General features: G+C 40.6%; 4 protein-coding genes across 6 annotated transcripts; 1 reads left to right on the forward strand and 3 right to left on the reverse strand.

The window, feature by feature from the left end:
• Positions 1 to 1,528: 1,528 nt before the first annotated feature.
• Positions 1,529 to 8,422, reverse strand: LOC101731396 (protein kinase C theta type-like). The gene is made up of 9 exons (XM_004911703.4): positions 7,718 to 8,422; positions 6,589 to 6,695; positions 6,093 to 6,260; positions 5,755 to 5,846; positions 4,602 to 4,664; positions 3,290 to 3,428; positions 2,741 to 2,932; positions 2,489 to 2,617; positions 1,529 to 1,941 (listed from the first exon to the last, which is right to left on the reverse strand). Exons 1-9 carry the CDS (start codon positions 8,169 to 8,171, stop codon positions 1,825 to 1,827), a joined length of 1,461 nt encoding a protein of 486 aa, XP_004911760.1. The 5' UTR covers positions 8,172 to 8,422; the 3' UTR covers positions 1,529 to 1,824.
• A 4,091-nt stretch (positions 8,423 to 12,513) lies between these two features.
• On the reverse strand, positions 12,514 to 23,675 carry tp53i13 (tumor protein p53 inducible protein 13). 2 transcript variants are annotated; one of them, NM_001113158.1, is given in 9 exon segments: positions 12,514 to 13,296; positions 13,838 to 14,858; positions 15,555 to 15,761; positions 15,959 to 16,087; positions 16,491 to 16,569; positions 16,798 to 16,856; positions 17,781 to 17,816; positions 19,508 to 19,582; positions 23,553 to 23,675. In NM_001113158.1, coding segments are annotated over 9 exon segments (1,797 nt in total). In that variant the 5' UTR covers positions 23,634 to 23,675; the 3' UTR covers positions 12,514 to 13,186.
• A 9,427-nt stretch (positions 23,676 to 33,102) lies between these two features.
• On the forward strand, positions 33,103 to 35,643 carry abhd15 (abhydrolase domain containing 15). Its single transcript, XM_002938219.3, has 2 exons — positions 33,103 to 34,035; positions 35,086 to 35,643. Exons 1-2 carry the CDS (start codon positions 33,188 to 33,190, stop codon positions 35,603 to 35,605), a joined length of 1,368 nt encoding a protein of 455 aa, XP_002938265.2. The 5' UTR covers positions 33,103 to 33,187; the 3' UTR covers positions 35,606 to 35,643.
• A 7,616-nt stretch (positions 35,644 to 43,259) lies between these two features.
• Positions 43,260 to 107,255, reverse strand: taok1 (TAO kinase 1). 2 transcript variants are annotated; one of them, XM_012957134.3, is made up of 20 exons: positions 106,796 to 107,194; positions 77,565 to 77,792; positions 65,397 to 65,468; positions 62,241 to 62,342; positions 61,948 to 61,993; positions 61,738 to 61,834; positions 61,306 to 61,419; positions 60,166 to 60,257; positions 58,938 to 59,031; positions 56,471 to 56,552; positions 55,448 to 55,615; positions 54,845 to 55,048; positions 53,822 to 53,956; positions 52,523 to 52,759; positions 51,951 to 52,079; positions 50,641 to 50,844; positions 49,946 to 50,185; positions 49,431 to 49,643; positions 47,553 to 47,735; positions 43,260 to 47,182 (listed from the first exon to the last, which is right to left on the reverse strand). In XM_012957134.3, exons 2-20 carry the CDS (start codon positions 77,694 to 77,696, stop codon positions 46,721 to 46,723), a joined length of 3,006 nt encoding a protein of 1,001 aa, XP_012812588.1. In that variant the 5' UTR covers positions 77,697 to 77,792; positions 106,796 to 107,194; the 3' UTR covers positions 43,260 to 46,720. The 2 variants fall into 2 exon arrangements, with proteins under 2 accessions (XP_012812588.1, NP_001116260.1); NM_001122788.1 differs by lacking the exon at positions 106,796 to 107,194 and adding an exon at positions 107,222 to 107,255 and having other exon boundaries at positions 46,617 to 47,182.
• Positions 107,256 to 121,896: the final 14,641 nt, after the last annotated feature.

Genomic DNA, 121,896 nt, shown 5'->3' on the forward strand with positions numbered 1-121,896 from the left:
TGTCCATTCACACACCCATTGCAGCAAATGGCTCACCCAATCACTTGCTGCAATAGTTCCCTATCTGGTCCAGCACATGACATAAACTGTCATGGGACCTTTCCTCTTCAGCAAATACTGAGAGGTACCTGACTATTCACACACACACCGTTGGCTTTTACTCACACACACAATGGTTAATCCTATTTAGTTGGAGCACATCACATGGGGAGCAGAGCTATAAATGGGATTAAATCCACGTTACTTTGCTAGCCATATGATTTGCTGATATAGTTCCCTACCTAGGAAGGATTTAAGATGCTATATACTGATAAAGGAATCATGATGGGCCTATTTAGCAGACTAAATAAGAAATATGGCTGTTCCTAAGTAGCATTCTGCCCTGTCTGTTCTTTACCTTTTCCCCCAAACCCTGAGCTAAACCTGCACTTTATTCCAAACACGGACCTAGATCTTTTGGACCAATTACTATAAAGGGACCAATATTCACATTCACACACGAGTCTCACACAGCCATACAGCATTCATACATACTGCAGAATATGACACAATAAGTAGTTGTTATATTATTGCTATACCTGCAGTAGTCTCCCATCCTATCATACTCTCCTATCCATAGGGACCATACTATAAATTCATATATAGTTAAGTATAAGTTCTTCCTTTATTAGTCTCCCTAAGACCCTGCTTCCCTGCTCCTCCCTAACCAACTGCTGCCTTATGGAAGCCAACATGGGCTTTAGCATGTCTTTTATTTTGGGGGGTGTTTCATTTAGTTGTATTAATATATAATGGCCAATTATGTGCAATTAAATAATTACTTAGGTTGGAAATACATCCTACCTTACTAGATCAGGGCTGTCCTATTGTACAGCACTGACCTAGATGACCCAAAGGAAGGCAAAAAACCCAGGCAGATTCGAATCTGCCTCAAACGGGGAAAAATTCCTTCCTGACTCCAAAATGGCAGTCGGACAAGTCCCTGGGTCAGTAGGAGCTGAGTGTATTTATCACAGTAGCCTTGTAAAGGAAATACAATGCCACATGGGGAGGGTACGGGCTCTATTGATCCCGTATTGGCTGCAGTTGGTGAAGCATCAGGTTATAGAAATATCCCGACACAACTAACTGGTTCCTTGAAGGGGAGAACTGATTATTTCTAATCTAGAACTGAGTGAAGATTCAAAAAGAGAATCAGTTCAACTCAGGGTTCTCCTGTTCAAGGAATGGGTGAGCATTTCCACTAACTAATTCCACTAATACACACTCACTCACTCACTCATGCACAGGCACGCACAGGCACACACACACACACATACACAGATACACACACACACACGCAGACACAAACACTCACAGACACGCAAACACACACATACGCAGACACACACACTCACTCACTCATGCACAGGCACACACACAGATACACACACACATACACAGATACACACACAGATACACATACACACACGCACACACACACACATACATACACACACACAGACACACCCATACACACACACAGACACACACACACATACACACACACACCCATACACACACACACACACATACACATACATACAAACACACACACACTAAAGTTATACCTACAATACTTAACTCCTGTTCTTCTTTCCGGCTTTCTAATCACCACACAAGCCTGTGTGGTGGCGCCGTTGCTGGTGGATTCAGGCTGGCGCAGGCGGATGGATTGCTGAGTAGCGCAGCTTGCCATAGGCGCTATGATGTTATTGGCCCTGGTTGTTGTTAAGTTCAGGCAGTAATGAACGATGTTATCCCATGTTAGAGCCAGTTAATGCCTTACCCCTGCCCTTCCCAGTTGGGATCCACATAGGAGAAATCTTCCAGGTTGGTTTCTTCCTTCCGAACATTAGCAGAGAATGTTTGCTGGCATTCGGTGAAGTCATCTGCTGATGGCTATAAGAAAGCAAACAAGGCACTTCTCACATACTTCCTTTCATTCAAGGAAAAACTTTAAAAATGTGGCTTGAATTATCTATTAAAAGTTTTCATAGGATTCAGATAACTATGCCCAGGAAAATGAGAAGCAGGGGAAAGCTAAAACAAAATAAATCAGTCTATCAGAAGGCCAACAATGGAGCTATTAAAGGTAAACCTCAACATTAACCTCACTATGGACACACAATCATTTATCCTCTATTATGGTGGTTGCCAAAGTGGAACCCAGGCTGAAGGCCAGATTAGCTGAAATCTGAAGGTGACTTGTTATTACCAGCATCGAGTATTACTAGAACTATGGGAACGTTATAGTTACCATCATGTTTTCATACCTTTTTAACAGAGTTGTGTGCTAAGTGAATGTTGAGGGCCTGAAACCAAAATCTCTGAAGACCCCTGCTCTGCCAAGTGGCGGATAAGTATAAAAACAAAAAGAGCAGCAGTTGCCCAGCAGGATGAGAGAGGATAGATGTATGGAATTGCTTGGTCTAGCGCATGTATTTACCATTCCTGGCTGGAAGGGGCTCTTCACTCTTCGGTTCTCCAGCTCTTCCCAGATGACCGTTCTGTAGAATGAATGCTCCCGGATGTTTCCATTGACTCCAATTCTCTTATTCTCTTTCATCTCCAAAAGCTAAAAAAAAATAAAAATAAACATGCATTTTAATATGTCACGTACCTCCTAGCATTAATATATATTATATATATTATACAAATTATTCTGTAATAATAAATTCTTCTGTTTGCTGAAATTTACCTTCGGCAGGAGGTCCAGCATTTCCTGGCTCATGTAATAGGGGTAATTAGGCTTGTTCTTCTCTATAGCATAGTACTGCCTTACAATACTGCCTGTTGGTGAAAATGGCAAGCGGCCCGTGGCCATTTGGTACATGGTAATCCCAAACGACCACCAATCCACGCCTGCGTTGTAATTAGCCTTTAATAGAACCTGTAAAAGAAAATGAATACAGAGAAAACATAAGAAGCAGGGCTGCACTGATTCTTATCCTATAAATGCAATCGGTTTGCAATCAGTGCCACCCAGCAATGAGCATTTATTAAAAGTGTTCCTGGTTTTTCAAGTAATCTGAAAAGTATATTTTGAATTGGAATCCCCCATACATGTATTCTGTATTCTCCTTCACCTAAAAAGAAGTGCATCTGCTCTCTAAATAGTAACATCATATTAACTGGGCACAGATCCCCCTACACCAGGTATCATCGGACATGCAGTTCTCTATTGTTTGGAAACAAAACCTTGCCCTTATTTAAACCCCATGTTCATATTGCACATGATCTTTGTCACCTCTGGCGCCCGGTATCCAGGGGTTCCCGCTACTCCACTCGTCCTTTCCTCATCGAAGATGCCCTCCGCGGCGAGGCCAAAGTCGCAGATCTTTATATGGCCGTCTCTGTCCACCAAGGTGTTGTCAGGTTTCACATCACTGTAGGATAAGCATAAAGAGCAACTGACATAGGGAAGAGTTCTTGGGCGGAGGACAAGGAAGAAGATGAAAGTCTGAGGCTCAAGTAATAAAGAGACAGAAATTTGAATGTGGAAAAACAATGAACTAGTTGTGTTCAGAATATGAATTTTCTAACATTAAATATCTGGAGAATGTATGATATAATGAAATGTGGGCTCCTGAAAGGACTTCATGGATAGAAAGCCTATTTGAATATTTGTTTGAATTATTCAGTATGAACCCTGGAGCTAATTAAAAAACTATCTGAACAGATTACAGATGAAGGGGTTCTCCCATTCCAATTTTTCCAGTCTTTTCTGCAATTAAAAAGTGAATTCCCTTTTCCAATATACATTAATTACAGTAACTGTAAGTGTAACTTAGTATCTGTCTGGCTGTTTGTATCTACTGCACTCCTGGTTCTCACTCCTGAGACAATGTAGCAGGTGACAGCTGATAAACAGTGCTGGAGAACTGAAAGGGATTTATTTATAATTACAGTTATAAATAAATTAAACTCAGTAACTTTAAACCCAGTTCAATTTTTACTTAATATAAATGGAATAGTTGCTTAGAATGGTATTTTCTCATAGCGCAACTCTGCAGCAGAATAAAACTCTGGGCTTTCTTAAGGGTAGGTTCTACATAGTATTGGGCCAATGATTTTTTTTTTTTAACAGAAATTCTTTTTATTGGTTTTCCAATATATAGGGTTGGGATACAGAAGGAAAGAAAGGGGGGGGGGGGGGGGATACAGCCATTGTTGAGTTTTACATTTTATTATACAGAACATATAAATTTATTCACATATGTGCTTCAAGGTAGGTCATTTAAATGAGCATCTAGCCAGCCTCCCCAGATTCTATCGAATTTGTTTGGTTGGCCCCTAGCTTCATATGGGGCCAATGATTTTTAATGACGCCCTGCTTATGAGAAAGTACAAGCACCACAGCTTGAAGAGTCTCCCCATTTATAAAAAGGTGTTGCACCCCTCACTCTGAGAGATGAGCGGCTCCTGTGGGAAATGCCTGCCTAAAGCACATTTAAAGGTGACAGACCAGCAGCCATAGCACGGTGAATGGAATCATGCTACAGTGAATGTATCTGTGAGTCAGAAAGCACATAGACACAATATACTGAGATTTTACTCACCGATGAACGATGCCCTTAGAGTGCAGGAACTGGAGGCCGACCACCATCTCTGCTGTGTAGAACCTTTCGCAAAAACAAAATCATCATCATCATTCCTAAATCACACCCAATGCATAGGATATTTTTATTTAAGTTGTCAAAACTCCTATGGTAAAGGCTAACTATAGTGTTCCCTTGCTCTGTTCTCTGTGCTTGCACCGAATGCACTTATCTAAGTGTAACATACACAAGGCTGCAGAGCGTGTTTTACTGAGAGCACAGGCAAATATACACATTACATCTATAACTTGTTTATGGATATAATTTTAGTCCCTTTAAAGTGTCCGGCTCTTCTGTCTTCCAGTAAAAAAATACCTCTAACGACACTGTCCCGAAGTGATCCAGCTACATTGCCTTAGAAAGTGTCAAGCGCATGTCAGTAAGGTTAAACCAGATAAATTAAACAGGGAAATGAGTTTAAAGATTGCCAGTCTGGGCCTGACAATGTGCAGCTGGATAAAATTCCCAACGTAGGAAACTTAAATAGAGTAATAGGCACTACATGGACCTCTGTAAGCTAAATATGTGCCCCACATTGCCCTGTTGTAAAAATTATGGGGGTCATTTACCAAACTCCTGTATAAAGCAGCCCTGTACTTATCTATGGCAAGTGCTCAGTACAGGGCCCAGCTGCATCCTGTCCTGACGTAAATACAGCATCTGAATGGCACAAGTTAGGGGGCAGGATGGGGGCACTTTCACAGGGCCAGATTTCTCAATAGGGCGCCCCGAAGCCACCCCTTTTGCCGCCAAACACGGCACCCAAGCCACACGCATGTGCATGCACCTCCCCCTCCATCCCGCCACGGCAGCGCATGCGCGCCACTTCATTCATTTGGAGCTGAGGGGACAGCACTAAAGTTTCTGCGTGTCCTCTCCCCACTACGAGTGCAAATTATTCTGGTGCGGCGGGGCTCCCCTAAATTTCTGCCGCCCTAGGCCCGGGCAATTGTGGCCTCACCACAAATCCGGGCCTGCACCTTCACCCACTACAGCTTGCCCCTCAGTAATACAGCGCTGCCATTGTGGAGCACTAAGACCTACTAAGGCTTCCACCTATTTGTTTTGCTTTGCACCCACCTGTGTATTGTAAATAGATCTTAATGTCACTTACATGATTCTTCCCATTGGCAGATTTCCTTTGCGATTAATCATTTCCATTAGAGACTTCCCGCTGGCGTACTCCAGAATGAGGAAGGCTTCCAGCTGTTAAAGAAAGAGTAGAAGAAGGTGAGACACAGAATCCCCCACCCAAAAATGTTAAATTGTCTGAATGGAAGTGGTAAGTGAATAAGTGGAACGTAACATTATGGTGCTTTATGGAGAAACAGTAACAGGCCTGTATGGGGATCAAATGAGACCCCGTCGCACTGAACAACACTGGGCTACATCATGCTAAAAGTTCATTTAAATGCTAGATTCCCTTTAAATAATAATAACAGTATTATTTACCTCTGATTGAAAAGCTGCGTAGGAATGGCACAGAAATGTGCATCCTCTTGCGACCTTCAGCAGCCGCGCCTCCTTCATCATGATGGCGAAGTTGCTCTTGTCTGGTTTTTTCTTCATGATCTTGACTGCTACCAGCTGCTTCGTCGGTGCATACGAAGCCAACATCACCTAATAAAGAAGGGCAGATATTAAATATGGCACAGTGCGGTGTAAAGCTACAGGCAATAAAACTGAGACTAAAATGAAAATGTTATTTATACCCACTTTGCACCATCAGTGAAGAATAATGAAGATTTCAGAACTTCTCCAGCCTAAAGGCTTCCATTGATACCCCCCAAAATTACTGTCACCCCCTGCCCCTACTTTACACTGACAGCCTTACAACTGTAGAATAGAGGTTAATACTAAACTACCAAAGCCTTCATTCTCCCCCATGTTTCCTGCTTCCCTAGGATTTATACCAAGAGAAATAATGCTTGGGAAGCCCCTCACTTACCTGGCCAAAACCTCCACTTGCCAGCTCTGAATAAAACCTGTAGTTTTTAATATCCAAGGGGGCAGGTCTATCGGTGTCCACGCGGAGTTTCTTCGGCTTGCTTCCACCTTGTTAGGGAAATATTCTATTAGTAACTTGTATTACAAATAACCTGTACATAACACATCTTAATGAACCCATCAGCAAACCCCAGGCACAAGGCAGGGCTCCTTAGCACTATGGGCACTACAGGACTGGAGAGGCCCCGGCACCCGAACCCACGTTCTGTAAATGATCCCTCACATGTAACAAGCATAATGGCTCATTTAAAAATGATGGGGAAAGTGTAAAATACCTTTCCTTAACTGTCTGAGCCAGTGCACAAAATGTAGTGCAAAGACTCTCTGTGTACAATATTGGGGCAGATTTATCAAAGTGTGAAATTAGAGCTCAACATAGTAACATTCCTCTACTCTTTATTCATTCCCATGGGATTTTTAGAGGCGTATTTATCAATGGGTGAAAGATTAGAATTTTCCATTTGCAAATATGTGTCTTAAAGTGAATGGAGAGTGGGGTAATTTTACTATGGGGAGCTCTAATTTTACACTTTGATGAATCGTCTCGATTGTCTGCATGTATCTGCACTTCCCTAACCCTGGGTCTTCACATTTAGAGACTACAACTCCCAAAACAGGATGCTGGAAGCCCGCGTTTCTGGCATACTAACATAGCAGACCTATCTTACGCAGAATAAATCAGTGATTATATGCGAATATGAAAGCAAATATATGATTGGCTGACATTGGCAAAATCACTTACCATATTTATTCCCTATGCTATATAAAACCAGCTCTGATCGGTTAACCCAACAAAACCAGTGATGATATGTATTCCCTGTGCTTTAGTAAAACAGCCCTGACTGGTTGACACAAGCAACATCACTGTTATATATGTATTTCCTATGCTATAGTAAACCAATCCTAAGTTAAAACCAAGATTAAAAAAAAAAATATGAAAAGATTAATTAATAAAAAGTTAGGGCAGTCAGTACCTATGGGGCTACTTATTATTAGTAAGTTAGTGCGGTTGGTACCTATGGGGCTACTTGTTATTATAGAGGTTAAACACAAGAGCAGCTTTTCCTTACCTTCCAAGGGATCCTCCGGGCTTCTTGATCTTTTATTCTGATCTTCACTGATTTTCTTCTCATCTTCCAACTGTCCTTTTTCACTCCTCCTTCTTTTATGGGTCCCATTTTCAATGCTCCGCTTCTCCATGGGGCTTTTCTTCTCATCTTCACAGATCTTCCTCAGGCTTTTCTTCCCATCTTCCAACTGTCCTTCTTCACTCCTCATTCTTTTATTGGCCCCATTTTCAATGCTCCGCTTCTCCATGGGGCTTTTCTTCCCATCTTCCAACTGATCTTCACTCTTTTTCCTTTCTTTGCTCTTATCTTTACTTGTCTTTTCCATGGGGCTTTTCTTCTGGTCTTCCAACGGCCTCTCTTCATTGTTGGGCTTCTCCTCTACATGGATTTTCTTCATTTTTTCTTCCTTTCCTTCCTCATCCAAACTCCGACTCCTTCTCTTCCTCACCTCCATCTTCGCCTCTCTCCTCCTTCACTGTTTTTCCTCAGTTTTTGTAGTTTTTATCTCTATTTATCGCTATTTAACTCGCTCTGCTCTAACTCCCTGTCCTCTCTCCTCACTGTCCTAATGGCAGTTGGTAACTGACCCAGTTGAGACATGTGACCAAAGACAGTGGCATTGTCATAGACATTGACATAGAGAGCTGGTTATGTCACTACAGAGAAGCAAACTGCTCTAAGAGCAAACATTTTAAGTTGATGGAGATTAATTAAGTTCAGAAATATGATTTATTAGTAAGAATATAAAAGGGCAGACCTGCTATTTAGCCCATAATGTTTATTAAACATGACCTGCTAACAGTTAGAGCTGTTATATCCCTATACTGATTGATGCTCATTGTTTCACAATTCCAGAACTTTGCTGCGATTTTGTATTCACTTCCACTCCTACAGGGGAAATTAGACATTGCTGCTCACCTTACCAAGCCAGCAAGCATATTTAACCAACTTTTGCAATTTTTCTACTAACCCACAGAAATGTCACTTTTGGGGAATGAAGTAAATGAGTCAAAACTCAGTGGATGCACGTTCCCAAGTACTCAATGCCATGGAGCAGATGTGTTTGTAAAGTATTTCATTTCTAAAGATTTTATTTTGCATTTTTAAATTTTAACAACATAAGAGAACAGTCCCTTTAAGGAAAAGCAAGAAGAGAAGATCAAGAGGAGTCAGAAGAAGGAAGAGGGAAATGAGCTGGGGGGGTGTAAAGTCAGAAGATTACATTTGTAGAAAAAAAAAATTAAAAAGAAAACCCAGTGTCTTTTTTGCTGACTGTTCGGAGTCAGTTAAGGTGATGTGTTTGCCAAGAGCCATGCCCCCCATATAGCCTCGAATTTGTCCAGGCATCCGCAGGCTTGATACACTAGTTTCTGTTTTGGTACAGAGTCTTTTTCCAGAAGTTCAGCGAGGGTGGTCCTGTAGATTTCCAGTGTAATAATAATGCCTTTTTGGCATAGTATTGCAGTTGTAAGTAGCATAATTTAGCTGGAGGTCTCAATTGTAGGGTGTCCAGTATGCCTAGTAAACATAGACTGGGTGACAAAATATTGGAAAGTGCCAGTGCCGACTCAGCGTAGCTAAGCACCTCTCGCCAAAATCCCTTTATTACTGGGCATTCCCAAAAGACATGGTAAAAGGTGTATTTTTCCGTACAGAGTCAATTTACATCTCTCTGACATTTGCTGAGTCTATGTGCATTTTGATCAGTGGCATCCTCTACTATTGCGGCCTCTGCCTGTGCCAATTTATCCTGTGCGTTCACCAAGGACTCCTCACATTTCTGCCTGGCCTGCTCAATTAACAATATGTACATGCCTCTAGAATATGCCTTTCCCGCATCCCAGACAATATTAGTTTGGGTTGTACCTTCATTTGCATCCCAGTACTGGGCTAATAATGGTGGATATTTTTCTGCTATATACTTATGCTGTATCAACTTGGGGGACAGTCTCCATCTCAAGGATCGAGTGTCTCTGTCCCAATTCAAGGCCACCAGTAACGGTGCGTGGAGCAAACTCGGGGTCTTTAATGGATGTCAGGCCCTGCAGTAGATCTGGAGTTACTAAAACCAAGTCTATATGTGAGAGGGCAGCTGAGGCGCTAGTATAACAGGAGTATAGCCTGGCATCAGGGTTACACCAGCGCCAGGTGTCTATCAGGCTCAGGGCAGAGGCCCATTGAGCTAGTGCCAGAGTGTCTCCTATTTGAGGGCGTAGACGATCAATATGTTGAAGTCTCCCGCCCAGAGTGTGGGTATATGTCCAAAGTAGGCTACCTTCTGAGTAATCTCATGAAGAATATGTATGGCTGCTGGGGGAGGTAGATATACATTTACAAATAGATATGGCCTCCCCTCTACCTGACCCCTAACCAGCAGGTATCTACCCCCCGGATCTGAGATTAGTTGTTTCAGAGAAAAGCCCAGGGATCTGCGTATCAGCACTGCTACACCTCTGGAGTATGAAGAGTATTCTGCATGGTACATTATTGGTATCCAGTGTCCTTTTAATGCTCTAATTCGCTGGCCTATCAAGTGTGTTTCCTGCAGCATTATTATACTGGCACCAGATTTTCTCAGTATGTTTAGTACTATAGACCTCTTGACTTGTCATTCAACCCTCTTGAGTTCCAGGACACTACTGTGAAACCTATTTGTGACATTGTATATCCGAGGTACATTATCATGCAATAGCCTTGTTGAGAGGCCACCGGGGAGCCGCTGCACATCCGGGCTCCATAAGTGTGCTTTAAGCTCAGAGGTGCCCTCCCAGCATCCCAGCCACAGTATCCAATATAATCTGATTCCCCCCAGCTCAGAAAAAAAGGTAAGAAACAGAGAGAGAGAAAAAGCATAAGTAACAACCCCGTCAATCCCCCCACCCGGTATCCTCACCCATACATTATCCCAAACATAATTTGTAAACCAAGGAGCGTGGTTTCCTAACTGATTATGGAAATCATTCACATTCCCAACTGGGGAATGTAGAAAATAAAAAGAGAAAAATAAGAAATGAGACCAAGTAGCAAGTGCTAGATTGATCCAACAAACAAATGGGGTGAGTCTGCTGCACTTGAACTGAGGTGCTGTACTAATAACTTTACATTATTCCGTGCCGGCTCTTGCAGAGCGGTGTGTATTGTAGAGCCGAGAGAAAAGTGTGCATATGGTCTGCGCCAGTGGACAGATCCTCTTTGTCTGTTGTTTTGTAATCCATTTATCTCCAGACGTGGTGTGGGGTTCACCTTCCCAATCCCAAATCGGGTCTGCAATTGTATTCCGTTAACAGGAGGATGTTTATTCCACCGATCCACATGATAATGAGGCTTGTGCAAGGCCACCATGAAAGTTTGCCATCAGTGCAGTGTCACCACCCTGTCCGGCAGATAAGTGTAAACGCAAAATATAATGCACGACACAGAGAAGTCACTGAGTTGGGTTGCTGGTCTGATCTTTACCTTTTAGTGTTGTGCTCTTGGTGGGCTTCGGGCATTGCCAGACCTCTGTTCCAGCCATTTGAGTGCCTGCTCAGGTCGCTCAAAGAAGATGGCTTTGCCGCCCTCCATAATTTTTAGCTTTGCAGGGTACAGCATGGCGTATTCCAGACCAAGATCACGTAGCCGACGTTTAACTCCCATAAATGAGTTGCGCTTTTTTTGCACCGTTGTGGAGTAGTCTGGGTAGAGTGAAATCTTGGCCCCCGTATAGTGGAGGTCTCCTCTCTTTCTAGCCTCTCTCAGTGCTATGTCTCTATCCCTGTAGTTGAGCAGTTTGATTAGAAATGCCTGTGGTGGGGCTATAAGGGGTAATGGTCTCAGTGGGATTCGGTGTGCTGGCTCCACTACATATTGTGGAGAGAATATTTCTTGGCCTAACTCCTTAAGTAGTTTTTCTGCAAAGATTTCCGGCTGGGTGCCTTCAATACGCTCCGGGAGGCCCAGTATTCTGACATTGGATCGGCGCTGTCAGTTCTCCAGGTCATCTAGACAGTCGGTCACCGCTTGGAGTTGTAATTTAATTTGATTTATATCCTGAGGCAGTTGAGCTGTGCGGTCCTCCACTGTTCCCACTCTTTCCTCAAGTTCCCCTGTCCTCTCTCTGATGTTTTTCATATCCTGCTTAATAACTAAGAGGTCCACCTTTAACTCATCAACTTTGGAGGTTAGGATGGTTTGACAATGCAAAATGGCAGACATAAGGTCTGCTGAGGTTGGTGTTGTTTGGCCCTCTGCCGGCAGCTCTGTGGCTGTCGTTTGTGGAGGGGAGGCATTTGGAGAGTGAGGAGAGGGACTTGCAGCTTCTTGGCTACTGTTACGGGCATATTGCTCTAGCCGCACTGACGCATCCGATATCACTTTGTGTGTATTTTTACCCATTTGTGGTCAGAACAACAGAGTAGGCACTTGTACTGTCTAGTATAGCTTTGATTTATAGACCACTAAGCCAGATATGAGTAATTAGTACAGTCATATAGTATATAAATGACTTGTGCAGCACGTCCCTGAGATCAGTATTTCATTTCTAGTTGTTTCACAGTAAGCAACTGAACTTTACATTGCCAAACTGTGGCAATCGAAATTTCTCTAAAAAGCGTAATGTAAGGATTGTAAGATATCAGTTATATCCTCTCTGAGAGGGGGGAAAGGGGGTACCAACTTTCTTATCCCATGTTGTTTCCCTGTCATTTTCATGTTTTTTCTGCCCCAGCTGAAAGTGGGTTTGCGGTAGAACAGTAGGCACAATACCGGAAATGTGAATTATGTTATAATGCAAGCTAAAAAAACATAAATACAAAAAATAACTTAGCACAGACCTGTGGGTTTTATTTTATATAAAAGTAATGTTACAATACATTTACAAACAATATAAAAATAAATATATTCAAAATTATTTACCCCAAATTTAGCTCTACTAAACCTCTACATAGAGAAAGAATCTAGGCTGCTGTATATAACCGCATGCTACAGATCTTTGCCATATTGTGCAGAACACACACAGAGCACCTGATATGAATGACTGGCTGAGAGGGACAGATGCAGGGACAGATATGTACAATTTGGTGCAGAATGCACACTGAGAAAATAAGCTCCAAAGGGAAATGATTTGGCTCAGACTTCGCATGGTGCAGACTGTAAGTGAAGGCAATCAATACAAAATGAGGGTTCTGCCTGGGATGGACAGGACTCTGAGGTACTGTTCAGAAACGTTGCATTCTCTTTGCCATTGGCTTCTGTTAAAGCTGCCGTCATTCTTTTATAAACAGCTGTAGATCCCTGGGATCTCTCTAAAAGTGAAGCATGATCATTTTTTGGAGATAGAGAGAAATAAAATCCAATGTTTTCTATAGTTTCTTTTGCAGACTTCATTCTGGATTTCTCCATTAAGTTGCCCTTTTCGAGTGCAGAGTGCAGTTCACCCAATAACGTAAAGTGCTTTTGTGCAGAATGGGCACCTTCCCAGAAATGAACCCTTTACTCTGAGCTTTCACTTAAACTTTCATAGAGCAGCACTGGGGTTTTCTTGTGTTTAATCCACTTCTTCCTTTTGGAATGACCTGACATCAGCCTCCTCTTGATAACAGCTGTGGGTGGAGAAAAGGAAAACACTAGTAAATTGGATGATATTTTTGATTAAAGTACTATTGGAATACGCATGAAACAACAGACTTACTTACAGGTTCATCCAAAAAAATATTGGCCTCTCAATGATAAAGTAATAGGAAGAACTAGCTAAGTATATACTCCATTCTTCCCCAAGCATGCTGGGAATGTCCCAAACCTCAGCCTTACACATACAGCTAATGACATTTTTCATAAATTAAACTTTGAGAAAGAATCTGTTTTGCACACATATATTCCGAAATTTTAAATCATCCCCCTTATACACTGAGGACCCCAGTAGTCAATGCTACTATTGTTACATCCTTGCATCCTACTCTGTCTCCAAATGTAACAATTGGATTTTGAACAAATACTCAGAACGTTATTATGTTCGTTAACCTGACAACCTATAGATGATGCAATTTACATGCACGTCTAAGGTTTTAATAAATCTGCCTGTTAATGAAAGTCTCTAATGGCATTATCTAGTGAACATTCATATTGCGCTGATTCTCTACTCACAAGCCACGGTCTCTGTCTCAGTGGCGATTCCTTCTGACGGCCAATACAGACTTTGGCTCTTGCGAAACCTCTTGTAGATTTGTGTGTACAAAACAGACAAAGTCAGCAAAACAAAAAGGAAAGTTAGGCATGCAGCCGCCCATGCTGCTTCCTCTGTTCGTGGGGTAGAAATAAAAACATCTGAAGCCTTCATTTGTTCCAAACCAGAAGCCTTCTGTGCTGCAGCTGATGCCTCTTTTGTTGGTTCATGCTTGCAATTGCACTCTTGTTTGCCTTCTATGATGGCGGCAGTTGGTTTGGAAGCAGTAGTAGATATAGGCCCTACAGGAGGCTCAGCAGTTGGTTTGGGAGCAATAGTGGTAGATATAGGCCCTACAGGAGTCCCAGGAGTTGGTTTGGTATCAGTAGTAGATATAGGCCCTACAGGAGGCTCAGCAGTTGGTTTGGGAGCAGTAGCAGGTAAAAGCCCCACAGGAAACTCAGCCGTATTTTGTTTTTGTTTGGTGGTGGTTGCAGGGTCCTGGCCCTCAAGTGTAGTTTTTTCTGATATGCTTTTGTTGTGGGTTCTAGACGCCCCTGATTCTTTTTGCGTGACAGTTAGTGATGGGACAACCTGGCTGCCTCCTGGCTCTTTGGATGTGTTCTTGCTTTGTACAGGTGAGGAGCCTTTGGAAGTATCCAGAAAGGTTGGTTCTTTCTGTAGGGGTAGTACACCAGATGCATTGCTCTCCATATAATGTCTTCCCCCAGGATCCACAAGGGCATCTTTTTCACGTGACACATTAGAAGGCATTAATGTTACATGGACTTTAACGTCAGATTCTGAAGATGATAAAGCAGTCCCCAATACTGTGTGTGCGATTACAGGCTGGCTTTCATTGGCATCTAATGCTGGTTGCTCTACTGACACTGCAGTACTGTTCATTATTTCTGCACTATAAATAGGAGTACTTGTTAATATGAGGGCAGAACCAAGTGATGCGGGGTCCCTTCTTCTTCTTTTCAAACCACTTTTTACTTGCTAAAGACAATTTAAAGAAAATTTCATATGAGGTGCATAATTTCGTATACAGATTTAAAAGACCACACTTTTGATATAAGCAATAGATACAGGGTGACAGTCACTGGTCACAACCCATGCAAGCTTGTGAACACTATGGTCTATTCAAGAGCCATCAGAAGCTGATTTTATAAAAGTAGAATAGTCTTCTAGGTAATTCAATCATCATCCTCTCTAATGCCCACTGGGCATTGTAGATATCCATGGCTACCTGAACATCTACATGACTCAAACACAGGGAGATACAATACTTAAATAACCGCCTGAGGACCTTGGAAAGCAGTTCAGTAAAAAACTAAGGCTAAGAACCCACAGAGCGGTTCAGTCGATTGCGATAGACCACTACTATGGTGGGCGACTAAGTGCTGTGAAATGACTTTCCACCGGCAATCATAGGAGTCACCAGTGGAAAGTCCATTACTTCTGTATTCCAAAGTCGCACAAAGTTTCCTCCTTTGGCCAACTTTGTGAGACTTCGGAAATCTGTTTGGAAAGTAATGCAAAGGGTTTTCCACTGGTGACTCATATTGTTTCTGGTGGAAAGCCATTTCTTACTGGTTAGTCTCCAAAGATAGCAGAGATCTATCGTGGGAGATTAAACTGCTCCGTGGGTCCTTAGCCTTTTGGTGAAGCTAGAAGAGAAGAGCTGGTTCTTACCTTGCAGCAAACCCTTGGGCAAATGTTCTTGTTGTGATCATCAAACACCCCTGATGCTGGCTGGATAAGCAAGTGCTGATACAACCCATCTATTTTCATCTCTTGCTCTCTAGTCCTGCCCATGTTGGCCATTAGCCAGTTTTTAACTTCATAGAGATCTATATGGGACATCTCCAGAGTGGAGCCCCAAGTGACCAGAGCAAGAGGCTAAAGAAAGAACAGAACAACAGTCTAGTTACAAGGTAATATTTTAAAATACGCCATTCTGCAAACTTACAAATTGTTTATTAAAGGAAAAATCTTGAAAACAGAAATAAAATAAAGAAAACAATTGAATAAGACAGGCTAGTAGATTCTCATTAACAGTGCTGGGACACAATCAGTCAGGAGAAAAAAACCCATACCCGTTCAGTTGAAAGGTTCATGTGAGGGGTGATTATGTGCTTGTATATGCATGAGCGGGCTCCATGGGACAAAGCTTTCTTCAGTTTGGGGTGAACACAAGGATGGTACAAGAAAACAACGCCTCCGTGCTGCAAAGCATAAAGGTAGAGAATAAATATCTTTATGCTAACAGGAATTCTACCCAATCAATTCTATACTTGCTCTGCAATGAGCAGGAACAAATCAGGCAGAGTGTGTGAGACTCCCCAGCTGACTATTTGCCAATGTGAAAGACTGGCACAAACCCACAGGAAAATGACATTGAATATGAACTGCCCAATAGGTGCCTTCTTTTTAATGACTGTAAACAAGTAACCAAATTATCTGTTTTAAAACTTGTAATTTCTTTTGTTTAACTGAAACATTAGGATACCAGCTCTTTAGAATCTAACCCCATTCTCTATCAGTAAGGAATGCCAATGTTGTACTGCAGTGTTGTTAACTATGTGATTCGCTCCCCATATTGCTTCATAAAATCAAAATATATCCTACCTCAAGGTTGTGCACCCAGCGCTGTGGGGGGCAATACACATATTCTCCATATCTGGCCCATTTTGGACGGTGCATACCGCTTTTAAAAGCAAATATATAGATTGTGTGAAAATAGGATATATTTATTGAAGACATTTAGATTTTGGCATTTCCCTTCTACAAACAAAATAGAAGAAAATGTATATATTACATACAAAAAGGTGCAATATTGCAGCACATTAAAAACTGTATTATTGTAATCAGTCTCTACTTTGCGTACACTTGAGATTGGCTCCCATTTATCTGGCGGACATGTGGATGATTTTACCTGTTGGGAATTGGGGTTGCATACGCTATCTCAGTGTCCATACAGATGCGGTGTGATTTCTGCAAGAAAAGAGCAAACGCAGGTGATCTGCCAACTGCCCTTGCCTCTTTTTTCTCTAGATCCCACCCCCAAAAAAAACAGAACCCCCACAGGAGATAAGCATTCTAGTACTGCAACAGCCATGCTCTAAAGGACATACAGCTCCAGTGCTGGAACAAGGGTTTAATGAAGAAATCTGGGATTATTTATTAAAGCAGGTCCCTGTCAATGTTGATGCAAGATAGATAGATCCAAGTAAAGTTCCTTAACAGGGTATATCTCACTCCCTACAGACTGTATTTTTTATCAGTGTTTAAAATATTGTCAGGACGTGGGTTCTTATATGCATGTATTTTGGGATTGTACTTTGGGGAGAGAAGTACTGCAATATGCCTCAGATGCTTTAAGTGTTCCCTGTATCAAGTCCCCACTAGTATGCCTTCTCGGAGCGGTAGATGATCTGGGGTTGTGAATCTGTACTAAACTCGGTTACCTCCAACTTTTGTATTATGCTAAAAAAGCTATTTTACTCCAATGAAAAGCTACAACACCTCCTCCATCCATTGCCATCTGGCTATCACTGGTAAATGACCTTTCCCAGTCAAAAATTGGCATACTTGGCCAGAGGCTGCCCAAGGAAATTTGTGATGGGGCCCATGGCTTGCTCTGAAGGAGACTCCTGTTAACTCTAACATGTAAAATGATACTTTTGTATGTGACAGGCTTCTAGTTAAGTTTAAAAATGTGAAAATGGAGTCATATTATTCCAAGCTCTCTTATCAACAGGTTCATGCACACAATTTTGAGTATTAGATTTGTTTTTATAATTTTTATTTACTCATTGGTGCTACATCTAGTGGCCAGACTTCTACTATGAAGGGTACAGTGTGGGCAATGCCTTGCTGATATTTGCACAATGTTAATGGCACTGCTGCACCTCTTACCTCTGGTTCATATTGGGTGGTTATGCTTGGAAACACCTGTGGGGAAAAAGATAACTATATTATTATCATCCTTTATATACATGTCAAAATATTCTTTAGCCCCTTAGATTATACATCATTCTCATCAGTGCCTGCTCCAGTGGAGCTTACAATCTAAGGTCCCTATCCAATTTGCACACTTTATGGTCAGATTTATCAGGAGCCAATTAACTTGCCTATATGTTATTGGAGTGGGGGAGGAAACCACAGTACCAGGTGGAAACTCATCCAAGTCAGGGGAGAAAACACAAACTCTTTGCACATTGTGGCCTGCAAGGATCAAACCAAGGACCCCAGCACTGAAGGGCAACAGGGCTAACAACTGTGCCACCATGAGAATAGGAAGAGATGGTACCTAGATGGCTACATAGATCTTCATGGGAATACATGCAGACCAGAAACTCCACTGAGAGAAAGAATTAGTAACAATACAAACTGTACCTGCAGACTAAAATGTTTTTAACAATTATTTTCTTTATGCTATAAAGTTACTTTGATTGAATAACTATTAGGGGCCCATTGAAGACTGATCAAGCTTTTGTGCTCAGGCAATCATAAAAGAAACCTAGTGTGAGATTACTACTCATGGGGTTTTGTGCTTAAGAAAAGCTCAGAAATCTGTTGCCCTTTGTAAGTTTGACCTAAAAGCTGCCAAGGTTTTTCTTCCTTACAAAAGCCCCTTCAGATAAACTTGCTAAGATTGCCAAATTCTTTCTGGCACCAAACCCCACATTATTGGTAAACTCACGCCGGGTTTCCTTTATGATTGCCTGAGAACAAAAGCTCAGGCAATCATAAAAGCTGAAAACAGCAACGAACCAGCATTCGTATCCCTACCCTCTTAATAAGCCATAATACTTGCAACAAATTGCCTCTACAGATATTATTATTATTATAGCAATGGAACACAGAGCAATTTTGTACACTAAGGGGCACATTTACTAATCCACGAATGTCCGAAAGCGTCCTAATGCAGTTTTTTCATAATGATCGGTATTTTTGCGATTTTTTTCATTGCCGTCGCGAAACATTCGGATTGGTTTTTCCGGCATCCACTATAGCACAATATGAAAAAATTGTGACGGCAGCGAAATAATCGTGCAAAATACGATAAAGTCGCAACGGCACCGAAAAAGTCGCGACAAATACGAAACAATCGCGATGGCGGCGAAAAAAAATCGCAAAATTTTCGTTTCAAATCCGTTTTTTTCCCATTCAGGATTCAGATTCGGGGATTAATAAAAGTGCCCCTTAGCATCTGAAATTACCCCCACCTTGGAAACTGTACCTGGCCCTGACACCTCAAGCCCTGCTCCCAATGCCATCTTGGGCCACACGGTGCCTCATTTAGACATACACATTTCTTTTACTTATTGAGTGTTTTTTCCCTAAAAACAATTATTGTCTTTTGTGACTATCACAAATACTATTCAGATTGCATACTTGATGTTTTATTTTATTGCTGTAATTATTATTGGAGTTGCAGCATTTTAATGCATTTTCAGGTTTAGCTTTGCAGATTGCTTGCTTTTGCCTGTATGCCTGTGTCATATTACCCATGAATGCAAAGAAGCTCAGTTTATGTCTGTAATGCAAACCCTGCAAGGTGAATATATTCCAGGACTGAAGGTAAATACTGAATGCAGTCAGTCCTGTATAAGCAGCAGAAATAACGGCCAGTTTCATACCTGAACTGGGTAAGGCCAGTGTCCCCTGGGACACGTATACGCACTCTTGTCTGGAAGGTCTACATGAATATTCAACTGCAATGAAAATAAATCAGATAAGTGTACAGAGCTGAATATAAGCACCTACACTATATATCATATTCATTATAGCAACACTTTGGGTATAAATTCTATTACGGTGATTGCCATGCAATGCCCTCCAGCAATAAAAGACAATATATGCATTCCAGCATGGCTTCAAGGTATTCATGGTCCTAAAATATACTGAAGCATGGTTAGCAAGTTATCAGGGGTTGGGTTTTGACTGAAGTACCAAGGTAGTTCTCCCACACAGCTATAGCCCAGAGCCTTGCTATATAATGCCCTACTTCAAATGTTTCCAAACTATATACTAAGCTCCATACCCCACAATATGCAGCTACCCCCCCCTCTCAGTGAGAGATAGATGGGAGTCAGACTTTGCTGCATTAACTGATGATATGTGGCAGAGATGCTGTCAGCCACAAAGGTTTCATCCAACTAAACATCCCGCACAGGCCATACTTAACCCCATGGCAGTTGAGTAAAATATATCCTGACTGCTCTTTATGGTGCCCAAGGTGTAGAACTGATAAATCTGACCTATCACAAAAGTTATGGCCATGCCCCAACATTATGTCGTATTGGGTAACTGTCCTGCAACCACTGAGCACCCTCCAAGATGCAAAGCTACATATGAAAAAAACATTCATATGAAATAATACTATAGTTTTTCCTGGTTCTTTTGAAAAAATAAACATTAAGGAACAAAATTATGAAGGGAAAAATTAACTAATGGAGATGTAACAGCAACATAGCATTTTTTTTTTTTTTAAATTAAATAAATACTTATATTTTATCCTTTGGAGATACCTGCTGGTACATAATGCCAGTAAGAAAGATTGAGACTAAAGACTTTGTACGTAATTATGTATCTGTACCCACTGCACAGTTTACATTACGGAGTTCAGATAATGGGTAATTAGGTGTACGTGCAGCTGGGAAACCTTGCTATGAACAGCTTGCTGAGAATACACTGCACTCCAAAAAATGAACAGCTTTACTGCCCAGACCTGCCCACCCGGTGCACTTGAGCTGTTCCTGAACCATAAGCATCTAGAGAGTAAAACTGTCTTTCTACTCCTAATTACAAAGTTGCAATGCTTTCCTACATTTATCAGTTTTTATAAAAATGTGAATTTTTTGAAAAATCATTTCAAAGCTTCCAGTCTACAACATCTTATCTTTCCCATATAATTGGGTAACAAGATACAACACCCTAAATATCAATGCCAGGGTTCCACTGAACAATTTGGTGCCCAATGTGTATAAGTTTACCTAAGTATGTGGCATGTAGGGGCCCCAAGGTTAAGATACTCAATGTGATCTGTCATTTCAGCTTCTGACAAATCAACACATTTACATAATTTTATGTGGGGTCAAGCTATAAAACGTAAGCTTAGCCCAGAAAAAAATAAATTTTTGGAAAGTACACATTTCCCTTAATCCAAAACTGGTACACATTGTTACACATTCTTCCGAATCTAAAATGGATAAACGTCTACTCAAAAGCACCAAGCTGCAAAGCTTCTCTAAAAAACTGGCAATTTTGATACTTCCAAAAATCACCTCAAAGCTTTCAATTTGCAGCATCTTATCTCCCATATATCATTAGGTACTAAGATAAAACACCCTAAAAATGAACGCCATGGTTTCACTGAACAGTTTGATGCCCAATGTGCATTTAGGAGCCCCCAGGTGAAGATACTCCATGCAATCTATAGTTTCTCTCATTTAAGCAACTGCAAAATGAACACATTTACATAATTTTATGTGGGGTAAAGCTACAAAAAAGTACGTTCAGCCCAGAAAACCATATATTTTTGGAAAGTACACATTCCCCCGAATCCAAAAAGTGGTACACATCTCTTTCTACTCCAAAGTACCAAGCCGCAAAGCTTTCCCAAAACTGGCAATTTTTATGAAATTTCCAAAAAATGTCTCTCCTAGAGGTCATTGGGTAACCATATAAAACACCCTAAATACGAACACCAGTGGTCTACTTAACATTTTGATGCCCAATTTGTATACATAGGTTTATCAAAGTACATGGCACTCAGAACCCAAAATATACCTTGTGCACACTAATTTCATGGCTTTTGGCAATTACCTAATTCATAAACATACAGGCAGTTTTGTGTGTGGTAAAAGCTGCAAAAAAAGTAGTGTGACCCCTGAAAACCATACATTTTTGGAAAGTACACATTCAGACAAATCCAAAATGGGTAAATATTGCTTTCTACCCCAAATCAGCAAAGCTTTCCTAAAGTTAGTGGTTTTGATGCCATTTCTAAAAATTGCCTAAAAATGCAGCATTTGCCTCATATATCTTGCACAATTTCTTACATACAAAGGCAAACCACTTCAAACACCAGAGGTCTACTGAACAGTTTGATGCCCAATATGCATAGATATACCAATGTGGTTATGTAGGGACCCCAAATAAAACTAACTGTACAAAGAACCCCAGAAAACCATATATTTTTGAAAAGTACACATTACAATAAATCCAAAACACATAAAGACGTCTTGACACCAAACGTCAAAGCTACACTAAAAAATGCAACAAACAACAATGCAAGCAAGTATATGTGTGTCTGTTTGCATATGCTTGTATGCACACCTCTAAAAAGTGTATAAATGTGTGTATATGTGTATGTGCATACAAGCTTGGCAGGAAAAGTGTTAATTTAGAGATGAAAGAAAAGTACTAGTGCTCTTTCTTTTTCAGTGACTTTTGGAATCAGTTATCTGACAGAATTCAGCACAATCCTTAGAGGATTTCAGCAGAGAGCATTATTTAATAGTTTTATCTGGCAAAAACATTTCCAGCCAGTCAGCTCAGTGCTGACATGGACTTAGATACTGATGGATTGCTAGTGGTTACCATAATAATGTAAAATTGCTGATACAACAGAATATGAAGGCCATTGCTTTGTTGTGTAGCAGCACTGGCAATATGGGACATGTATGTTTTAAAGAGGAGAACCCGGTATATACTGCGCATATGTCCAGCAAGGGAACCCTGGGAGAATGAAAGAACATGGCGCCACGGCGCTCTAGTGCTAGCCTGGGGTAAAAAGTTATTCATTTATGTCACCCCCCCCCAGTTAAAGTTTCCTTTTCCTTTCATTATTTTGATATTGCAGCTATTCCATTACATTGAAAAGTTTCAACAACAAAACAAAGAAAATTGTAATGTGTTCCTTAATTTCAAACTCAGTTTGAGTCATTTGCAAATAAAGCACCAGGCCAAGCGTATCAGCCCAAACCCCCTGTTGCAGGCCAGTGGCTGCCTGTGTGCCATGCTTGTTGTTTATTGCCATGTCAGCGGGAACAACCCTAAATGTGAAATGTCACTGCAGACTGGCCGCTGAGTTTGGCACCCAGGGCAAGGGAAACATAGTAACATAGTAAGTTGGGTTGAAAAAAGACATACGTCCATCAAGTTCAACCATAATGCCTATATATAACCTGCCTAACTACTAGTTGATCCAGAGGAAGGCAAAAAAAAACCCCATCTGAACAAATGTGTCATCTGTGTCATCTAGGTGCTACACTTGCAATGCTGCCACTCCATCACCTACTGTCTCTCAGTTAGTGGCACAGACCAACTTACAGGGGGAGGGGGGGGAGACAAGCTGATTTTATTTAGGCGTTATACAATTTCCTGCAAGTGCACCCCTATTTCACTGTGGGGGTTCAGTGCTGCCCCCCTAGCTCAGGCCCTGCATTACTGTAAGGTGCTACTATGCACACAAGACATGCTGCACTCCAGGGCACCAACATTGTGACCCCCCCCCCACAGCAAAGTATCTAAGAGCAGGTCAGGATATGAGAAACTACATGTTCATGTAAAAGTGAACTTCCCCTTTAAATCGTTCCCTGCTTTTTGTTGAAATTCTTTTCAGTGAGAAACCCTAATAAAGAGAGTCAGGAGGTATTAGGGGGCTGGGGGCTCACTCACCCGGCCGTTATCGCACACCTCACCACAATTTTTATCGAATACAAAGATCAGCAAAAACACCACAGAACTCAGCAGCCCCATCCCGTTGTCCAACTAGGGGTAGGGGTAGGGGGTAGGGGCTGGGGGGTAGGGGCTGGGGGGTAGGGGGCTGACCGAGGGAGACGTCATATGAGTGCGCTATTGTTCCCACTGCACACGCAGGCGGAATATGCGCGGCACAGGCAGCGCCTCACGGGATTAGCAGCATTTCATTGGCTGGTGCTAGAGAGTTTAGGCTTATTGTTTGCCTTTCTCTGTTAACTTGTAGTGGCTGGCACTGGGAAATGTCGGGGAAATACACTATATATCTGTCCGGTGCATGTTTGGGATTTCACTGTAGATTATATTCGGCCATAGTTGATGGCAGCCTGGCCTTTCCCCGGGTTCCATCTGTATTTACAGGCTGCAGAGATGAAGTGAAATAGCGCATAGGCTGTACATTAACGGTTCAAATGGACGTAGTTATTTCTAGTATGGCAAAGGCAATGGCAATCTTTCCCTGTTACAGATCTCGCCTAAAAATGACTACAACGTGTTCAGCCTCTGCCAATTTTATGATGCGACTTATGCCGTGTAAACACACCAATACTGACATGTAGGTACATTAGTCTGTAGCCAGTGCCCTTATTAGAAATACTCCTGAGCCGCTGCTTCTATATGAGGATTGCTACCTGTTCTGGGGCGAAAACAACCACCCTTTCCCCTTGTAATAACTGGCAGTTCACATGCTGGTAACACTGTTCCTTGCCACAAAGAATATATAGCTGGCTCTCGCATATCCCCATAAACAGGCACACATAAAAGAAAAGTTTATTTTAAAAACATGTCACACAGCCTTATGTGTTTAGTGCTAGTATACACTTTGGCCAAAAAGTGTTCTAATTTACTACTTTATGTGGTATCTCATTTGTTATTCCATTACTTTCAGTAACTTCAGACCAAGCCTATGACTAAAGCTGGCCATACACGCACCGATAATATCGTATGAAACCTCGTTTCGTACGATATTCGGTGTGTGTATGGTATGTTGGCGAGTCGACCGATATCGCAGGAAGCTGCTGATATCGCCCGACTCGCCGATCGGATCAGTTTGAAAATTTTGATCGGGCGCCATAGAAGGTGCCTGACCAAAATCTCCCTTCAGCGCTGAATCGGCAGAAGGCGGTAGAAATCCTATTGTTTCTACCTCCTTACCTGCCGATTCAGCCCTGAATGGTGTGTGGCGGATCTGATGATGTTTCGTGCGAAACATTGTCAGATCGCCACGTGTATGGCCAGCTTAAGTCACGTTAAGTTTTCCTCACAAAGAAACTCCCTATGTGCCATCACCCTAAGGCTATCTTTGCACCTGTTGTTTTTATAATAAAGAATACTTGTTTTTTTTCATGTCTGTTGGTGGGATCTGTAAGTACCTGCTATATATTCTTTGGAGTATGGATTACCTCCTCCAGCTGGGGGTCTGGGGCATGTGCAACGGGATCCAGCATTTCTAGTAGCAACCTATAAAATGTTGATTTTCTTGCTTTACCAGGCTTTGCTCCCTCCTCCCCCGGTCTCCTGTGACCATACCTATTTCCCCTGGTTTTTCCAGTATCTCAATTGAATTCAATGAGAGCTTTAAGCATTCAGTGATACCAGATGAGTTTGTGCACATTCACAGGGAGCATTCAGCAACTTCTAAAGACTGTGTGTGCATGCCTAATGACAATACTTATAGCGCTTACATCACCTGTAATGCCATGAGCAAACAACAGCATTTTCTCTGTTTTATATTAGCAGTCAAACACTTAATATCATGAATGTGTAACGCAGACATCCCTTTGTGTTGTGTGGGGTATGGGCTTGAGAGAAGATTACATTACTGAGGCAGAAAAAGTGGCTTCCCATGTGTCCAGGCTCATTTTTACCACTCCTGTCACAGTGAGCAATAGCACTAAGCAGACACTTGATGACACGGTTAAGTGCACAATTAGATTTGAATGATCACCTACAAACAAAAGCGGAGATCTGATTGCTTGTTATGGACAACATCAACAGTTACGTTTGTTTCCAAAGTTAATAAATACTCTAAATGTAATTCTTATTGACTGCTATCTATCTTAATCACAGTATCCCTGACTTTCAGCAGGGCTGGAACTAGAGGAACTTGCCTAGGGCGCAAAGGTAGAGGAGAGGCATTACATTCCTCTTACATAGTTACATAGGGTTGAAAAAAGACCACAGCCCATCAAGTTTAACCCTTCCAGGTAAACCCAGCACACACAAACCTATACTGACCTATCTATACGCTCACATACATAAACTATATATACAAACATTAATGCTAACTATAGATATTAGTCCCACAATAGCCTTGGATACTATGCTTGTTCAAGAACTCATCCAGGCCCCTCTTAAAGGCATTAACAGAATCTGCCATTACTAGGAAGGACATTCCACAACCTCTCTGCCCTCACTGTGAATAACCCCCCAGCACTGCTTCAAATGAAAGTTCTGTTCCTCTAATATAAAGGGGTGGCCTCTGGTGCGCTGGTTGTTTTTAGGGGAAAAAAACACACCCTATCTGCCTATAATACCCTCTAATGCAGTGCTGTCCAACTTCTACGGTGCTAAGGGCTGGAATTTCTCGCGCGTACATGGTGGAGGGCCGCTAATGGAAGCCAGTTTTGACCACTCCCCCCTTTTAAACCACACCCATTTTATCACAATGGTGGTAGTGCAGCAGAAACCCAAATGCTTGGTCCTCACTGCAGGGATATCAAACATCATTCATATGTGAAAGAATTATATTATGTCATATTAAGACACACCCTAAAATCCATATGAGCAACCCCCAGCATATAATTACACACCTTAGGGACCATTTAATTGCTATTTCCAACTGCTAACAAACTCCCAGAACAAACCCCTGCCAGGTTCACCTCCCACAGGCAGCATAGGGTAGAAAGAGTATGGCACACACAGGCAGCACTCTGCCTGCCCTACGCTAACTGTGTGTGCCATACTCTGCCTGCCTTATGATGCCTGTGTCTGCCATATCCTGCCTGTGTGTGCCATACTCTGCCCTACCCTGCCTGTGTGTGCCATACTCTCCCTGCCATATGCTGCCTGTGTGTGCCATACTCTGCCCTACCCTGCATGTGTGTGCCATACTCTGCCTGCCCTATGATGCCTGTGTGTGCCATACTCTGCCTGCCCTATGATGCCAGTGTCTGCCATATCCTGCCTGTGTGTGCCATACTCTGCCCTACCCTGCCTGTGTGTGCCATACTCTCCCTGCCATATGCTGCCTGTGTGTGCCATACTCTGCCCTACCCTGCCTGTGTGTGCCATACTCTGCCTGCCATATGCTGCCTGTGTGTGCCATACTCTGCCTGCCCTACTCTGCGTATGTGTGTCATACTCTCCCTGCCATATGCTGCCTGTGTGTGCCATACTCTGCCTGCCCTACCCTGCCTGTGTGTGCCATACTCTCCCTGCCATATGCTGCCTGTGTGTGCCATACTCTGCCTGCCCTACCCTGCCTGTGTGTGCCATACTCTCCCTGCCATATGCTGCCTGTGTGTGCCATACTCTGCCTGCCCTACCCTGCCTGTGTGTGCCATACTCTCCCTGCCATATGATGCCTGTGTGTCATACTCTGCCATACCCTGCCTGTGTGTGCCATACTCTCCCTGCCCTATGCTGCCTGTGTGTTCAATACCCTCCCTGCCCTATGCTGCCTATGTGCCATACTCTGCCTACCCTATGCTGTCTACACACAGGCAGCATAGGCCAGGCAGTACATACAATGTCTAAGATGTGAACAGACGAACAATGTAGGTGATTACAGCCTGAGCCTGAGGTGTGAACACTGCAGGGGGTGAACAATGCAGAGATTAAAAGGTGTGAACAGTACAGGGGATTACATGTTTAAACAATACAGAAGGATTACAGCCTGAATCTGAGGTGAGAACCATGCAGGGGGGCAGTTAATCTCAGTACTGATACCATTTAAAGCTTACACAAAGGTAAACCATTAAAGCAACCAGACAGGTGAGGGGCCACAAAGAGGGGGGTCAGTTGGACAGCACTGCTCTAATGTATTTGTACAGAGTAATCATGTCCCCCCGCAAGCGCCTTTTTCCAGAGAAAACAACCCCAACCCTGACAGTCTAACCTCATAGCTTAAATCTTCCATCCCCTTTACCAGTTTAGTTGCAGTCTCTGCACTCTCTCCAGCTCATTAATATCCCTCTTAAGGACTGGAGCCCAAAACTGCACTGCATACTCAAGGTGAGGCCTTACCAGGGACCTATAAAGAGGCAAAATTATGTTCATCCCTTGAGTCAATGCCCTTTTTATACAAGACAGCACTTTATTTGCTTTAGTAGCCACAGAATGACACTGCCTGGAATTAGACAACTTGTTATCTAAAAAAATCCCCAGATCCTTCTCCATTAAGGATACCCCCAACACACTACCAGTTAGTGTATAACTCACATTTATATTCTTTCTACCAAAGTGCATAACTCTGCACTTTTTTAACATTGAACCTTATTTTCCATTTTGCTGCCCAGTTTTCTAATTTTGGCCAAATTGCTCTGCAAAGCGGCAGCATCCTGCATGGAACTTATAGTTCTGCACAATTTTGTGTCATCAGCAAAAATACAAACAGTACTGTCTATGCCCTCCTCCAGGTCATCAATAAACAAGTTAAAAAGCAAAGGACCAAGGACTGACCCCTGCGGTACTCCACTAACCACACTGGTCCAGTTAGAAAATGTTCCATTTACCACCACTCGTTGTAATCTATCCTTCAGCCAGTTCTCTATCCAAGTACAAATATTATGTTCTAGGTCAGTGCTGTCCAACTGGCGGCCCGCGACCCCCCTCTGTGTGGCCCCCCATCTGTCTGGCTGCTTTGATGGCTTACCTTTGAGTAAGCATTAAATGGTATCAGTACTGTGATTAACTGCCCCCCTGCATGGTTCTCACCTCAGATTCAGGCTGTAATCCCTCTGTATTGTTTAAAAATGTAATCCCCTGTGTTTTTCACACCTTTTAATACCTGCATTGTTCACCCCCTGCAGTGTTCACACCTCAGGCTCAGGCTGTAATCACTCCCATTGTTCATTTCTTCACACCTCAGACATAGGTACTGTAGGCAGAGTATGGCACATACAGCCAGCATAGGGCAGGTAGAGTAGGCACACACAGGCAGCATAGGTCAGGGAGGGTATGGCACACACAGGAAGGGTAGGGCAGGCAGAGTATGGCACACAGAGGCAGCATAGGGAAGGCAGAGTATGGCACACACAGGCAGGGTAGGGCAGGCAGAGTATGGCACACAGAGGCAGCATAGGGAAGGCAGAGTATGGCACACACAGTCAGGGTAGAGCAGGCAGAGTATGGCACACACAGTCAGGGTAGGGCAGGCAGAGTATAGCACACAGAGGCAGCATAGGGAAGGCAGAGTATGGCACACACAGTCAGGGTAGAGCAGGCAGAGTATGGCACACACAGTCAGGGTAGGGCAGGCAGAGTATGGCACACAGAGGCAGCATAGGGAAGGCAGAGTATGGCACACACAGTCAGGGTAGGGCAGGCAGAGTATGGCACACACAGTCAGGGTAGGGCAGGCAGAGTATGGCACACAGAGGCAGCATAGGGAAGGCAGAGTATGGCACACACAGTCAGGGTAGGGCAGGCAGAGTATGGCACACACAGGCAGGGCAGGGCAGGCAGAGTATGGCACACAGAGGCAGCATAGGGAAGGCAGAGTATGGCACACACAGGCAGGGTAGGACAGGCAGAGTATGGCACATACAGACAGCATAGGACAGGCAGAGTGCTGCCTGTGTGTGCCATACTCTGCTTGCCCTATGCTGCTTGTGGGAGGTGAACCTGGCAGGGGTTTGTTGTGGGAGTTTGTTAGCAGTTGGAAATAGCCATTAAATGGTCCCTAAGGTGTGTAATTATGTACTGGGGGTTGCTCTGCTATCCTCAGGGGAGGAGGAGACATATGGAATTTAAGGGTATATCTTAATATGACATAATTCTTTCACATATGAATGATGGTTGATATCCCCACAGTAAGGACCAATCATTTGGGATTTTGCTGTGCTACCACCATTGTGATAAAATAGGTGTGGTTTGAAGTGGGTGTGGTTTAAAAAAGGGGAGTGGTCAAAACTGGCTTCCATTAGCGGCCCTCCACCATGTATGTAAGAGAAATTCCGGCCCTCGGCACCGTAGAAGTTGGACAGCACTGTTCTAGGCCAATATTCCTCAATTTTATAATTAACTTTCTGTGAGGTACTGTATCAAACGCTTTAGCAAAGTCCAAGTAGATGACATCAACTGCCATTCCAGCATCGAGGTTCCTGCTCACCTCCTCATAAAAGGCAATTAAATTAGTCTGGCAAGATCTGTTACTCCTAAAACTATGCTGGCACAAACTAATAGTATTCTGATTTGCAATATATTTAAGTACCCTATCCCTTATTAACCTTCCAAAAGCTTTCCTGCCACTAATGTCAGACTAACAGGCCTATAATTTTCAGGCTGAGAACAGGTTACCATTGTGAATAACTTGTTTCTGCCTGACCTTCCTATGGGGGTTATGAAATATAAGGAACAAATTGTGCTACAGTTCTTAACTCTTATAGTAACCAGTCAGCTGGTAGTGTTTACTGGTCAATTGTTTAGAAAAAAAACCTTATTGGTTGCTATGGGTTACTGCACCTGAACAAACTTTGTTCCTTTTATTTTTATCTCTGGGGGATGTCTTTCACAACTCTGTGCCATAGGGTGGTTGAGAAATACATTTTATTGTAGTCTTTTGGGTCCCTATACTATTTCAATGTGAATGTGGGTAGGGGGGCTGGGAATTTGGCATATCAGAACTCCATTTAAAACCTTTCAGATGTCCTAAGCACTGAGATGGCAACACCTCACAATGTCATGTTATTTTGATGAAGCATGGCATGTGTAACATAGTTGTCACTGCAGGATAAAAAACAACTTTGTGTGCCATAGGTAAAGTCACAGCAGGAAATTCCTAACCCCAAAGCACAGTGTGTGCACCATGACAGGCGTCAGTGTTTGTACAGCAGAGCAGCTGATTGGCTCTAGGGGTCCAGGAAATCCACAGGACAACACTAGGCACCAGGGCTAGATATGGAAGCATGTGTTTTTGTGTTCTCACAACAGTGTGTATGTGCTGTTCTAGTTGCCTTTAACATAATGTCCCCGAGATGTGTCCTCATGTTCTGAATACCTACAGTGCAGCCTGGGGTATACAATGCAGTGCTGGCCCTTGCATGACATTTTGCAGATGTGACCTTTGGAGTGTTTGAGTTGGCCTGCCCTATGTTATGGGCCTAGAAGTGGAATAACCTTTTTACTGAGAACAGTGACTTATGATACAGGCTGGGTAGAGCACATCTTCTTTGTATGTTATTATGCATGTGGACAGATTTTCAACAAGGCCACTGCAAAACAAGGTTTCTAATGAGTTAAATAATTATATATACAACATAGTAATTCAATAACTTATCAAACCCCTTTTTAAGGGGAACTTCACCCAAACACAACTTTAGTTTTTTAAAAAGTAAACAACATTTTAAACAGGTACAATATACAGCTCCTGCTGATCTAATTAACAGTAGTCGACTGCCCTCAGGCTGCATCCTCCAAATCCCACAATTCCCTGCACATGTGATGTCACTAAGGAAAGGATCGTCACAGTGCAATTGCATGCTGTGTGTAACCTGTGCAGAAGTTGCTACAATTTGTAACATCAGTGTTTTAGTCCCTCCTCCCCTGTCAGGATTTCAAACGATGCAGAAAAAGAAGAACTGTTTTGCAGCTGGATTTCAGCATATAAAAATGGTATTTTCCTGAGGGAAACGGTCAGAAATGGAAGGGGAAAGGAAAATGCACACAAAAGAAAAGGTTACAATGTATTTTTAAATGCAACATAACTCGCAACTTTTGTTACTGCAAAACATTATTCTAGAACCTTATTACACTGTGTAACTCTGCCTCATAATGTGATGTAAATACACTGAAACTGCTGTAAAATCTTCTCAATAAACTTGCCTGAATTGGTATTTATTCATACTTTTTGAAGGGACAGATTATAGTGATAGGTATATTAGGCATGCCTGTGTTGTGTTGGGGCTCTGGAACGAGTTTTGGTTCCAAAGACAGATTTCCCTTTTAATTTGCAAATAGTATTTGGGGACGTCCAGAATCTATTATTTGGGGATGGAACAGAATCAAAATAATTAGCCTATTCAAATCTAAGAGCTTTTAAGTCAAATTCAGTTTGGCCGAATAGAAATCCTGCGAAAAATTGCTATATTCCCAACAAATCTCGGATTAGGGGCATACCCATTACCATTTAGTATGATGTAGACTTGCAACTGGTCTTATTTTTTTTTTTACTTTTTGGGCTTTTAAATTACCCCATCTTTCTTGGGTTGTGTCCTTGAACTTTTTACACTCCATGTTTATTCCTCAATTTTTATTCTGTTAAAGAGATAATTTAGTTGGAAGGGCAACTCCACCCACACACAACTTAAGCTGGCCATGTTCAGATTTTAGTCACAACAATGTAAAACAAATTCAGGCTGAAATTGTAGGATAAAACCCTACAAAAATAACAAATCAGAGGATGTTCTGAACATGAAATAGTTGGCAGACACCAATCGTACGAATGTGACTTCCTGGAAATGCATTGTCGGTCCCCAAGGATACACAATACATAAGCAGATTCTATCACTATCCAACCAAAATTTTCTAATCTGGCCAATCGACTAAACGACCAATCGCCATGGTATGAAAATTATTAGGATGATAATTCGGAGCCAACACGAGGTCTGAAAATTGTATGACACTATCTTTTGAATGATTATATCGGTGCGTGTATGGCCAGCGGGTTTTTGAAAAGTCAACATAACTTCAAGCCACTTTGCAATATACATCGATTAAAAAATATGCAGCATTTTCATGATTTTTTATGTAATAATAGGGTTTAGTTACCTACCTTTTGAAGGAATAGATTACAGTGATAGGTATATTAGGGGTTTTTGTGTTGTGTGGATCTCTTCAACAAATTTTGGTTTGCAAGCCAGAGTTCCCCTTTAACTTTTAGTATGTCATAGAATATCCTGTCTTTAACCATTTTTCATTTTGTTATTGTTATTTAATTAATTGCCACTGTCTAACAATTTTCTTCTTTCAGGTGGTGATGGCTGACCCCAATAGCTAAAAGCTTATTGTTCTGTAAGGTTACATTTTACTACTTATCTTTCTATTCCGGCGGTCTGTTATGTTGTTATGCTGTAAGTATCAATAGGTGCTAGCTCAGCAGGAGCACTGGGATAAAGGCTAGAACTGCAGGCTGCCTTTAAACATAAACATGAATCATTGTTTAAACAATTTGACGCAGGAAAAGTTCAACCTTTTCAAAAGCCAATCGTGTAGCCGAGCCTTTAAATAAATAAATCATTTGCTATGTAACTCAAATAGAAAGTGTTTGGATTGATGTAAGACTCAAGGACAGCAAAATAAAGAATTTTAGATGCCTCTTGTAAAGTGGACAAATTATGCTATTGGTAATAAGCCTAGGTTGCCTGTCTGGGCTGCTTGCGGTGGTCCTATTCGGCTTACTTTCCATGTATATACGTTTAACTAAGAGGCAGCCAGAGAACAGAAATAGAGATGATGAAGATGGTGATGTTTTTGGAGACTTCTGGGAGTCCCATCCTGGGGGTACACAGCTGATCTGCAAACCCTCTGCTCTTGCCAACTGGTTGTTGAGAGATCTTCAACGTTTGTCACTACTGGAGTCAACCGATTGGTGGATGAGGAAATGGCCTCATATTCAGACCATAGTTCAGAACTTGCTGCCAGCTGACAAAGTACTGGAGGTGGCCCGGGACCATCTGCAGCTGGCTGATGGTGGAATAGTTGCCTTGGACTGGGTTGTTGGACCAAGAGGAATTTCCCAACCTAGAACAGGATCCAATTCAGCCAGCAGCCCACAGTTGCTCTTTATCATTCCAAACCTATGTGGAAAGTTGACGAGAAACACTGAGCAACTTTGCCTTCTGGCATTAGAAAAAGGCTTTTACCCCGTCATTTTTAATAGGAGAGGGCAGAATGGCTGCCCCTTGGTTACAGTGAAGCTTCAAGCTTTTGGGGAGCCAGCAGATCTCAAAGAGGCTGTGAGTTACGTACGCTTTAGGCATCCATCCTCCTTGCTGTTTGTGGTCAGTGAAGGGCTGGGATCAGGGCTTCTGCTTTCCTACCTTGGTGAATGTGGTTCCTCCAGCTATATAACAGCGGCCTCATGCATTTCTCCAGTTTTCCGCTGCCAGGAATGGTTTCAGACTGGGCTGCCATGGCTTTATGAAGGCCTCCTGCTTCTCTACCAGAAATTCCATCTTAGCAGGTAGGTGCCTTGTTGGAAATTATAAATTATGGTCACACTTTGATCAACATTATTTTAGTAAAACAAATAGAAAAGCCTAGAGTTTAATCTCCAAGTTCTTAACACACATATGACCTTTCACTATTAGACTCACTCTTACTTAGATTGTAAGCTCTACAGGGCAGGGACCTCCTTCTTACTGTGTCTCATACCACATGGCACTTAACCTGTGTATTTATACTTACTTATTGTGTCCTCGCTGGGTCTATGGTTGTACAGTGCTGCGTATTCTTGTGACGCTTTATGTATAAAGATATACATACATGTATACTCTGATGCACTGTTTAGAAACAGTACTTGATGTAGTAGGGGCAAGAAGTGATTTGGCCACTATAACACAAGTAGTTCACACCATCGCACAGATATAGCATACATTGTTTTAGATTTTCAGTTCTTTAAGTGGTCTCTGTATATTAAAGCCATATATTAAAAGGGCACTATGATAAAATATTAGGTCTGTATCAGAAATTCAAGTGTAAGGCTTACTAAAATAGTGGAGGTGGGGGGGTGATTCTATTTTGAAATGTTTGTATGTTACACATAACATGAAGCCATACTTCCTATAACTCATATGGCTGTATCTTTGGTAAACAAATCCTCTCTAAAACCCATGCCTGTAGCATGTAAAGTAAATGAAAACATGTAGATGTAGGCTTAGTATCAAAAACATCTGCATGGAGTTTGTAGGTTCTGCCTGTGTTGCAGTCCAGGCCTGCCATAAAAATAGTTACCATTGGTGCAATGGAGATAATTGTCACAAAGGCGACTGACCATATTGAACCACATGCTTTCACTTAACAAAACACAGGCTAGGCCCATATGAAGTTCAGTTTTTGGTTTTCAGTGCTCAATAGTTACATTATTTAAATAGAGAATGTATGTAGAAGAGTGACTAAGCTGATTAAAGATGATGAAGACAATGGGCCCATAGAACCAATATGGGCTGAATCTCAGGCCATGCAAGTACTTTATCAAGCTAACATTACTTACTAAGTTTTTATTCCCCCCCAGATATTCCACAGCCCTGAGAGATGTTTTCTCCATGGAGAAGGTGTTAAGCAGTAGTTCATTACAAGAGCTTCACCAATTACTATTTTGCCAGTGCACAGGTGGAAATATTAGCTGGGATGAATATTGGGAACATAATGACCCCCTGCGTGATGTGGATGAAGTTGCTGTGCCTGTCATGTGTATCTGTAGCACAGATGACCCCATTCGAGGGCCTGCTGAGAAGACACTTCCCATTGAGCTTTTCAGGACAAACCCATACTTTTTTTTGTCGTTGACACATTATGGAGGACACTGTGGTTTTCTAACAAGGTCAAATGTACCATGGAGCCACCAGGTTACAATAGACTATTTTAGATCTGTAACAGAGTTCTTTCGTCTAGAAGAAAAAACACATGTGTTGCCAAGAAGTCGCAGTTCTGTCATGATAAACCGTCGAAGGAGAGGAACACTCCAAAGACGTGATAGGTCTGTCACTGATCTTCAGCAAATGTTTAGCTGGAAAAGGTCCTATACCAGGTGACATAGAATATTGATAATAGAATACTGATCTTGAAACTATTTTGGTGTGCCTGCAAATTCATTCTTATACTGCCTTTGGCAAATGCAGTCATGTCCTCACCAACCTCTGCAGTTAATTTTATAGATGAGACTAGAGCTAATGGCCTCTGTGTTCCAAGCCATCTTACCAGTATTACCATCCATCAAAGTTCAGTATAAAAGGTTTTGTACTTGATTAAGCCACAGTCACATGTTACATAGGGTCCTCTTCCACCAGTCTGCATTTTTTTTTAGGCAGGTAGAGAAATGGAGATCCGCTTTCATCCACAGCTCCGTGTAAGCACGTTGGCCTGAGTGCAGCTATACGAAGCAGAGATTGGCCTGAAAAATGCAGAAGCTTGCATTTGTGGCCTGATCTCTGCTATGTGTATCTCCACAGAGGCCGGCACTGGGCCTATCAATGGAACTATACTACAGAAACTAACAAGCAAGATATGAAGTAGCCATATAGGACAAAATCATATTAAAACTTGAATATGCCAAAAGAAATGATAGTACAGGTATGGGATCCCTTATCCGGAAACCTTTTATCCAGAAAGCTCCGGATTACGGAAAGCCCATCTCTCATAGACTCCATTTTAGTCAAATAATTCAGAATTTTAAAACTGATTTCCTTTTTCTCTGTAATAATAGAACAGTAACTTGTAATTGATCCCAACTAAGAGATAAATAATCCTTATTGGATGCAAAACAATCCTGTTGGGTTTGATTAATGTTTTATTGATTTTTTAGTAGACTTGAGGTATAAAGATCCAAATTACAGAAAGACCCCTTATCCAGAATACCTTTGGTTCCCGAGCATTCTGGATAATGGGTCCTATACCTGTACCAAAGAATTTTTTTTTTTTTTTACTAATATCTATATATATCTAAAATCTAAGATAATGCTGGTTTGCCTGGGGCAGATTTATCAAAATGAGTTAAAAGCTCACCACAGAGACACTCGCCCACTTTCTAATCATTCCTATGGGATTTTTAGAAGCGTATTTATTATTGGATGAAAGTTAGATCTTTTAGTAGACTTAACATATGGAGACTGCAGAAAGATCTTTTATCTGGAAAACCTAAGGTCCCAAGCATTCTGAATAACAGGATCAGTAACAGGATAACAGTATGCTGCTGTAGTAACAAATCACAGAAGAGATATTTATGCTAAACATTTAGGTGCTATATGGTGAGGTTTACACGCTCTGCACTTTCTGTACAGGTATGGTATCCATTATCCAGAAACCCAGTATCCAGAAAGTTCTGAATTACGGAAAGGCCATCTCCCATAGACTCCATTTTAATCAATTGATTCTAATTTTTAGAAATTTTTCCCTTTTCTCTGTAATAATAAAACAGTAACTTGTACTTGATCCCAACTAAGATATAATTAATCCTTATTGGAGGCTAAACAATTCTATTGGGTTTATTAAATGTTTAAATTATTTTTTTTGTAAACTTAAAGCATGGAGATCCAAACTATGGAAAGACCCCTTATCTGGAAGACCCAAGGTCCCAAGCACTCTGGATAACGGATCCTATACGGATCCTTGTACCATTAAGTAAAATGCTTTACATTTTAATTGGCTGCGGTTCTTGCCACATAACATATAATGCGTGAGTAATGTGTTTCTGCACAAAGATTTGTGGTGCTATGGCACATGAGGTACCTATCCGCCTGTCACAGCTTCCCATATGTGTATATGTGTTGTACCCATAGTAACATAGTAAGTTAGGTTGAAAAAAGACATACGTCCATCACGTTTAACCATAATAAATACCCATCTGCACCCTACAGTTTGTGCTGCTGGTGGGATCGACGGCATCAAATATTCATACCTTCCCTCGCAACCAGCACTGTGTCATTGCAACTCTGTAGCGACAAAAAAAAGCACTGGACCAGCAATGTGTACTAAAATTACTTTATTACAGTTGATTTTTTAACATTTCCTTTGCTATGATACAAAGGATAATTACAAACAAAATATTACATAGGATTTATTTTCTTTCCTTTTTTCTGACAACTTGGTAACAGCTTTAAATGCACAATCTATACAATTAATACAGGTTATATAATATATTGTGAAACCAGAAGAATACCAGAATACTGACATTACACTGTACAAAAAACCTCACTGTACAAGAGCTCGGCTGGCAGCGGAGTGGGCTCACTACACTGCAGATAAAATGCACACCCGCAGAACCAGCTAAAGTAGATGGCAATGGGTCTTGGGACTGTGCTGATTGGGTTTCATTAGGAGACATTTGGGGGGTTACCATGGAATAAGAAGCTGGAAGAAGAAGCTGTTAGAGAGTCGATAGCACATTCATTACACTATTCGGATTCATTTTGTTCATCATGGCCTTGATGGGGTAAGAAAGAATAAAATAATGTCACGGTGCTAGATGCAAATGTGTGACCATGAGCAAATACAGGGCTAGGAATATGTGTGTAGTTATCTGCACTGTAATATATAAAAATAGAATTTAACCCGCTCGGGACTGAGGGACGCTCTTGTGGCTACAATTGTGGCCTTGAGGAAGTTTTTGCTATGTAAAGAGGTTATAAGGCACGGCAGTGGGGGTCATTAACCGACACTCTTACATCACACAGTACGTGGAACTGCATGGTGCGGAGCTTTTACTATAAAAGCCCAGATTATTACTAAGGAATAAAACATTTGCACCCTTTAACTCCCACTGAAATAAATCTGGGTCGTCAGTACGACATATTAAGGTGTTCCCTACTGGCTGGAATGGATTTCTGGTCTTTAAACACTGTCACTTCCCAAGGAAGGCAGAGAGCTTTATAAATATAGGCAGAGGGCAATATAATCCTGTTGGTTCAGATATGTTTCCCAATAGCCTCGGCTGATGCACTGTGCATATATATTTTATATAATGGAAGCTGGAGGAGGACAACCTGATACCAGCCAGGCCTCCGTTCCCATCTTCTTTGTATGGATACGGCACACATCAATTCGACTACTGCAATCTCAAGTCAGTAAAAATTCCTTAAACACCTGGTAATTGCTTCCTACCACCCATGTATGGTGCCCTTAGCACCCAAGTGCATGTATCATGGGATGTCAGGCTGCAGGCTCTTTGCCCATAACCTATAAAGGCCGAAGGAACCCAGGGGTTAAAGGCGTTTCGTGAGAAAGCTGCAGTAGGCAAACCAACGTGGCCACGGGTTATCATCCAGAAATGGTTATACTGAAGGATCTTATATTTTTCTGGAATGCTGAATGCACCAAGTCTGTGTGGTAACTTTGGATTCTAAGCAACCAGTATAAATGTGAAACTGCAGCATGAAAGGACCTGAGCATTTAATGCCACAATAACAATTCACCACAACGCACATTACTGTAAACCTAATTTAATGCTGGGTATTAGTGAGGAGCCCACCTAGAAACGTATAACAGGAATATGACAGCAATAAAATAATCTGGTATTCATTTGGGGATGAAGAGATCTTGATTATCTACCATGCAAACCTGGGCTCCTGTGGGGGGGGGGGTACCAACATGCTTGGTTTCTGCGGGTGTGCATTTTTTCCCCATCCTGTTAAACTGAGTTCTTAATTAAAACATTTTATTCAAATTAAAAAAAAAAAGGTTGATTATGGCCAAAGGACCATTTTTGTCCCTATGTGGCAAGTGACAAATGGTGGAAGTGTACAATGTGAGCGTATGAGAGCAGTGAGTACAGATTCAGACAATAAAAAAAAATGTATCTTTGTAACTTCTAAAAAAATAAATGTGCAAACAAAACGGGGAGGAACATGCCGGGAGCAGGAAAGGAACCCTCGAAAGCAGGAGAATGGAAAGATGAAGCGAATAAAAGATGCCTGGCTTTGTGTTTATACAGTGCAGCCCAGAGACAGCAGGAATGCCTTGCAAAATAAAACACATTGCTGGCCCCTCGGGAGGAGAGATCGTCCTTCCATTGCGTTTGCTTCTAGAAAAGCCCACAACATGGCATATCTTCTGCAGTGAAAGGATGATCACAGCACATGCTAAGGACATACAAAGAGCTTAGATGGACAACAGGGTCAGGAACCATTGCAGAAATCAAAGTTTCTAGTGCAGGGTTAATCAATTAATTAAACTGCAATGTATCCCTGAACCCTCAACTCAGCAATGAGAGGACACAAACCCTACGTATAACAATGTCAAACTGCTCTTCTGCAATCTACATATTTTTATTTTAGATTTCAGTATATTAGCAGTTTGAACGCTGATCAAAGCAGGAAGTATGCCCTGCTTTTTCTCTCTTACTGTGGCAGGAGCAATAGAACTGAGCAGGGTGGCGTCAGAAGATGTTTCTAGACTCAGTAAATTGAGATTTTGCCCTCCTGAGGCCAAACAGCAGGGGGTGCTCTGGTTAAGGATTCACAATGATATTAGTAGTATAAAAATTGGAGTGGCCACTGCTGTTCAATCATCTTCCTATGGTTCCCTTGTTGTTTGTGCAGGGATCCAATAGGAGATGCTTCTGCCTCCAGTAAAAAAAAACAAAAAACAATAACACACAAAAAAAGTTTTAAAGTAATTAAAATAAAACTGGCGTTTGCTTCAGAAAGACTACTATCGCTTATATAAACAAAGCTGCTATGTAGCCATTCAAGCTGGAAAAAGGAATAGGTTATGTAGCCAATAACAGATAAACCCTGTGTTACACCATGGTGATTTAGTCTAATCCTTTGTGAAAGATTTGGCTGAACCCCCAAACTGAATCCTGGATTTGGTGCATCCCTAGGATTTACAAAGCTTATCTGCTATCGGCTATGTAACCTGTGCCATTTAGCCCTATTTCAGTTTGAATGGCTTCCACATGGCTACACAGCAGCTTATATATTATAGTAGGTTTCTGAAGCAAACACACAACTTTTACCAGTGCAGGGCAACAGTACATTATATTTTAATTACTTTCATACACTTATTTTGGTGCTGCTGTTCCTGTTAGCTTTTGCCCTTCAGGTGGCAGCTATGGTTACACAGTCATGATTTTTGTTAAAACTGCTAATATGAAATAAAAAAAAGTAAGGAATGTAAATTGCAATAGTGTCTATTAAGAAGGAGGGTTTATGTCCCCTTTAATCCCTTTTGCACCAGAGAGCTCATTTAAATGTGGCATCTATATAATCTGGTACCCTCTGGTGCAGAAGGGTTAAAAAACCACCAGATGAAATGAATGGAAGCAGGCCTTTGTAGGGAGGCTTCATTCAGTAGAGATAACTGGTTAAAATTTCTATTAGTAGTTATGTTAGAAAACTCAAGCTTTTTTTTAATATCTATTTTTTTTTTTAACTCTCTGATGTTTTGTTTTTTTTTTCTTCTTCACAATACACGCAAGCGATTTTATAAATGTACAATATACACAGTCCTGGCCCCTCCCCAACAACCGCAGCTTCTAAGTAGGAACTAAGTTTGCAACCTATTATAGCAGACAGTGACGCTCTGTCTCACAATCCATTGGGGGGGGGGGGGGGGGGGAGAAGATGTAGCAGCCTGTGCAAAGAGAACACCACTTCTTGTAACCCATAGCAACCCCTCCATAGGCAGTATCTACTGGTCTGTTCTTGGAAAACAAGGTGGAGTAAAGCTTGCATGGGTTATTACATCCCCCCCCCTCCCCCACGCACTTATATATCTTTCTCTCATGTTGGCTGAAATGGGGTTCTTTTATAAATAGAATCTTTTTTTAATGTTTAGCAAATTAAGTGTTAATAAAAGGCTCTAGCATTTACAATTTATTAAGTCAATATATCTTTATGTAATATGCACTAAATATTTTTTTTTTTTAACGTTGAATATTTACACCAGTGTCTTTGCTGCCTCCTCGCCAGTCCCAAAGTCGGAAAACTGGCGGGTAGACAAAAAAAATAGTGTGGCACTATAAAAACAATTTAAAAAAAAAAACAAAAACCTGCCATCTTAAAACTTCTCACCAACTCACATGCGTTGCCTTGTAATACAAAGACTTTCCAATCATCATGGCAATCATCTGTCACCTTAAAACCCCCACCACCTTCATTTTGATGCTCCAGTGGTTTCCAGTGGGACTCCTATGGCAGCTTTGTATAGGAAAGTGGCTACAACACATAAAAACAGGCCTATGCCCATGATGGTACAAGACTGGCGGGATACAGAGGGCATCCCTAAAGCTGAGCTGTGTAGTGTCAGTTATTGTCATATGAACCATATATGGCGCTCCCATGCCTCCTAAAATGGCTTGCTTCCTAATGTTAAACACTATGTCACATTATCTTCCTTATTGGCATCTCATGCAGACACTGTTATAAGTGCAAAAAGTAATATGCCAAGTCTACATAGAAACATCACTTGCTTAAAGGAACAGTAACACCAACAAATGAAAATGTTTTAAAGTAATTGAAATAAAATATACTGTTGCCCTGCACCGGTAAACACTGTGTGTATGCTTCAGAAAGACTGCTATAGTTTATATAAATAAGCTGCTGTGTAGCCATGGGGGCAGCTATTCAAGCTGGAAAAAAGGCACAGGTTAGATAAGTAGAATACAATGGGAATCTATGTAACATATCTGTTATCTGCTATGTTACCTGTGACTTTTTTCAATTTGAATGGCTGCCCCCATGGCTACACAGCAGCTTATTTATATAAAACTATATTAGGTTTCTGAAGCAAACACACAACTTTTACCAGCGCAGGGAAACGGTACATAATCTATTAATTACTCTGATACACTTTCATTTTTTGGTGTTACTGTTCCTTTAAAGAGGGAAATATCTAAATAGAACTGATTTTCCCTTTCACAGGCAGCAGCAGTTGCTTAACTTTACACCTCTACATATCCGCACAACGGCCATATTGCTTTCATGAATGAGGCCTGGTCTATACGCTGCTATTGAACATTCAATATGGTAGCTCCCAAAGGTGTATATAAAAACAGAGAATATTTGGGCACAACCCATGCCATAAACTGAACAATTTTAAGAAATATATCCCCTACTTAAATTACAGGGTTAACCTACTTGGTTGTAATTGGCACGGCAGTTGCAGGGAACAGAAAGCAGACGCCCCCGCGGGCCTCAGAGATATCTCTATAATAAACAAGTGGATCATGGGCACGTTAGCCACAAGCATAAATGGCCAAACTTCACTGGCACACTCATTTAATCCACAGGATGAACAAAGAGGGGGGCTACTGTCACTTCCTGTTACTCAATAACCTCATGGGAGGCAGCAGCAAATCAGATTGTTAGGTGTTAATTACAGGCTTTAAAAAGATAGCCCAATATGTATGAAGTCTAACTACAAGAATTCTAAGAAATTACTAGTGTTTATAAAACCAATAAAATAAAGCATTTGAGGACTTAGTGCTTTTATTAAAATGCTGTGCAAGTAAATGATTGGCTTGGAGTTTGGCAAATGTCTGTTTAAAGAAGTTACCCACCTGGAACTGGAACTACTATGGAACCATACACAACAAGCCTTGTGATCCCATGTAGCCCATGCCATATTAGATTTGGTCTCAATCTTTTTTAGGTCTGAATCCTTCAGCAGCTCGCATTTCTTCCACTGAAAACATTAATGCTAAGGATGTGCTTAATAAACACAAATCCATTAATATCAGATATATATGTGCCACCCAACTCCCCTATAAGCCCACACACTATGACCCTAACTTGGCTCCTCTATTCAGGTTTCAATTAGTTGGCTTTAAAAGGAAATGTATCCCCAGGATACAAATAGTATTAAAAACGAATTGCCCCCCCAGCGGTATCCCAGCCCATACATGCCTATGTTTATGGCCAGAAAACCAAAAGTGCATGGAATTTTAGGGGGAAATAACAATTGGCTCTTGGAGCTAAATGACTACTCAAATAAACATCAGTTCTATTTATCTTTTATGAACAGTATCAGACTGGGTCTCTCCTAGGGACCACCAGAGAACCCTGGGGCAAGTGCAAAATGGAATTCTCCTTGACAAGGAGGCCAGTCTGACACTTTTGAAATAAAAGAGAAATTTTACTTAGAATGGGATGTAAAGGATGATATTAGCCAGCTGGAGAAATTCTGCCTTTTCTCCCTCATGAAAGGATACAGATATCAGGAGCTATTCATTCCCTGTACAAGTAAATGAGAAGTAATGGCTAACGCTGCCCACGCGCAGATCCATACCTACATTCTGCCCAACTCCTCAGTACTGGTTTGGGGCCACCTGGTTCCCTTGCTCCCTAGTACGGGGGGCATCCCGGGAACTTCTCAGTATGGGGGTTTTCTATGTGTACTAGGATATTAAACAATAAGGCTAATATGCCATAACTGGCTGATTCTCAGCCTGAGGGTAAATGCAGGCTGAGAATCAGTCGCTATATTCCAATTAACCTACCCCCGTGCCTGCACCTGGAGCCACTGTGTCGCAGATGCATACTTGTGCATTTTGGGCCAGACATATGTATGTACCCGGACAGGGGTAGGCTGATCGAAATGTAGGAGCAGATTCTTGGCCTACGTTTATCCGCAGTCCGAGAATCAGCCTGGTGTGCCATTAGCATTAAGCCCGCAAAGTGAAGCTATACTAAACACAGATATGTATCTTAGTTAATAGATGCCACTAAGTCTGATAGTGGATCAGGTTGTGAACTGCAGATAAAAACAATTCTCTTACTTACTTGCAGGCATGATCTAGTGAGAACAAAGCTTGCCCACCTAGTATTACTGGTATAGTTAATAAAAATAACCATAATAAAATTGCATTTGGAAATTAAAAGATCATACTCAATGTAACCTACTTAACTGCAGCTAAGTGTAAGAATACTTTTCAGTGATACAAAACAGTGATAACTGTAATCTTTAAGGAAAGTGCCACTGAGTTGTACAGCAGCCCCATGACAGGATATCAGGAGCAGCCATCTATATGAGAATGCTGCAAACTATATTGTCACATAAGGACAATCTGCATTTGAGTTATAGATATGGAAACTATACTAGATTTAAAGGTAAGGCTATTTACCATCTGTTTCCATTAAATAGGAATAAGAATAGGCAACTGCTTGCATTAAATATCCCCTCTGGTCAGATATCAATGTGCACACGATTGGGAGCTACCAAGTTGTTTGGCTCTGAGGGAGCATTTTCCAAACCCAACACAAAGTGCTCATATACAAATGGTGCTGCTCTACTGCCCTCTATGAATGCCATTGTTGTGATTCGGCACTATAGCAGCTCCCTTTCTTTTATGTAACTTTACATATGCAGAGCAGGAGTGTTCTCTAACCATCCACTGTCTACAAAAGGGAAATTGAATGGAAGCTAAACCCTACTTACACATAGACCCTAACCTTTTCCCTATATTGGCTAAAATTTTAAATATGGCAAATGTACTAAAACACACATGTGCAGTGTTACTTTTCCAAGTGTCTTAGCATGGCAGAATAATGAATTCGGCAATAGTGGTAGGGGCACAAAAACTGAATCAGGCCTAGGAAGAGCCTGTGGTGAAGAGCTAACATAAGCAGCAGCTCCAGTGTAGCCACGTTTAGTGTCCTGACGCCCCACTCTTGGTTTTGAGACCCTGTGATAACAACTTTCTAACTTTCCAACCCTTCTGCACAACTTCCTACATGAATTAGCGACCCCCACTTTGATTTGGGCCGATTATCCAGCTATTGGCACTACTAACAGCACCAAAGTATTACTGAAGGATACAAACACCATCCTTTATGTCTAAACGCTCAGCTCATATATATATTATATATATATATATATATATATATATATGAGTTTACACATTACTGTAGCCATGTATCACACACCCATCCATTCCAAACTACATCACACAGCAGCACAGGAAGAGATCTTGATCACGGAGTCTTACAAAAGGAAAGTAGGGGCATTAGTGGCTAGTCAATTAATGCTATGGCAAAAGTAAACAGCCAATGGCTGACTGTTAGGGCACTGGCACACGATGGGCAATGTTAACTGAACATGCCAGAATGGAAATAGAACATGGCTACTAAAGTCACAGCAGCTGGAACACTCTACTGTCAGCATCAATAAAATTGAACAATTCAAGCAGAGGGTCAAACAGTGGAAGTAGTAAAATCTAAAACAAGCATTGGCATCATCAGTACTACACATCAGGGAGTGCCCCCCCCCATTTTCAAGCGCCTGTTGGCAACATTAGAACCCCACCTTGTATACCCTAGCAACTCCTGGCATCTTTCACAAGCCCTTAAAATGCCAATATGTCCAACCACTGAGGCCGCCCATGCCTGATCTAGAGTAATGCCGTACAGTACTAACATCTGCATAACGAAAAGGCCTCTACGCAAACATATGGTCTGAACATTGTAAAGTCGTAGATGTGCAAGCTAAACTACAGGTCAAGCTACTTGGCTCGGTGATTTCACGAATTTAAGGGTAAAAGAGTTAAAAAGCAGGACAGAAAGTAAAAGCCAATTCTCCACAGATATAGAGAAGGTGAAATAGGTTGACCGCAAAAAAAATACCCTCAAGTTGCCAAAATTCGGACTGACAAATACTTTTAGGCAGCAGTTCACTCTGGGTTCATACATGTAGCTGAATATACAATAATTTTAGGGTCTAATTCAAATGAAACTTAAATAAACCAGATGATGTTGATTCTGAATTCCTCCTGCCTGGATGAACAAACACAAAATATAAAGACAGACTGGACTATTGCCTACACAACAGCAGAGGGCACTTTTCTTATTCAGTGGTGACAAGAGGCACCCTTAATGGGATGGAGGAAATAAATAAGTCCATGTACTGAAAAGAACTGCTTTTGGTTTCCAGCTACTCCCCCCCGTGTTCCCTCTTAGCACAATCCAACGCCAACTAGTTATACCCCAGTCTGCCTGTTAGAAATCCAGCAGCTATTGCAATCATACTGAAGATAACACACATAATTTTAACCCTGTACAAAATGATTAAAATACAGCATGTGTAGGAAGCTTTTTTTCTATTTTTTTTTTCTTTTGGCAGCTGCTCATTATCAATGAGGAAGCTGTTGTGAGGACATCTCTAGGCAGTTTGTGTTGAAAGATCATAAGGAATGGCCATAGAGTTTTTTCTTTCAGTTATGTGTAAGACATGTGTGAACCATTGGATATCTGTGAAGTAACACTTGTGCTCCTGCTCATTCCCTGCTCTGTCCGTCCCCCGGAAGCTGTCCGCCTCAGAGCCTGGGGGCTGTTGCGGACCCCCATTGTACTACCACGAGAGACACCTTGCATAGACCCTGAGGGATGACCCCATGGTTGAGGCCCACCTTGCATCGGGTGACCCCAGGCTTGCGGTGGTCCAGCCACGGGGTGACCCCAATGAGGGCCAGGGCCTCCTGTGGGATTATGGGACCAGCCAGAAGCTCCCGGGTAGCTGTGGCTGAACGCCTCGGGGGAGAGATTAGAAAGTATCATGTTGCTAAAGCCTAGCCTCATGCTTTCAGAGTCAAAAGCTTCAATCTCCCGTGCTTGGCGCTCCAGCAAGCTTCGTATCCGCTCAGTGCGCTCATTCTGCAAAGCCAGCATTTCTTCTTCAATCTAAAATACGATGGAGGAACAGAAAATTTTAAATTAGTTTTCTTGCTCTTCTTAGAAAATGAATACAGTATTAACTGATAATTAATATGTAACGACTTATACAATACAAGAGCAGACCATTATAAATAAACACATAAGTTATACTAGTAGAAGAAATATGCATAAGCTCCAATAATAGAACATGCATACAGGGCTACATCACATTCTCATTACTTACCAATCTAAGAACTTCTCAGGTATATAGATGTGTATACTGCACAAACACAGTGGAGCTGATTGTAAGCACAGCAGTTAGCAGACGCTACTCAGATTCTCTATTGTACATAACAGAATAGGAATACTGTGACAGATAGTTATTTGAATGACATACCTTCTGTTCAAGAAGGGCCCTGCGCAGGGAAACTCTCTGTTCCAGGTCACGTATCTCTCGGTCGTGTTGGGCCTCCGCCTGCATTTTAATTTTGCTTTGATAAGCATTGAGTAGTTCCAGCTCCTGCTGCAGCTGCATCTTCAAGACCTGGCACTCTGCTTCCTGAGCCTCATCCAGACGCAACTGGAAGAAACAAAGGTCCAGTTTTACCTGAAGATTTTGGAAGTGCTTCCCCATCAGAAGACTCTGGCTTTAAGGAGCATCAAAAGTTCAACACATGTGGGCTAGAAAGGCTATGCATTTTGAGCTTTTTTTTTTTTTTTTTTTACTAGCCCAAGATAGCGATTTATCAGAGCATATCAGTGCCTAAGAAAATGCCCTCAGTAGCCCCCCAATCTTTTTTGCTGCTGGTTTACAATATGTCTATGAAGATTCTCATTCATTCAGGTCATGATATACAGTATATATGGTAGAATTAAGTCTAAAACAACTGGACTGAGTTTTTTCTTCAAATGACTGGTAGGGAATTCCGCAACATTTAAACCCTTGAAGGTAGTACAGACATCCAATCATAATATTTCCATTGAACTTATTCATTTAGGTGTTGGCTAAAACGGACAGGTGTAAGAAGGTATGATCCAATCACATTGGTACCATGATTCTCATTGATGCAGGTACATTCCAAGTACATGACTGGAAGTGTGAACAGTTGTGAAACCGCTGGAGTAAGGATGTCAAAGCGTCATTGTATGTTGATGACAAGTGGTGTTGCAGGTCCCCTCCTCTGTTCAGGAATGTTTTTTTCAGGCTGGCATGAATGGCTGGCCTCTTTCAAACCATCTGTCCTCTCGGTCCAAAATATGCAAGTTACTTTCCTCAAAAGTGTGTCCTTTTTCGTTGAGGTGTAAATACCTCATTTGAACTGAAGAAGCCACAGATGAGTGGTGAAATGTTTTCAAGAAAAAACTCAGTTCAGTTTACAGCACATGCTCTGGGCAGCTGTCACATACCTAAGCTTAGAGAGCGGCTGGCAATATACAGTGTATTAATATAAAAGTAAAAATGCATGGATCATTAGAAAATATTCAAATTCACATTACATGACAGCTCAGAAAACAAGAACTTTCTTTCTGTGTTACAATTTTATAATAATCCCTGTAGTGTGTGTTTCTATCAGACAGGTGTAAATTCACTTTCCACTGCACAATTCCCAATGACCTTTAAAATTAGATTTTCCACTACTGCCCGGAGCACACTGAGCATGTGCAATGTCACAGGCACTTAAAAGATGGCCATATGAGATCCAAGATGGTGACCTACTTTGGACAACTTTAATTGCCTGCATTATTACTATTACAGGGCTGCTGGTACATTACATTGCATTCCGTATAAAATACAGTATTTCTAGTCTTAATTGAGTAATGATACTTCATTGGATAATTAATGACAACATTTAACCCAAAACCCCCAAAATATTACTAATGATGTGACTAAAAAATAATCACTATGGAAAAATATGCAGCGAAATCAGCGAAGTTCGCCTATGGTGACGTTTCTCATGAATTTGCTGAACAAGTGTGCTGCAAATTTTGGACTAGGGAGCACAAGCAGAGATGTGATCCTGTTTGCGCCTCTTATCATTTGTCTGCAAAGCCTGTGCCAAGCAACAGATCTCTATAGCCTGGAACGTGCACTGAAGATAGAAATGACAGCCCGGGCAAGAAAGAAATGATTGGATCACTTGTCCAGATTGTCATAGCTGTCAAAGGGAAATCTCCTGGATTTTGCTCACATGTGAATCATCCTTTGATGTGACATGTCCCAAGTCAGCTTCAATACAGATAATATACATTTAAAAAAGGCTAGGCTAGAACTCACAGCTTGTGTGGACAGCATCTCATTAATGCTGTGGTCGTATTGCTCGGCCAGTATAGCCAGTTTGCGCGTCTGCTCCTCTTTCAGCCTTTTCAGCACTGCCTTGTGTTCATTCTTTGGTGTGGTTTCTAAGAGGTGATTCCGTAGAGCTTTATACTGCCGGGTTTGGATCTTGCACGTATCCTGGAACTGCTTTTTAATCTGCAGCTCTTTGGACTATAAAAGAAAGATATTTAGAAAATGTAACTCACATATACAATTAAAACCTCAGTTGCATATTCCATTGCAATTAAACCATTTTGCTCAAATAGAGACATTATGATCAAAAACATTTGTATATGTGCCTGAAACATTAAAGGAGAAGGAAAGGCAAAGTCACTTGGGGGTGCCAAAATGTTAGGCACCCCCAAGTGACTTAAATCGCCTACCTTTTACCCCGGGCTGGTGCCCCTGTTCCTTGAAGTGCAATCAGGGACATCAGCCCTACTTCCTCCTAACACAGAATTAAGCAAGGGTACCTTTAAACTCTTCGGCTGTTGTCGGACCTCCATAACATGCTTGCGCCTTAGCTCCCGCTCCCGTCTCTTGTTGTATTCTAGCTGGTTTGTGAGTTCAGTTTGGTGCTGTAGCTTTATGAGCTCACATCGCATCCTTTGAATAGTGTTGAGATGGCGAAACTCAAGTTCCTGCATGGATTCGTGCTGCCGCAAAAGCATAGCGTGTTCCAGGTCTTTCTGTGTTTGCCTTTTGTTTAACTCCTAAAAAACAAAAAAATAATTAGAAAGAAATAACAGCAGGAAAAATTATTTACAGAATATTATCAGAAAAAGGTCTCTAGGATGTCAACTACATTCACCTTTAAATTAACTTTTAGACGTAGACATTGGTATTCTGAGATCATTTGCAACTGGTCTTGATTTTTAATGGTTTTTCTGTTATTTAGCTTTTTGTTCAGCAGCTATCTGGTTGCTAGGATCTTAGTTACCCTAGCAACCTAGTAGTTTAAACAAGAGACTGGAATAGGAATAAGAGAAAGCCTTTATAGAAAGATATGTATTGAAATGTAAGAATAAACAATAACATTGTAGCAAACCTTGCCCATGTTTATGCATAATCCTAAAGGTATTTCCACATACAATATGTTAACAGGTGATTTTTATGTTTTTTTGTAAACAAAACTGGTTTTCTAAAAGCTATGCTATATGCGTTATACCTCTCTGACCAAGTCCTGCTCTAAATTATGTCGACTCAGGAGCATTCGTCTCTTAAAGCGACGGCACTCCAACTCTAGATATTGTCTCTGACGACGCAGAAGATTGGCTTCCTCTTCAGCTTGGAAATGCTGGAAATTTTCCTTCTGTTTGGAAAGCCATTCCTGCTTCTCTTTCTTTGGCGTACTCTGGTTTTCGTTAAGCTCCTATTGGGGGAAAACAACATAATCCAAAGTAAAACACAAATTATATAAAAAGAGGGATAATAAAATTGTAGGTAGAATAGATGACAAGGTAAGCCAATAAGGATCAGCAACTGGGTAAATGGCAACTTGTCCTTTAAAACAGAATAGATGCCATAGATTTAGAAATTCAGCAATATACAGTTATATGTGTGTATGCTAATTCAGAGTGTACTTACATGCTGTTATGTAATGATTGCTATGATCTACCTTACTGGATATGGTGGGTATTTAAGGGCATTTTGGGTTAATCTGCAGACCCATTCTAGATAAATTACTAGTGACTGCATCTATCCAAAACCAATACTGGTATTGCAGTTCAAATAAATGTCCTGAGGCTGGACAACCCTTATCAATAAAGAAGCAATAAGTGTAGCACACAGTTTAAACACCATAAGAACAGGTTCCAAATATTAAAATAAAATGGTGACAACCAAAATTTACAGTATTTGTCGATTTTATGCATGTTATTATCCTAAAATAATGTGAAAAACTGATTACTACATGTACACATCTTAAAGGGGCTGTTCACCTTTACAATAACTTTTAGTATGATATAGAGAATGCTTTTCTGACAATTTGGAAATTGGTCTCAATTTTTTATTATTCAAAATTTTTGAATTATTTAGCTTTTTGTTCAGAAGCTCTCTAGTTTAGAACTCCAGCAGCAATTTGGTTGCTAGGGCCCAATTTAACCTAGAAACCAGGCAGAAGATAGAGGTTTGAAGAGAGAGAAAGGAATATGAATAGAGGAGGGTCAATGACCCCCATTCAAAAGCTGGAAAGAGTCAGAAGAAGGCAGCAAATAACTAAAAAAACTATACAACATAAAAAATTAAGACCAATCGAAAAGTTTCTAAGAGGAAGTAGCGAAGTAGGAAAGATACACCCACTGTGGGGATGCCAAATGTTATGAACCCCCCAGTGATTGTAATCACTTCCCTGATACCCAGGCCAGTGCTTCTGTTACAAAATTGCTCCAGCCTAGGGTACCTGAGAGGGAGCAATCGAATATTATTGAGATATTCCTGTCTGCTATGAGAACTATAACACACTGAAGGCAAATTTACCTCTTTTAGCTGTTCTTTGCGCAGTTTATATTCCCGCTTTTGCGATTCCAGGAAGCTGTTCAGTTCTTTTTTTTGTTGTGCCTGAATATGTTGCTGGAATTTCTTCTCTTCATTGGCCATTAACTTTAACTATAAGAATAAATAACAGAGCATGTAATGATACTCTTACTCCAGTTTTACACCACTGTCCCCACTCATACCAAATGCTAATAGCAGTACAAAGGCTATGGATTGTATCACTGTGTCCAGTAAATCTGAAAACTGGTCACAAGCATCTTATTACGTCCTATAAGCCTCCTATTAGGTTAGGCAATTAAATGTACAATTGAATTACAATATGCCATCTGGTGGCATTGCATGAAGCTACTGGGGTGTGGCTGAATAGGGCCACAAATGGCACTATCCTTAGCAAAAAGTTTTAGTTTAGCCTGCACAGACAGATACTATAAACCTGTTTGTTTGTATTCTAAAGGGGGCTCCTCTCATAATGCTAAGTATGTGCACTTATTCTGAGTGACTAAGTTTAAAATGCAAAGCACTTAAGTAATGTTGGGATCTTTTTTGTGCCTCACCTCTTTCTCCATAGCTGCCTGGTGTTTTTTAACAAGTTTTTCCATTTCTGCTGCAAAGTTATTCCGCTGCGTTTCAAGGTCTTTATCGAGACGGAGACGATGCTCATCCATCTCAGCCTTCAGCTTGTTCTCCAGCGCCATCAGCTGCTTTTGATGTTGCCGCCTCATGCGTTTGTAGCCAGACATCTGTTCACGGAGTTCTGAATCTTGTTCATGTTCCTGGATTTGCCTCGTCACCTACACAGAACCCCAAATACATGCTTAGTAACAAACATACACCCCAGTCAGGGTACTTTATTATAAAGATTAACAACTTAAATTGCAGCCACATTCCAACATTGGATTTTGAGGATTTTATTGATATCTGGATGAACTTAATGGAAAGCAATACTTTATTTTACCCCCATACACAGAATAGGTGTGGCCCAGCCTGAATGTGGGCATGGTCATGACATAGTTAGATGAGCTATTTCTTATTTAAAGGAAAACTATACCCCAGAACAATATATTACATAAACCATAAAACACTGCTTCATCTAAATAAAACTTTTTTAGTAGTATGTGCCATTGGGTAATCCTAAATAGAAAATTGCCATTTTAAGAATTAAGAGCCACCTCCTGGGATCATACAATTCAAGGTGCACACAAACAAACCAAGGGCACACATACATGCTAGGCCACATCAGCCAATTAATGGACAAAACTCTGTCTTTTGCTTCCACACTTCCTCCTGTTATAGATAGAACTGCATTATTTCTGGTCATGTGATCTCCGAGGGAGCATACAGACTATCACTAAATGGTGGCTCAAGGGAAAATATGTTAAAGGGCAGTGTGTAGTTTTGCATTAAACATGGTCCCCATGGACAGTTACACGGACTCACCACCCAATGGGCGTCAAAAAGCTAAGAACACAGGCCCACTGGGAGTGTCTGACATTTCTGAGGGGCTATTGAAGTATGGCCCTGCCAGCATTATTCTTAAGCTGGCCATACACGCACTGATATCCTACGAAACCTTGTGTATGGTGGATCGATGAGAAGACCGATATCTCAAAGGCTGCGGATATTGGTCGTCTCGTTGATCGGCCAGGTTAAAAGATTTTGATTGGGTGCCATTGAAGGCACCCGAGCAAAATCTACGTTTAAGGCTGAATTGGCAGAGGGAGGTAGAATTCCTATTGTTTCTATCTCCACATCTGACGATTCAGCCCTGAACGTCAGTGGGGGGAAAAGAACGACCATCAGTCACAGGAAAGATTGGAATTGCTACGTGTATGGCCACCTTTACAGTTACTTACCAGCGAGGCTGTGCGTATGGTGGCAAAGTGCTCACGGTTTCGATAATGAGACTTGTGACGGGAAACCTGGGGAGGAGACTGTGGTTCTGAAGGTCGCGCTCTAGGCTCTGGTTCCTCTGGGTAGCTTTCTTCTTCCTTAACATAAAAAAGTATTTTCAAGTGTTAACTGACAAAAGTATTTAAGATTAGCAGTAGGAAAAAATGATATTAAGAATTAAACCAATTAATAAATAATGATATAATTTATGTCTAATAGGTTTAAACTTTTGCTGACTATTTTTGCCCAACTTCATGAAATAATGGAATTTGACTATACACCTATTGTAACTAAACAGGAATTCACAGATTCATTTTAGAGTATAAGCTCTAATGAGCAGGGCCCTCTCTACCTTCTATACTGAGCAGTACTACATGTAATCTGCTTGATATATACACTTTTCTACTGTACAGTGCTTCGGAATATGGTGGCACTTCATTACTACATGTTAGTAATAATATTTGAGATTTAGTAACTCAGTTTGTAGTCAAACATCAACATATTAACCGTAGAACTGTATCCTAAAGCAAACGGGATTGTCACCCCAAATGTAAAGTGGAGTTAAAAAAATAAAAACAGATTATTAATGCAAACTGGATGAACCACCAAGTTTTTGTTATTAGTATTATTTCATACACAGTCACATTTCAGCTGCTTATGCATTGGTCAGTTGCACTTATCTAATATAATACAATGAACACAGAGGGTTATCTTATCTGCAGCAATCTGTTTTCTAGAGCACCATGTCAAATGAAATTAGAAGAAAAATTAATCAATATGACTTTACTTGGGCTTATCATCAATTACAAGGCTAGTAAGAGAGGAGCCTCAAATACATTAGAAACTAAGACATATTTAGGGTTTGAGGTGGGAAGAGACTGCTTGCTGAATAAATGATTCTGTATTTTTAATAAATATTAACACCAAACACCAATCAAAATAAAATATTACAGTGATAAAATTCAGCTGCTGAGATGAGCACTCACTGGTTTTAAATGAATGACAGAGCTATTTGACATCACAGTATGGTCTCCCTCCATCATATCCAGCTCACTCTTGTCATCTGAGGCATCTGGAAGACTATTCACACTACTGCTTTGGCTACTTGCACTGATGGACATGCTAGGAATGGACTGATTACTACCAATGCTGTTTACAGTTCCCGTTCGACCAACTCCATGTTCTTGTTCCTTAAAAAAAAAAAAAAAAAAAAATGTAAGCCATAAGGACCATGCAAATTATAATATTTAAAATGGTAAATTGCTCCTGGTTTGGCTCATACAGCAAATGTTTAATGAAATTGAAACTGATATTAATATCATGACTGAGCAATTAATGACAAATAATGTGTTGGTGGCCACTGAAGATGACCAGAACACCAAATAAATAAAGTCATTTATCAGCCAGGTGAAACTATTCTGCAAGGTCATGCATTATTGTTGTTAATAAATTTAATGCTATAGTAACAGTTCTTAAGGATATAAGTCTAATCTAACAGCACTTATTCACACTGGCCAGGGTCACTATAGCATACTGAACAAACGCTGTTCTTGTTTATTTAAGGTGCAGTAGGCCATGGGACTGTATACCTCTTCCTCCTCTTGTGTTTCCACAGCTGGCCCATTGTGAGCCTCCTGGAAAAGCAGCTTCTTCATTTTACGGTACTGTAGATTATCCAGCTCTCTTACTGCATCCTTCGTCCTCTGTATCAGGTCAATTAATACTGTTTCAGGCCGTTCCCGTAGGACAAACATGTGCTGCAAGGACAAAGGGTAAGCACTTATTTAGTTGTTTGGATCACAATGTTTTGGTAGAGAAACAGTGCGCGTCCACCAAGTTCATAAATTGCAGAAAATGTTCACCTGAAAACCTACCCATATCCATAACATTAAAAAAAAAAAAAAAAAAAAACATCCATGAGCAACTAGTGTTTACCAACTCCCTTAAGAGAAAAATGTAGGAAGAGGTAAAGCACCGTTTACCTGATAGCAAAGTATAGTATATCAAGAACAAAGAAAGTATTGAAACAAAGTTAACTAAAAGGTTTACCAGAGGTGAGCGGGTCATGGGTGGAGATTTCATTATTACTGCCTGTTCATAACAGCAGAAAATGCAGCAAATGGCCAAATTGTCAGACAAAATGATGCTCTGATATGAGAAAGTCTAAATGAGCAACTAGTGTTTCAGTCCCTTTAAAACAAAAATAAATGATGCTCTAGTAATGAACTGAACTGCTCGGATAGCCACCAAATGGAACTATGAATTTATGTATCCTGACAGCACAGCCATTAGGAGGCAATGTGAGTTACATACATAGACAGCTTTGCTTGAGAAATATTAAAGGAGTATTTTGGTGGCTCATTCATGCAACCACACTTCTACTGAAAACACAAAGTGGAAGTGCACAAAAAAAATTGCCTACAAATGGGGCATTTCCTGGTACTTTGGTAAATTGATGGATGCAATGCCTATCCTCGTAATGTCTGTAAATAAAAGAAAATCCCAAATCTGTTTGTGTTTTGAAAAACACATTTCAATGCAGGATTCTGCTGGAGAAAATCTATTAACTGATGTGTTTTGAAAAAAACATGTTTTCCCATGATAGTATTTACCTTCAGCAGCTCATCTGATGTTGGTCGGTCTTGTGGGATTTTCTGGAGACACGAATCTACAAAGTTCCGGAAGTAATCAGACCTATAAATGTGAACAAATAAAAGGTCCATTGTTCAAATTAATAGTCAATATAAAAAATGTAAATGGGCAGCTCCTCTTTTCATTAATTTTTTAGTATAAATGCCTTATTCGTGGTCTTCATTTTTAATTATTCTTATAGTTTTGGTAACACATTTATATCAAGCTATACAATTATGAACGAATTTGGTTAACGGACCTTAAAATCAAAAAAGGCTATGTAATTGCTGGCAAAGCTCTGTGTGGATAAGTATCTGTAAACAAGTGTGATCTCTTGGCCGAACAAACCCAGGATTTGAATCAGTAGTGGATTTTGTCAGTCTGTGTAACAATGCAATGTCCCTAATACAAGCAGGTGAACATTAATAGCCATATACACACAGCAGAGATGTGGGAATCCACAGAATGGGAAGAAGGCAAGTACTGCAGTTATTACAGTATCGCTATATACTCTTATTATTTTTAATAACATGTATTTAGTGGAGAGCACTGAGAAGAGAGAAAGCTTACTCTGTTTAGCAAGGTTTTCATTTCTAAATGTGGATGAACCACACAGTGAAATCAGGCTGGAGGCATTTGGTTAACATGCCATTTTCGGATTCTATTTTGACACACTAAGCTATATAGAGAGTCATTCTTCCAAGAAAAAAAGGATAGGCTGGCTGGCAGCACCCTAACCACAACCCCACAAATCAACACGGCAGCTATGCAGGACACTAGTTACTGGGTGGCAACTCAACTGTCAAAACCAAAGAAAATAAAATGCCACACATTTCCGAGGATCACTGGAAAAAGATAGCTATCATGTTTCTCTAATTTCAGCTCATGCCATCCAATTTGCTGGTTTCACTATGCAAATACCCTGACTGGTGTCTAGTTTTTGTTCAGCAACTCTCCAGTTTGCAATTTCAGCAACTTTCTGGTTGCTAGGGTCCATTTTAACTTAGCAATCAGTCAGTAGTTTAAAAAAAGTGAATAGAAGAGGGCCTAAATGGAACTCTAGGTAGTACAAAGTAACACTAACAATAAAATTGTAACCTGTACAGAGGAAGAGTTTTGTGGCTTCTGGGGTCAGTGATCCCCATTTGAAAGCTGGTAAGTGTCATAAGAGGAAAACAAATAATTTAAAAACTGTAAAAAAAAAAAAAAAAAAAAAAAAAAAAAAAAATGAAGACAATTAAAAACTTGGCATCAATAGGCCATACTAAAAGTTAACCTTAACCGCCCCTTTAAATAGCGAAGGTAAAATGTATTGTATAGAGGGCAATATTGCATTCAATACAGAAGCTGAAATCCACAATAATGAGAATCCAATGAAGTGTTTTCAAAGTTGCCATCAATGTAGTTGCCTCTGCCTGTCAATATTAAACTCATGTGCACTCGTGGAATATCAGTTTACAGGCACACAGAGAACAGCAGCAGAGCCGAATGCCACATACAGATAGAAGAGGTCATAGAGGGACAATGGCTGATGTCACCCTGTACCGGGCAGCTGGCACTTGGCTTCTCTTTGCTCTATTGTCATGGCTAGCACACATAGCTGCAGTAACACAACAACAAATTAGCCATGTGCCTTTGCTTTAAAAGATGTAATGCAGTGGGCATCAAAGAGAGGGTGGGTCCTCCAATGCATACAACACTGGTAATATGATGTAAAGAGGCGATATATATCCTTAACTATATATGGCCTTCCCAGGTAACAAGGGGTAGACTTATTGGTACAATATGAGGACACTGTAAGAATAAGATGAGATGATAATATTTATAAATGACGGAAACAATGTGAAAGCAAAAGTATCTGGTACACTTTGGCCATACCCTTTGAAGCACTTTGCTATGCACACCACATGCATCAATAAGGTATGCACCATTATTAATATTTCATTCATGTTTCTGGTAGATGAAATCTAAAGACTGCAATGCACATCTGCTGGATTGTAACCAGGAATGGCTATGGTATGTTCACCTTTAACTTTTAGTATTTTGCAGAGAGTGCTATTCTGAAACAATCTGCAATTGGTCTTCATTTATTATTATTACTGTTTTTTTAATTATTTAGGTTTCTATTCAGCAACTCTCCAGTGATGGCATGGAGGCGGGAATATGATGCATCAATTGGCGAATTGGGGAGGAGGTTTTGACCCGGACAGCCCTTCCAATAACTGGGCGAAAGGTGAAACTCTATTTTCAGCTAAACTACTCATTTCAGCAGTGCCACTGGTGCTGGTAATTTATCTGTAGCAGTTTGCAGGTTGCTTAACATTGGGATGTACTGTATATAAACTCATACTGTGTATCAATTTCACAGATAAATATTTCCATTTCCTCATTTAAACTTTTTTCTAAGCAAAAAAACAAAACAACATGGCAACCAATCAGAACACTTACCATTCATTAGACTGAAGCGTGGGGGACTCATTCTGAGCTATGTGGTATAAGGCACTCATTGCATTCATGTTAAACAAAGGGGGTTTCCTTTCAGCTATGGAGTAAAAAAATCATTTTCATTTTAATTTCACTGAAATAGATTTATCACATACGTAAGCTGTCCCTGAGGAACGTTAGTGATTGTGACTAAAACTTTGAACCAATTATAATTTTTTTTCCCAAATAAAGGCATTTTTGTGAACTGTGCAGTGCAGTGCTATTTATTGACAATTAATCCCTCCTCATATGTACCCAAATAATTTGTTATTAATGGTTCCGGGATTGTACCAAGGATTTTCCCAAAACAATGTAGGATTCTATAAAAATATATTGCATAAACAAGCTCATATGTAAAACCCTGCTTCATCTAAATAAACCATTTTCATAAAAATATACTTTTTAGTAGTATGTGCTATTGGGTAATCCTAAATAATAAATTGTCATTTAAGAGGGCCGCCTCCTGGGATCACAGTGCACACAAACAAGCCAAGACACACATACATGCTAGGCCACACCAGCCAATTAATGGGCAGAGTTCTGTCTTTGGCTTCCACACTTCTTCCTGTTACAGTTGTTGCATTATTTCTGGTCAGCTGATCTTTAAGGGAGCGCACAGACCATCGCTAAATAGCGGATCAAGGAAAAGGATGTAAAAGGGCAATATTCCTTTTGGCAAGATTCTTTAATAGGTCACTTAACATAATATAAACTATCTGTTGGTTAAGTATTCATTCTGGGGGTATAGTTTTCCGTTTTAATTAATTAGCCTTAATAAGATTGTTCTGCCTCCAATAAGGATTATTATATCTTAGTTGGGATCAAGTACAAGGAACTGTTTTATTATTACAGAGGAAAAGTAAATTATGTTTAGAAATTAGAATTATTTAATGGAAATGAACTCTATGGGAGATGGCCTTCTCGGAATTCATCCAGAGCATTCTGGATAACAGGTTTCCAGATAATGTTTCCCACACCTGTATATTATATACACACACGTTACTGGGGCTGGAAAGTAATGTATTAAATGGAGACAGAATATATATAAATTTACTATACATTTTTAATTTGTATGTATACATTTACCTAGCACTACTGTATATGCAGAGCTATGCATATTTTTATGTAATATAAAGGATATAAATACATATTTGTATAATACTGTAGGGTAAATAAAGGCTTGTGGATTTACCTAACTCGATACAAGTGATCCCAAGAGACCAGACATCCACCTTTCCATCATACTGCCCTTCATCCATGGCTAAAATTACTTCAGGGGCCATCCTAAAATAAACAGGCAGGAAGCAATAACCTTAGTAAACAAATGAAATATGGACAAGGAAATAGAATACAGTTTTTCTGTAAACTGCAGCTACAGGATAATACCCTTATTTACACACTACCGCTTATTGTCTCATACATTGCTTTTCTCCATGTAAGCATCAGCAGAAATTACTGGTAGCAGCTGTACTGCTGCTCTCGGCTGAAGCACACTTCAGTGGGTCACAATGGTGCAGTTTAAAGGGGATCAACGCCCAAAAAATGAAATGATGTAAATTAAGTGCTTCTTTGAACTTTTGCAGTTTACATAACTTTTGTAATTTTAGTGGTCTTTAAAAGATTTGCATGTTTAGACTGCTAATAGCAAGCTCAGCAGACTACACTGGCCCTCTCTCTAATCGGATGGCAAATGTACACAAACTACTATGCATGGGGCGATCAGATTGGAGAGGGCTAGCCTCTCCCCCTGCAGCATGAATCCAGCAATTTCTTTAGAAATTTGTTAGATTTGCTACATAGGCAACAAATAGGTTGCCCCTCTAGCTATTATATACACATATATATATATATAATATAATATAATATATGGACAAATAATCCCTGTTTTGCTTAAAGGGAAGGGCATTTCTTAGTAGCTTAATGCACAGAATGTCTTAATGTCATATATATATATATATATATATATATATATATATATATATAGATAGATAGATAGATAGATAGATATATATATAGATAGATAATGGGTGAGTGCAGAGGATCTCTTGTTGTTGTTTCTATGTATTTGTGGTCACAAGCTCATTGCACCCCCAAATGGTTTAAAATGTAGTGGTTGAGCACAACTTTCCCTATATATAAGTCAATCGGACAAGTTAGAAATTTTGGGTCAGATAACAATAAAATCTATGTATGAATTGTGTATGTGACAATATCCTTGGGGGACCGAATTTCAATCTGAATGTTAGTTTTAGTTCAAAAGGTTATTTTGTGCATTACAAAGGTTAGCACTATCTGCACTACAGAAATACAAGCCTCATATCCATTTTCTTACCAATATGGAGTCCCCACAAATGAATTGGCAGGAGATACTATCGAAGCGGACCCAAAGTCAGCCAGTTTCACCTGACCCGGCTCTGTGAGAAGAATATTTCCTGCCTTGATATCTCTGAAAGAAAACAGGATTACTACAGTGGGGAAAGGTTTCTTCATGATCATTTCTAAGGAAAATATGATTATCGACTACAAGACACAAATTCACAAAGCATGTAACACCATTATATATACTGTACTGACAATCTAAACCAAGTCTAGGGAAAAAACATTTTTTTATCCGTGTAGCCTCCTATTCAAATAGCCTTGTTCATATACCAATGAATATCAAAGCATAACATTTAACAACATGCCTATTCACTGTTTCCTATAACACTACCTACATCCATCTGTATTTCCTTATGCATAACATTATGAGCTATTATGCACTTACCTATGGATCAAATTATGAGAATGCAAATAAGCTAATCCCTGTAATGCCCCATGGGTGATCGCTGCTATTTCTATTTCTTGCAATGGCTTTTTATGTACTGCAACAAAAAAACACAAAAAGGTACATTTATGTACCATGAAATATGTGCTTTAAAAGAAAAAAAAAAAACAACAAAGTTTTGACTACTCTAATACATAAAACACACATTACCTTCTAGTAAGTCTGATGCAGATCCTAGGCAATACTCCATGACCAGCTGGAGAGAAAAGAATGTAAATACTTTATTAACACACTGTATATGTCATATTGAATGGGGTGAGGGGTCTTATCAATATTTTACATATAATTTATATACCTTTATTATGTGTGTTAGATAGAGGTAAATTTACTCATTTATAGAAGCATGGATCACATGCAAATCACATGTGGATATCAAACATATAAAGAACATAGAGATCCAGAAGTCATACGAATACTCAGCAATAAGATGAAATGCCGCTTACCCATGCTGTGTGCTCCCTTAAATAGCAGCCTTTGTACTCTATACTGTTGGGGTGTTTTATTCTTTGCAGAAACTTCACTTCTTTGATGATATCCTGCCATTTCTATCGAAAATATATAAATATAAAAAATGAGAGGTGGGGGAAAAAAAAGACTTTTGAAGAATTTTGTACTGTAAAAAACACAGTGATTAAACAAACATTCAAGTCACATAAGCAGCAAGCAGATTGAAAAAAAAAAATAATTAATGCTTTACAATCATACCAATTCTAAGTGCCACTAAAAGCCTTCGGCCTGAGTTTGTTACCCAATAACACTCAAGGGTGCATTTTCAAGTGAGATTCATGGGTCAGTTCTGCTTGCTGTACTTCTATATACCATTAATCTCTGGTGGTCTGATCCCTGCTAATCAATGGAAATAGAAACCCTATTTAATGGTAAAGGAAACTACCTGTATACATGTTAATGTAAATTGTCTTACTTTACAGAATCTTTCATTTGGATAGTTGGTATCAAGCAAAACTCTGTCAGAACCGATTATAATGAATAGCTAGATATCTATTTTAGTATTTCACCTAACAAAAACATAACTAAAATACCTGTGTACACTACCCTAAAGTGAGGGAGAACTTTTTATATTGCTGTGCTATTTGTCAGTTGTATACTTACTCATGTACAGCAGCTATATACAACACATGTTCCAGGTCCAGGCCTGCATTTCTGATCTCTATTCTACCCTCACATTGTACAGGTATAGGACCCATTATCCAGAATGCTCGGGACCAAGGGTATTCTGGATAAGGGGTCTTTCAGTAATTTGGATCTATATACCGTAAGTCTACTAAAAAAATCAATAAAACGTTAATTAAACCCAACAGGATTGTTTTGTATCCAATAATGATTATTTATATTTTAGTTGGGATTAATTACAAGGTACCATTTTATTACTACAGAGAAAAAGGAAATCAGTTTTAAAATTCTTAATTATGTGATTAAAATGGAGTCTATGGGACATGGGCTTTCCGTAATTCGGAACTTTCTGGATTATGGGTTTCCGGATTAGGGATCCCATACCTGTACCATCACTCAGGGTTTAGGCCTATGGCACTCTCCAAAATGCCAATGTGTCCTGCATCCACCCCATATGTGAAGTAATGCTCCCCATACACGGGCCGATTGTAGCTGCCCATTTCGGTCCTTTGGACCAATTCGGCAGTTAATCGGCCCGTGTAGGGGCAGAAACAAGGGGCCTGGCCGACCGATATCTGGCCTGAAATTGGCCAGATATCGATCGGCCAGGTTAGAAAATTCAAACGATCGAATTCGCCTACATGTTACCTGATATCGCCCACCCGTAGGTGGGGATATCGGGAGAAGATCCACTTGCTTGGCGACATCGCCAAGCGAGCAGATCTGCCCGTGTATGGGCAGCTTAACAGAAATAAAAAAGACCCGCCTTTCAGATGACTGTTATGGGGAAACAATGTATAATATGACAGGCCATATTAATATTAATTATATTTATTATTGGTGTTACTTGTCCTCTTTTGGGGGACACCTAAACCCCAAAAGGAATGAATAATATGGGTAAACAAGTCAAAGATTTATGCTGTCCTTCAGAGTTATAAAGCAAACCTTTTTTAAGAACAGACAATATTTATAAATATAAATATATTATCTGCACTCCTCTGTCTTACCCACAAGATAGAGTTCATAGTCTTACCCACAAGAAGTTCATAGTATACAGTTACCAGCACCTGGTTAAGGTACAAGCCCTAATTACATTCTTACAACTTACCTTAACCTCATGACTCAACCTGGTAAACAGGTAAAATTTAGCACCAAAGGAATCTGTGCTTGAATAAATATCTTTAGAGTAATAGTAAAAACAGGAACATACTAAACTAAAACTTTTTCCATATAAATCTGACCACTGTATTATGTGCCCTTTTTTTGCATTCCAACTAACTGACACCAAGTTATACAGTAACATGTTCTACCCCCTCTTATACTGATTGTTGGAATGTGCCCTGAACTTTTTGTGGTTTACTTCCTCATATATTCAATGAAGTGTGTTTATCTTCTTGCCCTAGGTGGGTGGTGGAAATACTGGAGTTCGAAAAATAGTAACAGTGACACATGAACTAGGATCTATGGATATATAATAAGCTTTTCGTAATATATTAACTGAAAAAGTTAAACCCCAAAATTTGATGTTCATTGGACAGTTGCAGAAGAAATATTATTATAGCAAACAGACAAAAGCACAGCTCCATGTAACATGAAATGAATGGTTCAGATTGACCTGAAAATTTCCCTTGGTGCTGCCAGTAAGATTTAATGACCTTATGGTTTGACTTTTATTACCATTGGGCAGGGCTAGAATAATATCGCATTGATAAAGCAGGTGGAAAATGTAAAAACTTGGGGCAAATTGCCATGTTTCTGCCCAAATGCACCATTTTGCTTCCCAGAAATCCAGAGTAATTACACCAGCCACAATCTATCATAAATCTTTTATTCAAATGATGATTTATGCCCATTGTTGAATACTGTGCATTTATGTTTGCCCACAATTTTAGGGGCAGCACAGAGATGGAACTTTTGGGGACCTCTCATTTGCGTTTCAGGTGCAATAACAAACACCTAAAGATGTAAACCAAAGGGATAAGTCAGGGATACAGAAATTAAAAAAAGCCTTATAAACAATTGGCATTTATATAATTCAATTTGATATCAAAACATTATACATTTATACAAGTTTACTACATCACTCACAGCCACTATTACCCAGGCAGCATTGTGACTGAGCAAAGCTATTAATTAAACAACAAACCCAATCAAAGGCAGGATCAACCAAAAATATATCCTTGGCTGCAACTTGCTTAATGCAGATATCTATTATATTTCCTGGTATTTCATATTGTGCAGACCCGTTTCCACATCGCTTTAGAGAAATAAGTACGTGTACGCGACTTGTGCATGTATGAGTCTTTACTATCCTTCTCTCTCTCTCTTATCCGCCCTACTTTGTTCACCTATGGTTTTACACACAGTTTTCGTACATGCTCCTGTATAATGGCAATATGTTTTTACAGTTACATTTTCTTTTCTATACTCATCATTACCTATATGAGCAAAGAATAAAGGGTACGTACCTCATTGGACTGCTTCCCACTATAGGACATTTTCTTGATGGCAACCACTTCACTAGTGCGTGCATCATGTGCCTGAAAGGGAACAGAATATTTAATGCAAAGCTTTATCATGATCTCTGTTTCATTCCTAAGGTATATTGACAATACAGGTATGGGATCCGGAAACCCGTTACCCAGAAAATTCTGAATTACGGTCAGACCATCCCCCATAGTCTCCGTCATAATCAATACATTTTTACAAATGATTTGCTTTTTCCCTGTAAAAATAAAACCGTACCTTGTGCTTGATGGTAACAAAGATATAATTAAAACAATCCTATTGGGCTTTTTTAATGTTTCAATGATTTTTATGTCCCACACCTTGTGTCTCAACCCTTTCTCCTTGTAGATTGTAAGCTCTTTTGGGCAGGGCCCTCTTCACCTCTTGTATCGGTTATTGATTGCTTTATATGTTACTCTGTATGTCCAATGTATGTAACCCACTTATTGTACAGCGCTGCGGAATATGTTGGCGCTTTATAAATAAATGTTAATGTTAATGTAATGTAAAGTAGACTTAAGGTATGGTGATCCAAATTAAGGAAAGACCTCATACCTGTATGTAATCATCTATCCTGTGGGTGTAATTGATTCGCATAGGAATGAATATGGAGAGGGCAATTCTGAGAGCTAGAAATGCTTGGGCATAAAAGCACTTGAAATCCCCCCTGTGTGCCACTACCTTTTGCTAAATGATATAATGTGCAAAGTTGTTAGGTTATCACTGGGAGCGGGATAAGAATCCCTGATTGTATCATGACTCTTCTGGGTTTATTGCCAAGTTAATTGCTCTTTCCAAAAAAACAACAGCACTACTTAATGGCCAGCTACTAAACCCCAGGAAACAATTGCACAAGAATGTATTGCACCATTCTGATACGTGTTCTTACTGGCTCTAACGCTGTGTACAGTGAAATAGAATGCTCTAGAAGTGTTTTTCTGTTCTGGAAACGCATCTACAGATTTTAACTACATTCATTCTCTGCTGCTGTACAACAGCCTTACAATTCCAGAACTTCATATATGTTTATCTGCCAGCTTAAAAAGTTGATATTTAATTCTGTATGTATTAAATGGGGTGGTTGATTTTTAAGTTTTAGTATGTTATAAAATGCCCTATTTCTGGCAACTTGGTCTTCATTATTGTTATTATTAGTTTTTGAATTATTTGCCTCCCTCTTCATCCTCTACATCTTTCCAGCTTTCAAATGGGGGTCACTGACCCTGGCAGCCAAAAACTACTGCGCTCTCAGTTTAATTTTTTTGTTTTGTTACATTGTATTCCTTTTCTTTATATTTCGACACTCTCCTATTCATATTCCAGTCTGTCATTCATTCTCACTGCCTGGTTTCTAAGGTAAAAAAGACCCTAGCAACCATATAGCTGCTAAAAGTCTGAAAATCAATGTCTATATCTTACTAAAAGTTTAAATTTAAAGTTGAACACAACCCCTTATATTGCTGTAGTGATTGAGCAAATCTGTAAACAGAGAACTGGTAAATAGAATGCAATAACAGAATAAATCAGAAAAACAGAATAATATAAGTGATGGAAAAGAATCAGGAAGGTGTAAAATAGCAGAAGTGTAAAAATTATGGTTATGAAATGACTAGAGGAAAATAGGAAAAAAAAACCACATATACTAAGAGAAGGGTGACTAAAGCAAAGGGTAAAGGGGAAGGAAAGAAAGAGATAAAAATAGAGAACAAAGTAGAGGAGAAAATGGGAAGGTATCACACAAGGCACATGGGTAAGAGGCTGGCTGTGTCCCTTCTGTTGCCTCTTATTCTGCTTTGCTGTATCAGCATTTAGTACCAGAGAAATGCATCCGAAGACTGATTATTACCACACTCCCAATTATAGCTATAGCTTCACAACCTTTGCTGTGTAGGAGGTACGTGAATTGGTTCATAAAAATTACATCCCGGTTCAGGGTTCAAGTGGCCCTTTTATGCATTGGCTGGAGACTGGGATTAAAGGAAAAGTAACGCTAAAAATTTTTAACTAAAAAATCTATTCTACCCTCCCCCAATAATTGCCCTATCCTGAAAACTGTTATTTATAATGTTTTAGAAGAAAATACCTGTTAAACTTGGCTTCCGGTCATTCAACAAAGCCGATATGGCCATGCAGGAGAAAGTATTGGGTGAAGTTTAACTACTGTATATACTCGAGTATAAGCCGATCCGCATATAAGCCGAGGTACCTAATTTTACCAAAGAAAACTGGAAAAACGTATTGACTCGAGTATAAGCCTATGGTGGGAAATGCAGCAGCTACTGCTAAGTTTCAATAATCAAAATAAATACCAATAAAATTACATTAATTGAGGTATAAGTGGGGCATATGTTTTTAAATATTTATTTCAAAGAAATACAGTAAACTAGCTCTGTAAGCGGAGAACAAAACAATGAGTACTACCCAACGCTCATTGCGCATTGGCAAACTGGCAGCTAGGGTAGGGTCTGGTTGCGGGTGGCCTAATTTGCACACAAAGGACAGAAGGTGCTAGTCTGGAGGGACCCATGGCACCCGACTCGAGTATAAGCCGAGGGTCACTTTTTCAGCACATTTTGGGTGCTGAAAAACTAGGCTTATACTCGAGTATATACAGTATGTGGTGATTGATCCAGTCTAGCCTGACTCCTTCCTATACAGAAGGAAGGCTAGACTCGATCAGTCGATCACCGCATAGTGAACGCTTCCCCTGAAACTTTCCCTGCGTTGCCATATCGCCTTTGTTGAAATGACCAGAAGCCAAGTTTTTTACAGGTATTTTTTCGCACCGGCGAACATGTAAGTTGCCGGCGGGATGGCAGACACGGCGGGGCGATTTGCGCAAAATCTCTGTTGGCTCTCAATTCAACTTGCATACTGACACTATAATGATGGCACTCAGGGATATCATCATCCAGCAGAACTGGCAGGAATTTTTCTAGAGCAGCTAAAGGGTAGTTCATCTTAAAATTAACTTTTACTATGATGTAGACTTTAATATTCTGAGACAATTTCAAATTAGTCTTTGTTTTTTATGGTTTTTGTTCAGCAGGTCTCTGGTTTGGCATTTGAGCAACTATCTGGTTGTCAGGGGCTTATTTACCCAAGAGACCAGGCCTGCATTAAAAGAATAAGTAATAAACAGTAACAATAGCAGTAATATTGTAGCCTCACAGGGCAATAGTTTTTGGTTGCTAGGATCAGTGACCTCCATTTAAAAGCTGGAAACAAGCAGAAGGGAGAGGAAAAGAATTAAAAAATGATTAAAGATCATATGTTATTAAAAAAGACATAGCTCCATTCAATTCAACAGTGCTCTATGACCGTCTCAATTTGTACAGGTTTATCTGTTGAAACGCAATACGTTTTAAAATATTGGTGAGTAAAATTTTTAAATAACTCCCATAATGCATTTCTCCATTGGTCAGACCAAGACCGCAATAATGCATCTTGAGAGGTGTACATGGCCAAGATATTTGAACCATGAAAAGAGAAAGGTTGCGTCACCGCTGAGAATGAACAGGCACTGTACTTGGGTAACTGGCCATAATGTCTCTCAATGCAAGGAACTAAATTACAGCTTCCTTCTATGGTGTGGCAGGTTCCTTACTCTAGCGAGGTAGCAATAAAAGCCTATGCAGTTAATAAGAGTAAATTAATTAGGTAATGCTGCGGCTACACAGTACACTAAACGCAAAGTTAATTGCAAGGAATTTGTTATTGTGGAGTACTTACAATAAGAGATTCATTTAAACTAATGAGGCTAATTAAATTAAGGCTAATGCCACACGTAGCGTATTTTGGCAAGCCAAAAACCACTTGCCGAGAATATGCTACATATGCTTAAGAATCCTCCGACCTGTCCCTGCACCCAATAGCGCTCGGTGCAGGCACATGTAGCCGATATGCAAGACTGCATTTTTGGCAGATATCGGCTACATGTGCCTGCACCCGAGAGTATTCAATGCTAGGCATTAGTCTAAAAGCAAGGTGTTGAGTAGTCAAAGCTTGAGAAAGAGAACTCTGCAACTTACTTTTCCCCATATGCAAAGGACAAGAATATCTCTGCTTTGGGGCAGTGCAACACACTGTTTGCCTGAGCATTCTGTTACGCCACGAGTGGCATGCAAAACACACAAAACAGCCCTCCATTTACTCTAATTGGCAATCACAGGACTGTCAGTTTCTTGACAGGTGATCATTGTTTAGAAACATAGATTAGCACTTTCTAACAGTCAGACAATTACACTAGCACTTCAAAGCTGGTGAACCCTTAAGAATTTTAAATACAAACTAAAACATGATCTGTTTCTCATGCAAGTCATGACACTAGATCATTCAATTAAACCAAAACTTTATATTTGTAAATTAACTGCGCTGTGCCCCTTTAGTGGCCTAATTGGTGCATCGACAGAAAACATTTTTAAATCTGCCTGATTCGTGACCCAACTTTATATCCATATTACATGGATGCCGGTCTTGATTGGCAGGCCACCATACACTCAATGATAATCATATGAAGATATTATCTGTGTGTGTGTGTATGGCCACCATATGAGCAGCACAGCACTAGACTACATGAATGACAGAGATATACCCTATACATAGAAGTCAAAAGGGGTTGTTGACCTTTAAATTAACCTTTAGTATAATGTAGACCAGTGATCCCCAACCAGTGGCTTGTTTTTGGATGTTGCTCCCAGTGCCCCCAAAGCTGGTGCTTATTTTTGAATTTCTGCTTTAGAGGCAAGTTTTGGTTGCATAAAAACCTTTCGTGCTTGTGTTGCTCCACTATACTTTTTCCATTTGAATGTGGCTCACAAGTATAAAAGGTTGGGGCCCCTGATGTAGACAATGATATTCTGAGACAATATGCAGTTTTATTTCATTTTTCGTTATTTGTGATTATATCTGGTTGCTAGAATCTTGACAGTGGTTTGAATGAGATGGTATGCAGTATGAATTGAAGAGGGACTGAAAAGATAAATAAGGACGAAAATGTAAAAATAATAACATTGTAAGCCGGGGTCAGTGACCGCCATTTGATAGCTGAAAAAATATAAAAGAGGCAGGTATGAAATTAAAAAACTTTTTAAATACAATAAAGACCAATTGCAAAATTGTTAGGAATAGGACATTCTATGACATATTAAGAGTTAACGTAAAGTTAACGCCCCTTTAATGCACTGAGACGGCACTGGCACCTAGTTGCACGGCTCAGACTGTTTATATCTGCGTGGCACTGTTCGTGTCACCAGGTTCTATTGTGGTGAGCTGGTGCTAGTGATAAGCAGATGCTGAGCAACTGCCACTCCCATGTGTCAAGCTGCACAGTAACTGATGTAGGACATAGCAACAGCTGAAAGGCACATTGCGTGTCCACATTACTTCATTTAAGCAGGTTTTCTATCCATATAAATATAATGTTATAATACCCTGCACTGGTAAAAATGGTATGCTTGCTTTAAAAGCTCTCTACACACAACTAAAGGAAGGAAAGTTACTACTATAACATTGAATGCACCACCACAAAGGAAGCAAGGGATACCGGGGAACATAAAACCTAAAAATTAAACATATTAAATTTTATTTACTACTGGATTCTTTACAAATCCCCCCCAGTGAATCTGACTTTACAAGCAATTACTGCTATCAGGATAAACAAATAACTTTTCTCAGGAAAGCTGTATTGTTAAGAACAGATAATATACACACAATTATCTACCAAAATAAAGGAAATTCTAAGCATTTAAGGGATATGAAGTATATGGAAAGAAAATCCTTCCACATGCTTACAAACTATATAAGTGCCACGTTGAGAGATTGTTGCTGACTGAGTTACATTTGACCAAAACTGCCCAGAAATTTATTGGGAAGAAACAAGTAGCTTTACAAGCTATCCTGCTTGCCAGAAAACATGGGGAGCAACTGGCTTCACTATGGGTTATAATGGCGGCAATGGGGCAGTCGGCTCGGGGACCGCATCAACGAGCCGATGCAGTCCCCGATCCGACTAAATCTTTTAACCTGCCCAACCGATACCTGGCCATTTTCAGACCGGTCGGGCCTGCCCCTCGTTCCTGCCCCTACGTGGGCTGATAAGCTGCTGAATCGGTCCAAGGGACCGATATCGGCAGCTACAATCGGCCCGTTTATGGCCATCTTAACAATGGCTGCTGGGGTCAGTGACTTCCATCTGAAAGCTGGAACGAGTCAGAAGAGGAGGGCAAATAATTTGAAAACTAAAAATAAATAAATAAGTAAATAATGAAAACCAATTGCACAATTGCTAGTAAAAATACATTTTCTAAGATAGTAAAAAGATTCTTAAAGTTAACTTACAGTGACCCATTCCTTTAATGATAAGATGTAGACAACCTACAATTGATTCTGATATCATTTGCATTTTGTAATATTATAGGTTTTTATTTTGGAAAGGGCCTGAATAGGAATGGTAACTAAAATTGTAAATATTTTAATGAGACAGCATTGACTTTCAGAGAAAGAAACAAGTATAAAACATAAATGCTTACATTATATCCATCTGCTATATAGTAATGCTAATCTAAGGAGAATTTCCCATTATAGCTAAGTACAAATCATATGATCACAAGATGATATATCTTTAGTTTAAATGCAAATGATAATCTTACCTGCCAAGAAGGAAGATTTGTGTGCAGTGATGTGACTTGCCGGCTAGCCTGAAGCACGTCAGGTTCTCACACTGGAGTCCGACATTACCGGCAGTACTAAGTCAGAGTTTTTAATTTAGCCTATAATTTTTGTTAACACTTGTTGTAAGCTGGTGCTCAAGACTGACATCACATTGGCTGGCACCCAAGCAAAATCATTGCAGACAGATGCAGCCCGGGAAGCAAGGGTGTAAATCAGCACATTTCTCATATTAAATTTATATTATAAATAGCCTTTTCTTAACATACATATACTCACACGTAAACAGGTATGGGATCACTTATACAAAAACCCATTACACCAAAAGCTCCAAATTAAAGGAAGCCGTCTCCCACAGACTCCATTCTAACCCAATAATTCTATTTTTTTTTTTTTTTTAATTGCTTAAAACTCTTCCTCTGCAGTCAGGGGCATATTAAAGCCCTAGGCAGTGGACCCCTACATCGTGCACATGACCTCACACATCCCGACGTCACGGTAGTAACGTCACATGCATATCACGTCTTATTATAAATACACCCATATCTGCAGTAATAAATCAGTATAATGAACTTGATCCTAAATAAGCTGCATTGGTGCCAAAACAATTCTGTCGGGCTGATTTAGTACTTACATGTTCTCTAGCAGACTTAAAGGATAACTAACCCCTAAAAACAATACAGATAATAGAAATGCTGTATTTTATATACTGAACTTTCTGCAAAAGTGTAAAGTTTCAGACTGTCCTAAGAAGTAGTAATTCAGGGCTTCAAAGTTGCACACTGGGGGGGTCACCATCTTCGATTTTATTAGGCAGCTAATAATAGCTGATGAATGAAGCTGATGCTACAGAGTTTACTATAAAATTCTGAGCTGCCATGTAATGAGAATCTGAATTAATTACTTATCAGCCTTGTACTGTGACATTTATACTTTACATATGCAGTATATTGTGTGTGGGTCCCTAAGATCAGGTAAGTAACAGCAGCCAAAGCATGGGCAGTGAATCAGCAGAAAAGAAGATGGGAAGCTATAGGGGGCATCGTTGGGGGTAAAGATCTTCCCTGCTAATGGGCTGGTACAGAAATGTTAAGCATTTGTAGCCTACTTCTTTGTTAAGCTTTAGTTCTCCTTTAAGGTATAGAGATCCAAATTACAGAAAGTCTGGAAAACATGTCTGGAAATCCCCAGGTTTTGACTTCCAACCTATTTTTCTTGCTGCAGTAACACTCATGCTGTAAGTCGTTGCTGATTCCAGTCATTTTCAATACACTACTGATAAAGCGCTTGGGCGAGTTGTTTGTAAGAAAACAAAAATGCTAGGTTAAACAAGAACATACATAAAATATTTTTATATAGAAACCTATAACAAAAAATAAACCATCTTTGCAAAAAAGAGATATAAAGAACAGGCTCAGTGGGAAGCTAAGGGTGGTAGTTCAAATCTGCTGAGATATGTAACAATTTAAGGTGGCCATGCAAAGAATGGGCAGATTTCAGGTGCTGATTCATTACCTGACCAATATCTGGTCAAAAAAATGTTATCAGACAGGTTTAAAAATCTTGTCAAAGTGATGACTGCCTTAGCTGATTGATGCAGTCCTCGCTCCGACTGTATTCCTATTGCTGTGAGCCAATCCTTTGGCCCTGGGCATATTGGGAATGACCTGCTCATTTGATGAGCTTGACAAATAAGCTGATCTTTCAACGTATGACAAGCTTTAGATTTTGCAATTAGGACTCCAGTCAAAAAGTATCAGTATGTGAGCCTGTCATCTTTGGTTATAAAATAGGACATACAGTACAGGTATGGGATCTATTATCCAGAATGCTTGGGACCTGTGCTTTTCCAAATAAGGCATCTCTCTGCAATTTTGATCACCATACCTTATTAAATAAACCCGATAGGATAGTTTTGCCACCAATAATGTATTTATGCAGCTTAATTACCATCAAGTACAAGGTGTTGTTTTATTATTGCAGAGGAACTTTCTAATAATGTGTTTCCAGATAAATGTACCAACATATATGGTACTGGACAGGTCTTCCAGGCACAGAGAAAGCAAATAAGTGGTTCAGTCACAGCAGATACTACAAGCTCTGCTTATAAAGATTTACATATGACAGTGATCCCCAACCAGTGGTCATGAGCATTATGTTGCTCACCCAGCCTTTGATGTTGCTCCCAGTGTCCTCAAATTAGGTTCTGGCTTGGAGACAAGTTTAGGAAGTACAGAGACAAAGTTTTACTCCAAGCACAGCCTCCTGCAGGCCAGCAGTCCATATGGGGCCACCAAAGCGCCAATCACAGTCCTTATTTGGCATCCCTAAAGAACTCTGTTCATGTTTGTGTGGCTCACCAATACTTTTTAGGGCTCTGGCCCACGGGGAGGGAAATGTAAAATCGGTGGTGGGATGGCATACGCGGCGTCGCGATTTCCCAGAAATCGCGGAAATTGCCTTGAGTGGAAATTTCCGCGATTTCGAGGAAATCGCGGTGCCGCGTATGCCATCCCACTGGCGATTTACTTTCGGGGAGATTAGTCCCCCCGAAGGGACAAGGGAGATTTGTTGCGGGCAACTAATCTCCCCGTGTGCCAGAGCCCTTAGAGTGAAGAGACACGCAGCTACTAGTAGCAGCTACTTTTTCACAGCTGAGAACTGACTCTGCTAAAACACATGCAGAGACAATTACCAGTAAATGATCAGCATTGTCTATTTTTGTAGCATGACAAGCAGCTGCTACTAGTAGCTCCGTGTGTCTTCACCCTTAAATGTGATTGTGGTTCACAAGTAAAAGAGGTTGTGGATCCCTGATGTCCACAGAGCTTTCCCAATGGGGTCTTGTTTGAAGGTACCAGGTCCGGTTGGCTTCATGTTTGCCTTTGCATTTAGAATCTGCCACTTAATTATAACAAAGGCTCTTTTTGCTGCAGAAATGCAATTAACAGAATACCCAGGCAAATAAAACATACATTTGTCCTCACTATTCCTTGTTTTTGAACATGAATAGACTCCTTTTCAAGAGGTAAGAAACACACCCTAGCACATGATTATCAGGAAATGGCCTGCTATAAACAAGTACAATAAGTGATCTTTATAAAACAAGGGACATAACGTCATTTCAATTTTCTTCTTAAGCCACAGTACAACTGCCAGAAGTTCCATTTGATACAGAAAATTGCAAAATAAATACATGATGGATTTTTGTAAACATATCTATTAAATGGGTGGTTCACCTTTAAATGAACTGTGTTGTGGACATTCATATGTCCAACAATAGTACATTCTATAACTCAATTAAAGGAGACATATCCTATAAAAATTAACAATGTACCAGGGAATTATACTCCTCTAGATATAGAAGGGTTGTGCTAAAAAAGTTGTGTTTCAGACTGATTTATTGAGAAATTCCACAAAAACCCCACTAGCCCCGCCCATCTGTTCCACTTCCTGCTGGCTGAATTCTCTGGATGAGCTGGGGAGCCGGCGGCCCTCCGTACCCTGCACTGTAGGATAGGAACCAATCAGCAGCTAGGCTGACCTGATAGGGAACTGAAGCCTGTCTGTGCTTGTGTGACTGCAGGGCTGTGATTGGCTCTCCCCCTCCTACTGTGCTTCTGGCAGGGACCGTTAGGACACGCCCACTCTCCATTTCAAACTTGGAAAGAGAAGTGAGAGGATCTATAGGGAGCTCCAATAAAGGGGCCATTGTTACAGATAGGGTTAATGTTTAGCCCAAAGGGAAACCAGCACCGGATATTATTCATAATTGCCTACAGGGTTAGGGGTTTCCCATTTATCCAATATGTCTCCTTTAAAGTTAACTTAAAGGTGAACAATCCCTTTTAGGCTAATAAAGCATGTTTTCTCAGTCATTGTTTTTACACAGGCAGAAAAATGCTCAATACGTCCCATACATTGCTTTTAATGGAAATTGGGGCAGACATCAGCCTGAAAATGCATAGTTGATATCTTTCAGGACACAATCCACCCCAAGAGTGTATTTACAGGTATCTGCCATTAACCTTTAAGTTAACTAAGCAACTTTACTCTTGGTCTTCATTTTTATTTGTTAACGTTTTTGCATGATTTGCCTTCTTCTAACTCTTTGTAGCTTTCAAACAGGGGTCACTGACGCCATCAGCGACGATTGCTCTGTGAGGCTACAGTTTTATTGTTACTTTTCATTACTTATCTTTATATTCAGGCCCTATTCTATTCATATACCAGTCTGTCATTCAAACCACTGCCTGGTCACTAAGGTAATTTGAACCCTAGCAACAAGATAGCTGCTGAAACTCCAAACTGGAGAGATGCTAAACAAAAATTTAAGTAAGACCAATTGCAAATTATCTCAGAATATTACTCTTTACATCGTACTAAAACTCAACTCAAACCCTTTAGGGCAGTGGCACATGGGGAGATTAGTCGCCCCGCGACAAATCGTCGTTACTGCGGGCGACTAATCTATGGTGAGCTTTGTCAGGCTTATTTGATTGTTTGGCCCTAGGGCCAAAAGTCTGAATTAAAACAGCTGGTATGTGGGCCAATTGGACTGAGGACCACATCAACGAGCCAGTGTGGCCCCCGATCTGGGCAATTTTAGGCTACATATCAGTCAGGTAGGCCCATAGCTCTGAAGGACGTGTATGGCCACCTTTAATTTCAATCCTGCACGCACTGAGGAATCCAACCCACTTTCTTAAGTAGCTAGGTCAAAGAGTTCCAAAACACTTTCTCAAGGATCTAGATTTTAAATTATTATGTATGACTGCAACAGAAGGGTCTTCTGGTATAAAGTTAGGTAAAGTTGGTATCAGGCTGAAACTCATTTTTTGCACTGTGCCTGAGGGTGTGCAGAGATCTGCGGACTGTGCTTTGAATTCTACTTGTGTCATGCAGCCCTCAATTCAAAAGTGGCGGGTTGGGGGAGGCACAAAGACATCCTCCTCTCCCACCCCTACCTTGCACATCATTCTGAAGCTCAAGGTAGGAGCGACCTGCAGCCCACATCAGGGCCCTGTCTTTACTGCCTACCACCAGGCGGTAAAGACACTGCACTGGATTTTTCATCCAGCATCCAACACATGTGCCCCTTACTGCTCTTGTACTTACACCCCCAGGGGTCATGAATGAACTCTGTGGAGATTTTTCCTTTAATCTGGATCACCAAACTTTAAGTCTACTAAAAAACAAACACAATAGTATAGTTTTGCCACCAATATGGATTCATACAACTTAGTTACCATCAAATACAAGGCACTGTTTTATTATTACAGGGAAAAGGAGAAATAATTAAAAAAATATGATTTGCTTAAAATGTATTCCATAGGAGATGGCCTTTCTACAAGTCAGAACATTCGGGATAATGGGATTTCGCTTAAGGGATCCTATATCTGTGTATAAGTGTGTAAATTTATTATAATATTATAAAAATCGAAATCATGATTACTTACAAAATAGACTGCTCCAAAGCTTCCATGTCCAATTTCCCGGAGATCAGAAAAAAGTTTTTCTGGATCATCCCTGAAGAAGAGTTCTGCTATGTCTGGGTCCTTCAGGCTTCCAGCTCGACTTGTTGACGGCATCCTGCTTCAGCAGTCTGCCGTTCAACTATCTAGGCTTGCAGTGCTGCCACAACGCGTGGTTCATCTGTGTAAATGTGGCCTCTTCACCATGGGCTACTAAAAGAGAGGAGAAAAATACGTGTTTGAATGAAGCTCATTCTGGTGAAAGTCTTGCAAAGTTCTCCTAGCCAACTCTGGCAAGGGCATTTATATTAACTAGAGCAGCAAAGCAGAAACAGACCCATAGACTATAATGTGCAAGACATACATGTATCATAACAGATGGTACAAATCCCCCCCAGTCCAAAATCTTCTGCTTCTATGTCTGGTGAAGCAGCAAAGCCTCAGGCTTGGCTCCCATTTCCAGCATTCAGGAAGCTGACTGAACAGCTATGGAAAGGTCTACCACAGAACATTAAAACTAACACTTCTGAAGACATTCAGTCTATAAACAATTTTGCCAAAATACTGGACTACAAACAAGAGCTGTGTATCTCAAATAAAATGCTGAAATTCTTTCATATCAGGCAATGCTAATTCTTGGGCACCTGCATGTATGCCTTGGGTCACTTCAGAAGCAATACAAGCATACAAATATATTTCACAACAAGGAAGCACAACAACAATTTTGTTGTTATTGTTACTCAAACCACTTTCTGGTTGCTTATGTAATTTGGACCCTAGCAACCAGAGAGTGACTGAAATTCCAAATCGGAGAGTTGTTCAACAAAAAGTAAAATAATTAAAAAAAAAACAAAAAAACACAAGTAATAAAAAATGAAGACCGACTACAAATTGTCTCAGATCTCTACATTGTGTCTACATCATACTAAAAGTTAATACAAAGGTTAACAACCCCTTTAATATACACATCACTGCAACACTTAGCATTCCTGCATTTATATTTGTGCCACAAAGCTGGTCTTCCACACATGAACCAATGAAAAGTTCTGCAAGACTACATTTTGTGTAGGAGCAAACAGACTGCAAATTGATGGAACTGACCCATAGTCTCAAATAGTGTATTACATTCCTTGTATAAGTCAAAAACTTCAGCTGATTATGGTACTTCCGCAAAATTACCAACAATGCACAAAACTTTAAGGAAAGACCTGAAAGCGTAATATAAATATTGCCAATGGTATATAAAAGTTAATGTCTTCACGTTATAGAAAAAAAAAAGCGTTTAAGAGAACATTTATAAGAATGTAACATAAAAATAATGCCTATTAATTAAAACTGTACATTGCTTTTTAACTGTGATGGGGTTATCATCCCATAGCTACACAGGGTCACATTTCCGCACAGTGATCCTGCCAGGCAGGTCGTATCAGTGGTATCTGGGTATCCAGGTCTGTGATAAGACCAACTAGAAGGAATCCCAAAGTGTGAGCACTGTGTGCAATGTTGCTAATGTGCTCTATTACTAGAGGACTGTGCGCTTCAGTTATTTGTATACTTCAGTTTCTTGGTTTCCACAATAACCGCAAACTTGCCTTAAAATATAAGGTATAAATTCTGCTTCATGCAGTCTTCTCTTGGTGCCATACTGTGAAAAACAATATAGTATTGTCATGCCTGATGATTATGTTGTTTGTGGCATACAAATTAGATTATTGATTTTCACAGACATAAATAAAACAAGGGATTGTTCATATAAAAAGAAGCACACTTTTTAAAGGGGGAAAAAAAACAGACAATGAGATGAAAACTGAAAAGGAAGGAAAATTGGGAGGGGGAGCTAACCGATGGTCACTAAACATTCAATGCAAGTGAAGGAATGTTCTTTGGATGAACAGCGATTATGTCATGCTGTTCCATCTTTTAAGAAACATCAGATTCTTACAAAAAGGACATTGTTGAATAGCGACTGCTGGAATCCCACAATTCACCACTCTGTACATATGTAAATCTGGGGTTTAGGGGAAGAAAAAGGCTTCAGACTAAATAAATCAATGCCCGATCAAATGCTTGGCTTTATTTAGAACTTTTCATTCAAATTTGTATCATTCACTGTGAGAAATCAAGTTCATTTTAAGGAACCAAGAACACCAAAAATAAAAATGTATGTTTTACTTGTGTACAGTATTCTATAATATTTCTCTGCTGTCTGCAATGTCCTGTCTATATTAATGAATTCTACTGTACAGCGCTGCGTACATAAGTACTATAGTAGTGTTCCTGAAGCAAACACCCCAGTTTTACCAGTGCAGGGCCACAATACATTATATTTCAATTACTTTAAAACACTTTCATTTTTTGGTGTTACTGTTCCTTTAAGAATTGACAAAAACAATGTGAATGCAAAAGAAAAGTTTAATGTTTGATTCTAGTAATGTGTATTGTGTGTGTGTGTACATACACACACACACACACACACACACACGTAATCTCATAAATAACAAAGCTTATATATAGACAAAATCAATAGACAGTAGCAATGTGAGTTCACTGCAGGCAGAAAGCATGGTGTTTGTACCTGTTTTATGCACTTTGTACCTTGCTCCCCAGGCCCCCCATACTAACACCGTATCAGCTGTGTGCTGCCCTAGGCACATCCCCTATTCTACCCCCTGTGCTGGCCAGGCAGGTGTGCCTTTAACATTACAATCTTCCCTTGAGTCTCTATTGCTCTCATTCTGAACCTATATTATGAGAGCCAACCATAAATTAACATAAGACTTATGTATTTTTGCCAGTAAAATGAGCACCAGGAGTGCAATTTACCAATGCAGGCACCAAAGTATTCAAGAAACATTTCAGAAGTAAGCAATATAAATTGCATACATGCAGTTTTTAGGAATAGGTCAGTTGTTCGCTCCACCAATGTCATGCTATAGGTTTAATGGCCTATTCTTAGCAAATGTTTAACTGGTCTTTATTTTTTAATTATTTTTGAACTATATGCCTTCTTCTCTTGGCTCTTTTAAGCTTTGAAGGGGGGGGGCTGACCCTGGCAACCAAAAAACGATTGTTCTGCGAGGCTACTACTTTATAGCCAATGTTACTTTTTATTACTTCACTTTCTATTTAGGTTCTCTTTAATGTATATTCCTGTCAACTCTCTCAGCAACTACTGCCTGGTTGCTAGGTTCAGTTGGGAGCCCAGTAACCAGATAGCTGCTAACATTACAAACTGGAACACTGTCATACAAAAATTTCAATAATGCAAAAACTACATAACAAATAACGAACAATTGCAAATTGCCCCAGAACAGCATTCTCTACATCATACTAAAAGTTATTTTAAAGGTGTTAATCCTCCTTAAAGGAGTAACTTCTGGTTTCTGCTAGACTCTACCAGGTGGGGGTCAATTATAAAACAAGCCAGTGTAATGAGCAGGTAAAAATGACAAACTAAGCATAATGCTGAATCTAGTTAAATGCTTCAAAACAAACCAAGCCATTCTTAGTTCTCTCATGGGGAATATGAAATTACTAACAAGCTTACAAATAATTGCAATTCAAAATGACTACACTGTTGCTCAACAAGATCTCTTTATGAATGATCAGCAGTCAAAGCAGCGTTTATTTATATAACTCACATATACATAGTGCAGATGCAAATACATACACACTGACCATTAATCATGGATTATTGTACGTGCCATAAAAGCTTAGTGCTTATGGTATGAGCAGAGTACTTGTACTGATATTCAGCTAATTAATGCATTAGTAGAAATGGTTTGGTATGCCCATAAACTTCGATCAAAACCCTGGTTTCATAATAAGTCCTACTAGTAAGTGTTAGACAACTGAACACAAAAGATAACAGCACGATCAGGAATATGCGATTCCTGCACCACTATGACAACAGCCCTCCCAAACATGACTATCTCTCTTCATGTTACCCTTTTAACTTACACCCCAAACGGTCTCTAAAACGTATAATTTACTCATCTAGCAAGGTTAGGGTTAAGGTGGCCATACACGCACTGATATTATTGTACGAAACAAAGTGCATGTGTGGTGGGAGGCAAGGCGACAGACATCGGTAAAAGCCTTGGCTATCGATCATCTCGTCGATCTGGTAGGACTGAAATTTTTGATTGGGCACCTTTAAAGGTGCCGAACATTGTAACGTTAATGCTGAATCATCAGATAGGGGTAAAGAATTTCTTTGATTTTACCTGCATATCTGAGGATTCAGCTCTTAACATTAGTAGAGCGGACCAATTCCCTTTGTAATTGCAGCGTGCATGGCCACCTTTAGTCTAACGGACAGTAGAACCATAAATCCGCACAAAATTCTTGAACTGGATAAAAAAAAAAAATGTATAGAGAATCTATGCATCCCTTATGGCTGCAAAGAATGGGAAGACCAATAGATTCTATGCATATTTTTTGACCACAAAAAATTGGGGGACCCATGGAGTTTACACATCCCTTAAGGCCACAGAGAATGAGGAGGTGCATTACAGCTTCAAGGAATGGGAAGACCCATAGATTCTATGCATCCCTTACTACCACAAAGAATGGGGAGCCCCAGAGATTATGCACTCCTTACGGCTGAAGAGAATGGGGAGACACAAGGGTGCATTCACCTGCCTTGACACAGTGTGCAAAATGCAACCGCATGTTTTTTCCCCATAATGTAATTTTATTTTTCAGAATTCTGGGATCATTCTTGACACAATTGTGCATGTCCCTGCTGCAGCTGTGCCGATTCAACTGTGAGTTTGCTTTGTTGCAAACTGGGTGCAGTTGCGCCAAATATTTTCAAATTTTGGTGTTTGGCATCCAAAAAAAACATATATCTTGCATTGCCCATGATCAACCCCCATAACAATGGCCGCCTACAGTAAAGTTCCTTATGGTGAAAAAATCTTTGAGCTTGTCCATCAAAGAAAGAATTTTTGTCAATAAAAGTAAATGCCACAAATATTTCAGTTATTCCCTGAGGAATAAATTAAATGTTACCATTTCTTGCCTCCCTGAATCATTTCATTCAATGATGCATTCCCATGACTGGGAATAACACTGTATTCTGATAAAAAAAAATGTCAGAAAGGTGCAATTTTGAGGGCAATTCTAATTTTCCCAACAATGCAGCTTTCTTCCAGAACTCCAGAATTGTTGCGATCACCAAGCACCAACTGCACTTGCACTCCACTGTGAATACGACACAATTGTGCTGAAAGTGGCACCATTTTGGTGTCACCTGTGTGTCTGACTCTTCGGACACAAGTGCAATTTTGTTGCGGGAATTATTTTTTTTTTGTGATTTACTATGTGGCAAAACCCTGACATATCCAAAGACAAAAGTAAACCATTTAAAAGGGTGAAGACACACAGAGCTACTAGTAGCAGCTACTTGTCAGTTACTAAAATAAACAATGCTGATCATTTACTGCTTCTACGTTTGTTTTAGCAGAGGCAATTCTCAGTATTGTCTATGGCAGGGTATTTTGACTTTCAAACAAATCATTTGCTACGAATGGCACAACCCTAACATATTAATCTGAAGAGCTCTACAAAGTGTGAGATTTCTTTTTAATTTCCACCCCACATACACTTCCCCTTTAGGGCTCTGGCACTTGCGGGCAACTAATCTCCCCGAGTTGCCATCCCACCGGCGAAAATGTAAGTCGCCGGTGGGATGGCACACGCGGCAGCGCGATTTCGACAAATCGCTTGCGCAGCGTGTGCCATCCCACCGGCGACTTACATTTTCACCAGTGGGATGGCAACTCGGGGAGATTAGTCGCCTGCGAACAGGGAGATTTGTCCCCTTAGGGCTCTGGCACACGGGGAGATTAGTCGCCCATGACAAAACTCCCTGTTCGCGGGCGACTAATCTCCCCGAGTTGTCGCCAGTTGCCATCCCACCGGCGACAATGTAAGTCACCGGTGGGATGGCACACGCGGCGCCGCGATTTTGGGAAACCGTCTAAAAAGCCTCGTGAGGCAACTTACATTGTCGCCGGTGGGATGGCAACTGGCGGCAACTCGGGGAGATTAGTCGCCCGCGAACAGGGAGTTTTGTCGCGGGCGACTAATCTCCCCGTGTGCCAGAGCCCTTAGAATAGGATCTAGGAGCTAAAGAGGCTCCCTTCCTTATCCCTTATGCAAAACTGTCTGGGAGCCAATGGAACTGCCTGATGGTCAATGTCATTGGATGAGAATTTGCACACAACAGAGACCCTTTCCGCACACCCAGGCTCTCCAAAATAATTGAACGCCCGGTGCACAATGTTGCTACATTGGATGAGAATTTGCTCATATATTTGGTTAGACACATGACTAACAAACCCATCAATAACTTAAATGATCAGGTTTTTTTATATTGTAGCTGCTCTGCTGCACCATAGGAAGGAGTTGAATCGCCTTGCGTAGGTACCCCAGGACCCCAATGTATACAGACCATTTCGTACTAATAATAAAGCACAGGTATCCCCATGGGTCATTTGCATCATGTCTTTATCCATTTTCAACATTCAGATTAGCTGAATATTTTGATAACATTCTCACTAGGCTAATATACCCAATACTGTAAATAAACATTGTTGGATTTACAGATATAACAGGAAATAAAGCACACTTTTATTTCTCTCAAATAAAAGTAGAAGTCACCAAGTCATTCTACAACAATAAAATGGCATTACGCATCTGGCTGAGGGCTTTTATATACTTTACTGAACAATAACAATCCCTTTATTTCAAAGACGGAAGAACTGTGTAGCTTATTATACACAAGCGTCTGAGTGAGTCACATGACAAACGACATCACTATGCGCTGAATATAAAGATATGCCATACAAACTATTCATGGTTCCTGGCAGTGAGCCTCACCCAACTATTTTAATATTACTGTTAATCCCCTGACCCAACTGGGAGAATATGTAGACTTTTCCATATAATTTGAAACTCAGTCAGTGACTATATGTTATTTACAGTGTATATATAATACACAAGAGCCTGAATATCCTTTAACTTCTCCCTTTAAACGCTTCCAGTTCCCAAAGGATATATTTCCTCAAATTCATCTCCTACTCATTCATCTATAGTGGCCCTGAGTGGGTTAAATCCCCTAGGAAGTCTCACATAGGGAATAATTAGCAGAGAGAGAGAGGGTCCCCCCAGATTGAGAGCAGAAACCTAAGGGAGGGAAGGTCTGTGCCTGTGTGGAACAGCTTGGAGTGCTCCCAAACAAAAAGGACTCTGTAGAGGTACTTTGAGTCGGTGGTGTTGTATTTTTTTTAATTTTTTTTTAATTTTTTTTGGGGGGGGGGGGAGGGAGGAGACCAGTAATAGAGAAGGAACGTACTCCTAGTTAATCCCTTGTGTGGCAGGGGCTTTGTTTTATATTGTTTATGCTCCTGTGTGGCAACAGAGTCTGATCCTGCTCACACCTTATAAACGGTGTTTAGTGATGTCATCAGTTATAATTGGTATTTAGCGATTGTCACAGCTGTATTAAAATAAGTAAAGCCCCTGTTGTAAAATATGAGGATATTAGAAGTCACCTTGGTGTTCCTTGACCTGTATAAAAATGGAACTCTGGGGCACTATATATTCAATATCTATTAGTTACATTACAGTTTTATTTAAAGGGAAATGCCAACCAAGCAACTTTGCAATATACATCAATTAAACATCAGTTAAAAATATGCAGTCTTTCATGATTTATAATATAATAATATAGTTCCCTAAGCCCGGCCCCCTGTTCCCATGCTGATCTGGCTACTGTGAGACTCAAAAAAATGTAACAGTAGTCGACTGTCCTCAGCTTGCCTCCTCCAAATCCCACAATTCCCTGCACACATTATATCAATGATGACAGGAACATCACAGCGCAATGCATTGTGGGTTATGTAGTTCCTGCATGCTGTCTGTAAGCTGTGGAGAAGTTGTTACAATTTGTAACTTCAATGTTTTAGTCCCTCTTCCTCTGCCAGGATTTAAAACGAAGCAGAAAGAGAATGCCTGTTCTGCAGCTGGATTTCAGCAAATAAAAATGCTATTTATTCATACTTTTTGAAGGGGTTTCTGTGTTGGGCGGGTTTTATAACAAATTCTGGTTCGGAAGTAGGAGTTCCCCTTTAACATGACTTGGTTTTTTTTCTATAGCTATGCACAGAACTATGAATGACATCAAACCATTGTTTATCTTTACTTAGGCAAATGGCCCACAGGGATTACTTGCCAGTGATGAATCTCTGCTACTGCGGGCAACTAATCTCTCCGAAATGCCTTTCCACCAGCAACAAAGGGAAGCAACGTGTAGGCCCTTCCACAAACGATTTCCTTTGTGGAAAGGCATTTCAGAGAGATTAGTCACCCGCAGTGGCAGAGATTTATCGCGGGCGACTAATCTCTCCATGGGACATTAGCGTAAATTATCTCTACTTAAAGGGATACCGACACCTTTCTATACATAAGAGCATATATGTATTACTAGTTAAGTGAAACCTTCACCACACGTGGTGGATTCTCAGCCTGTGTTTATTGTAATCTACCCCTATGCTTGAATCAGTGCTCTCCTGTGTCGGCATCCGGAGCCACAGTGTTGGCCTGGGGGCAGGCACACAGGGCGGATTTCAGTGCTGAAATGTATACTCACGTGTTGGGCCAACAGTGGCTATGGGTAATTCAGGGCAAAGTAATTTTGTGGTTTCCACAATAATGCCAGGCTTATGTCACATGGTGTACCATCTCATGCCTGCATACTTTTGCTGTTGCCTGAGCAGACGCAGCAGGTTCTCTTGTTTACATTGAGCTGGGGGTGTGGCGACCCTTCAGTAGGTTGGGGTACAGTTTACATTTGTGATCCAAGCTATGGAAGGAGTTGTAAGTGTTTCTGGGCTCTGGTTTTGCTTTGCTAGTGACATATATCAGTTGGGCAGCTTTCCCGTGACTCAGCTGACTAAACAGCAACTAATGTGATCAGTGTGTCCATGGGGAGCCAGGCCTGAGCTGTGCAGTGACAGTAATGACACCGTGCGAGGGGCTTTACCCATGAATAGCTCCGTTCATCGCTGCTGTCAGGCATGTGCTTAGGGTTTAATTGCTGCACGCCAATAACAGAATCTGCCAATTAGAAGTTTAACAATCATGTCATTCGGGTATAATAAATCTCTATCTGTAGGCCTGCCGTTTGATTCCAAGACAGAAAGCGCACTTCATTCCAAAATGTTTGAGAAATGTGTGGCAATACCCACCACACCCTGTCATTAATGAGTAACCTGGCATACAGGCCCTTTGCTCTCACACATCTATTTCTGTCCCATTTTGGCTCAAGCTTGTGCCTTACACTTGCACATAACAATACACAAGGGTTTGGGGGGGGGGGGTGTTGACATTTATTGAAATAAAGGGGCTGTTCCCCTTCATTAAAGTAGTAGTAGTACACAGTTTTTAGAGTAATTTTTTTTTAAAATGAAAACATTCTGTTTTGTCCCCCATGTTTCCCCCAGAGGCAGCCCTGTAAACCATATCGCCAGCTCTTATGATTTGAAGCATTAGCCGATACTTTTCTAAGCAGAACGTCAGCTTTTACTGAGCATGCTGCCCAAGATTTACTAAAGATAAGGACTAAAGCCGGCAAAATGTGGACCCGCACCCAACCCTAAACCACCTTCTCCCAAAACTGACCCAACCCACCTACCTTTGACATTACCGAAGGGGGCGGGGCATGTAAGACTATATAAATGAGCAATTAGCAAACAGCTGGGGGAGGAATAGCAGCATGTTGAAGTTATGGGTGGGGAGGACCACAGGCAGAGTTTGGCCCACCACCCACTAAGGATGATGGCACATAGTAAAATTTGTTGGCCACGGTAATATTTGCACTACTGTGTGTGTACGGTCTTCTGAAAATGCCATCCCCTTTGCTGACATTACACCCACAGCAATTCAATTATACACAGCAATATAGATTAATTGCGGAAAACCACTTAGGAAGGTATTTCAATATGCCTTTAAAAGGGAAACTAAAGCTATATTCACATGAAAAATGCAATAATACATTACCCACAGTATACTAGTATAAAAAGTTATTCCATAAGTCCAGCCCGAGTCCCTCAGCAAAGGGAGCAAAGAACCGTATATATATCAACACATTAAGTGGAGTACGAAAAGCGTAAGGCAATAGAGATGTTGTGTCAATAATGATTTTTTGAGTACCTAACTCCATTTATGTGTTGATCTATAGTAAACTAAAGCTATGCCCATATATTCTATTGAACTTTTCCAGAAAAATAAGATTACAAATATTCCTTACAATTAGGCACATTTTCCTATTAAAGGCAAAGGTTTCTTTGTTTGTTTTTTTCTACTTCCCTGGGCTTTAGTTCTTAAACGTCATGCTAACAAGCTTGTATTCAAAACATTAACTATGACAGATCATATAAAAATGCACCACACCTACAAAATTGCTCACATGGTGACAAGTCAGGCAAGGGTAAGATATTTGCTGAAATAAGTCATCAAGTACAGATACAATATGCATTTATACAATAAAACTCATATCAATCATACGAATATTCTGATTGCCAATACCCTGTAGGAAGCCTCCCACTATAAAGAGAGAAACTTCTTCAGAGATGTGCTCAATACTAGATGGAAGTAATGTGTTTTGAATCAAGCTGTTTGTCTGCTTGAGATGATGGTTCTTATAAAGGCAGTGGTTTTTGGACTTGTTTTGGTCCAAGTCCATCTCTGATGGTCAACATAGTCAGCCACCGACCTTAGCTCAACACAAGGGCATAGATATTTAAGAACATGGTTGTTTCAGCCATAATTCAGAGAATATCTAGCAAATAAATTATTCGCCCATAACTGTATCTCAGTCAGTGGCTGGTGACATGTTGCTCACCAACCTCATGGATGTTGCTCCCAATGGTCACAAAGTGGGACATTTTTTACTTCTATCTTGGAGACAAGTTTTGGAGGCACAGAGACCATGGGTACTGCCAAGCAAAGACTCCTATAGGCTGCCAGTCCACTCTGGGCTACCAAATAGCCATTCACAGCCCTTACTGAGCATCCCTTGGGAACTTTGTTATGGTTGCGTTGCACCCTAACTTTTATTATATTTAAATGTTGCTCATGGGAAACTCCATTATGGAGGGCTAGCTTGACAGTTAGGGAACCACTCTTACACAGAAATATCAAACAGGGCATTTTCTTGAAAATTCCCAGTGCTCACAGTCACAAACCAAAAATTCAGGTCAGAGGTTATACACAGAACTTCCTACTAATTTCAATGGAACACAACACACAGCAATTAGAAGGAAGAATCTGATCACCAATATCCACTTGGATACTGCCCTTAACTCCACTGAGAATTCATTGTATGCCTTGTGCACATAAGAAGATGATCTTTCACTTATTCACCTGCCCAAGTGGTTCTCCACACTGGGTGCAGCTGGCATTTCATCAACAATCAAAAAGCTCTCCCACAGTGTTGAATATATTCTGTGGCAGAAGTAATATCTCTTTTGTCTTTTCCATAGGTGAATACAAAAATAGATTTCTTGCTAAGGTGGTCAAGGTTTTGTTTCAATGTCCCAATATTTGTTAAGATAACAAGAGGATGAAAGAAATGACCTAGTATGGAGGAAACCTTACACAATGCTGACCTCAAAGGTCTACCCAGCACTGATAATGCAGCCTAAGGGCAATGGCACTCGGGACTTTTAGTTGCCCATGGTAAACCACGCTACTGTGCACATCAAAGAGTACCTAGTCTATCCACTGGCGATTCACATTACTTACAATCGGATACTTCAGGCTATTTGGAAAGCCTAAGCATTGTGTATGTTTTCCAACCGGAGATTCACACTATAACCGGGGGGAAAGGAAACTAGAGTTTTTGTTACCCACAGATGTGCAGATTTACAGCAGTGACAAAACTTCCCGTGTGCCATTGCCATAACATAAAAACTGCCTCTAGGGCACAGATTCCACAACAAAAGGGCTTCTTCTAGCCTTTACTGGCAACAGTTGGGTACAGGTTTAGCCATAGTGCTTCACACGGTTGACAATGGGAAGTGATCCTATGCGTTTTTATAAATATGCCTTAGGGGTCATTTACACACGACTGTTCCAAAGCAGTCGAGGGCCATTGGCTAAACACCAAAAAGAAAGGGAAAACCAATGTCCTAATAATTCAGGTCCTCCAAGTACATTATAAACACAAGATAAATGTTCCTTTTGCTGAACAACAGTAATGAACACTTAGGGGCACATTCATGAAAACATGAGTTTGAATCTTGAATGGGATAAATTCGGATTGGATACGGTAATTTCTTAAGATCACAAATATCATGAATATGCTAACGAAAAAATCATATTAGTCACGATAATATCGTATTGGCGATCCGAAAGTCACAGAGAGGTCCGAAACCTTTCCGACTTTGATCCTTCTGTGCACGATTTTGGAAGCCTCCCATAGGAATAAATAATAAAAAAACAACAAAACACAAATACAAGAGTATTGTAGAAATGATACCTATATTGTATAAAAATACATTGCAAGCTTTCGGAGCTCTAAGGCCCCTTCATCAGGCAAAATACAAATGAGAACTGAAATGGCACAACATTTAGGGCTCTGGCACACGGGGAGATTAGTTGCCCGCGGCAAAACTCCCTGTTCGCGGGCGACTAATCTCCCCGTGTGCCAGAGCCCTTATACTGATAGATCAGAGAGAAGTGTTCACAAGCAATAAATTAGGAAGTTACAGATAGATAGAGATAACTTGTGAAGATAGTAAAAGTAATTAAGGTTTATTAGGGTGGGATGTTAATAGTCCAGGGGTCTGGATTCAGTCAGATCAGATAGTGTGACATGAAACCTGACCCCAAATTAAGGCCCTGTCTTAATGTATTGAATAACTCCATACATTTGAATTCATAGATCTTCCTTTCTCGTTCAGATCCAAAGTTCCCTTTTAGAATTAACACCTTCATGTCCTGAAGCCTGTAGATCTGTGAATTGAAATGTATGGAGTTATTCAATACATTAAGACAGGGCCTTAATTTGGGGTCAGGTTTCACGTCACACTATCTGATCTGACTGAATCCAGACCCCTGGACTATTTACAACCCACCCTAAGGGCTCTGGCACACGGGGAGATTAGTCGCCCGCGGCAAAACTCCCTGTTCACAGGCGACTAATCTCCCCAAGTTGCCTTCCCCTGCCATCCCACCGGCGAATATGTAAGTCGCCGGCAGGATGGCAGACGCGGTGGGGCGATTTGCGCGAAATCGCCCCGCCGCGTCTGCCATCCTGCCGGCGACTTACATGTTCGCCGGTGGGATGGCAGGGGAAGGCAACTCGGGGAGATTAGTCGCCCGCGAACAGGGAGTTTTGCCACGGGCGACTAATCTCCCCGTGTGCCAGAGCCCTAATAAACCTTAATTACTTTTACTATCTTCACAAGTTATCTCTATCTATCTGTAACTTCCTAATTTATTGCTTGTGAACACTTCTCTCTGATCTATCAGTATAAGGGCTCTGGTACACGGGGAGATTAGTCGCCCGCGGCAAAACTCCCTGCTCGCGGGCGACTAATCTCCCCGAGTTGCCTTCCCTCTGCCATCACACCGGCGAACATGTAAGTCGCCGGCGGGATGGCAGACGCGGCGGCGCGATTTTGCGCAAATCGCCGAAAAAGACTCGCGAGGCTTTTTCGGCGATTTCCCGAAATCGCCTCGCCGCGTCTGCCATCCCGCCGGCGACTTACATGTTCGCCGGTGGGATGGCAGAGGGAAGGCAACTCGGGGAGATTAGTCGCCCGCGAGCAGGGAGTTTTGCCGCGGGCGACTAATCTCCCCGTGTACCAGAGCCCTAAATGTTGTGCCATTTCAGTTCTCATTTGTATTTTGCCTGATGAAGGGGCCTTAGAGCTCCGAAAGCTTGCAATGTATTTTTATTGTTAGCCAATATAGGTATCATTTCTACAATACTCTTGTATTTGTGTTTTGTTGTTTTTTTATTATTTTTGACACTGGCTAACACGGTACTACAGTTTTTGTTTTGTGATAGGAATCAATGGCACTCTGAAGCTCCAACCTGGTGCAAGGAAAGTCACGATAACGAAGCTTGAATGAATCCGAAACTTTCGTACTCGTGGTGACAATATGATTTTGTCGCGTAATTTTTAATGCACAGTACGAAAAAGTCACGAAAGATAACGAAAAAACCCCCAAAAATACGCAAGGTACGAAAAAGTCGCCAAAAATACACACGGAGCGTTCGAGGATTAGTAAATGCCCCCCTTAATGTACAGGTATAGGACTTGTTATCCAGAATGCTGGGGACCTTGGGTTTGCTGGATAAGGGTCTAGCCGTGATTTGGATTTCCAAAAAGTGTATGGAAGATTTCCATTTGATTTGTAACTTTCTGGATAACAGATCCCATACCTGTATATGAATGGTTTCATGTACGTTCTGCATAGGATTAAACATAGCTTAAAGAGAAAAATATACAATAATACATTGAATTTTTTTTTTTTTTTTTTTTTAAAGTTAATAAAGACAATTTTCTATAAATTCATTTATCATCATTTTAAAACTGTTAACATCCCGGAAACTGCTAAAAAAATAACTGTAAATAGTGAAAGTGCTTATAGATGGACTATGAGTAAACTTATGCCAATTAATTTTTTTGGGTTTAGCTCCCCTTTAGAAAGTGAAAGCTCTAAAGAGCAATTAAGAGCTAAATAAATATTCCTACTAACCATTTACAGATTACAAGGCAACTGATTACCCTAGCATAACAAAACAAGTGGGTGGTATAATGAGAGTCTTTCAAAGGAATATGAGTGAAAAAAGCACACATTCTACTGCCCCTGCCCCTTGTAACCATTACTGACAGTCTCTTCCACATTTAAAACAAATAAAAGAGCATTCCTTTTGTTTCTGATATATAATTACACTAAAAATACTCAAGTGACAGCCCCACCAGAACGTTTATTCTTAGAACCCACAACTAGCACCTACACAAACCCCCAGCCCTCCAAGCTAACACTCAGCCTCTACAGTTCTACTTTAAATTTCTGACAGGCCGTATCTCAGATGGATAAAGTTTACCCACATACTGTTCATTCAGAGCCAATCAGATATTCCAATCATAGGTTCATGTTGCCCCAATAAGAAGGAATACACAAAGAAATCCACAAATCTGGATTTTTTTTTTGATTGCAATAGATCTCCACTACAGTCTCCAAAATGCACCGCCAACAATACAAAATTGCCTGCAGGAGGAAGTGATGCATAGGCCTTTCCACCAGCGATTCATATTATTGCCAGCGGAAAGCCTTTTCGGAGCAGTTACTCACTCGTGATCGAGATCTATCACTACGTGGGTTAGGTCACACAGGTGTATTGTCAGCCTGCGCTTAGCTAGCAAGTTGCTTTTTCTTAAAAGAGAACTTTTCCCCCTGAATTCAAGCAGTTTTGACATTGCACCCTGGAAAACGTAAAATTGGTGTTCCACTGCAATATATTATATTATATTATATATATATATATATATATATATATGGGTTTGTCCCTGAAGAAGAGTACAGTTAGTACTCGAAACGTTGGATTTTTTCAAATAAATTACACTTTAGTTAATTTTGTCTAAGTAGTAAAACAGATTATTTAATTCCTTTTTTCACCGACTTACAAGTTTGTTCTTCTACTCTTTAATTACAAAATGAGGTGCTTATTTGCCACGGGGCACCCAAACTTTTGCTTTCAAATGTATACAAGGTCTTAAAAAACCTGCATTGCTTTGCACATGAGAACATCCTAAGATACATTTAGTTTTTAATGATTTCTTCACTGTTCTTGAGTATAAAATGAAAACAGAAAAATGAGGGTACCAGCTTCCACATTTTTGACATGGAAGGAATTGAGGAATTGAATAAGATAAGGAACAGAGCAAAAACAATGGTTTATTTTTCTTGGAATATATTATTTTCCTAACGTGGCTACTCCTCCATATTAGTAAATTAATTTATATAAGGTTTTTCTTTAAAGGTTAAGGTACAGAATTAAGGCGTAATGACCATGAATTGATCACGAAATGATCCATGAACTTGTAAGTTATGACAAGTAGGTGCACTATGGTCAGCAGCACTACATTTGTTCTTCACGTATGAGAGCAGATATATATCAAGGGATTATGGTCGGTGTAATGGGACACTTCTATCACAGCTGAGGAGTGACTTCAATGCTATTTTTCTGGAAAATCTGCTTTCCTGCTGATATCATAAAGCAGCGCTATCCATCTTCTGTGGTACCGAGGGCTGGAATTGTTCTGGCCTACGTGGTGGAGAGCCGGAAGCCAGTTTTGACCACTTTCATTTTTTAAACCACACCCATGTTTTCACAAAAGCTTTTAAGACCATACCCATCACTCATATGTGAAAGAAGTTTATTATGTCATATTAAGACATTATGGCTCCAACTCCCCTGTTGATAACACAGCAACCCCCAGCACATAATTAAATACCTTAGGGACCCCCTGACAATTATTTCCAAATGCTAAACTCCCAGAACAAACCCACGCTGCAAGGTTCACCTCCCACAAGCAGCATAGGGCAGGCCGAGTATGGCACACACAGACAAGGTAGGGCAGGCCAAGTATGGCACAGAAAGGCCGGGTAGAGCAGGCCGAGTATGGCACACACAGGCAGCATAGGGCAGGCACATAATGGCACACAGGAAGCATAGGGAAAGCAGAGTAAGGCACACACAGGTGACAGGGAAACCTAACTCACCATGATCACTCCAACATGAACAGTTTGTACTGTACTACATACAATAACTGCTCCTACAGTCTGTATGAGGTGCTTACAGTCTGAGGCCTTACAGGTGTGAACAATGCAGGGGCCAGTTAATCTAAGTACTGATACAATTTAAAGCTTACATTGTCACAGCAGCCAGATAGATGGGGGGCTGTGGGCCAGATGTGGCCCGCAGGCTGCCACTTGGACAGCACTGTCATAAAGGAACAAACCTGAAGTTCTGACATATCTACTTTAGCAAATGGTTAAGAATGATTTTATCACTGGTTTCTTAAGGTAGATCTGTGCATTTGGTAAAGTCGCCAAACAAGGATCTGCCCAATGATAAAAAATGTTACTTTAAAAACTATTCAATAAAAATTCAGTTTTAAATTAAGTTTTTGCAGTTAAAAGCAGTATCTGACTTGGCACTTTTTTATTAGCACCTAAAGCAGCGGTTCTCAACCTGTAGGTTGGGCCCATTTGGCGATCGAACGACCCTTTCACGGGGGTTGTCTAAGACCATCGGAAAATACATATTTCCGATGGTCTTTGGAATAATTTTATGGTTGTGGGTCACCACAACATGAGGAACTGTATTAAAGGGTCGCGGCATTAGGAAGGTTGAGAACTACTAACCTAAAGAAAGTCAGCTCTCCTCCAGCCAATAAGCTGGCTTCTGCTACATTCTATCAAAAGACAGAACCACTATAGAGAATAGCAACTGACAGACACTGCAATGTTAAAACCACTGAAAACGCATAAGGATTGTATATTGGAAACTTGTTTAGAATGAAATTAGAATGAAATTTTCTTATAGAGACTAAAATTTTGGGTTGCAATGTAAACAGTGAATGAGAAAACGAGGGCAAAGGGTAACCAAAGGGTGCAAATGAACCCACAGGGAAAGAAGAAGAAATGAGATGAAGCTTAGTGGGTTTTTTCATATAAGAACAGCTTTAATTTAATGTGTAATATCCCTTTTGTTTCAGTGGTTTCCTCTAGTTCCTAAGGTAGCCACAGCATTCCTGGGAAGTGATGTAACCTACTCCACCAGCAATCTGCTCACTGACATCACAATTTCTTTTGTGCAACTACACAGATTTTTATTTCCACTTTTTTAAGTCAGTGTAAATTTTAAATAAAAATTGTCCATTAAACACTTATTAAAGGCTATGGCACATAGGGTGGCTGCAGCTGACATCCCATGAAAAAGAGCAATGGTCAGAAATCCCCTGCCTGCCTGTTAATGTTATTTAAAGGAAAGCCAACGTCATTGGCATAGTCCAAATGTTAGGGACCCTTAGTGAACTCAATCGCCAAGTTTGTTTAACAGATTTGTGCTCCTCTTTAAAGAACCCTAGGCAGGTGCCTTTTCAGAATACCCCTAATTTGGGTTCCAGTCCTGGCCCAGCAGCCCTTACAACAAACTGCTTTTCCTCTCTGAAACAACAATGCATTGCACGTCCCCGTTCATTATGGTGTAAATCCTTGTCTCGCAACCTTTTTCTAAGGCAACAAATATTTTGTGATTCAAAAACTAGACTGAAGTCAGTTATGCCAATTGTTTAAATTACTTTTACCCTTAGGTTAGGAATCCGTCATACAGACATTTTACCTACGACTTCTAGAACAATTGCTAAAGTACAAACTGTTCTATCACAAGACCCTGGGCAACAATTTCTCTTTAGGTCAATAACATTTATCTGCAGACCAAGGATCAACCCCATGCGGCATAAGCCTTAGGATGAAGAAAGACCAGTGTTCCTGCACCCCACAGATAGTCCCTCGAGAGTCCTGCCCTGCACAGATAACCATCCAGCTGAACCGCCACTGTTCAGTTTGGGCAAAATATGATGCAATCTCAGAAGCACATCCTTAAAACCATTTAACTTAAACAAGTAAAGGGGATATAACGTCACAAAATGTTTTCATAATGAAAGAAAATGTTACTGTAAAGCTGCCCATACATGTACCAATAAAATTGTATGAAGCGCAGTTTCGGACCATGTGTGGCCTCCCAATTATAGTCCCAGTAATTTTCTTACCATGGTGATTGGTGGTTTAATCTATTAGACATGTTGGAAAATTTTAGTCGGATAACAATAAAATCTGCACACGTATTGTGTATCTGACAATATCCTTGGGGGACCAACAATACATTTCTAGGAAATCACTTGGTTGGTGTTTGGTGTTTTTGGTGTTTGCCAACTATTTTGATTTGTTATTTTTAGAGCTTTATCATATAATTTTAGATCACCGCATTTAAAGGTACAATAGATATCCAAACCTTAAGGCACTTCACTGCAATCATTAATTAAAATGTTCCAGTAGGTAGCATATGTCAGTTTTCCTCTGGCCAATCAATGTCTGTTAAGAGAGAACAGGATAGAGAAAAGCAAGAGACAGACACTGCTTTCAGTAGTAAAGACACATAAATACACATAAAAGATGTTAATTTATGTTTAATGGAGAGTTGCTTTAAAATTACATTTTGGAGTTCACATCCTGTTTCCATACTATAGGAAAAAAACAAGTGTTAAAGGGGTGGTTTACCTTTAAGCTAACTTTTAGTTTGTTATAGAAAGGCCAATTCTAAGCAACTTGTCAGTTAGTGTTCATTATTTGTTTATAGTTCTTGAAGTATTCGCCTTCTTCTTCCAACTATTGCTCTGTGACGCTACAGTTTAATTGTTACTTTATATTACTTCTTTTTCTATTCAGGTCCTATCCTATTCATATATCAGTCTTTTATTCAAACCACACCCTGGTTGCTAAGGTAATTTGGATCCTAGCAACCAAATATCTGCTGAAATTTCAAGCCGGAGAGCTGCCAAACAAAAACTGAATAAAAAAAAAACAAAAACCCTACAAATAAAAAATTAAGACCAATTGCAAATGATCTCAGAATATTACTCTCTACATCATACTACAAGTTAATTCAAAAGTGGACAACCCCTTAAGCAAGAGACAGTAAAAATTAAAAAACCCCAATGATTAAAGGTGGTCATATGGCCAAGTCCACTCTGTTGGCAAGATCGCAAAACAAGTGGATCTGAGCCTAATTTTGCCACCCACATTCTGGGACAAATTGGGTTGATCCAATCCTTGGCTCTAAGGCCAACAATAGCCATTGGGGCCTACAGAGACCCCTTGGACAGGGACTATATCAATGTTCCTTGTAGGATGGGATTTTAAAACTTGCATGATTGACATCTGCCCAATTTTCGGCTGCTGAAGGTTAATCAGGAAAAAAAACAAGTTCAACATGAACCCATTAAAACAACTGAGGCCAAATTTGGACCATGAAAAAGACACTTCAGGCAAAAAGGAACAAATTTTCCCTTAGTGCTAATGTTCTTAAATTCTAGGATACATATTCTTTTCCAAGCATTTATGATCTTTGTGTGCTCAATCAATTAAAGAAAATTATAAATAATACTCAATAAAATTTGTTGCCTTCTGTACTCTTGAAAAATAATTTGTCACAAGTATTTGGGGGTCTGCTCCCAACTAAATTTCAACACATTACACTCATACACACAAAGTTTCTATATATTCTATACAATTCTGTATTACCTTGCTCCTAACAAAAAAAATGATATTTTTTTTAATGATTTTTTTAAATTTTCAAATAAGGGTTTCAATTCCGTTCAGTACTTAGCCAGATAGGGTTCATCTACCTAGTCACTGGAAGCATGATGCAAAAGCTTGATGCAATTGCTTGTCTGATAACACACATTTTCATGGTCTTTTAGTTGACCTTCTTTTTAACAAGAACTTTTCAAGTTAAGAGTTTGTTCATGAAACCTCTTCCAGTTATGGCCAGAAATAATATATCGGCCAACAATCCCTTTTTTATAGATCAATCCTTATTTTTCACGGGGGAAAGGGCACAGTGCTTCCTGAGAAAGTACATTGGTGGGCCAAAAAACATATCCCAATTATAACCTTGGCAGGACTAACTTGGCAAGTGGTATTGGCTTAAACAAAGTAGCTTTCTAGTATTAATTAAAGGTTAAGATGCCAGAGAGGAGGGTAAAGCAGTCTTGTGCAATTACAAGAAAAATAACAATCAAAACGACCCATTTGGGCTGACTAAGTCTCACTCTTTTTAGTGAAGAAATATCTCTTGGATGCAAAGATACAAGCTAAGAGGCAACTGCAACTTTCTGAAACTGCTGCAGATATCAAAGCAAGAGCAAACTGCACCATAAGGATCTCAGCTGTCAACAGCAACTTTTTGTGGTTACCAGTGGCGCACACTATTCGTCATGTAGTATCAACACCACAAATTTTCCTCCATTTGCATAGAACGATGGTCTAAACTCCTTGCCAGGTAGCTTATCTTAATCTGCACAGAGCTGTTCTGCAGTGATGGGAAAGTCAGAAAAAACTCAACCTGCACCTTACCCTAACCCGAAAAAAATGTTGCCATTGTGGGACCAGCACCCATGTCTGCGCTCTGTACACTATTCAAGACAAGAAAATGTCAGGAGCAAGAGTGTACTTCCCCAGTCAACTGACCTGCATCCAGCTTGAACCCACAATGTTTAACCAACTTACAACCCTAACCCACCTGACCTAAGGGTAAACTTGCGGGTCGACCGGCACATCAATACTGTGCTGGTTAAAGTCCCTGAATCTGCTTCCCATTCAGCAAGCTGCCTAGGAATGACATTGGCACTGTTGAATGGAGACTAGACAGAACAATTAAACAAAGAAATGGATGTAAAGTGGCAGCTATGGGCAAGAGTTTTTTTTTGTTTTTTTTTTTACAGAGAGTATAATGGTGGACAAAATGTTCAACACAACAAAGAATGAAGCTAAAAATGGTGCAACAGTGCAGACCACAGTACTATAGCTGTAACTATTATGTCATTATTTTTTTTTTTACTTCTCTAATATTCTAATATGATATGGTGTACTGTCATTTTGTATAGTGATCTTGCCCAAAATTGTCCCAATTGTATTTATCTTAGCACCAGTTATGTTGGCAACACCTGCATCAAGAATAAATAGAATTAAGACAATTTGCATCAAAACAATAGGATGCTGTGGGGGGGGGGGCTTGCTAGGAATAATAACCTATGCCGGTATATATAAGCATTTATAAGATAAACATACTAAACCATGGGACAAAGTAAGCCCTACAATCCTGCTCACTTGCCCAGCAAAATGTTGATTTTCTGCCCCCTTACCTATTGCCACTGACATATGGTTCACTCGGCAAAGTACTAGCTGGTACTCTCGAGATTTACTGGGCGAATAAATGGTGATCATTAAACCTTTAGAACTGTACGGAAGGGTCCCTGACTTGCCTGTTTCTCCAGGAAGCAATGAATAGAAATTAAACAGTGGAATTCAAAAGCAAAAAAAGTTATAAATTAACAGCAGCTAACAGTCCCACAAGCAACATAGAACCACTCTGAACCTGTTTCACCCTGGAACATTCAATTCCTTTATGGACCTGCTTTCTAAAGTTAAATATTTTGGGAAGTAAGAGCTATGTTTTGTAAATAATCACAAAGAATTTCAACTATTATCCCACTTTTTTTCTTTAAAGGACCAGTAACACCAAATGAAAGGGTTTTTGTTTTATTTAATCATAAATTTACCTTTACCCTGCTCTGGTAAAAATTAGATGTTCTAGCATAGTTTATATAAATCAGCTGCTGTGTGGGTATGGGGGCTGCCATTTAAGTTTTAAAGGGCAGTAGAGTCTGCTTGTTTATGTAACAAATATGCAGGATTTTTGTAGCCCAAACGCCAGGGCCTAAATGCACAAAATCATCCTTTGGCTTATGGCCCAAGGGGAGATTAGTCACCCATGATAAATCTTCTCTATAGCTGGCGACTAATCTCTCCCAGAAATGCCTTTCTACCGGCAATAATGTAAATTGTCGGTGGGAAGGCATATGCATCGCTAGGGAACTTCAGAAAAATTAATCGATGCATATACCGTATATACTCGAGTATAAGCCGATCCAAATATAAGCCGAGGTACCTAATTTTACCTAAGAAAACTGGAAAAACTTATTGACTCGAGTATAAGCCCAGGGTGGGAAATGCAGTAGCTATTGCTAAGTTTCAATAATCAAATAATTAATATAGGACACACAGTGTGACCCCCTGTGAACTCTTCATAAAGAGAGATATAAGAAAATGGGGAGCCGCTGTGAATGACTTTGAAGGCATGTTCCTTTTTGGGGCTGCTCCACCCATGACCTGGTACAACGAGCTCAATATAAAATCCTATGTAAGACTTTAGTTCATCTTTACGCTGCCTACTTAGAGATACAATATGGATATCAGGGTGCTTATGGAAAGCCAGCCAGTGAAAGGCTATAGAATTTTGAGGCAGCAGTGCTTATTATCAGTTGCGCAACCTTACTAGATGAACTCTGCTATCTCCTGTTGCCCATGGGGACGGCTGTCAGGTTATGCTAAGAGCTATAAGACATCCTCCACTGACAGCCTACAGCTATAAGTCCATAAAACCAGAGAGTCCTTGAGTTACTTACTGAACCGAAACCACTCCCATGACAATTTCGACACACTCGTCTCCCCCGTGTCTGTCCGCCCGCGTCCGCATGCACATGCAAACTGACGTGGGCGGACACGGGTGAGACGAATGTAAGCGCAGCGCATATAAACTCGAGTATATACGGTACCTTGCCACCAGCGATTCCCCCCACGGCAGCAAAGATTTATTGTGGGCCATCAACCTGAGGGCAGTGGTACACGGGGAGATTAGTTGCCCCGCAACAAATCTTCGTTGTCACGGGCGATTAATCTCCCTGCAATGCCATCCCACCAGCTAGAATGTAAATTGCGGGTGGGATGGCATACGGGTCACTGTGATGTCCCGCAGTCGCCTGAAGTTGTCTTGAGAGGAAACTTTGGGTGACTGCGGGACATCGCAGCGGCGCGTATGCCATCCCACCGGCAATTTACATTCTAGCCGGTGGTATGGCATTGCGGGGAGATTTGTCGCAGGGCGATTGCCTTAAGGGCTCTGGCACACGGGGAGATTAGTCGCCCGCGGCAAGACTGTTCGCGGGCGAATAATCTCCCCGAGTTGCCTACCCCTGCCATCCCACCGGCGAACATGTAAGTCGCCGGCGGGATGGCAGACGCGGTGGCGCGATTTTGCGCAAATCGCCGACTTACATGTTCGCCGGTGGGATGGCAGGGGTAGGCAACTCGGGGAGATTAGTCGCCCGCGAACAGGGAGTTTTGCCGCGGGCAACTAATCTCCCCGTGTGCCAGAGCCCTAAGGGCAATGACACAAGCAGCTACTTGTAGCCACAGGTACAAAATAGAAAATACTGAAAATTGTCTCTAAGTGTGTTTTAGCAGAGGCAACTATAAGTATTGTGTATGGCAAGGTATTTTCTGATGTTTTGTAGCCACGGCAAGTAGTTGCCACTGAGTAGCTCTGTGTGTCATAGCCCTTATGAGCATCATCTAAACAGAGCACTTTCAAACAATCCACAAAGGTGGCAAAGGAGGGTGATTTTTAAGTAGTTTAGCTAGGAATGACATCTCCCATAGACTCCATTGTAAGCTAATAATTCTAATTTTTAAAAATAATTTCCTTTTTCTCTGTTATAATAAAATAGTACCTGTACTTGATCCCAGCTAAGCTAGGTGTGTAAACTGCCCTGTAGAATGTAAACATCTCTCATATAAAATAAGACTGCCGTTATAGTGTTTGACAAAGATATTATCTTTACATGTAAATATAATGGGGTCAATTTATCTCAGTAATTTTTATTATTGCCACAATTACAAGAAGCAATTACGCTAAATACTATGCAAATAGCTAAGGTACCTTAATTATTTTATACAGGTAGCAAACACATAGCTAGCCACACATAATTACACTTGCTCTGTCACAAGTACATTAACCCTGCCCATTCACAGTAAGTCTCTTTGCTGGGGAAAGCAATGCACAAAAGGCCACATGAGCAACCAAAGTTGCAGATAAAAGGGACCAGTTTATCTAGGCCAGCGATCCCTAACCAGTGACTCGTGATCAACATGTTGCTCCCCGTGGCCTCAAACGGGTGCTTATTTTTGAATTTCTGGTTAGGAGGCAAGTTTTGGTTGCATAAAAACCCAGTGTAATTGCCAAAAAAAGCCTTCTGTAGGCTGCCAGTCAACATAGGAACTATCATATAGCCAATTATAACTCTCACTGGCACCTTTTTCATGTTTCTGTTGCTCTCCAAAACTTTTTCCATGTAAATACGGCTCCTTGGTATAAAAGGTTGGGGATCCCTGATCTAGGCCATGAATGGGGACTGCACTACAAACTGTGTGAATCTCCAGCTCAGTTCATGCAGCTTGCATCCTCTCAGATCAGACCTAAGAGTTGTGCACTGCAAACCAGAGCTCCAACTTTTTTACCCAGCATGCTCAAGGGCTCCACACACTTCTTTGTGTGATATTGTATGAATGTATGTTATTTATATAGCACCATATTTACTCAGCCCTTTACAGAGATTATACATTATTTGTATCAGTCCATGCCCCAGTGAAGCTTACAATCGAAGGTTCCAATCATGTACACACACGGTCATTTTTATTAGGAGCCAATTAATCTGCCTAAATATTTTTTAAATGTAGGAGGAAATCCACACAGGCATGGGAAGAACAAACCAACGTCTTGCAGACAATGCCCAAGACAGAATTGAACACTGTAAGGCATAAGTGCTGCCAAATCATTATTTTAATAAAATTCAGCTCCCCAAAAAGAGGAATGACACTCAGATTGTAAGCTCTACGGGGCAGGGACCTCCTTCCTACTGTGTCTCATACCACATGGCACTTATATATATTTATTGTATTCATTTATTATATCACTTGTCCTCCCTGTGTGTAATTGTGTATATTGTAAGACTGCACAGCGCTGCGTACCCTTGTGGCGCTTTATAAATAAAGTTATACATACATACATAAATAATTGTCCCACTAACTAAAGGATTTACTTACAGTATAGGATAAAGCTTGCCATATGTTGGCTTTTTTTTTTTGTAAGCTACTTACGGACAGTGATCTATCAAAAGGCCCAAAAACAACATTTTAAGAAATAATTGTATATCAGCAATATTTTCCTTTTGCATGCAATGAAAGTCACCCAGATTCTAGGCTTACAGGGTACTCTGTTTTATACCAGAGCTGTTTCTGTGCATATTTTTTCCCTGCTAGTACAAGCCTATTGATGGCATGATGAAGACATCGCTATTTATTCTATTGTCTACATTTTTACTGGAAGTTAACAGTTATAGATAAGTGATTTAGAGGAGAGCAAAAAAGACTAGCTATTAAAAGCAAGCCCCTCAAAATGTTGGATTATACAAACTGGGACAGTTCTGGAAAACAACAATAATACAAAATAAGACTAAATCCACAAATATTGCAAAAGACTGCCGCTCCCTTACGGTGGCCTTACATGGGCAGATTGAAGCTGCCGAATAGAGTCCTTCAGACCAATTTGGCAGTTTATCTGCCTATGTATGGGGACCCCCGACAAGCCTAACCAACCAATTTTCAGGCAAATATCAGCCAGGTGTCAATCAAGCAGGTTAATTTTCTCATCAGATTGGGAACCACATGGCTCGGTGCGTGTATGGCAACTCGGCAAGGTGACCGATATTGCAGGAGGCTGCAAATATCGGTCGACTCGCTGATCGGGCAGGTTAGAAGGTTTTGATCAAAATCTATGTTCAGGGCTGAATCGGCAGAAGGAGGTAGAAATCCTATTGTTTCTACCTCCATATCTGATAATTCAGCCCTGAACGTCAGTGGAGGGTTGGAACGATCTTTGTCGTGCGACGTGTGTGGCCAGCTTTAGTATTGCAAGTAAATACTTTTGTTTATGACACAGATACAACAACAATGTAGAATGGCATGCTTAACAATCCTAAAAGCCAAATAACAGCACAAGCCAAAAGCATTCCCCACTCTGGAAGAAAGTCAATCCACATGCTCCTTTCAGCCATTCACTGACACCCACTGCAAGTGTCAGTGAATATCACAATGAGGAGAAACATGGGAGGAATTAAAGGAGTGGTTTATCTTCAGGTTAACTTTTAGTATGTTATAGAATGGCCTATTCTTATAGAGTTTCAATTGGTCTTCATTTTTTATAGTTTGTGGATTATTTGCCTCCTTCTTCTGACTCCCTCCAGCTTTCAAATAGGGGGTCATCGAATTTTGTTGTCATTATTACTTATCTTGCTATTTAGGCCATCCTCTATTCATATTCCTGTCCCTTTCAAATCACTGCCTGGTTGCTAGGTTAAATTGGACCCTAGCAAGCAGGTAGCTGCTGAAATTCCAAACTGGAGAGCTGCGGAACAAAAAGCTAAGCAATTAAAAAAAATGCAAATAATAAAATATGAAGACCAACTGCAAATTGTCTCACTCTCCACATTATACTTAAAGTTAATTTAAAGAAGAACTAACCCTTTAAGTGTCTGATCACTGCAAACAACTGTGACTTTGGTATAGGAATAATTTACAGGACAACTGGCTATGATTAAATGACTTCATTCTACAAAAGACTCCATTGTTTGCAATGAATGCTTTTTGACATGACAAATGTAAATAATCTAGATCTTTTCATTTGCATTCAATATCTTAGCAAGCCACACAAAAAACATGGTAATAGTACTGATACAAATTGTAATACTGACTATAACAATTATTTACACAACGGACTAAAGGCCTTGTTAATTTTCACCTGGAATCCAGTGGAGTCCCTGCTGCGAAAGAGTGAGACAAGGTTATAATGAAAAAGCCCAGCATAGGAGAAGATGACACATAGCTGATATAGGTCAAGTCTATTACAAATGGGTGATTTCCACTGTGTAAAAGTTCTATCACTCGGCAAGGGACGAGGGTGCCCAACATGTTTACATGAGTAGTGGGCAGCCTCGCACACTGATCTCATAACAAAGGATCCAAACATACACAGGCAGAGAGTCTGAGAAGAACATATATAGCATTAATCCAAGGCCCGTGCTGTAGCTCACACTATACATCTGATCAGAGCCAAAGCATCTAGCAATGCCTTAGGTGGGGCTGGAAAGGGGAAGACAATGAGAATGATTTTCTTTGTTATTAAATATAAGTATGTGGAGCCACCAACCTTCCGCCAAGCTCCTTCCGCTGCATTTTTACACACCTCCCCTCCTCCCTTTCAATAACATTTACAGTAACAAACACACATACAGGCTGGTGTTTATCAGGGGAGGACAGTGGCGATCTGCAGCATTGCAGCACTCACATACAAACAGACACACGGAAAGCTGAAGGGGAGGCAGGACGGATTCCTAGCCAGGGCTCATTTACAATGCAGCCATGGGCTATTTTGGTTCCCAATCGTGAAGGCAGAGTGAATACAAAAAAGTCAATCTAAGTCCTTAGAATTGTCAGTTAAAATAGGGAGATAAACCAGCAAGACATACAAGCTTGACAACAGCAAAGGCTTCCGATAGAAAAGTAACAGAACAGTGACCCATAGTGCTTTGTAACACCCCGTGTAACGTCCTCGACACTGTATGTGTGTGTGTGTGGGGGGGGGGGGGGGGGGGGGAGAGTTGCTGTCACTGTGTATAACAATGTAACCATCATGAGGTTTGTTTGTAATCACATTCCTCACACCTTCTTAGAATGACAACATAGTAAATTTAAGCTTCACACTAAAGGCACTTTAGTAGATCAACAGCCAACCGGGATTGCCCTCCAGCTCTTGTCACTCAACAGCCCTCAAGGGAGCAGCTGAGGGTCCCCAGGATGGAAAGGACTTAGAATTAACTCGAAAAAAAGTTAGGAGCCACAATGGAAGTTGGAAAAGCCACGGCTACCTGGAATTTGCCCACCCCCCTTTTCTGCGAATCAAATGTCAAGAAAACTGAAGGACAAAACTTCAGGTCCTTGAGCTCCAAACACAGAGCGAGAGGCGACGAGATAACCCTTCAGATGCAAGGGCAAAGACAAGGCTGGTTCCGAGACCGGCGACAAATCCATGAATCCTGCCGCCATGCCAGCGCCAGTCATCGTGTAGGCACTCAGGGTACAACTATATGTGGCACTTAAAAGTAGTATTAGTACAGTAATTCCCATGGAGAGATGCCCAACAATTTCATCAGCGCAGGGGGGTCAAGATAAGGTCCCTACTGACACTGGAGAGAGGGCCCTGGTCATACAGAAATCTAAGGAGCGGGAGGGATAAGTAAATCAGGGTTACAACCTGCATGCCTCCTGTTCTTGTTAAACTACAACTCTCAGAAGCCCATGCAGGCTGAAGATGCCTAACACCTATATTAATAATATCTAACAATTGCCACACAGAAGATGTCATCTGAGCTTTTATCCACATTCACCTCCCAAAATGCTCCTGTGGTGCTTGGAAGGCTCTTTCCCTTGCCCCCCCCCCCCTCACTTTAGGGAAGGACAGGAGCTGCCCTGTGGTGCTCTACTTGCTCACAGCCCATGGGGCCCTCAGTAGTTGGACGTGGCCGCAGAGCAGAGATCCACAGTGCCGCTGAGTACAAGTGCCATCATCCCCTCACAGATGTGCCTCTCGGTGGGGTGTGGGTGCTGTAGTCCTGCACAAGCCGGACAGGCTCAAGCTGAAAATCCTCTGGCTTTAATGCCCTACTCCCTAAGCAAGGCCTGGGAACAGTCATGTGTCAGCCACAGTACACAGGCTGAAGTAGGGGTGGGGTGGGTAGCACAGCCTGACACCCGGAAACTTCTCCACGACCCCCCGGCCGCCCCCCTGGAACACACGGTGGTACGGTCCTTACCTTTCTAAAGCGACTCTCCGGGGAAAGCTCCGTCAGATAGCGAAACGAGTAAGGGAAGGGGCGGTAAGAGGGCGCTCCAAACACCGGAAACAAAGGCCGGCCCGGGGCAGTGTAGGCGGGGACAGAGCGGAGGGGGATGTAGCGGTGGCTGTGGCCTGCTCTGCTGCTCTCCGGCCTCCTCCTTCTCAAGACTTAGAAGGGCGGGCACAAGAGCCAAAGGTTGGCGAAGAGCAAGGAACGGGCGGCACAAGCCGGGAGCTCACAGCGCATTCACCCTCACAAGGGAAAATGCCAAATAGTCGCCCCGCCCGGGCATTCTCGCGAGAGTTCCATACGCCCCGCTGCACTGACAGCAGCCGCCTGGCTGAGGGGCTGAGAGGGGCTTCCTGCTCCCGGGCTGGGAATAGGCAACACACGGCTTAACGCATAACCCCCATATAGTCCCTTCATGTTACTCTTATGTGGGGTGGCAAATAAAAAGGTCAAGGGCTTGCAAAGAGTACACCTATAGTTCCTCAAGTGCCGTCAAGAGCCTGTCAAATAGAATCTTTTAAAAGATTATTGATGTCATTAGGTGTAATGGGTGCTTAGTGACGTTATTTGTATTATGTGACGCAGAGAAAGCTGCTACTAGCAAGAATGTATGAGAAGTCACCTTGGTGCTCCCTGGCCTGTGTAAAAGCACTCCTGCCTTTCATGTGGCTTCCCACAGCACCTTCCTATTTAAATATATATATAAATAACAGCTACTATGGGACAAATGTATTATCTTTGTAAAGAAAAAATGTGAAAGGATAATTTATTTATATGGTATGTTTTGCTTTCATTTTAGTTGTATGAAGTCCCAACAACATTGTCACTGAGTACTGATATCAGTAACTGTGCCTTATTCACCCCATTAACCTAAAAATATTGGGTCAATATTACTAAGGTTATAGCTTCTGTACTATGCATTTCTAAAGTTCCTCCTCAGAAGGAAAGGGTATTTAGCTTATCTCATGTACTGACTGGACAAAAATAGCGTGCTATTCACAGAACATCTTACCTCATTAACTCCTCAGGCCATTTGACAGATAGCAATCCGTGGTATTATCACAAATTCCTTTTCTGAGAAGAGATCATTTTCCATTTGAAACATCAGTTCAAAAAAAAAAAGAAATCAATAATAATGATAACTTCACGACTTGGTTTTCTTAATTAACAGAGGATACATTTTTTCATGTTTGGTTATTGAGAAGATAACAATATACGTTGATACCAGGGGAAAAATACAGTATCACACTGCAGTCATGGCTGATAGAAACAATGAAGGGTAAAAGGCATAGGCTTTGCTTTAACTGAAAGCCAGTGGAGTAGAGGTAGCCATAATTAAAGCAAAATGTCAAGCCATCATGACCTATGGACATTATTACTTTACCGAATGAGATTAGGAAACCAAAAACTTTTTTGCAGACAGATAAATAGTTCTTTCCATTTGTTCAAGTGTGTCAGTGAGAGCTAATGGGTAGGGTTGCCACTTAGCTGATAAAATTATAGTTGATGCCAATAATAGGTAAGAAAGATAACATTTTAGAAAGTTCAACATTTTCTTCTTGACAAAGTAGAAAGCCTTTTATCATGGAGGCCCAGCAGATCAGATTGTGTAAAACTGCAACCAGGCGTGCAACTAACACCATAATAACTTATCGTTATTGTTATACAATAAATGGGTGTATACATCATACATATAGATTACATATTTACATATAAATACAAGTAAACTTCCAACCAAGACAATAAAGAGGGACCTGCCCAATAAAGTGTACAATCAAACAGGAGAAGGGGATATGAGTCTTAAGTTGTGGAAATAATCAAAGTCAGGAATCAGCAAGGTGCTCTAAGGAGCGCCGGGAGACTGGTGCATCTCCCTACCTCAAGGCACACCAGTCCCCGGTCTCCTGTAGTGAAGCTCCATGGTTTTCCCTCTTCCATTGTAACTGAATGAGGAGTCCAATTTGTCTCCTGCTTTTGACGTGCCTTTTGTAAATCGTTGGGAATTGGTTTAAGTTTTTCTTTAGCATATCATCCTCAGAGTAATGGTCAAACTGAAAGAACTAATCAAGTCCTGGAACAGATTCTTCACTGTTTTATTTCTCAAAACCCAAAAAACCCAAAAACAACTGGTCTGGTCTGAATTTTTGAGCAAGTTCTCCCCTGGGCTGAATTTGCTCATAATAATGTACAACATGAAGCTTTAGGTTCTTCTCCATTTGTTTGTATTTATGGATGGAACCCCTTTCTCTACTTTCTGTCCTCAAAGTGGATGTACCTGCCGCTGAAGCTGCTGTTCATGACTTCAAGTCTATTTGGTCTTCTGCTCATCAGGCTCTGGTGAAGGCTTCTCTCTGTCAAAAGAAGGCAGCAGACAAATGTCGTAGACCCGCTCCTCATTTCACAGTTGAAGATTCCGTATGGTTATCTTCTAAGAATATAAAGCTTTGTGTTCCTTCCTCTAAGTTGGGTCCTCCTTACATTGGGCCTTTTAAAGTCAAAGAGGTCATCACTCCTGTTTGTGTTAAGCTTGAGCTACCTCCTAATATGAATATTTCAAACTCTTTTCATGTCTCCCTCCTTAAATCTGTGGTTACTAATGCCTTTTCTTCTGCTTCTCCTCCTCCAATTCCTGTTTCTGTTGAATTTGAGGTTCAGGAGATTGTGAATTCTCGCGAGGTTAGAGGTAACATTCAATACCTTATTCATTGGAAGGGGTTTGGTCCTGAGGAGAGATCTTGGGTGGCAGCCAACGATTCCCATGCTTCGCGCTTAGTAAGGCTTTTTCACAAGTAGTTTCCCGGGAAACATTGGGAGCCCCTGGTGGGTGCTCCTGAGGGGAGGAGCACCAGGAGACTGGCGCGCATCCTTACTTCGAGTCACGCTGGTCCCCGGCCTCCTGTAGTGAAGCATGCTCCCGCTTGTGTCCATCCTCGGCTCCAGTGCGCACTGGCCCTATATGCGCAGTGATGCTGGCGCCACTCAATGCTGTGCGATGACATCAAATTCCAATTTAAAAAGAGCTACTCAGTTTTTTTTTTCTTGCCCAAGCTGGTTCGAAATTTTTAGATCCTTGCTAAACGTTCCTTTTGATTGACTTTCTGTTTTTTTGACTCCTTACCTGATTTTGACTACGATTCTTCGCCTGCCTGCCACTGACCTTTACCTAACCTCAACTTTGCTTTTGCCTGATCCCTTCTGTACCGCGTTTCAGAGTCTGGGGCCCCCGTGCATGAACACCGGGGTTGGTAGGGCTCTCCTGTCTCACCTAAGAGGTTATCCGTGGCAGTTACAGGCTCCTATACTTTACAGTCCGTAACAGGTGAGTTGCATTGCCTTTGGCAGGTGGTGGTAGCATAAACAGTATATTGAAACAATGCCAGGCTTGATGAAAGTAAATGTCTCTAAAGAAAGATCATAAGGCAGTGTCGTGTTTTAAGAGATCATATACCTGTGAAGGCAGATAGAACATGGAAGGGTGTTCCAGAGTGCAGTGTTTTGCAAAGTCTTCAGTTGTTGAGGCATTGTAGTGATTTCAAAGTATTGGTCTCCCCTGAGAAAAAATATCCAGAATGCACAATGCTTCTTGAGGGCAAACCCTACACCCTGGCCTGCTCACAGACGGCAGAGTTTAAGGCAGGAGGAGGGTCTACTACACAGCAGACCCAGCAGTCTGGGCAGCGCCGGATTTGTAATCTGAGCGCCCCGAGGCCGCCCCCTGTACATCGCCCCTCCCGCACATGCGCGATCGGTGCGCACTTTCCCCCTTGGGCATGCACAAACTCGTGATGCGCATGCGCGGGACTTTACACTAGCAAACAGAGAAGGGGAGAGAGGTCCCCATTGCTCCGTATGGGAGAAAAAGAATCATTATGGTGTGGCGGGGCAGCATGTCGCCCCCAAATTTGTGCCGCCATAGTCCCGGGCCTTTGTGGCCTTTCCACAAATCCGGGCCTGAGTCTGGCTCCCCTGTTACCACCAAGTCTGCTGTATTGTAGATACACCACTGCTGAGTATAAGTATGAGTATGCCAACTGTCTGGTTTTGACCCAAACCGCCCAGTTTTAGGAAGGGCTGCCCGGGTCAAAACCTCCTGCCCAGTTTCCCAAATTAGGAAAACCGAGCAGGACTCAGTAACATTGACGTGATGATTGGGCAATCACCGATCGCCGCGTCATAGCCCTGCCCCCATGACATCACAGCCCCTCCTCCTCTTTGTCCCATGATGTCGCAGCCCTGCCTCCTCCCCACCACCTGTGACATCACCCCAGCCCCCTGCCTGGCAAAGAAAGCCGGCAAAGGTGGCAACCCTATTTCAGAGGTTTTCGTGCTATTTTTTTAATCTGTAATCACACAAATATTCTTACGAGCACTAAAAATTTGAGATTTTTTTTATTGCAGCTTTTATTAACCAAGTAGTGAGTTTAGCCGTGGTACCTGGTTGTAGAAACGAAAAAAATCCCCCAGAAAGAAAAAAAAAACCAGAATGCCAGAAAACACAAGCATGCTAAACATTATACAGAACTTTTAACTGTCCATGTACAATTTATAGTTGAAGGAAGGCTTTCATTTCGTACTTTTGATTTTGACCGTATTATAACAATAATCATTGTAAATCAGTATGTTTGAATGACACTTCAGAGATAATAAATGTAAAGACAAAATAAATGATGACCGTGAATTTTTGTTAGTGCAGAAAGAATATAGGAATATATGATGAGACAATATTGGAAACACTGGAAGTGGAAGTTCCGAAAAAAATACTAGGCCTCCAGTTGGGAGATTTACCTGATGATTACAAGAACTTGATCCTTCAAACACCAATAAATTTAATGGTTGGTGGAAAGAGACATCATTTACACATCCTGTGATAGCAACAATAAAAAAAAGTTTCAGTATTGGTTATTGCTGAATATGCAGGTCAAAAATTAATTTTTATTAATTGGTTATTTTTGATAAATGTGCTGATGAAATTTTTTTGTATTTTTCTATTTTACACATCCTCACTATTTTGAGAAGGTTAGTAGTTTGGTACCCTCTTATATATACAGGTATGGGACCTGTTATCCAGAATGCTGAGGACCAGGGTTTTTCTGGATAAGGGGTCTCTCTGTAATTTGGATTTCCATACCTTAAGTGTACTAAAAAATCATTTAAACATATAATAACCCAATAGGATGGTTTTGCCTCCATTAAGGATTAATTATATCTTAGTTGGGATCCCATAACCTGGAGCTTTCTGGATAATGGGTGTTCGGATAATAGATTGCATACCTGTATGTGTAATTTGAAATAACTTGGACATGGGTCTCTTCATATAGTATATTTATGTATATAAATATACTGTGCAGCAGTGTTGAATAAAGTTTGGAAACGTGGATACAAATAGAAGCTGTTCATGAATAGTTTAGATGCAAATGTTACCAACAGCCAACTCAGTATAGAAGTTTTGTTCCATACTGTAATTAGATTGTGACTCTTCTGACCTTTATTTAAAACTCCTTCACCTAGCGAATTGCAGACCTTTTTGGATCAATAGAAGACAATATGCATAAGTGAGTTCTGCTGTACAGAGCAGTCACATCCAACAAGAATAATGGCAGTCATTTCAGTAAGAACTGGATCAGAAACAGTTTCCAAGGCATCAAGTTATAGAAGCAGATATTGTAGAGGGGAAAATGGCTAAATAAAGAATGTAGCTTTTGGAATTTATCAATTGGAATTGATAAATTGAAAGCCTCCATCCCTTCCTCAACCAGCTGGGCTTTCTGTCTTGGTAGGCCCACCGTGGGAACAGCAACAATCCAAGATTAAGAAGGTGCTACCTGTGCATACCCCCATAAGTATATATAAAGGGGCCACTCTATGGCTTTTACTGTTAGCAGGAACACTAACCAATAAACAAGCACAGCATAAAACTGCGAAGTACAGTATATGATGCAAACCTAAGCTGAGAACAAGTACATGGTAAGTTAGGGATAGCAAAGCTATGTCTTCCCAGCTGTTACTAAACTTCATAAAGTCATAAGCTGGGAGCCTGAGAATACTGGGCCTATGGAAAACCAGAGAGCTAACTAGTAACTACAGCAAACTTTGTGCCTTTTATTGAAAAAACCCAATATATTTTTACATATAAACAAAAGAAAGTTTGGCCCCAGCCTATTGTATATAGCAGAGATGAGCATAATGGGTGTCCATTAGCAAACGTCTCCTGTGTAAGGTTTGGTACTGTAGTTGTACAATTGTGTGGGACAGGCCTTACAGCAATTAGTCCTGTAAAATCACATTCCTTTGTACCTACAGTAAAGGAAATGGCTAATGAACATATAAAAAATAGGCATTGATCAAGTTTTGTTTTGTGATTGAGGGATCCTACCATGAAGAAAATAACCTGTCATGACCCTTGTTCCTATTTGCCAAGGAAATCTGAGGAAGCTAACTTCATATAAAGAGGTAGGGGTATATAGGTGAGCGGTGTACCCCTCCCCCCCTTTCGAAAAGCTTGTCATGCCATTTAGCAAATAAGTAAGTGTGCAAGAAGGGCTCTAAGCCAAGCAAGAGAACCAACTGGATTACAAAAAGCCTCACTGACACAAGTTGTGACTGACTGCATGAGGATGTTACATTTTACCTTTAAGGAAACCCCACCTTATTTATTTATTTTTTTGTGCAGTAGTGTGGTATTTTTATTCAGGGGTTTGGTTAACGTTGGAGGTGCTAGGGAGCAATTTTCCAATTTTGTTTTGTGGGCTTCTATTGTAATAAACTCTGACCCCCTAAACATAGCAGTTAGGGTCAGGTAACACTAGACATTCATTGATTATATCCAGCGCTACCTGTTTGTACAACAACAAAAGTTATATTGTTACTCTCTTCCCTGATAAATGTTCTGGGGGATTCAGCAATGAGATAAGAAATCTAATCCAGCAAACCTATTGGCTCATATAAAGGGAACTGTCCCATGTGAAGAGTCCATTTTGTACTTTCTGGGAAAGGCTAAGTATTGCAAAACGCTGCATGTCTCCAGAGAACCCAATAGAAAATAATGTTCTTTCTCAGCTTCATAAATAGTTGATGCGGAAGAATAAGGGTTTTTCCCTATATACCATTATCGTGCTAGGTACTTTTGGTATTTGGCATGCCTTAGATGTTATTTGGAATCTCGCTTGTTCTCATTCTTGTGATGTTTTAATATGACTCCTGCTGTGTTCTAATTATACCATTGACAAACTGTTTTTTTCACAGTGTGGAACCGTGATACATAATCTATGTACCTAAGAAAGAATGCCGCTATGCTCACCAATACTATACATTCAGTGATACATACAGTACATGATGAACAAGTTGCACAACTGAAACAACACATGGCTATGTAGTGTTTGAGTGAAGTTTTAATAATGAATCAATTGTTTATTTAGTGCTAATTAAAGTGTACTTATCATATTAGGAAAATGACTGTAAATAGGCTTTAGTGATTTATGGTCATAGTAATTTTTTGGGTCAGAGAAAAGTCATTTCTGAAGTTATGACCTGCATATTGGCAATCTGTGGATTCTAGCAAATGCCAGAGGGGCTGCTGTAAGATGCCATAGACAGTCACTATTTATTGGGCCAGTGGGAGGCTGTTTAGGCCTCTGTGTACTTGAAATGCCAGTTTTGAAACCCTGTGTGGACTTGCTGGGTATTCTATGCTGGCATACCCCATTTAGCACTGCAGTAGCACAGTACAAAAAAGGCTTTTCTTTAGTGGAATTTGGAAGAGGTTCTGTTGGTGTCATTTCCCGCAACATCTCAATAGCACCATTTTTACAGGACCCTCCAATGCCACTGGCTGGTGTGGCTTTAGAAGTGCACATCTCACAGATGAACATGCTGCAGCACAATATACTAGAAATGAGCCTCAAATTTATCATGCACTTCCAGTTAATGTACTGCATAACTGTTAGTGGCTGGGTAGATTTTTTATTTTTCTATAAAAATAAAAAAGATTGATTATATAGGTATCCAAGGGCCGCCCCCTAAAGCTGCTGTCCTAGGCACAGGGCCTTAGGTGCCTATATAAAAAATGCATCAGATTGTAGTAGAAAAAGTTGAAATCTCATATGTAGTACAATGAAATAATGGGTAGGCGCTCAGAAAACAACCCATGGAGATATCAGTGTAATGAGAATGACTTACACATAACAGCATTAGGCATTCCATGCTCCTAGCAATTAGTCATAGACTGAATACAATATATTGAGTAGAAAACCATTAAAAACTCATTAAACAATCAAAATACAAAAATTAAAAGTCCACTGCATGTATATTTTTACTGTATATCAGTGGTTCTCAACCTGTGGGTCGGGACCCCTTTGGGGGTCAAACAACCCTTTCACAGGGGTCGCCGAAGACCATCGGAAAACACATATTTCTGATGGTCTTTTTCTGATGGTATTAAAGGGTTGCGGCATTAAGAAGGTTGAGATCCACTGCTGTATATATAATAACTCCAAATTGCTACACTTTTGTTACACTATTAAGAAGACCTGTGAGTGCCTTGCATATATGCAATACTATATATTTGTGTTATTGCCCACATATGGGATCACCTGACTGAAGTTGGAAATTATGGGAGCTACAACATGGAGCTGGTCACTGCTCCTGTTAAGACTATAGCAAAAAAGGGAAAGTTATGCTCAGCTCCATGTTGTAGCTCCCATCATTCCCTGCTACAGGCAGATAATGACATTGATGGGCAATAAAAGGGCAACCATTTGGGAGTTTTAACCTTTAAATCAAGCAATTTGTTGGTAAATCTTAGTCCCTGTGTATAATAAAGGAGTAAAATCAGATTAAAGTAAGTGTGGGACTGGCCAGACCATGGGTGAATATATTGAAATTTATGGATAAATAATTCTTGTGTTCTTTAAAGGGTAGGCCATTTTTTAGTAGTGTAACACACAACATGTATAAATGTTCTTAATATATTGTTAATATGTAAATGCATGGAATGAATGTAATAAGCATTTTAGATTGTAAGCTCCACTGGGGCAGGGACTAATGTGAATTAAATACAACCTTTGTAAAAAATGTTCTGCAATATGTATAATATATACATGAATAGATGTATAGGGCAATATCAGGACTCTAGAAGTGCAATCATTAACACTTTAATAGTACAGGTATGGGACCCATTATCCAGAATGCTTGGGACCTGGGGTTTTCCGGATAAGGGGTCTTTCCCTAATTCAGATCTCCTACCTTAAGTCTGCTAAAAAAAATTATTTAAACAGTAATTAAACCCAATAGGATTGTTTTAGCTCCAATAAGGATTCATTATATCTTAGTTGAGGCCAAGTACTAGGTGTGTTATTATTACAGAGAAAAAGGAAACCATTTTTAAAAATCTGTATTATTTGATTAAAATGGAGTCTATGGGAGATGACCTTTCTGTAATTTGGAACTTTCTAGATAATGGGTTTCCGAATAAGGGGTTCTATACCTGTAGGTAACATCCAAATTTTTGGGGGGCTAGCGGTGTTGATATTTTGCATATAGATATTATTTCTATGCCAGATACAAAGAGAAATTGCAAATTCCCTCCAGAACATATAGAAAGATGTTTAGTTACATTGCCTTTGTTGGCTCAGATGTCATAGATGCCTTTGTTGTGTTCCTTTAAAGTATAAAGGTTTGTCCCCAACAGGTGAAATATGTGAAACCAGTTTGTATGTAAAAGCTCTGTTCAGCATAGAGTACTACCCACCAGAAAAGTACTGGCCCCTGGCAGCCAGTCTAGTAAGAAAAGTTCCCTTTACATTGCAGACTCCAATGGTATTGTACTGATATACAAGGTTTTTTTCATAGTACAGGTTAGGATCCCTTACCTGGAAACCCGTTATCCAGAAAGTTCAGAATTACGGAACAGCCATCTCCCATAGACTCCATTATAAGTAAATTATTCTAATTTTTAAAAATGATTTCCTTTTTCTCTGTAATAATAAAACAGTACCTGTACTTGATCCCAACTAAGATATAATTAATCCTTATTGGGGGCAGAACACTCCTATTGGGTTTATTTAATGTTTAAATAATTTTAGTAGGCATAAGTGGCATATGGGGATCCAAACTACGGAAAGATCCCTTATCTGGAAAACCCCAGGTCCCGAGCATTCTGGATACAGGTCCCATACCTGTAAAACCAAAGCAAAATATAAAACAACAGAGCAAATTACATCCTGATGCAACATGACATTCAAATCAAATTAACCTGTTAGTACCCATGATGAAGCTTATAGTTACATAGTTACATAGTTACATAGGGTTGAAAAAAGACCAGTGTCCATCAAGTTCAACCCATCCAAGTAAACCCAGCACACCCAACCCACACCTACCAATCTATACACTCACATACATAAACTATAAATACAACCACTAGTACTAACTGTAGATATTAGTATCACAATAGCCTTGGATATTCTGATTGATCAAGAACTCATCCAGGCCCCTCTTAAAGGCATTAACAGAATCTGCCATTACCACATCACTAGGAAGGGCATTCCACAACCTCTCTGCCCTCACCGTGAAAAACCACCTACGCTGCTTCAAATGGAAGCTCCTTTCCTCTAATCTAAAGGGGTGACCTCTGGTGCGTTGATTGTTTTTATGGGAAAAAAGAACATCCCCCAACTGCCTATAATCCTATATAGGTAAGAGATCTATTATCTGCAAACCTATTTTTAAAAAAGCTTACTACTCACCCTTCAACATCCCCCTTCACCCCAGTATTTATCTCCCCCCTCTTTCACTTTTTTATGTCCTTCTTCTCTTACCCTTCCAACATGGTAGAGAAAGGCAACTGAAGGCCTTAAAGGAAAACTGTCATGAGAAAACATGTTTTTTTTTTCAAAACACATCAGTTAATAGAGCTTCCCCAGCAGAATCCTGCATTGAAATCCATTTTTTTAAAGTGCAAAAAAAATGTTATATTTAATTTTGAAATTGCACATGGGCCTAGCCATATTCTTCATTTCCCAGGGTGCCACAGTCATGTGACCTGTGCTCTGATAAACTTCAGTCACACTGAGCTGCAAGTTGGAGTGCTGTCACCCCCCTCCCAGCAGTCAATATCAGCAGTAGATATCAGAATAGCACTCAATAGTAAGAAATCCATGTCCAGCTTGGGACTCCTCCAGTTACATGGGAGTAGGGGAAACAATAGGTTACCTGAAAGCAGTTCTAATGTGTAGTGCTGGCTCCTTCTGAAAGCTCAGACTCAGGCACAATGCTCTGAGATGGCGCCTACACACCAATATTACAACTAAAAAAATAAATTTGTTGGTTTAAGAGTTAAAATTTTAAATGATAGAGTGAATTATTTGCTATGTAAAATTGTAATTTAGATATAAAAAGTGCACAATAAAAACATGACAGAGTCCTTTAAAGGACATGTCAACCCCAAAAATAACTCTGAGCAACTTTCCAATGTGAATTTATTGAACATTTTTAGTGCTTTAAAAGTTATTTGTAAATGTAATTGCTATTGAAAACAGCATTTACTGAATTCCTGGTTGTTATTTTTTAAACAAATTTGCAAAGGTCAGTTCCCTCCAGAAAGACAGGTCTGTCAATCTGCTGCCTTGTGTTACATTATTTCAAATGCCAAAGCCATCAGGGCAGAGAATATGAGGGATATGCCTAAAGGGCAATCTGCTGGATAACACATTGTATGTTCAGAAACTGTGACTTGTATAGTTTCAGACCAACCTATGACACCATAAAGTGCAAAATCTGGTTGACAGCTGGGCTGGTGTTTGGGTTTGCTCAATCAAAACTAGAGGTCAATGATTTAAAAAATACACACTCATTACTTTGAAAGATTTTTGATAAAAAGTAGGGATGCACTGAATCCTGGATTCAGTTCGGGATTCGGGCCGAATCCAGCCTTTTTTTGATGGATTCGGTTCCGGCCGAATCCATGGTCCCGGCTGAACCGAATACTAATTAGCATAAATCATATGGTAATTAGCATTCGGAAAGGGTTAAAATTTAGGGGGGGAAGTATTTTGCCTTACGGTGCGTGCGCAGCAACTTTTAACCCTTCACGATCCTAATTAGCATATGCTAATTAGGATTCTGATTCGGTTTGGGATTTGGCAGAATCCATCAGGGTGGGTTCGGGGGTTCGGTGCATCCCTAATAAAAAGCAACCCATTGGGGAGGTAGGAAGATAACAATTTAATGTTAGTTGAAAGAACTAAGCAACTAAAGTGACACATGTTGGAAGACCTCTGGGTCAATTCACCTGATTTGACTTAGAATCGGTAATAATAGAAGACTTGCACTTTCTGACCTGTAATGCTACACCAGTTTAGCTGACAATGGCGTGGTATATTGCCTACAGAAGTGAATAAACCTGCACTTATGCACCTGTCATAAAGTGACACCTTTGCCAAAATGATGTAATGAGGGTGAGGACAAATACACAGAAATGTATTGGTGTTTGCATTTCTGAAATAGCCAAAGCTCTGTTAACAATAACACGCCCAGAATGCAAAGCTCCTGAAGGTTGCACATATACTCGGAATTATACTCAGACTTAATAAAGTGTTGGCCTTTATCAGGCTCAGAACACTCAGTGTAAGAAACTGACTCAGCATCATTGCTGTGTTGGGGGCAATATAAGTAAATGGCACTTTGGGGCTGAGGTTCGGTAGAACAGAATTAAACACATTTGTGTAGGCAGGAACCAAAAGAACACAGGTAAAATATACACATTCACAGTCTTTTAAATTTGTACCCGCTATTATTACAACAGTATAAATAAATCTAAAGCAACTGGACTTGAAGATGTTTCACTACTCATCCGAGCAGCTTCTTCAGTTCAACTGACTGGTATGGGAAGTCCACTAATCCAATCACAATGGCCCATTGTCATTCAGAGAGGTGACATCTGAAACTCGGAGAGGTGTGGATGTTGTGGAGTTACTTTAAAAGGATTACCAAAGTATCATGCAACTCATCGAAACAGGTGTTACTTGTTAGAGTTGCATGAATGGATGTGTGAAGAGTTCTGAAACTGCTGAGGACTTCCCATCCCAGTCAGTTGAACTGAACGTCTTCAATGATTACTTAACAAGTCCAGTTGCTTTAGATATATTTATACTAAATACACCATATATATGACCTGGATGAATGAAAATCTTCATAGTCATATAAATACAACACATTTTCATGATTTGCACTCTCTAGTTAAACAGCACCCCCTAGTTATACACTTATGGAAGCTGTGAGTGACTTTCTGTGTTTTGCCAATACATTTTTTCCTACAAACCTGGCATTGGGTGGTACGTGGTTCTTGCCCAGCTTTAGGAAGTTTTAATAAATTCAGTCCACTGTACTTTAAGGGCTGTGAAAAAGAGGGCACTGTCCTGCATATATGGTGGCCATAGAGTAAGTAGGTTGAGGCTGGTCTATGCCCTGACCCAGATGGCAACTGTCCCTTAGACTGATTCGGTGGCTTATCGGGCTGTGTTGGGGTACTAAAGACGGGCCTGCCCGACTGAAATCTGGCCTGAAATTGGGCAGATATCGATCGGGCAGGTTAAAAAATTTAGTCGGATCGGGGGGCCGCATCGGCTCGTTGATGGGGTCCCCGAACCGACTGCGCCTATTATCGTCATTCCAATTCGACGACCGAATTAGCCTGAATTCGCCCGATATTGCCCACCCGTAGGTGGGGATATGGGTGAAGATCCGCTCATTTGGCGACCTCGCCAAGCGAGTGGATCTTAACGTGTATGGCCACTTTAAGGTATGAGACTTGCGGGGTTGCGAGTTGTGTACCAAGAAGGGTGGTCATTTTTTGCAAAATTGTTGTGGTGTAATAATAGGTCATGACCAGAGGATGTGCAGAAGATCCCCGTTCTCGGCTTTACATCTAGGAGATAGTGGGGAACAATCCAGATATATTTAAGGATATTTAAATGAATAGATTTGTACCTGTGGTTAGCTGAGAGGGTTGTCAGTGCTTCTTGCCAAAACATTTAACTCACTAAGGTCTCCCATTTACCCCTCAATTAAAGGGTAGTTGATTCATATAATTGGGTATGAAGCTTTGCATAGAGTTTGGATATTTATTTCTTCTTGCACTGGACTCTAAGGGGCTGATTTACTTACCCACGAACGGGTTGAATGGAGTCCGATTGCGTTTTTTTCGTAATGATCGGTACTTTGCGATTTTTTCGTATGTTTTGCGATTTTTTCGGATTCTTTACGAATTTTTCGGATCCAATACGATTTTTGCGTAAAAACGCGAGTTTTCCTATCCATTACGAAAGTTGCGTAAAAAGTTGCGCATTTTGCGTAGCGTTAAAACTTACGCGAAAAATGCGCAACTTTTCGCGTAAGTTTTAACGCTACGCAAAATGCGCAACTTTTTACGCAACTTTCGTAATGGATACGAAAAACTCGCGTTTTTACGCAAAAATCGTATTGGTAACGAAAAATTCGTACAGAATCCGAAAAAATCGCAAAACATACGAAAAAGTCGCAAAATGTTCGTTTTCAAGTCGGAACTTTTCCAATTCGGGTCGGATTCGTGGGTTAGTAAATCAGCCCCTAAGTTTAGTAGTGCTGTTTTGAATTTATAGTATGTGAGCCCA

This window comes from Xenopus tropicalis, chromosome 2 (assembly GCF_000004195.4).
Source record: "Xenopus tropicalis strain Nigerian chromosome 2, UCB_Xtro_10.0, whole genome shotgun sequence".
Taxonomy (NCBI): domain Eukaryota; kingdom Metazoa; phylum Chordata; class Amphibia; order Anura; family Pipidae; genus Xenopus; species Xenopus tropicalis.

Excerpts from the sequence above, each read along its gene's own strand:
- LOC101731396 (XM_004911703.4), bottom strand. The coding sequence starts at position 8,171 with ATGGAGGTGAGGAAGAGAAGGAGTCGGAGTTTGGATGAGGAAGGAAAG. Across the intron at positions 4,665-5,754 it reads CTGCCAATGGGAAGAATCAT|GTTCTACACAGCAGAGATGG; the intron begins GTAAGTGACATT and ends TTTTTGCGAAAG. Across the intron at positions 3,429-4,601 it reads TCTAAGGGCATCGTTCATCG|TGATGTGAAACCTGACAACA; the intron begins GTGAGTAAAATC and ends CTTATCCTACAG.
- tp53i13 (XM_012956374.3), bottom strand. The coding sequence starts at position 16,625 with ATGTCTTCAATAAATATATCCTATTTTCACACAATCTATATATTTGCT. Across the intron at positions 15,762-15,958 it reads TGAACCTTTCAACTGAACGG|CCTCTTGCTCTGGTCACTTG; the intron begins GTATGGGTTTTT and ends TTCTTTCTTTAG. Across the intron at positions 14,859-15,554 it reads GCCCAAGGGTTTGCTGCAAG|CAAGTAAAAAGTGGTTTGAA; the intron begins GTAAGAACCAGC and ends AATTGTCTTTAG.
- abhd15 (XM_002938219.3), top strand. The coding sequence starts at position 33,188 with ATGCTATTGGTAATAAGCCTAGGTTGCCTGTCTGGGCTGCTTGCGGTG. Across the intron at positions 34,036-35,085 it reads CAGAAATTCCATCTTAGCAG|ATATTCCACAGCCCTGAGAG; the intron begins GTAGGTGCCTTG and ends ATTCCCCCCCAG.
- taok1 (XM_012957134.3), bottom strand. The coding sequence starts at position 77,696 with ATGCCGTCAACAAGTCGAGCTGGAAGCCTGAAGGACCCAGACATAGCA. Across the intron at positions 61,835-61,947 it reads TGCATCAGACTTACTAGAAG|TACATAAAAAGCCATTGCAA; the intron begins GTAATGTGTGTT and ends TTTTTGTTGCAG. Across the intron at positions 60,258-61,305 it reads TTTGTGGGGACTCCATATTG|GATGGCCCCTGAAGTAATTT; the intron begins GTAAGAAAATGG and ends TGTTTATTTTAG.